Source organism: Gouania willdenowi, chromosome 1 (genome assembly GCF_900634775.1).
Source record: "Gouania willdenowi chromosome 1, fGouWil2.1, whole genome shotgun sequence".
NCBI classification, from domain to species: Eukaryota; Metazoa; Chordata; class Actinopteri; order Blenniiformes; family Gobiesocidae; genus Gouania; species Gouania willdenowi.
Window position 1 is genome coordinate 18,219,493 of NC_041044.1, and position 129,194 is coordinate 18,348,686.

The window sequence follows — 129,194 nt, forward strand, 5'->3', positions numbered from 1 at the left end:
TGCTCAATGTTGTATGAATCTTACATTTAAATGAACTTCCACTGAGATCTGCTACTTATCATTAAGCTTCTCGATCCGATATTGATATCTAATATTGGTCAGATATCAACAAAAAAAATCTAAAAACTCCAATATAATAAACTATATATATGTATATATATTTTTTTTAAAGTAATAATAAAAAGAAAAAAAAGCCTACAAAAGAATTAGAAACATGTACCTCTTGTTTTTTTCTCCGGATGGCCCTGCAATGTGCTCCTGGGAACCACTGAAGTAGAGCTTGGTAGTTTCCGAGGTACCATGAACGCATCACGGCTCCTGTAAACCAGCCTCATACTGTCCTTAGACAGAGGAGCTGCTGACCTGGTCAGGTTCATCGCTTATTCTCCTTTTACACAATGTACCACTCTTGTTTTACCAACAACGTTTTTATTTAATGGTATGGACTAATGCAGATACTTTTTACTGCACCTGGACATGTTGTGCCTTAAACTAATCCCTAATGGAAGACTTTGGACGGAGGTGTGAAGAAGCTGCTGTCACGGAGTGTTATTAATGTCAATATTATTCTTTATTTTATTTAATGTTGTTGGACGTGGTCTGAAGCTACAATGGAGAGCAGTCGCCCTCTGGCCCCGAACTCTCTGGCCCTGGTGCTGACGCATGTGTGTGAAGAGGATGAAGAAGAGAAGCCACGGCCATCATCATCATCGACGCTCACAGTAAAGTTACAGCATCGCACCGGATACGAGGTCTTCGCTAATTTCTTGTCCGTCAACATGCAGCACGTCTGGAACAAAGCTCTGACCCACGCCCTGACCCAGCTCTTCTTCCTGGGATGGATCGACGAGCGCGTGCTGCTGGTCCAGGGGACGGAGGCTCACCTCCAGGTCCTCAGGAACGGATGGACCAGGAGGACCCTGGAGCCCCCGCGGGGCTTCCACATCAAGTGTGTAGGTGGGTTCATGCGGTTCGACAGGCTCCAAAGCTTTGTTTGGGTTATAAGAGGTTTGATGTGGAAATGTGGAATAGACTCAACAAACTGACACAAGCAGTAAAACATCTGCATGAAAATTATTGTCATCAAAAAGGAAATTCATAAAAGACACTAAAAACTTAGTTAGAATGACCTCTTTGGGTGATAACACAACAGCAGACGTATGCAACTGGCGGCCAGGGACCCACATGTGGCCCTCTGTCTAGTTTTGTGCGGCCTCCAAAACAAAAAATGTAATTCATGAGGTTGGAAGTAATATGACGCCCAACATAACGCACAGAACTCCAGAAGCAGGAAAACGACAACAAAATGTCAAAAGAACACAACAAATGATAAAAAAAAAAAAAAAGACAAAATGAGTACAAAAACAACAACGTACACAAAAGGACTTCAAAAACACACAAAATGCCAATGAACTTGCACAAAGTGACAGAAAAATACACAAAATAACAACTAAAAACACACATGGTGACTTGAAAAACACACAAAAAGGCAACACAAATTCACCATATTGAAAAGAAAGCAGACGAAATGAATTAAAAAACATACAAAGTGTCTAAAAACTCAAAAAACACCAAGAAAACCCACACAAAATTACTTCAAAGACACACAAAATGCCAATGAAATAAAAACACATGGTGACTTGAGGACTACAAAGACAAAACCCTTTGTTTTTTTTCCTGTATTAATGCTCAGATTGGTTTTTATTATAAATCTAAATGTTGATAACGTGGCCCTCGGATCAGACTATAAAATTTTTTTGGCCCCCGCTCTGATAGAAGTTGTCTAAATAGTGCAAATTATTAGAGAATACTAGACTAGACAATGTTATATAATAATGTTGCTGATAAAGTATATGGATAGATAATGTCTACAAAACAATGAGGACCAATAGATCAAAACCACTGCGTAGCATTGTAACAGACTAAACAAAGGCCTATAAGCAAAATAAAAGATACAACTGAAATGTTTTTTTTTAAAGATTTAACTCATTCATGCTGCTCTCTCCAGAAATGTCCAAACTTTAAATCTAAATATTGTTCTTTGTTCATTCTTATCAAGTCGAGGGCTGCTTGGCTGATTTGCATTAGCCTTTTGGTCCCATTCTCTAACAGGTGGAGTTGGTTAACAGGTGTACTCTCTACTGGGAGGTTGGTTGTGGTTATATTTGGATTTGGTTTTTATTTTGGTTCTGGTCTGTGATCTATTTTTTTCATAGATTAGGTTCTCTGTGGGGCTCCTGTATGGCTTTATGGGCACTGTTTTGATTTTTGTCAAATCTTTGTTCAATGGCTTAATGGTTATAGACCACAGTCCCTGCCTTTACAGTAGTGCAGCAGTCTGTCCTCCATGTCCTGCCCGTCAGTTCTTTAGTTAAGGTGATATTGGTGTTATGCTTTATTAAGAAGTTGGTTTTAGTTCAGTTAGTGTTAGTTTTGTTTGGTCTGTAGTTTAATGAGCCTGTCTTTGTCTCAGTCTGTGGGTCTATTCTCCAGTGTGTTTTCATTATAGGCTTTATGCACTAATATCCACTCAGTTTTACATGATGGCATCATTATGAGATCATCTTAGATTAGGTTACATCTGCTCACAGGAAGTAAACCTGCTGCTGCTTTTATAAAAAAAAAAAACAGTGTCTGCCTCATTGATCAATAACTCAAAGGTATTTCTTGATAAAAACCGGGAGTATTTACTCTCAAACAAAATGTCGAAGGTTGAAATTGCCACTTGTGAGACTCCATCTTTTGTTGTTGAAAAATGAACTTGGGAGAAGTTTCATGCATTGCATTGTGGGATTGGGAATCCCGCAGAATGTTCGAAATTACATTTCTGATATTTAAGAAGTGTTTTTAACTTATTTCTTAACATGATTTTCTTGAGTTTTTTTTTGCCAGACAAGGAAGATACTAGATAGTGATTTGCTTGATGCCATTTTTGCTCTGGTATGTTCATGGTGTTCTCTATTGGGGTGTTCCGATCCCACTTTAATGTCCACATGAGCATTTATTGTTTCTCACCCACACTTTTTACGGAGGGATTCATTGTTGAAAATGTATTGGTCCAGTTAGATTGATTAAATGGTGATCAATCAACCAATCACAGCCATCCATTTGACAAAGCCGCCGTTAACAGCGAAGAGTAAAGTGACAAAAAATGAGTAACATGTGGCAAAAAAATGGTCCAAAAGTGGCAAAAACGTGTCTAGAAAAGAGTGAAAAGTGACTAAAATGGGTCAAAAGCAGTCAAAATTGGCAACAAAAAAGAAGAAACAGGTGGTATGTAATGGCAAAAGGTGGCTGAAATGAGCAAAATGTGGCAAACAATAGTGAAAAAGGGCAAAAATGTGGAACAAAAAGAGGCAAAATGTAGGGAAAAAGGAAACAAGTGTTATTTATTGGGCCAAAGTTAGCTTTGAGAGGCAAAAAATGGTTAAAAAAATTGCACAAAATTGTCAAAAAGAAAAATTGGGAAAAAGGGATATTTATTGGCAAAATGGCAAAAGCAAAAGATTAAAAAAAAAGAGGGTGGGTTAAAAGTTTCCCCCTTTTAAGGTTTTCTGGGGGAATAATAATTAAATTTAAGACATAAAGAGCCACATGTTGAGTGTCACTGACTTGAGAACAGCTTTATCGTGGTTTTAGTAAATTAATTTAATAAACTAAATTCTGGGAGTCGACAGTTGCCCTACCCTTAGAACACCCTCACTTTTTAAATCACCGCTCCAACCCTGGTCTCTCATAGCTGAATTTGTGTATACTTGAGGAACAGTACATATTCATTTCCACATTCTTACATTAGCTGCCAGATAGCATCAACCTTATACCTATCCCACTTCTTTGAAATGGCAAATTAAAATATTGCCTCTCAAGATTTTATGACATATTGTGTGTCAGTGGATTTTTTTTTTTTTTTTTAATCGCTGCAGGCATTGAGGCTCAAACAGTTGAAGCTCAGTGGTGAGAAAGGGCAAAAAATGGAGTTAGGTGTCAATGTCATCTCACTTTCTAACCTCAGCTGTGAGGCTTCACACAGGCTTTACTCATTCAGACTGAGGAGTTGTGACTGATGCCTATTGCCTAGTTCTACATTTAGTTTAACATTCCCACACTCACACTCCTCCTCCGCTGACAGGGCCATAACTTTTACATGTGCTGAGGCAGGTTGGATGTATTGTAAGAACTCATCAGACTGTGTGTGTGTGTGTGTGCCTGTGTGCGTGTTTACGTGCATGGGAAGCGTTCAGCATGTCAAACACCATCTTATTTATGTGCGTCTCACAATAGACACACATAAATGGAGACTGGGTTTCAGTGGCCTCCTCCATCAATTCATCCATTCAGCAGCCACAAACGGAGCAGCATGACGGGATTTAGAAGATTTAGAGCTTTATTTTTGCCCAACATTTCTTTTTGGTGAATGTATTGTACAACACTGCACCTTCGCGTTTCTTTTCCTGTGCATTTTTGCATGTAATTTGCAAAATAAAAAACAGGAAACTACAGTGTTTTACAAGGGGAGGAAGAGATCTATACTCCAACATCATAGGTTTTGATGGTTCCACTGTAAAATGTAGGGATGTAACGATTAATCGTAAGGCAGTTAAAAATCGATTCATAGGTATCACGGTTGATATCGTTTTTATGAAAATTGCATCGCAGTACTTTTTTTATACCAGAAGTGTAGGCGGCGGGAGGATTCTGCTAATACTTTTTTCTGGCCGCCTTCTACTCTTAAATATGTTAATAAATGATTCATTGCCCCTTTAGCACCGAAAGAATATCTGTAATATTACTTGAATATCTGTAAAAGTCACGTTTTTCTATTAGCTCTGTCTGCTAGCATAGCATCTCTTCTTCACTGCAAGATATCTGCATGCCAACCGACCACTGTGTTACCAGCGCCCTCTGCTGGTCCAAACAAATAAGACGTAAATCAGTGCAATGATGGTTTGTTTTTTTTTTTACGTCCAATTGTTAAGGCACAAAATACATTTTCAGTTGCACTTTTAAAAAGAAAAAGAACTATTATGTAGTTTTGCATTGTTTATTATAGAACCAGAATTTAAATGAATAGGCTTCTTCATTTGTATTATTCCTTTATTTATTTCATTCAAGATTTATTTTTAGTTAAATTGCATTGTTTTGAATAGTTTATCAAGGAATTCTTTTGACAATAAAAAAATAAAAGGAAAATAGTACAGTATTTTCTAGTTTTTTTCCCCCAAAAAAATAAAGGAATATTTTTCAATCATCATTTGTTTACAGTCCCATTTTGTGAAATAAATCGTGAGAGAATCGTATCGTGAACCCAGTATCGTGAATCGAATTGTATCGGGAGTTTAGTGAATCGTTACATCCCTAGTAAAATGAGTGATTCTAAAAAGTTTTATTTATTTATTTATTTTTATTGTTAACACATTAAAGCTGATATCCGGAGTTTCTGAGAAATCTATGTTTATGTATGATTCATTTGAAATGCGAAAAAATACTTAACTAGTCTTTTATTATGGTTTACTGCCGGTGGTCATTCATATACATTAATGTATATAAGTCTTGCCTTCGTCCTATAGACCCCTTTACAAAGATTGCCGACTGCGTACTGCCAATAGGCTTCAACTTCCTGTTTTTGAGACTGTCAATCAATGTGAATATGGAACTGTGCACGGAAACAAGGCCGTTCGTCACAACAGCAAACAGGTAAGTATGATTTTGGCTCTTACCTGACCTATAGACCTATAGCAATGCGACTTAGTTATGTTTCGCGATGCACGTACATTAAAGTAGAGGCGTGGCTTCTGGTAGATTGGGAGAGGCAAGAGGAGGAAGTGAGGCTGTTTAGGGCGGGACATCGAGACGTTTCTCAGAAACTCTGAATATCAGCTTTAACTTAATCTCATGTTATTCACGCATATTGGCACCATATAGTCTCTACTTACTACTTTGTTTCATTTTACTCTTCTACACAACTTGGGGGCAGATTTTACATTCCACAACATTGTGACTCTATAATGCATTTGCGTCATGATTTCCCCCTTTAATATCTTCCATTGCATTGTTATCGCCTGCAAGTTAACCATCATTTCATTTTTTAGGTGTTTACACTCTTACCAGTTGAAACACCAACAGATTTTTGTTCAATCACTGCGATCATTCTTAAAGAGTAACTAAACTCTGAGGTCTATTTACAACCTGACGCCAGTTCAGCCAACTGCAAATGGCTCATTAAATCACTGAAGACCAGTTTTTCTTTGCACTTGTTGAAGCGTGCTTGTTACTGGTCATGGTTGTTTAAGGACACACAGAATGATGTTCGCCCCAACCTCTCACACACAAGAAAGAAAGAAAATGGCGAATTGCATGCTTAAAAACAAGCCATTTTCAAAATTTTATCAATGAATCAAAAGATATCAATTGTTGTGTTAACATTCCCCTTTAAATTCAGTATGGTTCCTAATTCCAGTTTGAATCAGAAAGCTAAAGCTTCCTTAAAAAAAAATAAAAATGTGGATATCCTCTTACAAATCATAGTCTTCCAATTAGTTGCCTGTTTGTTGGTATTTTTTCTCTAAATTTTCCATCAGAAAAACATTTTCTCTAGTTGTAAATATGCACCCTGCGATCTTTTAATAGTTTTAGTAATGCTTTTATCGTCAATAATGGTTTCAATACAGTGTTTTTGCTTAACTAAAGCAGAATTACCTTATCGCGTGTAACAGTCTACATATAGACTGAGAATGTCTCTGTGGCTTGGGCCGCATGGGGATCAGAAGAGGTGACCGGGTTTAATTGATACATGTGAAGACAAACACTGATAAGTTGTGGTATGTTTGTCTTGGAGCAGATAACTCACCACACTATAGTTTTTGTATGCTTTTTTTTATTTTAGGCACAAACATGATATGGATAATGTTTTTTTATTTTTTTTTTTGAATAAAAGTTCTTGAAAATACAAGAAATAAATATGTTGTCATGAATATCATTTATTAATAGGCAGTCACTACAAAGAGTTTGACTTTTTTTCTAGTAGGGTATGATTCCAACAAAAAAATACATGTCTTTGTGCTTGTGATTGTAAGCAAACCTCTCCTTTTCAGAATCTTTAGCGGTGACACTGGTAAATCCTATATCCTATATAGCAGAAGCAGAACATTAAAAATATAAAACCGAATTTTTAAAGTGAGCAAGCTTCTGCTTCTCGTTGACTTTGTGTTTGTGCCAAATTGTTAGTTTAGAACCAAGTTCAAACGCAGGTCAACCAAACTTTTCACCAATAGCTACTCATTAACGGAGCTTTGGAGGCTAGAGTTAGACATCCTGACCTCTGTGACATCATTTATTATCCTCGCCATGGAGGTCATATGCTCACCTAAGTTTATATATTTGTTTCCCTGTTAGCAGGATTACGTCAAAAATACTCAACGGATTGAAAAACCCCTAACTCTCACCATTGGTGAAAATGTTAAAATTCACATCTCGTTTCATGATTGACCGATCCTTATGCAATTTGACTCAGTTATGTTGGGTTGGGTCCTCCATTACCCCACCAAGTTTCTTTCCGATCGAATCCAGAATGCGCATTTTATCGCGATTTTTGGGAAAAAAAACAGGAGTGCCCATTTGGATCTACTGTATCAATTGGTGTTTGACAGGCTAGCTGTTCTGAGCCTTTCTGTGTGGAGATTGCATGTTCTCCCTAAGCAGTCAGCTGCACACAGGATTCTACCATAAATCCAGGTTATGCTGCTCATCTGAGTTTATAAATTATCTGTCGGAGTATTTTTTTTTTTTTTATTGTCTTTATGTCTCGGCTTCAATAGACTGATGTCCTGCATCCAGTGAATTCTTGTAAGGATCTCCAGTTATGACTCATTTGAAGGGAATGAACCAAATCCTGTACTCAGTTTTAAGATTTAGCATGAATCTAAGCTAAAATAGTTAGTGTTATTTAAATTTTTATCATCTTGGGTGCACAATATGTGTTTTAAGTGATTTTTTTAAGTGTTTGATGATATTTTTGTTCATGATATTTGTGTCAAGACACAAGCAGACCCCGTGTTTCTTAAGAGGTTTGGAAAACGGACGGAAGGAAGATTAGACTTAGCTTCTTGTTGCGTTTTAAGGTTCAGTTAGTGGTGGCATAGTTTTAAGTCACAGCATCCAGATTGTTGACCAAAGTAATGTGGAGCTTTGAGTTAATGTAAACTTTTTAATGAAGAATCCCACCTTGGTTAATGATGAATTGCATTCTGTCTATTATCAGGCTGTAGACAATGGACTGGGGAGGGTACAAGTTCAGGAAAACGCTGCTGAAATGCGTGGCCAGCCACAGCACAGATCTATCCTGGAAGGAAAGGGAGGTTCACCTCAGAGAATAGGGGGAATTTTTTTTGACGTAACCGGATGATTTGTTGCCATATTTCCATGCTGGATCAGGATGTTTTGTTTTCTTATGTCTGACCCATAGAATGGGATTCTGACTGACGTGGCAATAAAGGGAAGCTTACTGGTTAAAAAACATGCTTTAGTTAGTGAGGTGGTTGGATTTTATTTGGTTTACCTTGAAATGTGGTCAGTAGTAGAAAAAAACAATATCTACAGGTGAAGGTTGGCAAGCTTGACTCAAAGTGGGAAGATCCAGTTTGGACTGGGTTTTGGCCTTTGCAGCTTCCGTTGTTAACTCTATTGTATGAAAAGACAGATGTGTTGATAAATCAGTTCTCTGTAGGATGAAGAGGTTGGTAGATTGATTTCCAACAATGTCACTGTGTTCAAGTGTCTGAACCCCAAGCTGCCCTCAAACAAGAAATGAACTCTAGTTAAAGGCCCGTGGTTTATGAATGTGTGTGATTGGCTTGATATGACTAATAATGTAAACTGCTTTGATACTAGTTAATTGTAAATACTGTATGGAACAACACAACAAATAAATAACAAGTTTAGTTTAAGAGCAAAAAACTACATCCACCGTTTCAGAAAGCTAATCTTTGAAGTACTGATATATTTTGTTGTTGACCTCTTTTACATGGTTAATGAAAGCTATTAGTTAGATATTCACATATATTCCTAACTTTTTTTTCTAACCTCAACGTTAACCTGTTAAAATAATATTAGGCTACTGTATAAGCTACATTAAATGCTATTATCCATATGAGGGCGCCAGAGTGCTAAAAAACACAAAGCGGCACACACATGAGCTCATGTTCAAGGTAAGGTTATTCAGAAGTTTAGTTTCAGCAGAACTTACCTATAAACAACAGGTTAGAAATACAAAAAGTAAACCAAAGGGTCCAGAGAAAAATCCAAAGAGGTGAATGGAGAATGACAGACAAGCTGTTTCAATTGTTCTATTTTTAATTTAATGTCCTATATATATATATATATATATATATATATATAAAATAATGTTTATAAAGTTTATATGGTGTGTGCTGCATCCCATCTGATGTAAATGTATTGATGATAGATGAATAAATGATTCAAAGTGTTCTCAGATGGTAAAAGGCATTGCAGAAACTCTAATGAAGTGTTTGTGCTCAGGAAGCGTTGAATCAGCCGTAAAGGAATCCACACATCCAGTCCTACACTAAAATAGATTATTTTATTTAAGAACTTCTTAAACCATCAGATTATAATATTTAAGCAGCAAGATGAATCTATATAGATTTATATAGCTGAGTTTGTCCCTTCCCTAAACCTTTGATCCAGTATAGATTCCTGCTCTTGGTAGGACCATTTTCAGCCTTTCTAACAGGAAGACTAAATCTCTTCTTTCAGTTGTAGAGCCTTAAACATACATCAGGATGATGTGTTCTCTTAAATCACATAAAACATTTGACCAATATTTACTTTAATTTGATTTCCCACATTTCACCCCAATGTGCAGTGATCCGTTTCTCACCTGAGGTGCCCTCAGTGCTAACCTGGACACCTGTCAAGCTCCACCCCTGGTCACTGATTGCTGTCTACTAGGGGTGAGACGATACACTCAGTGCACGATACGATACTATATGCCAGGGTTCCCCAATGACTTTTGCCCGGGGGCCATATTATGTCAGGATTGCGAAGTCAAGGTCCAAATTGTCTGTTTTTTCCCATTTGCTTGTAAGCATTGTTATATGTACGGATGTTGTTTCCACAATCATTAGTGCTATTATTGTTATTTAGGGATGCACCGGAATTAAAATACTTGGCCGAAAATGAGAAAACCAAGGCCGAAAACCGAAACACAGAAGAAAATTTTTTTGCCAATTATTAGTACCATTGCTTTTATGGCTATGAATGTGTACTAACCTCACTAAAATGAAAGCATTAATCCATCCATCCATTCATCTTCAAACCCACTAATTCCCATTTATCAGGGTTGCGAGGGAAAGCATTAATATTGTATAAAAATAATATTAATACTTCAAAGAATAAATCAATTAAAAATGTAATGAAAATATGTATTTAGTACTGACATTCCAACAATGCACAATATAAAATAAAATACAAAATAAAACACTTGTTTAACTTGACCCCATGTACTCATGAAATAATAATATACAGGCCTATGACCTATACGTGGTTTGCTGAAAGATAATCAAATAATATGTTCTCTCATTAAAACACAAATTGAATTGAAGTTGTTGATGAATAGCAGCTTCTCTGCTTTATTACAGTGTACTCTGTTCCTGGAGTCTGTCTCACTGGAAATGGCACAAAAAGTGCTTTTTCGGCCAAAAAGTTTTGGTGCCCACATTTTCAGTGCATGACTACTTTTTTCCATTTAATGATGGGTTTGTGAAGTAGTGTCAGTGTCGGTGCGGGCTAGACATGGTCCCAGCGGTCTGGATTTGGCCCGGGAGCCACTAATTGGGGTTGGCTGCCATAGATCATAATGAGCTTGCTTTAACTATCTGAGATGACATTTTTTTTTAACAGAAAAGGACAGGCCTCATAGATCAATAAATAGAAGATTATGTGCTCGAAAAAAAAAAAAAAGATGTAAAAGGTTGAAATTGGCACTCGAAAGTTTATTTTTGTCTTTCACCAATTTCACTATAAACACACTCTTATTGACATTGTAAAAAAAGTTTTGCACATTGCATTGTGGGATGTGGAGTCGTGTAGACGGATGCAATATAGTGCATTTCCTTCATTCTTACTGTGATTTCTTTGCAGACAAGGTCAGTGATTCTTTTGACACCATCTTTGTTGTAGTTTGTTCCCGGTACTCCCCGTGATATCACCTCACGCCACAAGACATTCAATTTCGGTCGTATTGGGATCTTTCTGTGTAAACTTGAATAAACATCAGCCATTGTTTGTGATGCAACTTTCAGTCTGTGCCAACACCAGGAAATAGTTGGGAAGTCACTTTGGAAGGAAGGATGCAGTAAAAACACTTTTATGCATCCATCTACAGGACTCCACATCCCACAATGCATTGCGTGGAACTTTTCCGACACTGTCAACAAGACAGTGTTTACAGTGGAGATTAGGGCTGGGTGTCGCCAGGTACCTCACGATTTGATACATCACGATATTTTTGCCCGCGATAATGATGATATCACGTTACGACGATACAGTGATAATCAATACATTGCGGGAAATTTCATCCGCGATACATCACGATATCTGTCACTTAAGAAATTCATTATTTATCTACTGCGCTGAATCCATTCCACATGAATGATAGCCACGTAAAACACAGTGTATACTGCACAGTGGCTCTTCTTAACACACACTGACCACAACTAGTCACATGTCCTTGTGTTATGTTTAAGTCTTTAAGGAAAGACTGATACAAAATAATTTTGCACCAAAAATATTGTTGATGATATTTGTGCAAATTAACTTTAAATCATTAAAAACAAAATGAATGCATTTCAGTGCTAGTATTATCAACTTCTCTGTAAACATGGACTCATATCAGTACCGAATGAACTTGTTTTATTAAAACTGGAAAATTTCACTGCATATGAAAAATAAACATTCCAGTCAGTGCATTACCCTGGCATCGATGGTCTCGTCCACAACAACACGCAACTTTTCCCACGGATCTTCTGTAGCTCTGATGAGATGTTAACACACTGAGCAGGTGAAGCTGCTCAGAGTGCTGCTGCTCTACACGAGAAACGGATGGAATTCAGAGACACATTAAAGTTAAGCAGGCACTGGTGGGCTCTGTATTTAGGAGTCAGTGATGAGTTGCGTAGTTTTTTTGGCAGTTTAAATGGGGTTTCAGGTGGTTTAGGCACTGTATAAGCCCTCCCCAGAAACACGTATTTCCAATAAAAAAAGGTTTCTTCCTTCTCTCAGTGACGTATATCATGCCGATTCTGTCCATTTCATTACGTCAGTGATTCCGTTAACGTGGATTTTGTAGGGCCATATACTTAAATTATGTAATAGGAAGGATTTAAAAAAAAAAAATAAATAAAATAAATAAATACCGTAAATATCGATGTTTGGCTCCAGTGAATCGATAACGTATTGCTAGATGAAACATCGCGACATATCGTCATATCGAGATATTGCCACACTCCTAGTGGAGATCTAAACAAACTTTCAAGCAACAATTTCAACCTTTAACTTTTTTTTTAGCAAATATTTTTTGATATAATGATCTATTAGGCCTCCAATTATCATCTCCACCGGCATTGATATCGCAATATCTTGTTGCACTCTCTCGCCCTTCAATTCTATATGACCATTTTCTGAAAAACACTAAAATATCAAAGCTCAAGTGCACATATATGTTTAATTTGTTACTCCACTAGCCTTTACCAAAGATGTGTTCCTCTGATTTACTCTGGTTGCATGTCTCAGTGTCCAGTCTATGTCTTCCTGATACAGGAGCATCAGTCAGTCCTCGTCTATCTATCTACTGTCTGTCTGCTTTCTATTTTGAGGATCTGGCTCTTTAAGGGAACAGCGCTCAAAGGTAACAGCTATGAGATCATCGGCTTGCGTAGTCATAGCAACAAAGGCTGTTGCAGCACTACTGAGAAATAAAATGGCTGGCATGGTAGTGTCGCTCCCTCCTCTCCCCCCTCCTCCTCTTCCTCCTCTCCTTCTTCCTTTTGGTATCAGTGAAGTGGAGCAGATTGGTAGTGACAGCATCGTCCCTGCAGCCGTGGCCCATCCTGGCCTCTCACTTTGCTTCTTATTCTGCCCCATACAACCATCTATTCACAGTCCACACATGGGAGTCAGCAGGGGTTGCCACATTGGACAGGAGGAAAGTGCAGCTTTGGGGGTTATTTTGGTGAAAAGCTAAACGTATACTCATTAGAATAGAACGACTCTATGTAGGTTATAGAGAAAACAGATACTTTAAATAAAGATAAGTCAACAAAAGACCTAGAGTCTGCTTCAAGTTGAAGTTGGAATATTTGTCTTGGGTGTTTGAAAGTGTTGACATATTTGCTCTCCTCAGGCCTCGTGCACGCGCACACTCTAACTCTCTCTACCTCAATCACTCAGACAGACTCATGCATGCTCACGCAGGATTGCGCGCAGCAGGCGGATGCGCGCATACACATTCTCTCTCTCTCTCTCTCTCTCTCTCTCTCACACACACACACACACACACACACACATACTCACACACCCATCCTGGAGGTGCTGGGAGCAGCTGCAGCATTAGCGTTGAAATAGATTTTGCCGTTGACTGGAGTTTGCACCCCCCCCACCCTCCTCATCCTCCTCCACCCCCCCTCCTCACTCGTTAATGAATGGATGCTACCGTGATCGGCTCTGGAGCTTCTTCCGTTGGATTGCGATGAACGGTGGATCTTTCCTTTCTTGAATTGATTTATTTATTTCTATGCTCTCCATTTTTCCCTGCCCACCCAGTGCTGCTGCTGCTGCTGCTGCTGCTGCTGCTGTTGTCGAAAGGACGATGGATGAGGTCTGATGGTGTTTGATCGGATGAAGATGGAGGTGAACGTGGCCATGTCTCCGGTGCTCGGTATACTATTGAGGTTTCACTGCCCGTCGGGCTGAATGGAGCTTTTATTTTGGTGTTTCGGTTTTTTTTTTTTTTTTTTAAATGGACTCTTTTGTTGCACTGAGATCAGCCGAGCAGTCTCCACTACTACTCCTGTTGTGATTTGAGCTATTGTCGAACACTGGGCCTCCTGAGGTTTTTTTTTTTTTTTTAGAGGGGGAGAGATTTCACCGTTTATCCACCCTTTCCTCTCATCCACTCCTTCTCTTCTACTCATAAGGAACGTGTAAAATTTTCCCCTCCAAACCTGTGCTGAAATATTCCCTCCTTGCTTCTTCCAATGCCCCATTTCCCTCATCTCTACCCCTGAGCGCCCCCTCCTCCCTCCTCCCACATCAGAGTGGCTACGTAATGTACCTCCCTACGCATGCAAATGGGGATGCTACAAATGGTGGCTGGGACTGATGTCGATCAAAGGGTGATGCCTCGCGCAGATCACCTGAGGAGAGCCCAGCAGCCAATGACATCAAACCACGCCGTTTGTAGCCCGCAGCTCGTGGATGCTCGTCGGATGCGTGTGTTGTGCGTGTGAAGGTGCACGCGCGGGTCCCTGCCATGTCTGCTGCTGTGTGATCTGCTGTTGCAGGACGTTCTCACTGATGCGGGGGAGGCACTGAGCCTGAGGTTGGCAGACCTCCCCCAGCACATCCTCCCCCTCCTCCTCCTCCTCCCCTGCTCCACCCCAGCTCACCTGACCCCACTAAGCCCAGGGGGGGAGGGGGGTGTTGAAGGCTATACCTGGTAAAGAGGTCACCATGAAGAAGCACCGCAGCGGTACTGTGCGGCAGGCCTGGCCCAGCCTGGAGCTCTCCGAGCGGCCGCTGGAGCACAACCTGTCCCGCAGCGAGAAAGACATCCGTGTGCAGAAGCAGCATCTTCCTCCTCCTTCTCATTTCTCGCCGTCCCCGCCAAGTTATCGTGGGCCAGGTGAGTTTTAATGCCCCGCCCACCACCACAAGCCCCACCCCTCTCTACACATGACAGCTCTGAGTGTGTGAAGAGAGCACAGTGACCCCTCCTCACTGTTCATACTGAACATGGAATAGCCTATTTTCAGTTTTCACCTTTGCACCACATTTTCATACAGATTCACATTAGCATTGTGCAACTTCTCTTCTCATTTATCATTATGTAGCTACTGTTTTTGGCCAAAAAGATGTGACACCATTGTAGTGTTCACAGCTAAATCTGTTTATCTGTGCTATTCTATCTTGTCTATTAGATGTAAGCATTCAGCAGAGATCTATTGTGGCCATCCAGCGGCAGGTAAAGCCACCTAAGGCTCAGGGGCTGATACCAAGCAGAGATAACGTCATCGTGTTGCTTAACTGACCATTCATCTGTGAGTGCTTAGGAGGCAGAGCCATGATGCACGATTCAGATCAGGCAGAAATAACTCGCATGGATCTCTGTTGATTACCATGAAGTAAAAATGAGGATGATTTAGAAATAAAAGTGTAAAGTTTGTGCATTGCATGGTGTTGGCTGAGCAGATTTAGGTCAGAGGACGGGGGCTCACTACAGCACACAGAGGCTGTAGCGGTGGGCTCACTGTGTTGCTTGATAACCTTTCAGCAGGACAGATGTTGGCTCTCACAGAGGCTCGAAGCTGGGCCGTCTGGTTGTAGGATGATCTCACTACGCACGACTCACTAGTGCTGACAGCAGAGCCATCTTAAAGCAGCACAGAGTGAACGTGTGTGCTAGCTCAGCTTTCCTTTTGTTAGGACACATCTACAAATTGTCATGATGAACCTATTGGGTCTCATTCTGTTGTATCATTGTTATGTGGAATTGAGCGTCACGATGCAGAGAATGAGGAGATCTCACGCACAGGGTTTTTACGACTGCTGCAGCAGCCTCACTCTGCGAATCTACGATAAACAGGAGGAGCGAGAGGCGAAGGAGGGGTGGAGTCACTCCAGGCAGCGTGCACACTGCTGCTGTTTGACCATTACATCATAGCTTCACACGCTGCACCTGCTGTTCATTCATGATCTAACAGTTGTGCTTTTGCCTCCTCCCACTCTACCCGGGCGCAGGTGACGTCTCTCCGATCACTATGTCACCCATCAGCCAGTCCCAGTTTATCCCGCTCGGGGAGATCCTGTGTTTGGCCATCTCTGCAATGAACTCTGCCCACAAGCCTGTCAACCAAGAGGCACTGGTGGAGCACCTAACTGCCAGCTTCCCAGGTACACCCGATCCATCATCATTCACCACACTAACACATTTTTAAAAGCTGCTACCCTGATCTATTTTATTGGATAAATTCGGAGTGTACGTCATAGATCAATGAATCAAAAAGATAGGAAAAGGGTTGAAATTGCCACTTGAAAGGTTGCTTACTTCTTCACCCTAAACACTTTGTTTGTTAAAAAATTCTTGCATTGCATTGTGTGACGTGGAGTCCCATAAACAGGTGGATAGAAGTGTTTTTACTTCATTATTTCTGCAGTTTCTTCTTGGGATTTTTTATCGCCTGACGGGGAAGACAGCGATTCACATCATTTTTGTTCAAGTTTGTTCCCAGTATTTCCTGTGATATCATAATGAAGTAAAACACATTTACGCACCCGTCTCCGTGACTCCACATCCCACAATGCAATGCGTGAAAATTAGGGTGTAGTAAAATGAGGTGTAGCAGCTTTGATATATCTGTTGAAAAAGGTTTACGCTCTTTCAAGTTGGATTTATGGCAACAAACACATACGTTTATCGCAATTATTCACAACTGATTATCTCTTTAGTTTCTGTAAGATAAGACTTATTTTGCTGTTTATAAACTATTTTATTCTACACCTGCTTATCCTAACCAAGGTCACTGGGGTTGGAGAATGTACCAGTTTTATTGTGTTATAGGTTTTAAGTTGAATACAAGTCAGTGGAAAATTGCATAACAGAACGTCCAATAACTGAGGTTAAATCCCATTTTGTCCTGGAGATTTTTCTTGTGTCTTTGTGTAAAATACAAATGTGAACATGTCAATTCATTTGTTGGTTATCAAAAGTGTCATTGGAAAAAAATGGCAGCCAAGCTTCTGTCAGGTAGTCCCAGGGCAGCTTTGGATACAGATGTAGCTTACCTTCAGCAGTGTGTCAGGGTGTGAATATTAAACCAGTTATAATTATTCATTTCATTGCAAATTTCATTTTTTATTTATTTTTGTTAATTCTGCTATTTGTGAGGACATACAACGAGTCAAATTTACATTTCCTCACATCCATAGTAGGAAAAAACACACTTTTATGTATAGTTGCTTACGGACCGACAGTGCTTGGAGCTTAAAGGTGCAGAGAAATAAGGCGGGGGGCAGGGAGAGGGTTCAACACCCTGACTGTCTCACAGCCTACTGGTTCTGGATTTAAGACAAAGACAGAAACAGTAATATTGCGAAATAATGCAAATTAATAACAATTAGCATTTCCATGAAAATGCAAGCGAGAGTGAAAAACTGTGTTAAATTTGCATCAAAGATTGTCTTCTCATGTGTTCAAAAGTAGACGACACGGTCTCGGTGATCCACCAGTCCTGGTGTGGGATGTACGGTAATACTGGAGGACTCCAGCAGTGGTATCTGCTGCCGTTAAAGTGTGGTGGATTAATGTCCAGACAAACTAACGACAAAGTTACAGAGACTATCGCTAAATGGGAGCTATACTCTGCTATCCTTTCAATGTGGCGGAGGATCCAGGACTGAGATAGGGGGGGAGTGGTCTCTGGGAACTCAGCTTATCATTAACCAACGAGGAAGACAAAAGCGCTCCGTATGTGGCAGTAAGCGACTTCGAGTGACGCTGTGTCGCGACATCCAAACGGCAATGAGTTTCTCCCCACGTTACTGCCCCGGTCGTCATCTCTACAGACAATTTACTGGGTCCAAAATGAAAGTGGCATAGTCCTTGAATAAGCCTTTTAAACTAGTATATTTTGGTGAGCTTATCCTTTAGTAACTCAATAAGTTGATCATTTAAACCGTAAGTACTGTCTATGATAAGTGCTGTAAACATATGGCCGGAGAACACGTGATCAGCCCTCTCAGTGTTGCTGCCGACTCTGCAGACACATATTCCCCAGACGTCACGTCACTGGAGCGATGATGAGATGGAGGGACCAAAAAGCGCAAAAAATGTTGAAGCAACTCATCATGTGATTTAAGCAACTAAAGTCACTGAAGTCACGTTCAGTGTGAACGCATCGTAATAAGTATTCAATCTAAGGAGGAGGAAAAGCAAATCGATCTATTTAGCACACGCTATGTGATTCACTAAATTGCAACTGATTTTGAGGATTATTTTGTGCACTTGATTAGCACGTTTGACAGGCCAGTGTTAACCGTCAATTTTACACAAGCATGACTCCAGGCATGAAAAAGGGGGAGGAGTGATTTTTTTCAGTTTAAATCAACAGTTTTAAATGTTTCTCGCATAAAATCCTCCAATATTGGTGTTTTTCCTGCTTATATTCAGATTTTTTTCACGTTGCCCTCTTGAAATGACCAGCAATCATGTTTTGTTTGGCAACTTCTTTTCTTCCCAGTTCGTGGAGGTACTTAATAGCAGTTTCTGATGCACACAACAGTACAAACCGTTCACTCCACCCGAGGCAACCTTCGGTCGTGCCCTGGGGGAATGCACTGAGCGATGACTGGATGACGTCCATCTCAGTTAGCATAAAAATGATCATTTCTATAAAATAAAAAATATAAAAAAAATAGGACATATTTCCCCCTGACCTTATTTATCTATTTCAGACAAGTAAGCTCTGAATTAATCAAATTATGTGAAATATCGCAAGGTTGCATCATTTGCTGTAATCTGTGAGAAACCTAAAATTTGTGTGTGTGGTAACTTTCCTTGGTCACTCTGCCTTCCTATTCGTGCTTGCGAGTGCAAATCCCCAATTTAAACAGTGCTGTCTTAAGCACTTTTGCACCTGTTATTTAACTGCATTGGCATTCCTTGTAAATCACGTGTTCTGAATGACCACTATGGACATCCCAAAATGCTTGATTTGTTTCCTGGTGAGACTTTGCTAAGTCTCTACTGCAGCTTTCTTTATTTCCCACTTGTTCTTTGGCCATTTTCCCTTCCTTTGTGTCTTGAGTGAGTGAAATATTTGCTCAGTTGTAAACTAGTTAGATTTTTGACCTGGCCAGGCATGGCTAACCAGCTTGCCACTAAAAGCCACAAAACAAAACATGTTTAACACAATATCCTACAAGAACATTATTTATTTTAACTTCCTTACTGATTGAAAAATGTAACTGTGATGTTTGATGTAATTTTAAAATGCATGGTGTTCTTACCTTACTTTCTTAGTGCTGACTATCTGAATGATTGTGGAGGCCTCTTTTGGTCCCTGAATAAAGGCCTGAGGGAGCTAAAAAACGACTCTTAACCAGCTGCTGTGCTTTTATATAAATCCAAGTGACCAGCTTACTTTCAGTAGTTTTTGTTCCTCCCTACTGTATTTTAGACACAAGTTCCAGATTCCACATTGCTTGAATTGTTTAATTGCTATGAACGCTGCCTTCTTTTCTGTTTAGCTTCAGTTTTTTGCCCCTTTTTGCAATGTTTTTGTCTGTGTTTTAGACAGACCGGAGTTTACACCCTCTACACTTGGCCATTGCAAATAATGTTCTTTGTTTGTATAAAAAAATTCTATTGTTGCTTTCAAACTATATATGCTTTGGGTAGGGTTGGGCACCGAGAACCAGTTCCAAATAGGAACCAGTTCCTAACTTTTGATTCCGGAACCGTTACAAAATGTTTGCATTTCAATTCTTTTTTTGAGTCCTAAATGCCCGCACTAGTTTGTTTCCGCAGCTTGCTCTGTTTGTTTATGCGGGATTTGTATAAGGTGCGTTCAGAACGCGACTGTAGCAACTGCTGTGTGTGTGTGTGTGTGTGTGTGTGTGTGTGTGTGTGTGTGTGTGTGTGTGTGTGTGTGTGTGTGTTGTCACCAGCGCGTCATCGCCGCAAGTCGCGCAAGCACAAAACAATTCAAACTAACTGTAAAGAGGTCTTATATTAGTCTTATTTTCTTTTCAAAGTGGTACAATTTTTGTAGCTGTAGAATCCAATTACATGTATGTACATAATATCTTCCCTAAATATAAACAAGTTCAAAATATAACTATTTTTTTATAGTTTCTGTTTCCACTGTATCCAGAATAATAATAATCTTTCTCAACAAGAACTGTTGGTTGATTTGTCACATGACTGCTCTAGGGTTTGAGTTTGTTTTATTTAGTTTCACATCTACCTGGGGTGCAGCTCTTTGTTTTTTAGACTGCTGACAACTCGTTTGTAGTTTTATTTCAGCAAGTTTCACTTTTACAGTTACAGTTGGAGACCTTTGTAATTGAATACCCAAGTTACATTACAGCAACCAAATTAAACTGTATCAACTAAGCGAATTAATAAAAATGGCCTGTGTAAAGGCTTTTTCAAATGAAAAAAATATCCTGTGAAACCTGTGACCTGTTGACCTGAACAACTCAAAGAATCAGAATCGAGAATCGTTTAGAGCAGGAATCAAAATTGAGAGTCGGAATCGGAATCAATAAAATCCAACCGATGCCCAACCCTAGCTTTAGGGCAGTGCTTCTCAAATGGGGGAGCGCGATGGCACTACACGGGGTACATGAAAAATATGTAGATTTTAAAATGTGTGTTTTTGTTTGAAATTGATAATCATGAACTGAAAATACAAGTAGCAGCCTTATTTCAGAAATGATAAAAACTGTAGAAATAAATCTATTCAGGAGGCACTAAATACTGTCTCATTCCACTTTTTTTACTGTTAGATTCTTTAAAATATGTGTTAACACTAATTAATTCCTTTATTATGCTTTTTTATTGTATTCTGAGCAAAATGTTGTTACTGGACAAAGGGGGTACTTGGATTCAGAAATAAGACAGCAGGGACACTAGGGGTGTCAAAGCAGTTTGAGAACCACTGCTTTAGGGTATCGTCCATTTGTCATAAAGCTCCTTCTTAACTGATTTCATCGGTAAATATTAGAGAAACCTTTTATTTGGCAGTCATGAATTCCCATGAGGTGCTAGGCTTTTCTTCTTGTGAAGTTCTTTCTCTCTTAATAATAGTAAAGAATTGGATTAATATAGCACTTCTCTAGAAAATCTAAGTGCTTTACAGAAACCAATAATTCACTCCTCAGTCGTAAATGTATAGCTAAGCTAATTCTGGCAGCAACAACTGTAACTCACCTGTTCCTCTGCTGTTCTGGGGCCAACGTGTGGTCTGAACTCCATTAAATTAATTCAACCACTTTCACTTTAAGCTTTCTGGTTGGAAATCTGACCTACTGTATGTATATACATTTCTCTTCTGTCTTTATGAATCAAGTTTATCTTTGTGCCATCTGTGTATACTAGGATGTGCTTGCCAAAGCACACAAGTTCTATTCAGTGTTTTTAGGGAATGTCCACAATGGTAGGGGAAACACTGCTCTAATGTAGTCTTTCTGGTTTTTTAGCCTCACCAATAGCTTACACCTAAAATTAAAACATTGGTTTTCTCAGTGGAGAGTGTTATTGTTCTAAACAACTGGCCAAGAAAGGGTCTTTCTTCACCACAAACTACTGTTATTTAATCTACTTCCTTTGAGCTTTCTGTTATGGCTATTTTGTTACTTTTTAAAGATGAACCAAACTGTTGATTTGGCCGCACCTATAATGTTGTATTGTTTGCAGATTGATTAATTTGGATTTTTTTTTTAGCTAATTATGATTATTGACTTGGCTTTCGAGGTATAATATGCAAGATTATCAGATTCTAAATGAAAAAGCCAAACTTTGAATAATCTGTACACATTTTATCTTATTGCTGTAAAGATGCCTTGTTGATAGCGTTTGCAGTGCTGTCCTTGTAATGTTCATGTTTGTTAACCCTCCTGGGTATGTTTTTTTACTAATAATTTCTAGGGCATATAGTCACAGGTTGTGTTACTAAAAGATAGAAAAGGAAACAGAATAAAACATTGAAAGTCATGTTTTGTTAGTGATGGCTCCCATTACTGGTAATGGTTTTGTAATATATTTTTCAATTCATTAAACTCAATTCAAAACTCGTCTTTTATAGTGTTTTGATTTTCACACAGAAAAAGAGGATTGTTTAATCTTGTATTTTAAGGAGAAACTAAGCAACATTTTTTATAGTTTACTTGTGCTCAGTTGTTTATTCAAGTGTACAGTGTATTTGTTTAGTATGAAGATAAATCCGCTGTTCATAATGATATCGTCTGCTTGGTGGATTGGTGGTTAACAGCAAAGTCTCACAGCAAGAATGACATCTAGTAAGGAGTTTGTTTCTAATTTTTGTCGAGTTTTGAAATATAGTTAACTGGAGTCCATAACTATGATTATGATAGATATGCATATGATGAGTCTCCAAATTGTGTAACAGGGATTGTTATAACTGTCTAAGAAACCTTTTCAGGGTGTGACCTGCCTTTCTTCCTTGATAATATTAATAATATTATCAAAAAAAAATCTAAGAAACCAACCTCTGACATTTTTTGTTTACTGCTCATGTGTTATTTTATATTTCATTTTTTTTTCATATTTGTTCCTCTTTTTTGGTACTTTTCTTTATGAACGTCTGTTTTTAATTGCATGGTTTTTCTTTTGTTTTTCTACATATTTTCAGGCCACAAATATCTCTATTTATCCATGTAGTTTTTTGTAAAATAACATTCATGAAATGTGTTTTCTAACTAGGTCAATATACTGTTTTCTGCAGGCGTGCCTACACCCAGCCCAGAGGTTCTGCGACATACCCTAAACATGCTGGTGCGAGAGAGAAAGATCTATCCAACTCCAGAGGGCTACTTTATCGTCACTCCGCAGACTTACTTTATTACCCCATCCCTCATCAGAACAAACAACAAGTGGTACCACCTGGATGACCGGCTAACAGAGCGCCAACCGCAACAGCAACAACAGCAGCAGCCACCCCAGCATTGTACGTCACCTCAGTCTGGTAATGTCACACCCTCCACACCTGGCTGTCTGAGAGAAAGGCCTCCTCGCAAGAATCACAGCGAATTGCACCCTTCCCATCGCGAAGATCCATCGAGACTTCACACACCTGCTCTCCAAAGTAAGTCACCAAAAGAGCCCAGGGCAGAATCCTATCAAAGTAAGCCACACAAGGATCACAACTTTGGTGATCCTCCTCCAAGTACCTCAGCTAAGGAGCACCGAGGTGAGCCGCCATCTTACCCCTTCCCTCCACCTCCCACTTCCCCCCCTGTCCAGCAATCGCAGCCTCAAGAAACAACAGAAAAGAGTAAAAGCATTCCTTCCTTCCCTTATAAAACGGACACTCTGACCAAAAAGAAAGAAGGAAGTGGTGGTGGAAATGGAGAAAAGCAATCCAAACGGTTTGGACTTAGGCTTTTTCGGCTGAGTTTTAAGAAGGACAAAATGAGGCAGCTGGCTACTTTCTCAGCCCAGTTTCCCCCAGAGGAATGGCCCCTTCGCGACGAGGAAGTGCCAACTACGCCTATTCCCAGAGAGGTGGAAATGGAGATAATTCGGAGAATCAATCCAGACTTAACTGTGGAGAATGTTGCCAGGCACACAGCTGTGATGAAAAGGCTAGAGGAAGAGCGTACACAGAAGAACAAGGCAGGTTCTTCGGCACAGCACAGTGCACGGAGTAGGCGGGGCAGAGGCCACCGGAGGGCTCCACATGGTAAATCCCGCTCTCACAGTAAGCCACGGACCTCCAGAGGAGACCCATCTGAGGGTTCGAACTGGGACCTTGTTTTCATGGCGAGGGATTACCGCTTCTTTAGCCACTCATTAGTTCGTTCCCCACGGGAGGCCATGTATACATTGGAGCGTAGGCGAAAGTGGCGGCGGAACCTATCTGGTTCACAGTAACCCCAACATCACTGAGTCGAACTGCCCTGTTACCCCAGAATGGGATGTTTCTGGTGAGCTGGCCAAGAGACGGACAGAGATGCCTTTTCCCGAACCCTCACGTGGAACATGCCAGTCAAGGGTGCAGAGAAGTCACAGTCACAATCAGGACAGGAAGTCACGTCACGACAGGTCAGATCAAGCAAAAGAACGATCTCGATCCATGGACAACTCTCTGAAGGGCCCATCATTAGGCGCGCCAGAGGACTTTGAACCTAGTCTGGAGGAGCGTAGTCATTACTACACTGATGATGGCACCTTGAGGGCCACCCAGAAATCCTCCCACTACTCTAGGATCATGTTCTCTGCTGCTAAGTTTCACTCGGATTTTAATGTGCCTGATTTGGGAAAAGGGAGTTTGGACGAGTCAAGAATCCGTAGTACGATAGAGAGGAACAAGAGTAAAGACAGCTTGCCAACGTACAATGAGCTAATGGGACTTTCTCCTAAGCCCTCAACAGATGAGTACTTCCAGTGCAATACATCAAATGAAACAATCTTAACTGCCCCTTCGCCTCAGGCAAAATCAGAATATGACACATTAACCTCAACAGGGGGCCTCCGAAAGGGCTCTCCGGCTGACCGCCAGACGCCTCACCTCACGTCTCCTCACACAATGGAGTACAAAGAGGATTTGTCGGCAGCAAAGGGACAGAATGGTTCTACGCGACTGACGCCAAGTCAAACGCCAGAGCCAGCGCAAAATGCCCGTTTGACACCACATCAACACAATGTAGATCCCGGAGGGGGAGGAGGCGGCATCGTGATTAAAAGAAAGGAGATCTTCAGCAAGGACACTTTGTTCAAACCTCCACACAATGCCTTGTCCACTAGCTACTCGGACAGCAGCTACACCAAGTCTGGCACATTGCGGAAAGCCTCACATGCCAAATCAACAGAGGCCCTAGACAATCCTGAGCCCCAACAGCCTTCTAATTCAGCCACTTCCTCAGCGTCGCCTGCAGTTTTACAAGGCTGCTTGGAGCCAACTGTCCCTTCTGCCGTCTTTGATTATTATAATGTATCAGACGACGAGGAAGAGGTAGAGGCAGAGGAAGACTCGCACAAAGAGTTGGCCACAGCAGAGGACAGCAAAGATCATGTTGAAGGGGGAGGTATTTGTGGAGGCGGTGGGGGAGGGGGTGGTGGTGTTGGTGGTGAGGGAACCATGCAGTGGCTCCTGGACAGGGAAAAGGACCACGATCTGCAGCGCAAACTGGAAACCAATCTGACCTTACTCAGCCCTAAGGAGACAGAAAACAGCGGCATCCAGAAGTCAGCCCACTCTGCCCGTTTGGACAGCATGGACAGCAGCAGTGTCACGGTGGACAGTGGCTTCAACTCCCCGAGGTAGGAACAAAACTGACCTGAACATACCTTGAAAATATGTGTGCGCTATATAACTATATAACTAGATGTTGAGATATGGGTAGCGTACAATGACATTTAAATCATGGTGTGTCTTTGAAGAAGAGTTATTTCATTTATTCTTTGGTTTTAAAATCAGTGGTTTCCAAACTTTTTTGCAGCACCTTAGTTTTTTATTGTCATGCCCACTCATCATATTTTAACTAACCGCCTCCCCCAATGTTTTGTAAAGAGCAATATAAATATATACATTAAGACCGCTCAATTAATCGATTCGATTACGAATTCGATTATTACACCCAACAATTACAAAAATAATATAGCAGGGCTTGAGACTGCGACCAAAATGGTCGCATATGCGAGTATATTTTCAGTGTGTGCGAGTGAAAATTTTGTCTTGTCGCATCCGTGCGAGGACGTATGGTTGACCTTATTTTGGACAGAGCAGCTGAAAGCTCCGTCACGCCCCACAGAGTGCACCTCTCTCTCTCTCTCTCTCTCTCGCTCCGCGCTGCAGGTGAGAAGATAGTGTCGCTCACGAAACTTGTACGGTGGCTGGGAAGTGTCAGGTGAATGCATTTACAGAAACGAACACAAATGCAAACAGGTCACAACACGAATGCAAACCGGCCACAACGGAAGTGTTTCCGACGGATCGGTATTACAGACGGACGGGTATTATGATGTGATAGCCTGATGTGAAAAATATAAGAGTATCCTAATCAACTTTCACTTACTTTCATACGCGTTTCGATGTCTTCTTCTTGTTCTTAACTGTTTTGGTGGGTTAAAAACATCTGCCAGAAACGTGTCCGTCTGTAATACCGGTCCGTCGGAAACACTTCCGTTGCGGAAACCCGGTGGCCGGGAAGTGTCAGGTGAATGCATTTAAAGAAATGAACACAAATGCAAAAAGGTCACAACACGAATGCAAAATGGCCACAACGGAAGTGTTTCCGACGGACCAGTATTACAGACGGACACGTTTCTGGCAGATGTTTTTAACCCACCAGAACAGAGAAGAACAAGAAGAAGACATCGAAACGCGTATGAAAGTAAGTGAAAGTTGATTAGGATACTCTTATATTTCTCATATCAGGCTATCACATCATAATACCCGTCCGTCTGTAATACCGGTCCGTCGGAAACACTTCTGTTGTGGCCGGTTTGCATTCGTGTTGTGACCTGTTTGCATTTGTGTTCGTTTCTGTAAATGCATTCACCTGACACTTCCAAGCCACCGTAAACTTGGCTGCGGGTAATGCCACGGTGAATGCGCAGAGTATAAACACCAATGTGGTCCTTTGGAGTGTGCACGGTCCGCTATGAATGGAGCCAGGTATAACAAACCCTCACATTGAGGGTAGCAGTAAAAAGGAAAAACGTGCCGAGCGCAGTGATAGAGCGTACACACTCATCAGAATCAGCATAGCGGGGCCAGAACTGATTTACAGATTTACAGCTCTGGTTCTCCCAGGGCAGTGGTCTGCAACCTGCGGCTCTGGGGCCTAATGTGGCCCTTTGACTCTTTTGCAATGGCTCCCAATAGCTTTAAAAAAAAAAACAACTATTGAAATAAAGTTATTTTTTATAGAGGCTATTAATGATTCATGACAAATAAAATCAACAATTTGTTAATCTAAAATAAATCACGTTGTGCAATGACTCAGCACCTTCCTACTTCGTCTCCTGCAACATCTACAGACCATCAACTTTCCTGCACCTGTGGCTAACCTTAAGTTTTAAATCCCTGGTAAAATAACTAAACCAACAAAAACACTATTCTGGAAGAAAATAGAGATTTTAATTGTGTGGGAACAGATTAATTTAACCACTAATGTGACGGTTAAATATGCATGCTTTATGTGTGGCAAGAAATTAGCAATTAGCATGTGTTGACCACATAATCATGTGTGTTATCATATTCAAGTAACTTTTTGTAGCCTTTCAAATACATCAACTAAAAAAAAATCTTTATATAACATTGTGTTCATGTAAACTGAGATGTGTAAGAATTTGAAGATGCAAGATACTGTTTTATATCAATTTATTTTATTTTATTTTAAACTGTTTTTAAGTTTCCCTTTATATGATCAATATAAATCAAATCAAACATTGTTCTATATAATTTTATACAATTTAATTCACTGTATTGTCTTCATTGAGAAGGTATTTTTTCGGCTCCAGGAGGACTTTAATCCAGGTGAGATGAGGCAAAATGGTTCCTTGACCAGCGGAAGTGGGTTAGGAGACCCCACTATAAGCCTCTGAATTTAATTCCATGGGGTGAAGCAATGCAGATGCTAAGTTGGTTATGCTACTGTTAAGTTAATTCAAGTACAGCATTTCTGCAAAATAGTAAAAACGGAATACATGTAACCTGTTGTTATGCTTTGCTGTTATTTAAAAAAAATTGTCATGTCTGCTTTTAAAATTGTATAAAATAAATTACCTGTTATTTCAGCCTCTGCTTGTTGCAGAAAAACTTAATATTGTCACTAAAACCTGAAAACATTTTGCAAAAATCTCGTCATTGTCAATCTTTACTTCATACACTACGCCAGTTAAGTCAACTATTCATCAGCATGCATGGCTATGCTGTAACCCCCCATTATGCAGATCCCTGCATAATCGAGAAAAAACGATTATTTAAAAAAATAAATAAATGAAATTAAAAAAAAATATATATAAATAAATCAAACACACTATTTTGGACACCTACAAATAATAAAGCTTGGCACACACGTTATTAATACTAGCTTTGAGTTGTTTAATCCATGCACATGCAAGCTCCTCCCCTCCTCCTCGCCCCTCTCAAAGCCAAACCAAGCCAGCAGACCAACATGAGGAAAGTTGTTGCTAGTTGTCTTGAAACATGGCAGGAGAAACGCAGCAAAAACACTTGGTAAACAAGCAAGGCAGGTCAAATTCTCTGATATGGGAACGCTTTGGGTTTGATGATGAAGACCTAGAACAAAGACACATCACATGCCAGAAGTGTTTTGTTTTGTGCAAAAGTGAACACTTGATTTTACTGTTTGAAGGATTTTATTTATGTTTAAATAATATATTTTACATTTATTTGGACAAAAAATAAATAACTTTTTGGTTGACAAATCGTTTGAATAGTCATGATTTCAATTATGACTAAAATAATCGTGATTATCATTTTTTTCTATAATCGAGCGGCCCTAATATAAATGGACATGAGTTCAACCTATCATTGCATCCAATACAACCTGTGGCACAATTTTGGGAAAATCACAGGAAAAACATTATTTGGTAGAAACTACAGTTCTGTTAATGATGTTGAATGCTTAATAATTTACATTTATCAATCTTGAATTCGTTAATTGTTATGATAAAAAATCTATCTTCTTTGACAAAACATGCCTGGATTTTTCCATTATGTCTTTAAATTAAAATGAATCTAAATGTGCTGCTTGAACACGAATGACTTAGACACCGCTGGTCTACAGCTACAATACCTAGGAGTTTAAATCATTAAATTTAGCATTTTGCCTTTGTCTTTTATTGTTTTCAGAGAGTCTTGCCAAAATTTGTGTTTGGTTTGATAAATAATTGTCACATGCGCACCTTGTTTAAAATGGGAATCACTGTTTTGAATCATTGATAATAATATGTATTGGTGGAGGAAGCAGGTTGTGAGTGGGGCGATATTATACCATGGAAAGTTGATATATATACCACCTTATCCATGTTGTATGCATTTTTTTCCCCCTAACTATATGGTATAAGTGATAATAGTTTTTAGTAAGCAAGAAGGTCCTAGGGGAGTTTGCGTTTCCCCCATGTACTCTGGTTTCCGCCCACAATCCAAAGCCATGACTGTTAAGTTGATTGGAGTCTCTAGATTCACACTCTAGATTGAAGTGAGTGGTTGTCTGTATGTGTGTGTTTTGCCCTGCGATGGACGGACGCCCTGTCCAGGGTGTACCCCCACCTAGCACCCAATGACAGCTGGGATAGGCACCCCAGCAGACCACTGCAACCCTAAAAAGGAGCAAGCGGGTCAATAAAATGGATCAAAATTAAAAATAATCGAATTTGATCAGGAATAAAACTAAAAACCCCAGACATGCCAACCGAAAATGATAAATCATGTCTTTCCAGGTTGATGCATTGACTACATTAACCGATTGATGTACAATACTAGCCTTTAGCAGAAGCCACCAATATTTCTATGCATTAACATACATAGAAAATAAATAATAATATCAATTTGTAGACTAACTTATACTTGGGCCAGCATTTAAAATATTGTAAGAGTGGATATACCATATCACGTTCATATCGTTTACATCCGTTTACACATTGTCAGCGTTCTAGTCGACTGTCACCAAAACACTAGTTGTTCAGTGACTTAAGAAACTAAAAACAGCATGTGTTTTAAATAAATGTAAATGTGACATATATGAAGCCACATGTGAAAAATACACCCACAATGAGAATATTTTTAAATGGTCAATGCTGATGCCAAACCCACATGCATGAGCCTTGAGTATGCAGCTGCTGAGTAAGACGATGATGGCTAAAGAGAAGACTTGCGCTATATGAAAATATTTAAACACAAAACTTTGATAGTATAATTCAATCGTGTCGTAGTGCCACCTCTTTGAAGAGCATCTGAACATCAGCCTGCATGCTTCAACTGACGTTATGCAATAGCGGCGGAGCTTGGAAGCTAACGTTGACGTATCATTATTGTTTGTGAAACATGTATTGATGTCACGGCTGAGAAGATTTATCTATAAAAAGATAACTGCACTAGTTGAGGGGATGGCAGTGTGAGGAGTGTGTGTTCATGAAAAGGTATGAGGGACATTAAAAGTTAGTGTTTTGGGGTATGATCGTATCTCTAATAATACAACTGCTTTGTTTGTATAATTAAGTAGTCAAAGCTTCACTACTTTGTATGTGGAAATAGGTGAATACCCCTACTTCACAGAGCACTTACACCCTATAAACACAGTGCTAAGCAGTATATAGCAGCACATAGTGCAAACTAAAACCCACAGGAGAGGAGTTAACCATAAAAATCTAATTAGAACTAAAACTACAAACAGAACACAAAACAATGAAAAAACTATTAAATGTGGACTATTAAATATCAGATTGCCTTCATCTAAATCTCTCTTGGTGAATGATCTCATAACTGACCATCAATTAGGTTTATTATGCCTCACAGAGACCTGGCTCAAAAATGAAGATTTTGTTGCTCTTATTGAAGCCAGTTAAGACAATCACCATATTCCGTGTGAGTGGTCGGGGAGGGTGAGTCGCAGTAGTTTTTCATACTTGCTTATCAGTTACTCCAAAAACCAAAATTCAACCACAATTCATTTGAAAGCCTCTCTTGGAATTTGTAATCCCAAAAAATAAAATGGAAAAATCCATTTTACTGGTTATAGTTTACCATCCTCCTCGTCCATATTCAAAGCACTGATAAAGCTATGATAGTGGGTGACTTTAACATTCACAAAAGCCTAAATAAGTTATTTTAACAGTTAATGCCTCTTTTAGTCCTTTTAATATATGTTGTGTTTTATTTATTTATTTGTTTATTTTTAATCCTGTTGCACTTTGAGATTTGGCATCACATGTAAAGTGCATTACAAATAAAATGTATTATTATTATTATTATTATTATTATTATTTACCTCACTAATAGATTAAATCGGCTTTAAACAATATGTAAACAAACCAACTAATTATCTTAATCATGCCCTGGACCCTGTTCTAACATAGTTTAGATATTAATCATCACCTGACAATATATCCTCAAAACCCTATTCTTTCAGATAATTTTTTGTTATCCTTGGAATTCGGAATATCAGCTTTCTCAAACTCTAAGAGAAGAGTACACTATAGTAGATCACTGTCTGAAAAAGCTGTAGCTAGATTTAAAGAATTAGCTCCATCACAACTTACCTCTGATTCATATGATATCTCAATAGAGAGTAGCTATCAATGTCTTACAGCAGAGAAAATAGATGATCTTTTCAATAGTACAACGTTGTCACTGCACACAGCTCTGGCTGCTGTTGCTTCGCTTAAAAAGAAGAGGATGTCATAAAAAGGTTGCTCCCTGGTATTATTCTGAAATGCATCTTTTAAAACAGGCATCGCAAAAAATGGAAAGGAAGTGGCTCTCTTCAAACATGGTAAGAATTCATATTGCCTGGAGAAAGAGCTTATAAAAAAAAAGCTCTTCGCAAAGCTAGAACTTCCTATTACTCAACTTTAATAGAGGAGAACAAAAATAATCCTTGGTTTCTATTCAACACTGTAGCCAGGTTCACCAAAAGCCACAGCTCTAATACAGTGAACTGAATTAATACATCTTTAAAAAACCTACTCTTGATCCAAGTGACTTGTCCATTTATAGGCCAATATCCAATCTCCCTTTTGTTTCCAAAATTCTTGAAAAAATTATTGCAGGTCAACTATGTGATCAACTTCATTGGAACAATTTATATGAGAGCTTTCAGTCTGGCTTTAGAGTCTATCACAGCACAGTGACTGCCTTAGTAAAAGTAACCAATGACCTCTTCTTAGCCTCACACAGAGGGTTGGTTTCAGTTCTGGTGCTCTTAGATCTCAGTGCAGCCTTTGATACAGTGGATCATCATCTACTGCTGCAGACTGGAAAGTGTTTTGGAGATTAAAGAAACTGCGCTAGGTTGGTTTAAATCCTACTTATCAGACAGAACCCACTTTGTGTCATGTTAATAATCTCTCCTCAGTGCACCCCAGAGTTAATCATGGAGTTCCACAAGGTTCAGTTTTAGGACCAGTGTGTGTTATAATGTGTTATAATGAGCAAGCGGTTCAGATTATTATGACTGCATTCGAATATGAAAAGGCACTGGTACAAAAAACAGGTTTAGATGATGGTGTATTAGCTGAACTGGTGGTCATTTTATCTGATGACACGTCACAGCAGACGCATCTCTAATCACACGGCTGTGCAGAGTTTTGTAAAAAAAAAACTTGGGGGTTATTCAGTGGTTGGCGGTTTTTAAAGGTTTCACAAGTATTGTTTTGGGACCATATCACACATTACCATGGGAGTTTATTTTTTTTGAATATTTGTTGTTCACTGCTTTAAAGTACATAGGTGCTTGGATATGCCACACATTGATCAGTGTAATTTGCTTCCTTTGATTCATCACTTGTCTACTAGTATTTACTAACAACATGGTAAAAGTTATTAACTTTATTTATTAGTTAGTAAATGGGTGCACTATTTCTAAAGACAACGTTTTAACCTTGTAGAATGTTTTCTTCTTCTATTGAACAGTCCTAGAAAACCTTGTGTAATAGACTAGTCGACTAGTTGGCAAGGAAAATAGTCGGTTAGCAACATCCATAGTCTCATCCCTTTTCTCTGCCACCTGTGAGATGATGATGATGATGATGATGATGATGATGATGATGATGATGATGATGATGATATCCCATCAGACACAGTAAAGGTGACTAGAGGCTGCTCTACACATCTCATGTTAGATCCAGGAGGTGCTGCTGTAGCTGTCTTACATTTTTTTAGACGTGTGTCACGCTTTCATCAGATTCAGGTGTGTTGAGACGTAAAACGTATCCGGCATGATTAACCAGGACCACCCATTGGTGTGTAAGTCTCTAGATTGGGTTCGGGATTTGTGCGTGAGAATATACACCATTGTTATTTAAGAACTTTTGTTTTCATGTCTTAAACCAGTGGTTCCCAACCTTTTTCGGGTCGTGACCCCATTTCAATTTCACAAATGTCCGGCAACCCTTTCTAGAATTAGTTATTGATCATGTTTATTAAAGTGTGTTACATTACAGAGTAGCCAGGATTAAAGCACAAAGTGACAAGTGCATTAAGTGACATTAAGTATTTATTTATTTTTTACCCGCTGTCTGCAACCCACCCAATACAGGTCCACGACCCACCAGTTGACAATCGCTGGTATATAGGATACAGTTATTCTATATTCATTGTGTGTGTTTTGAAAGAGCTATAATTGTAAAAATTGAAAAATATAATTTTAATCAGTTTTTTTTACTAATTACTCGACATTTCAGGCGACCCCAAGGTTGAAAAACAATCTTAACTTAAACCAGAAAAAATCCTCCATTTTTTAAAAACCTTATTCTCATGATGTCTTTTTGGACTGAGACCTTTTGGTAGAGAATAGATATATCTGGATGTTTCTTTTTATTTATTTTCTTCTTTTTTTTAAGTCACAGAGATTATATTTGGGGGCTTCAAGTTTTTTTTTTTTTTTTTTATTAGATTTTTATTTAATTGATTAAATTTAACTTCTATCCTGCAATGTCTGTACATTACTTTCTCAACCTCTAAATCAAAAACTAATTGACATTAGGTCTGGGCAATATATTGCTAATCAAGATACAATTTCTGTTTTGGTGATATAAAAAATTACAAAATTGCTTATATCAATATAATTTTATTTTATAGCTTATTTTGTATTAAAATACTCCTTTTAGGAGTTGCTGCTTTCTCTACATCTCAGAACAGCATGAAAATCACAGTTTGATGGATTTCTGATTGTGTCCTATCTCAGACCTTCCCCTAAACAAGCCACACTACAGAACTCACTCACACGTGCTGTCCCTTAGAGGAGAAAAAGCCAAAAGCTGTTTGTTAATAAATGTGTCTGTGTGGCATTTTTTCATCAGTAAATTTAACCCAGAATTGTCTTTCTGTAACACTTTATTGAGATTTATATTGCATATCGACATTTTGAGAAAAAAATATTGAGATTTAAGTATTGGTCTGTATCACCCAGCCCTAGTATTTATGCAAATGTAGATTAATTCAATAGTTTAAGCAGAATGATTTATCTTTGCTTTTGTTTGTAAAGAAAAATGAAATTAATAAAAAATGTCCCTGACAGGGTTGAGCTCAAATAGATTTTTCAGTTACAATGATGTCCTCAATTATCCATGTTCAATTACAACTCAATTATGATTTTGTTGACCAGCATTTTTCCAATTACATTTAAAATTACAATGATTATTTTCCCCCTAAAAGTCAATTTCAATTACATTCTCAATTACTGAAGTTCCAATTGAATGAATCACAATTCCTGAGCCTGAAATAAATAATTCCATAAAACGTAACCTTCCTCTTGTGCTAGCTTTCTGTTAGCATCACTTATGATAACGGGTCAATTTGATCCATGTCTTAAATCAGCTGTAAAAGACACTAAAAATATTATCCATCATGCAGTTTGTTTCTCATCAATTGGTTTCCTTGTTAGGCTTCCTAATCAATAAAAATAATTATTATGAGCCTTTTTTCTGTGACGATACCCCCTGATTTAGATATTTTTTAAATGATAAAATGATTCACGAGAGGACCGACAGGTAGTGGGAAAAGTCAATATGAAACATATTTTATTGATTGTTAACTACGTACTGTATGTGAAAGCCATAGAACTGTAACATGGTTCCCCAGGTTGAGGTTACGTTTGATTCAATTGTAATTGACAGTTGTTGTTTTTTTTTTTTTTTGGGAGCACGGTGGCTTAGTGGTTAGCACGTCCGCCTCACAGCAAGAAGGTCCTGGGTTCAAGCCCTGGGGTGGACACTTGGGTCCTTTCTGTGTGGAGTTTGCATGTTCTCCCCGTGCTGCGTGGGTTTCCTCCGGGTACTCCGGCTTCCTCCCACAATCCAAAAACATGACTGTATGGTTGATGGGAGTCTCTAAATTGCCCATAGGAGTGAATGAGAGAGTGAATGGTTGTCTGTCTGTGTTGCCCTGTGATGGACTGGCGCCCTGTCCAGGGTGTACCCCCGCCCAGCGCCCTATGAGAGCCGGAGATTGGCACCGGCAGACCCCCGCGACCCTGTTAAACGGGAATAAGCGGGTATGAAAATGGATGGATGGTTTATTTTTTTTTGAATTTCCATGCCAATTCCAATTACGAAGTCAATTATCTGGATTCAAATACAATTCAATTATGATTACAACAGCAACAGATGTTTTCAATTACAGTTACAATTCTAATTACGCCATAATTTTAATTAGGGCCGATGCCGATAACAATTTTTTCCCATCAGCCTTAACTGACGACCGTTACGGACTGCCGATTTTTTTGAGCCCATATTTGGAGCCGATACTACTTTAGCTCCCTCAATTTACATCATAAAAATTAAACAATGATGATAACAAATGGTACGAGTCTCAATTTTTTTTTTTTTAAAAAAAAAAGGAACCTTTATTGAAATTATCAAAGGTGAGGCAGAACAACAAGTGAAACAAATATTAAAAACATGTGCTGTAGAACAAGAACAATTAAAGAATATTTCTGCGCTCTGTAAATAATGCGGATCGGCGAACGCAGCAGCCAGCATCGGCAAAAACCGGCCGATGTATCGGTCTGTCATTAATTTGAATGTGTTTGTCCTTATTGAGCAAAATATGCCGTTGTGTTTTTGCAGTATTGTTTATTTGCTGCGATTATTGTCTCTTGCCTGCACTGGAATGTTTACTGTATGTTAAATGGAGACTAATAATAGTGTTTTCTTCACTGCGCAGAACACGTGAAAGCCTTGCATCCAACACATCCAGCATCGTGGAAAGCAATAGGCGGCAGAATCCAGCGCTGAGCCCCGGCCACATTGGTACCAGTGGTATCGGACTGCCATTCAGCTTTCGCGCCATCCCGGAGCCCCCCACCCCACAGCCGGAGAAGCTCCAGAAGTCATCCAACTGCCTGGCCTCCATCACCAGCGTCTGACAGGCAGTGTGGACTGAAGGGGTGGTGAAGGCACCCTCGCTCTCCTTAACTAATACACATGGAAACAAACATCTCTGGACTCTAAGAATCCATTTACTGGGACTGTTTTGAAAACAGGCATGGCTTCAAGAGACTGTTCCCACAGCATCAAGAACTTAACTGCAAAAAAGAGAAGACAAAGCTACTGAGTATCAAGACCACCTGTAGGTGAGATAAACCTACCTGAAGTACTTGGATTTCTGGTGACATGGACATAGTTTGGCTTATATCAAGGTCCTTGATTATTGGTATTGGAAAGTAGTAGACAATAGGATACAAGTTACATTTGGAAATATTTAAAAAAAAAATAATCTTTTTATATTGCTTAACAATACATGTCCAATAAATGTTCTCCCTGAGATAGCGTCAAGTTCTTCAGGATGATTTAATGTATCAGCACAATTGTCGAGATATTAAGAGTTGATCTTGAGAACATCGAATGAAAGATATAATAACATAAATCAGCTCAGATTTGTGTACCGCAATGCAAATGATGTATGTATACTCGATACTTTTGATATCCTAATTATTATAATGGTGGTAATAAAGATGCTATGTGACCAAAAGAGTGTTTGGACAGAATTCATCACTGGATTAACTCAAGATTAGACATTTTTAAAAGGTGTTTATTCATATCTTGGAGAAATTGGAGGATTTTTGGTAACATTTATGTAGTAAATGCTAGTATTAAAGCCATAATAAAGGAGAGTTTTGTAAAATGTGGCTTTAAAGGAAACCAAAGGGGAAAAAGAAAGAATAATAATTCTGGAGAAGTTACATTTTAAACCATTTTCACCACAACTCTAAAGAGAACTGCTCACAACAGAGAACATCATTATGTCTCACATGTGACTGTGGCCCAAACAAAGAAGCAGCTCTAAAAATGGATTCCAGGGACCCATGGTGGTCCACAAACCATAGGTTTAGCCAGGTATGCACATTTTTAAATAAAGTTTTAGTAGTACAAAATGAAGTATCCGCTAAGCCCGTTGAAACAAACTCTGATATCTCACACACAAACTAAATTAAATATCACTTATCAGATCAGTTAAAGCTCGTTTTAATGTAAAGAAAACATTCAAATGTCCTCGTTCCAATATCTAGAAGTACAAATGTCAGTAAAGCTATGTAAGCTTTGCCCTTTATAGCATAGCATACAACAGCTGAACACCACATTTTAACAGATAAAATGTAATTTGTCTGTTTAAATTAATTCAAGAATAGACGTCACCAAAATCATGTGACCACTCTTACTCACTGTTGTGTCTTCATCTTGAGATCCCGTCATTACAGTAGTTAAAATACAAATAAATAAATACAATATAATACATTACAGGTTGACTTAGAGGCATTAAATCCCTCCCCCCCAAAAACAAATAAATTAAATTAAGTGTTTTTGAGTCGAGGTTTAAGGTCACTGGTCAGATGTAGACACAGAGTTTTATTTGGTCTGGGATTCAGAGGTGTCAGTGTGTCTGTCCCAAATAATCTGTAGTTGTTCTGTAATTCATATATATATTTGTGTTCAAAATAATACTTTTGACCAAATAAACCCAGTGTCCACATCTGACCAGTAACCCTAAAACTCGTCTCCGTCTCATTTCACCCAAAACCGCCACAACATGCAGAACAAAAACAAAGGAATATTTAAACACAATTATTAGTATTAGCAGGTGTTTACTGGAAACATGGGAGCGACATACGTTTAATTAATTAAACAACAAAAAAACTCACAGATAGACAGTAGAAATACTACCAACTCATTATTTTACTGTAATCATTTTTTGTCACAATATAAAAATTGTATTTTGTGACATATCATGTATTAAAGCTTTTAGGTTTTTACTGTGTGACAAACCTGACTGAAACCATTACAATCACTAGCATACAGTGAGTTGACCATGTCACTGTAAAATTGGTCTTTGAGATTTTGTCTGAACAGTATATTTAATTAATAGTCTTAGTCTTTAAAAACCTCAAAAGTCATTGTTTTGTAGCAATGCTACATTGCACATCACATTATCTTAATGATCTATATAGTAAAGTACAGATCATTAAGATGATGTGATGTGCAATAATAAAAAAAACAATATAATAATAATAATAAAGACTATATACAATATTTAGTATTTTTTTATTTTCTGTAATAATGTCCCATGATACCAAACAATCTTAATCCCAGGATTCCATGGCTCAAATTCTACAGTAAAAGTATGAATAAAGTGAAGACGTCCTGCTTGCCTGCAGTTCCCATAGTGACCTATAGGTGGAGACATTGGCTGATGATGCAATCCAACACACTAATGCAGTAACATTGCAACAGTGGCTGAGATCTATCACGTCACTTTGCAGTGTTTGCTACTGTCCCTCACAATGTGATTTAATGTCTCTGCAACCTGCGTGACGTCATAGGCTTACCATAAATAAAACACCTTTCTTAACCTCACTGTTATAATACATAGTAAATCATTAATATTTCTCCCACTGTCAGTCAGTGAGTTGTGGCACCTTTAGAAAGAACCTGTTTGTTTAAGAAATAGAAACATTTGAACATTTTCAGGGACAAAATGTATTTTACTTTTCAGAGCTTTACTTTTGTACAGCTTTGTAGACGAGGACCTCTAGCGGTGTGTTAGTGGTATGACAACTCCCCCCTGTTTTGACTCATTCTAGGATTGTTTTTTGACTGTTAATGGATTTAGTGATGCTGACATAAAAAACATAACATTGTGATGCAGTATGATAGGAAAAAAAAGAATAAAACCATGACAATTCAAAAACTATATATGAATAAATAACCATGTGTTTCATGTATCATGTAACACATTAGCTTCTTAAATGTAAATGTCAAAACCCTTTCTTCCCGAATAATATTCATTTTTTTGAAGAGATAAAAATTATGTTAAACCAAAGAGCACAAGTTAAATAAAGACATCATTTAGTTTTTCATTTAGAATGAAATGTGATTTTTTTTATTTTTTTACATGTATACTAGATTTAAAAAAAATCTAAAAACTGCTTATTAAAAATTACAAATAAAATATAACACATACAACCATGTTTTTCAACCTTGGGAACCGTTGTGATCCCAAGTGGGGTTGGTTGGAAATTTGTTTAAAATAATTACTGATTATTAATATATTGTACATTTTTCTTTTTCAAATTCAAATGCGACACAGTCTTAAACAACTGTATTCTATACTTTCAAATTCTCAAATCTAAATCTACCAGTAAGTAAAGAAAAGAAGAAGGAGAAAAAGCAAGATAAAGAAAAAAAAATTAATATATAAAATAATAAAAAAAAAAAAATAAAAAAAAATTTAAAAAAATGAGACTGTAGATAAATGATGATTAAAAAAAATAATTTCTTCAAAAATAAAAAATACAAATACTGTACTATTTTCTTTTATCTTTCATTGTCAAAAGAATCCCTTGATAAACAATGCAAAACAATGCAATTTAATTAAAAACTAATCCTAAATGAAATAAATAAAGAAATAGTACAAATGAAGAAGAAGCCTATTTATTTAAATTCTGGCTCTACAGTAAACAATGCAAAACTGAATAATAATTCCTTTTCTTTTGAAAAGTGCAACTGAAAATGTATTTTGTGCCTTAACAATTGGACTTTAAAACAAATCCCATATCAAAGAAATAATATAAATAAACAATGGCTTTCATTTTCTCTCTCTTGTTTCTCCCTTTCCTCTCTGTGCTCCTCTTACCTTGGATTTCACACGTTCTTTCTTTTTCACCTCTTTCATTTTGTCTTGGGGAAGCCAAAGTGCTTCCACACTTCTGTTTTAAAACACGGTGGTGGGTCCTGAATTTCAAATTCTAAATAGATTTCCCCCTCTGCTGTTAAAAAAGTCCTGCGATTCAATTTCAGAGTATTGATGTGAACCGTGACACCTTTGAATCGATTTTGAACTGTCTCACGATTAACCTTTACATCCCTATTATATGGAGACATGAAACACAAGCATGCGATTGAAACCTGTGTGTATTTTAATGAGTGACCCAGAGGTCAGACACAGAGGGCCAATGATCAAACAAAAACTACAGTGGATCACGTTTGACCGAGCTTGGCACGTACAGCAATCAAAGACTCAATTTATAACCCCGCCCCCTTTCTCACACACACGTATACAGCTTCTTCTCTAAAGTCAGCTTCAACACAACAGATTCACAATAGCATTTTTGACACAGTCAACACAACACAGGTTTGTAATCGGCCCGTTTTTCTCTTTCTCGCTTTACTTGACGTGTTTGGAAAAAACGCAGGACTGGAACCGTTTTGTGTGTTTGTGAGCGTCTCTGTGGAAGCAACTGTAAAAATAACAAGCACACATGCACTGTTGACACTCACATACAGACTTCATGCCCCAGTGCCTAATAAGACCATCCCATATCTCCAAACCAGAGGAAGAGGTGCTGAAATGAAACTCCAACAGCATGCGTTTGGCTCAAAGGCAATTCTGAAGTTCTCTAAGACTAGTGCTGCTGATGCAGAGTGCTCATGCTTGCTGGAGCATTTTCAGTCATTGAGTGTGTTTTTTGTTTTAGCACCATGGGAATCTCTCCATCACCCCCCTTCTCAATCCGACAGCAGTGAAGGATATTCCCTTTTCTTATGACCCTTGGTAAAAGATCTGCATGTTTGCTGTGGAGAAAACTAAAGCATCCAATGAAACGGTTCAGTTGTCACACGATGGTGACAATGAATAAAGAGTCTCAGCAAAATGCAAAAGGCTTCACAACACATCACAGGTCATCAGAAAAGCTCTGTTTGCATTCATTAAAAGCTTCTTTCCTTCCTGTTTCATAACAGTCATCGACTTAAGTTGAGGCAAGAAGAATATTTGACATACTCTGTGACACACACACACATGCGCGCGCGCAGTAAACACCATCAAACAAAGAAGTGAAATAAAATTATCTGCAGGGCTGAACAGACCCTTTCCCAACATTAAAGGCAATGCAAAATGTCTGTCAGCAGTTCAGTGATTCACGTCGACCAATCACGAAAAGACATTTTAGTGCCCGCCCCGTATGTCTTTTTGCACCTCTGGAGCTTCTCAGGCATCCACAGTTTATCACTCGTTTGATGTGTTCTTCTAGAAATCCCTTCAAATGTCCTTCAACCTCCAGAAAGTAAATCCAAAGACACCATGTTGCTTTGATCCACATGTGCCTCCATGAGGTCCTGAAAGCTTATCCTCCATCATAACTGTCTGCATTGTCTTCAGCGTAAAATCTTCCAAATAAAATCCCACGGCCGTTGAATCTCTCAGCTGGTCCCACCTTGGGGTGCATTACCTGCTGTGACCCACAGAGGGAGTCAATGATCCAGGTTTGAGAGCTGGCATTGTTCCCAGTCTGCCTGTGGGTCTGAGGAGAACCTGGGCTTCTTTACCCAAAGCTGTGATGGAGGTCGTGGTGATGATGGGGGGATGGGAGGTGGGTGGGGGGGGTCACAGACATGGGCTCTATCACTTTCTGCTGTGGAGGTTCTCTTGGAACTTGGTGCTTGTGTAGAGGATGTGAAAGCCCTTCTTACTGATGGTGTCATCGCTATGGAAACGGATCAGCATTGTGTCTCCAGGCGAGTATATGTCCTCCCTCGGCTGAGGAGGGACGGATACAGTTAGACTTTTGTGGTTAGTTTACAATTGATATAATCCATAAACACACGTTAAACAGCAACTATAGACACCTCTATATTAAAGTCGCTAATGATACCTGAACTTATCCATGAATGATTGATCAGAAAAAAGAAATCTAGTATTTTCTGTTGTTTAATTGACTGCTGCCAATGCGATTTTGTTGTATTGTTTAATCAGTGCAATGACAATAAAGCTTCTATATTCTATATAGGAACAGTAGCCTATGCAGCCATTGCATGTTAGCAGAGCAAATATGTCTATTATCTGTAGGGATGTCCCGATAAAACTTTTTCATTTCCGATATGATAACGCTATTGCAGCCTTGCGTATCGGCCGATACCGATATTGATCCGATATCAGGATGAATCATACATGCCTTTTTTTTTTCTCTCTCTTTTATCTTTAACATAAAAAAAATACTTATTTTGTAGTGTGGAATGTTAGAAAAGGCTTGAGCTAGTGATGTTACTCAAACAGAGAACAATAGTCAGCAACAGTAGGTTTGAGAAAAACTGACCCATTTACTATTAACCAATTGGTTACATACTTTATTTTACCTTCAACATAATATCTACAGTATTCTACAATTGAATAAAATAAATAAAAAAAGAAAAAAAGGCTAATATTTGACCAATATCGGATCGGGACACCTCTAATTATCTGTGCCATATTTATTTATCTGACCAACAGGTCAGTTTATATTTTTTTATTGCGGGTTATGGTAATGTATATAGTGTGCTGAGTAGCAGTATTATAGTACTATATATTCATATTTATTTTTCCAATATTTTATTTAAATGTGTCATATGTCCTTCCTCATTGCTCATTCTTGAAGAGCACCTCATTTTGTTATGTATGTTGACAATAAAAGCTCGATCTACCTACCTATCTATCTATCTATCTATCTATCTACGTATCTATCTATCTACCTATCTATCTATTACCTATGAGCCGAGGTAGTTCCACCTGTTTTTGGTCCCCTCGTGGACCCATTATCAGTCATTGGTTGTCTCCTCGTAATGATGTTATAAATGATTTGGCCTTGAATGCCCCATTTTGGACGTGACAACTCGTAATGAACCAATCCCTGCTGGAGAGTCTTTCAGTTTCAACCTAATCTAAAAAAAATAACCTCAAATTTCTGTTTAAATGAATGCCTTTGTGTCTCCTTTTCAATACAATCTTTAAAAATGACAATTTGATTTCTAATTTCACGGTAGCTTGCTTAAGCACCAACCAACAACCTGAATCTTGTATTTATATTCAACAAAGAGAGCTTATATTTTTACCCCTGAGCCACAGAAGCGACCGAGTCTGTGTGAGTTGATGTCATAGCCGTTGTACAGCTCGATGTAGTCGTAGCCGCAGTCGGCCTCCTCCTCTACCTCAAAGGTGATGAAGCTCAGCTCGATGCCGTAGCCCTGCTCCGCCGTCAGCAGCCACTCACAGTCTGTGTGACCAGGATAGTAGTTGTCACCAAACTGGGAGTGTGAGAACAGGTTCTTCTGGCGTGCTTCAGCTTTCAGACGACCTCCACACTCTGATAGGACACAATGAAGCAAAAAGGGTTTGTAAAACAATAGTTTTTAGTGAAATCAATGAGGCATTTAGGACATTTCCAAATCGATCAAAATATTTATTCTGCCTGCGTGTGTAAGAGAACACCACTAGAGGGCGATGTTGCTACAAAAACAGCTAAGACTTATAGCAGGATAGAGTTATTGAAACCAATAGAAGCAAGGGCTGTGTGTGAAATGGTACACTAACATACTATACATCACAAACTCAGTGAGTATATACTGTCTGCTATATACTATAAGTATGATTACAATGCTGACCATTCACAATACAGTATACTTACAGATTTCATTTCAACCCTACTGTACAACAACAAACCTAAAGCACACTGAGGCTAAATATCTCTGTTGATTCTCCACCTTTGAAAGTTCTGAAAATACTTTAAGCGAGAAAGTGACCAAGTAGCATATCAGCATGTGGTCATTTGATATTTACAAAAGCTAACAGAAGACATTAGGGCAGTGGTAGATTAGTGGTGAAGAAAGCAAGTTTATAATTGGTGGGTCACCGGTTTAAATCTCACCTTGGCCAACACTGTAAGATGTTCAGCAAGTCCCTTCACACTAACTGCTCCCCGCAGAGATTTGAATTGCCCCCCGGGGACAAATAAAGTTTCAAAAAACAAAAATTGAAGATATACTTTTGTTTTGGAAAGGGGATGTTTGACCTTTAGCTTGAAGCTAGTACTGTGACAATTTTACATTCCGCTTGCAATGCATCATGGGGCAGTTAAGTATGACTAGAGGTGCATACTTAAAAAATGTCCCGTTATAGTATACATGCAGGTATTTCTCACGTACTCATATTTTTCATACTATCTAATAGGGGGTGTGTATTAGCTGGCATCTGGCGATATGATTCGTATCCCGATACATATGTCACAATACAATACGATGCAATGTATCCCGATATTAAAGTATAAGGTGATTTTTGGCATTAACATGCCATGTGCCAACAACTTAAAATAATAAACCAATTTTGACTTTAGTGCAACATGACTTTAGTGTAACTTAACTTAGGTATATGCATCAAACAACAAAACAAATGCAGAAAGTTGTTTTTAGTATTTATTGAAAAAACACCAGCAGGTCAACATGCCCAGGTTTCAGAGCACTTCTTTGTGCAGTTGCAATGTCTCCTGCAGTGGAAAAAACTTTCCTGGGTAAATTAAGGTAAAAAAATAAATAAAAAAATTGATATGGATGCATTTAAAATCGATCCGAGAATTGCGCAACGTAATATCGTGATATATCGCCAAATCAATTTTTTTCAACACCCCTACTATCTAATGTGAGCGCACTACATACTAATTTTGACGTCAGACTTAGTATGAGTAGTATGTTAGTACGCTGTTTGAAACATGGCCATAGATTGGCTGCTCCCGCACGTACGTACCTGTAGAGTGAGTGGCATGGAAACCCTTCCGTTGGACCGAGGCATCAGAGATGAAGCGCAGGTACATCTTGTTCCCGGTAGAAACCATAGGCTCTGGAATCTTGTTACCACACAGTCGACCCAAGATGGCCGCCACGTCGCTGTCCCCATCAAAGGCCTCCAGATGGTCGTACGCACATTCCTGATGCTGCTCGATCTCAAACTCGTTGAAAGTCTAAGAAGTGGAGACAAAGAGAAATGTACGTGTTGATAAATATGACAAACATGCTATAATAACAATGTGACTGGGCAGCAGTGGCTTAGAGGGCTGTTTAACAACAATTGGAGGGAGGGTGCTTTGAATTCCTCTCCATCCTAATCAATGCTGCTGCATCCGAGGAGACGAGGCCTCACTCACAGTGCCTCTTATCGAACGTGAAGAGCTGTGGCGTACATTCAGCACTATGATGCTGTCAATGACTAAATGTTTCTGTAAGACTTTGCATCTTAAAAAAGCTAAACAAATTTGAATCCAAAAACACAATTTAACTGGGAAAATCTTCTTTGTTTATAGCTCTAAGGGAGAAAATGTTTTTCATTGGAGACTGAAATGACGCTATAATAGTATATGCATAGGGCTAACATGTTTGAAATGTTGCTGCTGAAACAAAATAATTTTATTTATCTTAATCAGCCCAATATCCTGATTCGATTCTATTCTGATTATTGAGATCATCGTTTTTTGATTTGTAAAGGTTAGCGATTCGATGATCAATTATTCAGTCAGCTTCTCTTTAGAGGGACGCCACACTGCACTTTCAATATTGTATAGTGGGATTGAAATATACAAACTAGGAAGACTCACCTGGTTGAAAAATATAAATAATCGTTCCTTTTTACAATGATTCATAATTCTGAATAAATAAGCTTGATCCTGGTTGATCCTTTAAAACATGATTAAACACAAAGCCTGTTTAAAAAGTATGAACTATTCATATAATTTGAAAGTCACATCAATGTTAGTGTGTTTTAGTATTTGTATTTACGCTATTTGTCCTGCTTTTTTCTTTGACCCTGTTTGCATTTGATAAGGAGCGGGTTTGTGATCCCTGGAAGTTCTGTTCAACATCTGAACAACTCAATGACATTATTTCATCAGATTGGCATGAAATACATAAAGACACTGAAGTGCTGAAATGAGGCCATCAGTGGGTTCTGGTTTGTGATGGTTTTGAATTCTTGTCACACTGACCTTCTCTGGGTTGTAATGTAAACACTAATTTACTATACTATTATAGCTGCTGATGACATGAGTCTTTGGTTACATAAGAGGTATGAAGAGATTTCTGTGCGTGAATACAGTACAGACTGTTTGTGTGTGACACTGCTCACAAGTGGACTTTAGGAGGATTATTATTATGATCGTGAGCTTGTGGTTTTGAACATTCCCCCAGTGAAACACAACCATTATTTTGACAAAGTCGTTTTCTCTTAGATTAATTTTCATATTTTCCATGATCATATTGGTTCAGGCAGGTAGTCAGAGTGTGATGAACAGTTTGAAAAAGTCCAATGACTTTGTAAATACAAAACATTACATGCAAGGTCATCTCGAGGAACGTGTGCTCCAAATGTTCCCCAAGAACACATGACGTGAAAGAGCACCTGAGTTCAGTTGCAGCTGATGATAAACCTCAGTGTTCTTATGACCTCGCATCGACCTTTTATTAAAGCTAACAGGCTTTGGTCATGTGTGATGCTGTCGTGGACAAACCTCTGTATGTGAATATATGGTACACACATACTGTATACACTTTCTTTGGAGAAACACTGTTCTTCTTGGGTGTGTGTATTTTGTGATGCTGCTTTTTCATCTACCAACCAGCTTTCCATTTTCTGTAATGAGCGTAAATAGGAGTCCATTGTTTTACTTACGATACAATATTGATATTGCTGCCTTGATAATTGGTCGACACATACTTTTATTACTTACTTTATGGTGTGGATTGTTAGAAAAGACTTGATGAAGTGATATTACACAAACAGAGAACAACAGTAAGCAACGGCAGGAATGAGAAAAACTGACCCATTTAGTATTAACCAATGGGTTACAGACATTTTAACCTGAAACACAAGAATATTCTACAATAGATTAAAATAAAAAATAAAAAATAACTTCAATACATCCAATAAAAATACTCAATATACGTAAATAAAAAGTGCAACATAACCACTAGTTTAACTTAAACATAAACATATTCTACAATTGAATAGAATAAATAAAAAATAAACTAGAAGACCCTAAAAATTCACCAATAAAAACTATTTAGATTCCAATTTAGAATCTGATTTGTTGATATCTGACCAGATATTGGATTGGGACACACTTACTAAACATCTTACTTCTTCTAACAAGCGACACTGCACATTTGACCTTTTTAACCATGACTGACAGCTACCATACTTGAAACAATCTTGATGCTGGGAAAACTGGTGCACTGCTGGATCTTCTTTAGAAAACCAGAAAAAAAGTCCAAACTTCTGTTAACCTTAATTTTTTTTAGATTTGTCCAGTAAAGCAATATGAAAAAACAAATATGTGATTGTGCAGTGACTCAGAAAAGGTCTGTGCATTCATGCTCAACACGACCATACACACATGTGGACCCAGAAAAGACACAAAGACACAGATGGTCTCTGCTCAAGGCCTTTTTCTAACGCATGAGCAAACGCTTACTGTTAGCCTGAATATACAAATGTGCACATTCTGCCACAATTTCATTTGGGTTTCATAAGTGGAGCACAAAGGGAGCCAATGAGGGAGGAGGGAAGGGCATCTGAGACAACATATTTTGGGGGGGGAAGGATCGCAGTCAGATTTAAATATAGTCAAAAAAGAGAAAAGTCATATTGGTTGATGCACACTTACAATCTTAACTCTGTGTCCCGGCATGGCTGCAATGTCCCAGGTGCACTCCTTCCGGCTTGGATACTTGTCTGGCCAGTTTGGGCTGCTCAGGCTCCCACTGGGGCTGAGGATCTTGTGCTCACACTCAGCTGGACACACACACACACACACACACAAGGAGGAAGTTAGAATCCCGGCTGCAGAGGAAAAGGTTGGAGGAAGTGTAGAGGAAACAGGAAGCAGAGAAAGCAGAGAAAGCAGAGAGCCAAACGAGAGGGAACATTTTTTGGAAAACAACGTCCTGATGACAAGTTCAGCCTGAACTCCACATTAAGACATGGTTCGCATGGTTTTTATTATATGGGCTTACATCAGGACATGTACAAGATATAAAACATTTGACAAATATGTTAAAACAAGGCTGGTGGTGAACTAATAAATTCATGATTACACTATAGACATGACGGGCATTGAAATGTCAACCTGAACTACATTATGTTAGAAAGCAAAAATATTCTATGTTGCAATGAGTTGCATCTAATTGTGAATAATGTATCTTTGAGCCTGTGAAAATCACCAGTTGGATTTGAACCGACATTCTCCGCACAAGGAAATACTGATGCTAAACATTTGGTCACCAAGCAACCAATGTGTTAACACTGAGATATTTCCGTCTTCCGCACTATCTCATGTTGCTGTAATGGCAAGATATTTACAAATACTTCTGAACAGGGTCATGTGTGATAACCTTTGTGTAATTTGTCTTCAGTGGGAATTGAGGAGATTTGCTGGTTATATTAAAAAAAAGTTTTTCCAGGTGTGGAATGTTTATAATAGCCTCAAAGCAAGAATATTGTGCGTTCAAACTCTTCCTACCCTAAGAATCCTATTTTTCCCTCCAACGTTACCCTTTATACACAAAGGGCCTGATTTACTGAAGGTTTGTGTGCGTAAAAACAAACTTGCAATTGCAAGTCATTCATATTCATTAATGTATATAAGTCCCGCCTTCGTCCATAAACCCCTATACAAATGCAAGAAAGAGCTGACTTCGCCCAGCCTATAGGCTTCAACTTCTTGGAGTGGGCCACTGTCAATCCAAGTGAATGTGCGTACACCGTCACAACAGTAAACAGGTATCACTCTGAGCAGCAGAGCGTCATGGAGAAGTGCACCGAAACACCAGTTACCCATTCCACAATTGCCAACGTGTAAAGCTTCTACTAAAAAAGAAATGAAAAGAACGGGTACAAAGCTTGTGGATAAACGTCTTCGTGACCGCAACAGAATTTATCTCGGAGCTGCTTTTTAAAGGAGGAGGGACTTGTGGCGTTTAAAAGGATTCAGAACAGACCAGGATTTGGCGACATTTCTCATGGACAGGTAATAAACATGTTTTAATCAAAAGGTATGACACTAGTTTTTGTAGTTATGCGACTTTGTTATGTTTTGCAATGAGCGTTCACAAACGTAGGCGTAGCTTCTGGTAGATCGGCAGAGGCAGGGGCAGGAAGTAGAGCTGTTGAGGGCGGAACATCGAGATCTTCTCTAAGGAACTGTTTTTTTTTCATCTCTTCCACTAACATCTCAAAATTTTCCAAAATTTTTGAAAGATAACACTAAATTCAACATTTTTTCGCCCACTATAATCTGTGTTGCAACCTAAGTAAATCATATGCAATGGGTGAACATAGCACATTCAATCTATTAGCATGTGCACTAAATTGACAACTCTTTTTTTTTCCCCTAAACCTTCCACCTGCAGCCTATTCCAGATGATGGGATGGTTTTTATTTTGAGGCTGGAACATGTGCATGTGTTAACTTTGGAACACTCCAAACAATCAATCAATTTAACTGAGCAAAGTCACCACCACAAAGGCAGCCGTGTCTGAGTCTTTCCCTTTATCCCCAGTTTTGGTACTGACCTGTTTTGAATCCAAATAATTAGTTGTGAAATGCCTCTCCAGTTGTCTTTGATTTGTGTCAATTACATTCCAACCCTTGTGCTTTCTTAGTTGGAAATTTGAAAATATTTTCCATGCAGTGCAGTTTATGTTCCATGGGAATTTGAATAGTTACAATCTGCTTTCCACAATATCCAAACATTTTTTGGGAAATTAAAGTAAAGATAATAATCATACTGTGTCATGATCACTTTGTGTCTTCCTGTCATTATAAACAATTGTTATTACTGAGACCAATAAAGAGCTACCTTTAAGGCATGTGAACAGCACATAATACCATCTACAAGTTAAATCCTTTCCATATAAACATGCTAGAGGTCCGTCCCTCATGTGGACACAAGCTGTGTGATGGGAATTTGAAATTGCATGACTGCATGGTTACTGGGTCAAGCTGGTCTAAGGCACGAATAAACACATCCATACACATTACACACACATGCACAGGAAAACAGTGTTCCACGCAAATCTTACAGCCAACCAGATGTTTGAAACATGAGTCTTTTTATGAGAAGCAATGGGAGCTTTCACAGAAGTGTGTGATGTAGTGTGTGGACAATGTTCAAAAGTTCAACTTCAAAGAGCGTATAGAGCACAATGTGTGTATTCATCAACAGTTGTGTGCAGTTGGCAATGTGCAAATTATATTTTAATAAGTGATGTTTTCCGCCGGTGAATGCAGATGTAGGAATTTATAATATTTTCATATCTTGACGTATCTACCGATTTCAAAACTGATTATTTTCACATTATTCTATACAGTAACACAGTCATTATCGTAAAACTTGATGTACAAGAGAAGCAAAATATTTGATAAAACTCCTATTTCAGTATCAAATTCTTTATCAATATCATTAAAGCTGCTGGAAATGAAGACATAGTGTAGGCCTCAAAGATCATTTACTTGAAAAAGATGTAAAAGGTTGAAATTGCCACTCAAATAGAGTTGGGTGGTATCCAAATTTTGAAAATTATGACGTAAGGCTCAGGGTACGTTCACACCGAACGCGACTGTAGCGACTGCAGTCTCTTCAATCGCCCGTGATGAGTCGCTTGAACATAGTGGTGCTTTTCACTCCATCACTTCATTGCTCCAGTGACGTCATGACCAAGGAACAGTGTGTGTGTGTGTGTGTGTGTGTGTGTGTGTGTGTGTGTGTGTGTGTAGCTGTCTACAGAGCCGGATGACAGGGGAGAGAGAGGTCTGATCACTTCTTCTCCGTCCATACGATTACAGCACTTGTCATTTACAGCGCCGCTTTTACGGTTTAAATGATCAACTTACGGAGTTACAAAAGGATGAGTTCACTCAGAATCTAGGCTTATTCAAGGAGTTAACGGCCCCGGTATGTTGAGGAAGCCTCCGCTGCAGCCGTCTCACTGTAGTTAGAGGGAGGAGCTTCTGCCTCGGCTCTACAGACAGTGAAGGACGGGGGAGTTGTTGCTTGAAAAGTTAAAATTTTTCTACTTTGAGCGACAAAGTTGCGCTTGAGCTAGTACCTCAAATCACGCAAGTTATGTCGCTTGAGGGGAGATAACTTGAGGTTGCGTCATTTGCATTGATTTGAATGTAATCTAGTCGCTTCAGTCTCTCGCCTACGCGCTGTCACATAACGACAACCCATTCAACACATAAGTGCTCCTGGACATAGAATCATGTTTAGGCATTAAATACATTTTATTTAATATCTAATCGTCATCACTTATATACTGTAAGCACATAGCATTGTTTTTAATGGCAGTGTTAAAACTGCTATTTTTATGACCCCACGGTATAAGGTGTTACCGTATTACTGCCCAAGCCTACACCTCAAAAGTTTGATCTCCACTGTAAACACTCTTACTGTCGTTGTCGGAAAAGTTTTGCACATTGCATTGTGGGATTTACTTCATTCATACTGTGATTGTGTTAGCTCCTAAAAACTCTACCAAGTGACTTCCCAACACATTTCTTGTGTTATCATGGACTGAAAGTTGCCACAAAACAATGGCAAATGTTTATTTTGGGACTTACACTGAAAGATCCCAATCCGGCCAAAATTAAATGTCTTGCTGGGTGAGGTCATCTTAGGGAGAATACTGGTAAAAAACTAGAACAAAAATGGTGTCAAGCGAATCACTGTCCTTGTCTGGCTAGGAAACACAATAAATCACAGGCAATTAGTGCATAGTGATGTTTGCACGCGTCTTTATAAGTGCAAACATTTAGTAAATCTGCCCCTGTCTTCATGTGAAAAATATATATCTACAGCAGCTTTAACTTCCTTGAGAAAATTTCATCACTGATACAGTGACCAACTTGAAATAAAGATCAATGAGCTAACTTGCATTAGCCACATTAATGCAATTGCTAATGTTAGTTATAAAGTTCGAGTCTTATAAGACGAATTATTAGTAAGTCATTGTTAGCCCATGTCGATTTAGCTAACATCCATAGTGAGCTCCAACCTAAAAAAGTGAGGCCAAACACAATATTTAGAAAATCAGTGATGTTTGATGTGACTGTAGATGAAACTCACCTTCTTTACAGTCATGTTTGTTCTCATGGAGGACAAAACCATGTCGGCATTGGCACACATATGATCCCACTGTGTTGATACAGTCATGTTGGCAGCCGCCGTTGTCCTTGCTACACTCATCTTTGTCTGTAAGAGGAACAAATGCAAATATTACCTGTCTGAAAAACCCAAATAGGTGAAATAGAGGACAGGAAGGAAAGGAAAATAACTAAAAGGCAATAGAGGTTGATAATAGTAAGTAAAAGACAGTGAATTGACAGTAAAAGAGGCCTGGGTTTAAAATCCAGCAGTGGCAGTTTGTGATAAAACAACATGCTTATCCAAAACCTGCTTTTAACACAGATCTGTGAGTTAAAGCACAGCCAAAGCGTCATCAAGCTTGAAACTTCTCATAATGCCGTACCGCTACTATCAAGTGCAGAAATCCCTTTTTTTTTGTGGCTCAGGCAAAACTGCTGAACCAAGTGTTCTTTTGTAACTTGTCTGAAATACACAGCTTCACCTTTTCGGAAAACTAAAAACGGAAATCACAGAAGATTACAAAGGTTCAGTATGAGGCCATCACTTCAACACCTGGCTGATGACCACACAGGAAGACACAGAAGTGAGAGTGTGGGAGATAGTTTTATGTGATACATTAGGGTTTTTGGGAAAGATTGGGAAATAAATTCTGAACATCACTGCAGATGTGTCCAGAGGCATCAGCAGATGTATGTTCACATGGTTGATCCTGAGTCATCAGTGAAAGACTGGATGACAACCATGAATACTGCGATGAGTCACTGTAGAGTCAGTGACAGCTTAGGGAGATGGCATCCGGGGCAGAAAGATCTGGCAACCTGATCTGTGTCCTGTGAGATTAGGACGCCCAACCAAACTACGACAAATCAAGAGGAAAGATACCCCTGGGGTGCCCGAAAATGGGGGAGGATGAGTACCCCAGTCGGACGAACCTAACAGCAACAGCCCCAGGCAACGCACAAACGACTACGAGCATGCAATGCACATGTAGTAAAGTCTGCAAGAATATATGTGGCTTGAAGATCCACCAAGCGAAGATGAAGTGTCCAGTGGGGGGGAGCCAGGCCGGGACCACCTCACAGTGCCCAGAACCTCCAAGTGTTGACGACTGGTCCCCCGAGTATTAAGTCAAACTGGAGGTGAAATAAATGGCCCATCGCTACCTTGACTATCACCTTGCACTGAGTTGGATGGTTGGTTGAAATCCGTTGACAAGTCCCCACCACCTGGAATGTTCTAAACCTGAATATATCAACATGGCATACTTCCCAGGATCCTATGGCCCCATCCTTGTATATGCCACCCCAATCTCTACATTTGAGACCTTAAAGAGAAACAGGGTTCTCGCCTGCGCTGTTGAACGTAGGGGCCCCAGACAGTGTAATTTTTCTCCCCTACAGAGCAATGGTTGCCCCTACGTTCAGTTTTCAGCAATGTTGAGGGGATTTTCTGTTGTTTTTTTTCCTTTTTTTATTCGGTACCATCGTAATATTTGTTGCACACTTGGACACAAAAGGGACTTCCAGGCATGCACGGGTTGTTTTAATTCTCTTTTTAACCTGAATAACCGAGAAACACATACATCAACTGCACCATCTATTTAATACAGGCTATCTGCTCGGATGCTTCCTGTGCCTGAGGACCCCTACAGCCCTTTAGCTGCCCCGAGGCTGCCTGTGTGCACTGTATATACACCAATATAAACAGTGCTTCAATCAGACGTAGCGCACACGAAGCTGCTCGTCAGTCATGTGTATAACTTGTAACAGATCACTCTACATGCACCCGCACGGATGTGAACACCGTTACGTTGAAACGTGTTCGGGCTTAAAGAGACATCGGCTTCATTCTTGTCGGACAGGTTCGGGCTGTGTTCTCTCTGACCGGATGTTCTTTTTTTGGCCTGATTAAAGCTCTACTGTGTGCGTGTGTGTGCATCCTTCATGTGTATGTGCATCCTCCGCACGCATGTGTGTGTGTTCCAATATTACTGCAGGTCCCACATAACACCTCATTTAAATTGGAAAAGGGCGTCTTGGAATCAGTCTTTTGAATAAAATGTAATTTCTTATCTCTACAGTGTCTGTTCTTATTAGTGGAGGAACTATACCAACGATGAGTAACTATAACTACATGCATCATCACTAATTCAACAAATAACTTTTAGCTTTAAAGTAAGGCTGGAACAAAGCAAACAAACTTCAAACTTTTCTTGCAGGGCATGCGATCCCCCTACCTGAAAAAAATTCCTGGTGAGAACCCTGAGGAAAGTCACCAACTACTTCCGGAGGTGGCTTGGACAAGCTGCAGCTGCTCTTCAAATCCTCGGAGGAGGTATTTAAGGTGGCAAGAGGGGGACTTGAGCGTTCCAATGGTGGTCAAAGCTGGAATCCAAGTGTGGACTGGCAGGAAGTGGAAGGCAGAGGAGGCTGTCCAAGAGGCAAAGGTGGTTACATAAAGCCGGGCAGGGCTAGGATCCTTTCTAGCTTCCAAGTTTAACACCAGGGTGAAAGAGGATGTGAGACCAGCAGTGGAGGGGTAAAGATACAGCAAGGTTGTGGGGATGAAGCAACAGGGAGCATGAAAAAGATGGAGGGACGCACTTGAGAGGAAGGTGACCTGGACCTCGCATTCAATTACTTATCCAGGCAATTTGTGATGTGCTACCAAACCCAACTAACCTCCACACATGGGGCATTGCTAAGTCACCAGCATGCCTTTTATGTTCCAACCAAAGAACCCTTGAGCACATTCAGCAGCTGCACTACAGTACTTGGAGAAGGCAGAAACCACAGGAGGCATAACCAATACAATTGCTGAAGCAATCAGCAACAGACGTGAGTGGGAAAAGTGGTACTGTTTCTCCAAGAAAATCATTGCCTTTGTCAGAATTGGAAAGCAGACAACCCCCACAGCCAGACAAACACCTGCAGGTATCCTAGCCTCCGTAAGTGACTGGCAGTTGATTTATCTAGAGCGGCAGCGGAAGTACCTTAGCCACATTGCTGTTACCACCCTGTGCCCAGACATCGTCCTTGTGTCTGAGAACACCAAGCAGGCCATCCTGATGGAGCTGACAGTCCCACAGGAAGACTGACAGGAAGAAGCCTATGTGAGGAAGCTCTCAAAGTATATGGGATTGGTCAGCAACTGTCAACAGGCTGGATGGAGAGCGAGGTGATATGCAGAGGTTTTGTGGCTCGTTCTTTGGCCAGAGCTTTCAACATCTTTGGCATCAAAGGAGAGAGGAAAAGAAGAACCATTCACAGTACCACCAAAGTGGTAAAGAGGGCCTCAAAATGGCTGTGGCTCAAGAAAGGAGATCCTTGGAGTCGTGGTAGTTATCTAGCCATCAGGACACAAGCTGAGATCTCATCAACTTTGGTTGGGTCACCTGGATGAGGGTGTGTGATGTTGAAAGACCCGAAACACCCAATGATTCCAGGAACATCACTGAAGATGTGTCCAGAGGCATCAGCAGATGTATTTTCACACTGATAAGAAAAACAAAAGCATGTGATTAGACACATCCACTTGGTCTCACCTACAGCCACATTCTTGCAAACCATACTAGATCTGCTTTTAATGAAACTGCTAAATCCTCTTCTGCCAGCCAGTGTGTGTTTGTCTGTGTCTGCTGTGGTATTACAGTGCTATTGTAGGCTCAGTCTCACCCTATCGCAGGCTAAGAGGCTTTACAGTTGATGCTGCACACTGTTCATTGAAGCCGTCTTCAGGTCAAGCACAAAATGTCCACACCCTGTCACCTGTTACTGGCTGACACACACACACACACACACACACACACACACACACACACACACACACACACACACACACACGCACGCACACACACACACACACGCATACATACACACACACACACACACACACACACACACACACACACACACACACACACACACACACACACACACACACACACACCTACGCACACACACACACACCTACGCACACACAGATTAGGAGTATGTGGGAAGCTGTAGGGACCTCCCCAAAGCTGTTGGCAATAGGCAAAGCCAACCCCAGGCTATCTTGAGAGTTTCTGACAATTGAACCACACAACAATGTTGAAGACATTTGGTGAGTGTGTGGTTCTAAGCTTTGCTGAGCTGACGCTGCATTCCAGGTGGGATTCCAAGGACCAGCTCTACATGCTCACACTACAAACCACCTCAACTTCATTTCCATTCCTGTCATCCATGTCATGCTCCAACAGTAGATCTGAGAAGTAAATGTTGTATTGTGATCTAATTTTTGTTGGTTGGAATGTTATTTCTATTCTGAATGTGCATAATTTACTTTAGTATTAAGCTTGATGAGTTTTTGTAAACAAGGGATTCCCAATGACTTTGTACAAATGCAACACAAAACTAGTGAAAAGATCTTTGAAACTAAATCCAATAACAACTACATTTAGGTTTTTTTTTGTGGGTAAGGGTGGTACAAAATATCAAACCAGCCAGATAGGAGTATTCTCAGTGTAGGAACTGAGACACAGGTCTGGTAGGTACAAAATACGTACTTTAAAGGAGACATATCATGCCTTTAAATCCTTCCTTTTTACATATTAATCATACAGTTGTGGTCTATATAAAGTGGAACTGCAATGCTTGGGTCTGAATTCCTCATTATTATAGCTTCACAGGCCCCTTTTCTACCTCTTTTCTGATGTGCTTCTGAGAGCAACTTGTTTTGGTGCGGTCTCTTTAAATGCAAATGAGACACTTCATACCCCGCCCCCTCTCCAGGGTGCAGAGGTGACACTCGGTTCAACTCCACCCTGCTCGGCCATTTTTGTAGTTTGATAGAAGAGATACGATTATGTAGCGGCGCAGAAACTTTTTATTCACACGTTATTTACAAAATGTCAACAACGGAAGACTTGTCCATCCAGCCTTATATGTTTGAGCCAGAGTCGACCAGGCGGAGAGAGATGAAAATGATGATGAACCTGCAGAACAACGTCTTCATATGGATGTTAACAAGTAAGCTAACACAAGCGCCGAGCTAACGCTAGCGCCAGGCTAACGCCACGAAATGCATTTTATTAGTCTTTTCGCAGACAAAAACGGCAAAATGAAATGACTAATGAAAGCTTTAGACTTAAATTAAATCACGTAGGCCATATCATCAAGGATCTAAAACGAGCACACAGCGCTAACATATGAAGACGGTGCAACTGCTAATGCTAACAAAACAATGACAGGGACGTCTTATCATCACACTTTTTAGCGTTATTTACAGCTTACCGAAGTGCTCTGTTTGTCGTCTCCAAAGATAGAAGGAATTGAACCCTCAATCAGACAAAGTCTTTCGGCAAATCCTTCTTTATACTGGCGGAGGTTGCAGAAGCAGTCATCCTTGAAGTGCTTCGTGCACACAAAAATGACCTTACCCACAGATGTGGGTACATTTCCGTGAAAAATAAAACTCAACCAGGCACTTCGAAAAGGTTCTGATGCTGGGAGACGGTGTAATAAAGCGTGTGGGTTACTACATCCAACAACCGAACATTTTGACTTATCCTCTCGTAACTTCGGCATCCTTGAGCTTGGACTACAAAATAAAAGCGAGAAATAAAAATGGCGGATTCCTCGAAGTGTTGGGCCTGTAGTTGATGTCCTAATTTGGCAGTTCCGCTGCAAATACTGGGACGTTATTGTTCAAAAAACGTAATAGAGAATCGAAAAATCAAAACAGATTGAAAAATATGACCAAAACAGAATATAAAGATATCAACGGAGCACCTGAAGAGACTAATTTGAGCTTTTCTGTACTTCTAAACACTCTAAATATACAACAAAATGCATTTCAGGATTTAGCATGATATGTCCCCTTTAAAACCTATAGTCATGGTATGATAGGATGTGTCTGTTTATGGCCTCATGCCCTGTGTAAAGTCCTCTTTTGATTAATAGTTCAGTCAATAATATCTATGTACCTTTTAGGTTTCATGTTTTGATCTTTAACTCTTGTGTCTCGTCTCTCACTGCTTTCAAGTACTCCTGCTCGTGTCTTCGCTCCCAGTCTCGTCAGCGTGCTTGAGCATTAGGTTCCCTTTCTGTGTTTGTGTGAGTGCTTGGACACAGAGTGTTTGTTGGGTCATTATTTTTGTTCATTGTCCTCATTGCTTTCCCTCTCCGGTTCATCCTCTTGTATTTGTTTGTATGTGAACTTTCTAACTCAAAAACCAATGGATGGATTTTCATGAATTTTTCAGGAACTATCTGAAATGGGACACGGAACAATGGATTCAATTTTTAAGGATGATCAGAAACAATATTACAAATCTGGATCAGTATTGCAAAATCCCTATGCTCATCTGTTTGAGCTGATTCTTAAATACCTCCTACTGGTGACTTACGTACATGCTTGAGTCATAAGTTGTGTTTCACACACTTTAGAGTGTGAATGATCATGATTGATCAGGATCAATGATCCAAATAACTGCCAATATCTAGCAAAGAGGACATTTGGTGCTTGGCGGAGGTTTGCGCTCTGTGCTCTTGTTGCATATTGTATTGATTATTACACAGTAGCCCCTATTGCATAAAATGACCTTAAATAGAAAGATATTGCACAAATCTAACCAACTTTTATCTCTGTTGAAACAAAGCAAAAAAAAGAAATTCTGTTGATAACATTAATAATACATTTCAAACTTAAATGTATTATTAATTAAATGTATTTAGAGAATTATTTTTTTCTGCAAATAATAAAAGATAAATACTAATTTGCTGTCAAAACATGTTGTACAAAAGGTGCTAAAATGTTGTGGTGTTTCCAGAGTCAGACGGGTGTTCTTTGGTGTAGGTTGTGTCAGGTATATTGTTAACATTAACAATAATCTTACCAGATACAGTAAGTATTAGTATTCAGTAGGAAATTGGGTCACAGAATGTTTCTCCACTTGGAGAAGAAAGGATCAAGCACTGATCCACTCTACTTTGAAACAAAAGTGGACTTGTCCATTCTCATTCAATTGAATGGAAGGTCCAGTTTCAATCAGAGGTCCTGATTGTGAAGTCTGTTACCTCTGACCTCCGACGAGGTCATCACCTTGGTGACACGGCCACGAGTCTGTAAGCGGCCGTGCTTTATGTCCTGGCATGACTTAAACACAAAAATATGCTCCTGACAGAGAGCCAGTCTGTCTGAGGAAGAGAGGGAGGTAGGAACTGTGAATGGGCCCAGCATAAGGAAGAGGCTCAGGAGAGACAACAAACATGTACAAATACAAGCAAACCTCACGTTTTGAATTCAATTATTTCCTACAGGTTGTTCTTGCATATCCGCAGCCACAGACCTGAAGCTTTTCAGCCAATTCACTTCAAGCTATAGATAAACTAACATGCATCTTGAATAAATTCAAGAAATGTTAAGACAACCAAAAAATCACCTTCATCTGTTTGCTTATTCTAGTGCAAGGGTGGCCAATCCTGGTCCTCAAGAGGCACTATCCAGCATGTTTTAGATGTTTCACTCTTCCAACACACCTGATTGAAATGACCAGGATTGTTATCAGGCTTCTACAGAGCTTGATGATGAATTAATCATTTGAATCAGGTGTGTTGGAAGAGGGAAAAATCTAAAACATACTGAATAGTGGCTCTTGAGGACCAGGATTGGCCATCCCTGTAATCTAGTGTTTGATAATTAAAGACAGTAAAACTCAATACTCTCACATGTGTCTCACCTGAGAAGAAGAGGGCCTTAAACCCTTTTTTTGACACCGTGTTGTCAGACTTGAACTCGATCCTCATGTTGTTGTACTGAGAGGTGACAACGTCAGGCACTTCTGTGCCGCAGTATTTACCATGTAGCTTGGAGTCCGAGGAGAGCCCACTTCGCACCTCAACGTAGTCGTACTTACACACCTGAAACACAAAAAACAGCATTCACATACAACCATCCACCAAATCATTTTTACATAAGTTACACAAACTCACCTCATTGCCCTCCAGCTCAAAGGCCTCAAACTGTATGGAGATACGATACTGATTGGGGGCGATCAGCTGCCAAACACAGTTCTTATTAGGTGGATATTCTTTAGGCCAGCCAGGAGTGCTAATGGTTCCATTTAGCTTGGACAGAAGGCCGCCACACGCCGCTGCAAACACACACAGACAACTCAGGGCCAAACTTACCCTCTGATAACTGAAATAACTCACTTTTCATTGAATCATTGGTTGGTTAAAGCTCAGCAGGGGAATACAATACAACATTCAAAGAATGATTCATTATTACCAAAGCTAATCTGCAGCCTTTGCCTATAGCTGGCTTTATATATATACACATATACTGTATATATATATATATATATATATACACATATATATATATTATTAGTTAATAAGTTGGTGTCTTTAGTGTTATGATGCAGATTTATCTACTGTTTGTTATATGTCCTGATCATCATTTTTGGCTCTCGATCCCATTTTTAGAGTTTAAGATTCTGCCGATCCAAATTTTTTCTGATCTGATTTTTCCCCCTAGTATGTAAATAAAATTTATACAATCGAATGTCCACAAGTTGGACATATTTGTGTGTGTAAATTACTGCTCTATTACTATTCCATTACAAATCAGTACACTAATGGTTGTGTGTCAAACGAGTCATGTGAGACCACATGAGAGTGAGGATGTGTAGGACAGAGCGCTCCAGTCGATAAGTTAATTTGTAGTTCATGTGTTGATTTGCCTTGTGCAAAGGCATCACAGGATCACATTGTGCTGTTAGATAATTTTATTCACTTGTATTGATGCTTTTTCATTCTGTACACATCACTGGTGATACATTTTCTCTCTGAGTGGAAATTTGGGAACCTGTGAGGAGAACTGAACTATATAAACATTGTGTTCTAACCACAAAGAAAAGTATGCGTATATCAGTGTGGGGTAGATCTGTAGAATCGGATGAATGAGGAGTTAAAGTTCAAATATAAATCAATATGAGAAAAAAGGTTAAAAGTGCACATTATTTTGAGGTACTTGTTGAGGGATACAATTATTTCTAACTTTTTGCACTGTCAGAGATGAATGAAGTTGGACTGTTTGTAAAGTGAAAGTGACTCAAGAAGTTAGTTATTGAAATGTATTTTAAATTAATTTGAGAATGTAGTAGGAATCTATTAGTTTTACTTCTACTAACCTATTTTCAGACTCCTCATTTTGTATGATTATGTATTTATGGGTGTTATTTTATCTGTATTTATTTTTTAAATAAATACACTCATATTTCTTTCATTCATTCATTGTTTCAGACATGCAGAGGGCTACAAAAAAGAAGTTTGGCTGAATCCCTTTGAACCCGTTCTCGAGCTGATGTCTATTCCACTCTGATTTGAGTGTGATGTTTTCCTTAAAGTATTTCTTACACATTCATTAGTTCATATGTGGTACCGAATCTATTTTAAAAGAGTGTTCAAACTTCCCAGCATGTTTCTGTTTTGCAAAAAAACCAAACAACCATGTAAAGCATTGCAGCAATGGTGAATTCAACAAAGGTGACACAAGCCCACATGCATGTTTATCCATGTTTACCTTCACAGCTCTTCTTGTCAGTAGAAAGTTCATAACCTGGGTCACAGGCGCACTTAAAGCTGCCTAGTGTGTTTACACACTTCTGCTCACATCCACCATTGTCAGGCTTGGCGCACTCATCTTCCTCTGAAAAACGCACACACATCACAGAGTGTCAGTGAGGGAGACTTGTGGGAGAACACAGTGTGTCTGTGTCACACACCTTTAAAAAAGTTTGCAGCAAAGCCGGCCTTGTTCACCGTGCCGTCGGAGACAAACTTCATCCACAGTGTGTGCGATGTGGAGCGTACATCCTCAGGTTTGTCATGACCACAGAAACGGCCAATCAGGGGGCTTGTTTCCAGGGGGCCGTCCCGCACCTCCAGGTAGTCGTAGGCACAGCTGTCATGCTTCTCAATCTAGTCAAGACCACAAAAGAAAGAGATACATAAATGTATCTGAGTCACATCAACAAATGTCTTTCTGACACAGGGCAAAGTTCATTTTCAGCCTTAGACTTTCTTGAGCACATATTTATGAAGCATTGATCATTTCCATTTCTACCCCAGTATAAATACCTGTAAAAATATTCACATTCTGAATGGATAAGGTGAATGCAGTGGGTTATATTCTCTGAACAGAGTTTGCAAAAAATATGTTTTGTTCATTAAAGTTTCTAAATTGACCGTAGGAGTGAACACATCCACATTAATCCTGGGTGTGCAACCATTGATATGTATAGGGGAATTTCCTGCAAATTGTATTGCTATATTTGAGCTTTTGTTGTGAAGGGCAGAAAGGGGAAGTTGTGTGTGCAGCACAGAGAGAAAAGACCACTCTATTTCTTCTGGTCGGGAGCAGCATCCTAAACAGGGAAGCCCAGACCTCCCTCTCCCCAGCCACTTTGTCCAGCTCTTCCCGGGGAATCCTGAGGTGTTCTTAGTCTCTAGAGTGTGTCGTGGGTATTCCTCAAAGTATCCTTCCAGTGGGATGTGCCTGACTAGGTAGGCGTCCAGGGGAGATCCTTATTAGGTGCCCCAGCCACCTCATCTGGCTATTCTCAATGTGCAGGAGCAACGGCTCTACTCTGAGCTTCTAACCAAATCTCTAAGGAAGAGCCCAGCCACCCTATGGAGGAAACTCATTTCTGACGCTTGTACCTGCGATCTCGTTCTTTCGGTCATGAACCAGAGCTCATGACCATAGGTAAAGATAGGAAGATAGATTGACCAACTAATTGAGAGCTTTGCCTTTTGACCCAACTCCCCCTTCACCATGATGGATCAGTGCAGACTCCGCATCACTGCAGATGCCGCACTAATCCGACTGTCGACCTCTCGCTCCATCCTTCACTCATGAACAAGACCTGAGGTATTTGAACTCCTCCATTTGGGGCAGGATCTCATTCCCAACATGGAGAAGGCATTCCACCTTTTTCTGTTCGATAACAATGGACTTGAATTTGGAACCAACAGGACCACATCATCTGCAAAAAGCAATAACCTTGAGGCCACCAAATCGGACCCTCTCAACGCCCTGGCTGAGCCTAGAAATTCTGTGACAAAGGGCAGCCCTGGCGGAGTCCAACCCTCACTGGAAACGAGTCTGACTTACTGCCAGCAATGCAGACCAAGCTCTGACTCCGGTCGTACAGGGAACGGACGGGCCATATCAGAGGGTCCATTACCCCATACTCCCAAAGGACTCCCCACAGGATTCCTCGAGGGACACGGCTGAATGCCATAAGTCGACAAAGCACATATGGATTGGGCAAATTCCCATGCACCATCAAGGACCGCATTATTCCTTGATGGTGCATGGAAAGCTCTGCAACAAAGGGGAAAATTATCATTCTGAAATTTTATTACGATATATTACTTAAATGAAGAAAAAAAAACTTCACTTCAGTTGTAATGTTGTAAAAAAAAAAAAAGATTAGATATGCATCTTATAAATGACCTTTGCTTATTTCCGAAAAATCAAACATTGCTCAGTTATCTTTCACCCAAATCCTTCTACAAAAGCCCTCTGTCTATTTTCTCTTTCTCGAGGGTAAGTTCTTGCAAATGTGTGTTTCATTTAGCCCTCGTATTGTCCTTGACTGGTTAAATTTGGCAACATTCCCTCAAGGCTTTCATGGGATCTTGTGTTCTTTAGAAGGGAAGAGATAGTGTCACAGTAACCTTAACCTTTGACCACAAAAATCTAATCAGATTGTCCTCTGTTCAAAGTGAAAACATGTGCCAAATTTCTGGAAAACCTTAGAAGCATTTGAGCCGGAACAGAAGAATAAATGGAGACAATGAGACAAATGTTTTTGCCTTTTAAATATTTTACAATACTGTTTTCTGCTAATCTTATTTTGCCTTTCTTCAAATTCTGCGGCTTCTGCTTTTCAGGAATTGTCTCTTACGTAACTGAAAGCATCATCACAAGTTCTGGGAAGTTTTTTGACTGAGTTTCTCTTCTTTAGTTTCTTTTACACCCACACATACACAAATGTGCCCTTACCCCCATTATATTTCTAGCTACTACCAGTGGGCATGCACTGTAGCTGTTCCCATTCAACGTTCTTGAAGCCAAAATACGGCGTTGAGGGGCGCTTCCATCTTGCAAATTTGATGTCATTTGGAGCCAAAGTCTGCTCTGTAGGGTGTGGTGGGAGGAGCCCTGGTAACACGCCCCGGATATTTAGCGTACTTAGGCAGCCCAGCTACGCCACAAACTTAAGTATCTTTCCCACTGGAAATTCTACCAATATCTTGTTCAGATGATCAGATCATAGAGGTTAGTACTAATACTAGTAGCTCAAAACTGAACGGAAAAGTTTAATGGTGTCTCAGCTTTCCTTCACGATGTAACTGCTATTCACAAAGAGAACTACGCAAGAGCCGCGGCTATCAATCATTGTAATATATTACATCAAATCCAGTATTTCAACCTCAAATAACTTATTTAAAACAAACTTCACAGAAAAAATTGCACTTGAACACAATGTAGGGTGATAATAACTAATGATCACAGCAGAGTTTAGGTTTGGAAAAAAATTACGTGACGAGTATTTTAATTTTACAGTTTGACCCACATCCCATCCGTTATCATTGAGGAGGCGGGGTTTATGACCTATACTGCAGCCAGTCAGCAGGGGGAGCTATAAAAAAAGCTCCCCGTGAGTGTGCGTCGTCCATTCTTTTTACAGTCTATGACTGCTACCAGTCATTCCAGTAAAGAATGGTTGCCCATGTGCGCTCCTTGACAGCCCCATATTCTGCATGATTCAGATCAGGTCCACAACACTTAAATGCAAAGGGTAGCTCCTTATCAGGTTTTCTGTAAAGCTGCATGATGACACAACCATTAGATCCTGCTGTGTTGGAGCAAGAAGACTGTTAATGCATAAAGCATGCCTGTGAATGAATGAGTGTCAGATCAAAAACAGAGAGCAGGGTCACCTCGAAGGCCTGGAAGCTGAGGCCCACGCTGAAGCCCTCGGACACTGTGATCCTCCACACACACTCTTTGGAGGGTCTGTAGTCATCCGGGTAGTTGGGAGACTGAATTTGTCCTGAGTCTTTGGTGATGTCACCACCGCAGATGGCTGCACAGGTTAGAAAAAACAGAAGGAGAATTGGTGACCACACACTACAGAATGAGTATATCTGTTGGTTCATGGTAGTAATCAGTTTAGTAATCGGTTAGAAAGAACAGACGGTTTTAATCCATGAGTCAGGACACAAATGACACAATAAAAAAATATTATTGTTATTTTATTTTGAAGGGCAGTGTGTGGACTATGCATATTTAAAGGTATGATGTAAAGGTTTCACCAAAACATAACTTTCTTAATTGTATGTCTATCGATAATCAAGTCAATTTTCTATACTTCCTTTTCTTTCTAAACTGCACTTTTTAGTCAATCTAAGCTTTTGGCTACATACCTTTTTTTATAAGATGGAAGGGGAACAACTCCCCTCCATCATCTAAACCTGCTTGATCTTTTCTTTTTAACATAAACTTTTTTTTTTAAATGTTGTCAAATTGCAGGTTCAAACATTCCAGGTTGAAACAGCTCATCATTAGAGTTTGGACACCTGGGGTCCCAAAGCTTTAACAGTTTATAACCTCTGAATTACGAGAGGACCTAATGCTTGTCTTGTTTTACCTTCATACACAGCAGCAAAACCTTTTCCCACCCAGTTGCTGCTGCTGCGGAACTCAATCCACATTCTGCTGTCTGTTGAAATCAAGACGTCAGGAAGTTTATCGCCACAAAACCTTCCTGCAAAATATACAGCCAAAAAAACATGAAAAATAGAGACGTAATTAAATTCTTAAAACAAATAATGGTTTTGCATTCTCCAATCCACATCTAGACTGGGCACATTATCGACACAATTAATCTAACGTATGTGGCGGATAACAAAATGAAACGTCAGTTTGTCGATACTATGCACAGACGCCTTAAACGACCACAATGTATAATCTCACAACTTTCAGAGCACTATAGAGACAGCTACTCCAGTAATGCCTAGGATCGTAAAATCCTGACTCAGTTGTAGAAACAGCTGTTTAGAATTTGGCATCTTGTCAAACTTCACCTGCATTTCCTGTCTTTGACCTCCTCTACTTCCTGGTGTTTACAGCTGGAGTGCTACAAGAAGATGTAAAACATCAGTGCTATTACAGCCTTGCAGTAACATTGGTTAAATGCTGCTTAATTCAAAAAGCTTAATGTATTTTTTCTAAGAATCTTTTATATCATGTATTTAAAACATATAAAACACGGTTAATCTCTTATCTTTGACAGTGAAATGTCCTGAAGCCTAACCCAACTGAATTAGAGCTCAATCCATGGTAAAATGAAGACAGGACGCCTGGTTATCACAGTGTGATGCATATTCACTGCAGACAGACACCAGAGGACAATAAACCAACTCCTCACAGAGACTTTGAGATTTAACAAACACTCAGACTCACCGAGCAGCAGAGCTTTCCTCCAGTATCCATCACGGACCTCAATGTAGTCGTACCAACAGAGGCTGCTTTTATAGAGATCCATGGTGGTGAAGTTCAGAACAATCTAGTGGAGTGAATGTAAATATTTATAATATTAAAGTGCAAAGGCAGAAGATGGCCCAGCATTTAAATATCATCAATGACAGGAATGTGTTTGCAGCGCACCTTTTCTCCAGGTGTAACAGATATCCTCCAGACACAGTGGGTGTAGGAAGGATATCCGTTGGGGTACCCCGGAGATGAGAAGTTGCCTGTTGAATCTTGAAGTGTCTCTCCACATGCTGCCACACACAGACACAGATGCATGTGTTTTTGTGGTAGGTCCTTTGTGCATTCATATAACACTGTCTCTCTTTCATTCTTACTGATTTTATAGCAGGTTATGTACTCTTACATTACTCAACATAAGAGAGATGTTGTACATTTAGGCTTGTGTGTGTCAGCATTAATATCAATGGTGTGAAGTTTGAAAGAGTAAAAAGGTTCAAATATCTGTGATAATAGGACTAGGCTTCAAAGCTAGGATCTCACAGACAATAGCAGCACAACCAAAACTAAGGACTATTTGAGAGAGACACCCGTGGTCAGACGCTTGAGAAAGCCCCCATAGACACACCTAAACTACTGAGGAGAAACACCTGGATACAGGCTGTCACTAGCTGTGCTTCCACTACAGATTTTTGCAAAATAAAGGCGATGTTTCTAAATGTCAACAAAGTATAATAAGCCTTTTCACACTCTGGAACTGTGCATGCACGACCTGCGGGGGTCATAGGTCGAGAGGGATATAAACGTCAACAAGCTCGTTCACTCTGTTGATATTTCCAACCCAACAGCGTTTGTAATTTTATTACAGAGATCTTTAGTGTTTTAATAGTGTTCATATTATTATTATTACATATATTCGGACTCGACGGGCGGACCAGGGCTTTCCGCTGATACCACTTTTGGCCGATCCGAGCACTTTTAAAAACCAATGGGTGCAGCAGTATGGAAACAAGGGCAGTCCCCTCACTTCCACACATGTTATCCCTGGTGAATGAAAACACCAACTACTTGGGTCTCCAGCGGGCAGGATTCTGACTCTACCCGGGAACTACAAAAATACTGTATTCGGACTCAGGAACCATGGCTTTCCGCTGATCTGAGCACTTTTGTAAATCAGATGGGAGAAGCAGTATCAAAGCGAGAGACCTCCCTTGCTTCGACACTCCTCTCCCAAGCTGTCAACTTATGATTGTTATGTATTTTTTGTATTTACCTTTATTATTGTTAGTTTCTTTTTTTGAGTTGTGCAGTTGTATTAACAACCGTAAAGTGTCTTTGAGTTTTTGAAAAGCTCTTGTAAATAAAATGTATCATTATCGTATTATTGATGGGACAAGCGAGATTTGAAAAAAAGTGTGAAAAGGACAGTATGAGCTCTCACTTAGAAAAGGTAAATTTATGAGATACACCATTCACTAACCAGGTCCAAGTTATTATTTTAATTCAATTTACAAATTTGAAGGAAGTGCACAAGATGGACACTAAACAGGTCGATAAGTGAAACAGTTACAAAAGTCAGAAAAAAACCTGAATTTTCAGCCTTGGAGCCTTGGAGTCCGATACGACGTTTACGCAAAAAATCTTTTAAAGAATAATCGCTACAATGGGAAAAATAATCCAGATCTCTGTCGACGAAAACTGAACAAGAGCGAGATTTCCGAGAGTGTGAAAAGGCTTATTGCGCTTGTAATCGGACGGTTGCCGATGCGAATCTCACCCAGGCCATCGCTGTGGGATGTTGACAAGTCCCTTAACCCCTAACTGCTTCCCCCAGACGCCACAATATGGCTGCCCACTGCTCCTCAGGGATGGGTAAAATGCAGAGAACAAATTTCATATATGTAATAACATACAGTACATGATGAATAAAGGCTGCAGGAAGACGGACGCTCACAACCTCCTCATAACACTTCGTATTCCTTTGTTGTTTCACATCTAATGTGGCACTAATCATTTTTAAGTCTAATGATAAAAAAATGTCCTGGTCTCCTCTTCTGTTTACACGTACCGCGCCATGTTTTCTCGAAGAGACGTGGTCATGTGACCAGGTACCTCACATGATGTACCCATGTACGTCACATTCTGTGATGTCTATTTGGGGAAAAAGAGTTTCTATAGCGCTTTTGCGACACATTTCAATATCAAAACATCTGAAAATTCCTCCTCATGAAAGTGTTAAAAACTTTTTTGCGATATTTGAGTTTCCATTACCAGTTTTATTGCACTATTTAGATTTTGTACATTAACAAGAGTAATGGAAATGCTGCCATAGACACTTTCCCTTTTTCTTCTTCTCCTTTGTGTGATAATGTTTACCGCAATATCTTCTGGTTTAGTTTTTCCCGCAAGTCATGCTGCCCTTGAAAAACTCTTTGAAAATCCCTGTTCTAAAACTTTGAAATCAGTTCACACAAAAGGCAGTTTCAGTGTAAATAAGTTATAAGTAAATAAATTACCTGGACATCTATAAAGCTTCCTCGCTTGTGCAATGTCTCCTTTACTGAGCCTCGTCCGCTGACCAATAGCGGGCCGGACCCCGTTTTCATCTCTGGAGGGCAGGATGGTGTCGAGGAACATCCCACTATAGATAAGACACACAGTAGGAATAAAACACAGTACAAAGGCCGTCGGAGCACAGGTCACAATTCACAGGTGAATATATGGAAAGAAGGCTTCTGGAATTATTATTTACTTCATAAGTCACTTTATGAATTCTGAAGCAAACAGCATGGTAAACTGTTTCCATTATTAAGATAATAATGGAAACAGTTAATGATATTGGTAAATGGACTTGATTTATACAGTGCTTTATCCATACACTGAAGTAGTCTCAAAGCGCTTTACAATATCAGCTCATTCACCCATTCACACACCAATGGTACTGAGCTGCCATGCAAGGCGCGAGTCAACCACTGGGAGCAACTTAGGGTACAGTGTTTTGCCCAAGGACACTTCAGCGCATACACAGGTATAGACGGGGAGCAAACCGCCAACCTCTCGATCAGAAGACAACCCCTCTACCACCTGAGCCACATCAGTTAAAAACTTTAACTGATGCAGAGAACAAAGAGTGATCCCTTAGTTAGATTTAGAGCATATTCAAAGTACAAGTTGGGGATTTCTGAGAAAAGGAAATCCCTGTACAGCAAAGGTGAAAGAGCTTTAGCACATCCTGCCAACTCAGATTCATGATAACTAGCAATGTACAAAAAGTCAGCGGAAAGCACAAGTTACAGCACTTACTCTCCTTGCAACACTGTAGACTTTTGGCATTTCAGCCAAACCAACAGCTCACAAACGATCAATCAATGAAAGCTAATATTTTACCACCTGGAAACCCCTCCGCTCTTTTTAATAACGTTCCAACATTAGCCATGGAGGATATACATGTAGCCTTTGTCCTAACAAAGAACAGTGTGCACCCTAAAATGCAATGCACTTTTACTGGTTGGCATCTATAGCTTGGCCAGATAATAATGGAGGGGATGCGAAGGAAGTCCTGAGCTGGGACAATGAGTGATACCACAGCCAAATACAGGCAAGAAAAACCCTAGCAGTTTGCTCCAAAGAAGAAGAAGAACAAGAAGAAAAAGAAAGAAAGACATGGAGGAAAGTCATGGGTCCTGACCTAACCAATTTCAATTTCATCAACTAATATTACGTATGTTGGGAAGGAGAAAAAGAGCTTGGCAGGTTTTACCGAGAGAAGGTGTTCCTGGCGTAGTGCATGATGCTATCAAAGTCGTAAGGCTCGCCAAGTGAATTGACCTCTCCTGGCTCCATTTTGAGGAAGTTATACTCCTGGCCTGGGAAGCACACAGATGTAGAAACAATAGGACATCATCAATATGTGATCAAGAGAACTTCAATCAAGTCGAAAGCAATGTGGCATTTCAAGGCCCTGCATTGGAGTTTTTGGAGCTTCAAGAGAGCTATTGTTGAGAGCACTGGTAATCTTCTAAACATAGCCATCTTTGTGATTGAAAGCAACAACTGTCAGGTACAGAGGAGTGTGTTTAAAATGTGACAGACAGTGGTTCAGGTGACTTCACAGTCATTAAAAGGCTCAATCACACTCTGTGCCCATCTGTGAATGCTGTGAAACAGCCTAAAGGATCCTGACAGAAATCAGTCTCACCTGGTTGGATGTTGTCCCGAATGATGGTCACGTGATCATCGCGGTCGGGCCGTGTGTGCTCGTGCCAGAAGCCGATGACGTGGCCCAGTTCGTGTACCACGATACCAAACTTATCACAGTTCTTTCCAATTGAGATGGCCTGGGGCCCGTTGCCACGACGACCCACATAGGAACAGCACCTGTCAAGGTGAAGGGTGACAACAAGGAAATAGGTCCATAATGTTTACTACACGTTCGGCATTAGAAAAAATACATCACAGGGGGTGTGCTGTGTTAACAATGAACACGCTCACACACACGCACACACACACACACGCACACGCACACGCACATACACAAACATACACACCACACACAGAGTCTCTTCAGGATTTCCTGCACTGTACTACATCTGAAGGAACAGCGCCTGGATTTATTTACATAAATTGCTCCTGTAGTGCTGCAGCATCATAACAGTATGCAGTGAGATTTCACATACTGCATTGCTAAAAGGACACACACACACTCGTGCAAACACACATTCTCTTCTCGGGTTAGCAGAGACATCTGTGCCAGGGTAACAAATCTGATTAAAGTTATCCTGCAAGCTGATTGTACAGTGGGGATCAGGAGTCAGTGGAGTAGATGGTCTTTTTTTCTTGCAGCAACAGTGTCAGTGATTTTGCACAACCCCGAACATACAAGCACTACATTCAACTGTTAGAGATTGTTTGCTCTCACACTCTGGGAATTTAATGCAGCATATCACATTGTTTAAGCTCAAATGTGCCAAAGTCAATCACAGAAGAAAAAAAAAAATCATCATTTAATTCAGGACAACCTATTACTTTCAAAAGGTAATCTATGTTGTATTATTTATTATGATGTTAAAAAAAGAAAGAAAGAAACAGCATTTTATTTAAAAACAATACTATTATTTAATTATAAAACTTAATTATAAATGGGTGACAGGTTGGGGTTTTGAATCCCGCTTCCTCCAAAGTATTGCTGTGTTTTGGGACACTACACCTTATTTGCCCCGTACTAATGTCAAAATGTATAAATGAATGTGCTATTTATGTGACAATATTTTTCTTCTTCTTCATATTTCTTCCTTCAGGCTGTGGCTACTGATATTGCTTAACATCAACAGTATGTCTTTGGGTCTTATGTCCATCATCTACAGCTGCCTTTACCTAGAAAAGGTAAACACTCATGCACAATAATGCACAATAATGTTTTCGTAATTCATTGTTTGCTGGTTATTTTTTGCTCAGATTTCTAATGTGCCCTGTTTGTAGGCTGGCTTTTGTTATTTTGTCTCAAGACAGCTGTGGCTACAGATATAGCTTACCTTCACCAGCATGACTATGGCGTTAATAAATAAAGCCCTGTTTGAATTTCTCACAACAAAGCTAACTTCATTACAACATAATGCATAAGCATTGACAACAAGTCCGAATAATACTGATCATTATCTTGATATTTTGTTGTATATAAATACGAAGTTTGTTATATTGTTTGACTATCAAGCAGAAAAAATAAGTTAATGCATAGAACATAATGAAAAGTGCATAACAAGTTGTGCATATCTACACAGCATTAGTAAAGTCATATTTCATCCACAATTTTCCTATGACAGGATTCGTTTCACAAATGCATTTGAAGGAATTCTCTTTGACAAGTGTCAAAGGGTAAATAAAAATATAGAAGCACAACACCTTCACACAACAGCTGAGAGAAAATATGCATATGCATTAACATATTTGCTCACTTAATTTATTTTGAAATGCAACAGTTGACGAGTGAACCACTATGCTGTCACACTGAAATCTATTGTCCTCATAAAGTCTTGAGCGAAATAAAATGTGCTAATATTCTTAATAAAACTATTAGTGAAAGCAGGACCTGTCTATTTATTAAAAATTACTGCTGTGTAGTTTTCTTATAGAATTATGTTTGAACAAAAGCAACTTTTTACAAACAAAACTGTCATCTCAGCTCCTCTAAAAATTCCCTCCAATGCAGCCTGTGAAGTGTCATCACTGTACAAACACACTTTGACCCCCACTGTGCTGCCACTAGACAGAACAATGCACTTCAGCAGAGTATGGACAAAAAAGTTGCACGAACATACAAACACTTAGACTGAGCGGTGTGATTGGTGGGACGGGGAAACAGGAGCAGGACAGGAAGGAAAGTGGAGCCATTGTTGAGTGACCGCATCGTCTCTCAGTGTGACAAGGTCACAAGTGAACTCGAGGTACAAACACAGGGACTGACACACACACACACACACACACACACACACACACACACACACACAAAGGGAGAGAAACTCACCCACAGGGTCTGTATGTGAAGACGATGTAGCTTTCCTCGTCTGTCTTCTCAATGAAGCTCACACATGTCTGTTTCTCCCAGTGACGCATGGCCTGCTTGAACATGGCCCTTTGAGTTCCTGAAAGGCACGTATTATATAGCGCATGTGTGCGTGCATGTGTTTTTTTAATGCTTGGTTGTGTGTGCAGTAGTCTCCAGAGGATCTGCTTACCGGTGAAGTTTCCTCCGATGACGTAGGGGATGACTCCTCCAGGCCATATCCTTTCAGCCCGAGATGTGGCAGCTCGGCGACTGCGAGACTTGACGACCTTTCCAGTCCTCCCACCTTTTCCAGTTCTGCTCTGCAGAATAGCAGCTAACTGGCTGTTATTCTGAAGAAGATGGCCTATTGCAGGGGTAAAAGAAAAAAGTTCATCTTTGAAGAAGTCCTATTCTGGTAAATATCACCTAATCATTGTACATCTACACTGTTGAATGAGAAAACTTTAAAACAAGTGTGAGCTAAGGAGTAATTTTTGACTGCTTAGCTCCAAATGTACTTCAGATATTCAATGATTCTATTCAATTAGGGCAGTTTCCTCAGACGTTGAAGACTGCATATGGAGTTAGAATCCTGCCAAAACCTCACAAACACAACATTTTTCACTCATGGCCAATGACTAACAGTGTGGTTTGCAAATACAAAACATCATTCACAATTACATCATTCTTCAATTACAAAAAATATCTTCAAGTACAAAAAACATTCTTCAAGTGCAAACAAGACGTTTCTGAGAAAGTTTTTCATTGTTGTTATCCATGATTAATATATTTTTGTACTTGAAATGCCTTTCTTTGCATGTGTAAAACAAGCTGTATCTGTTTATTGAAAAATTATGTATTTGTTTGATACGTACGTTTCTTATTTTCAAAACAAAATACATTGTTTGTGAATTTTTTTTTTTGTATTTGCAAACCACACTCTGTTTGTTTGTGAATTGTTTATGAGGTTTTGGCATGATTTGAACTCTATAACTGCAGTTATCAATCAGCTACTGAGAAAAGTTCAACTTGGATGCATCTGTAATAAGTAACTACAGGCCAATATCAAACCTCTCATCTCTAGAAAAAATAAAATCATTGAAAGTGTTTTTTTTAAACAAATTCACAGTTCTATGATGCAAAACAATGTTTTCAATGAATTCCGACATAGATTTTAAGCACTCCACAGCACTGAAACTGCACTCAATGACGTTTTAAACAAGACTCCTCTGAATAATGATACATCCAAACCCTCCGTCTGGACCTCATTGCTGTATTTGACCTGGTTCAGATCTTACTACAGGACTGCTTTGTCTCTATTGGTAACATCGTCTGAGCAAACTGAAATTTCCTGCGGGGTACCTCAGGGGTCCCTCTTTGGAAAACTTCTATCAAACAACTACATGGTGCCCCAGTTCAGATAGATAGAATATCTTAACATCTCTAACCATACACATGCACTTCATATATTTTACTTAGTGTCTCTGACCTGAATTTGAATTTTTCTATCCCAAAAAGATGTAAAAAAAAAAAAAAAAAACTTGTTCATGTATTCATTTTTTTGTAGATTATATTACTGTAAAGGTGTTGGCAGTCAGAAAGCTGCAGCTTGTCAAGAATGCAGCCGCCGCCGGAGTCCTTATAGTAACACTAAGTAGATGGAACACATTACCCCTGGTCCTCAAACTATTACTGTGGCTTCCTCAAACTTCAAAATCCTAGTTTACAAAAGCCAAATACATCCTTGACATGTTATGAGGCATCCAGAACCCTTAGTTCAGGGATGGGCAACTTCCATTCCTGCATGGGCCGCAAAAATTTATGTTTTTCTGATCTGATCAACATTCATGCCAGCATTTACAATAATGACCAATCTGAACATTAAAACAGGAAAAGACAGTTTTTTGTTGTCATATTGTATATTTTTCTCTAATTTTGTGTGTTTTTTGAGTCATTTTGTGTATTTTGTTGTCGTTTTGTTTGATTTTGGAGTCATTCTGTATGTTGTGGTGAAGAAGTCGATTTACTGGTCGGTCTTCGTTCCTACCCTCCCCAATGGTCATGAGCTTTGGGTCATGACCGAAAGAACCAGATCTTGGGTACAAGCGGCCACAATGAGTTTCTTCCGTAGGGTAGCTGGGCTCTCCCTCAGAGATATGGTGAGAAGCTCGGAGTAAAGCCACTGCTTCTTCACATTGAGAAAAGCCAGATGAGGTGGCTCGGGCACCTAATTAGGATGCCCCACGGATACCTTCCTGGTGAGGGGCACATTCCTCCAGAAGGAGACCCCAAGGAAGACCCAGGAAAGACTATGTCTCCCTGCTGGCCTGGGAACACCTCGGGATCCCCAGGGAAGAGCTGGAAAAAGTGGCCGGGAAGAGGGAAGTCTGGGCTTCTCTACTAAGGATGCTGCCCCTGCGACACGACTACGGATAAGTGGCAGAAGATGGATGGATGAATGAATAGTCCCAAAGCACTTTACAGTATCAGCTCTTTCACACTTACACACCAATGGGATTGAGCTACCATGCAAGTTGGGATTCAGTGTCTTGCCCAAGGACACTTCGACAGGTATAAGCTTGGGATCAAATCCTTAACTCTTCAATCAGAACATGACCCCCCTACCTGAGCTACGGTCGCCTCATTCTTAATGTTTTTAATGTCATTTTGTACATCTTTTCTCAAATTCTGTATTTTTTGTGTTTTTGGAGTCATTTATGTGTATTGTTTGTGTGTATTTTTTGGATGTTTCTTGTCGTCCTGTATATTTTTGGATTCATTTTGTGCGTTTACTGTTGCCCTGTTGCCCATGTCTGCTTCATTTTATCAGGGACGGATTCACTGCATGTTCCCAGAGTCAGAAATAAACACAGCAAAGCGCTGTTCAATTATTGTTCCTGCTCACATGACGTCTGCATTAGCGACCAGCATTTCTAAATTAGGCTTTAAAACACTGTTGTTTATTACAGCATTTTCCCTCATTGATCAATCAGTGTTGTTTAATCTTTTGTTTCATTTTGAACTGCCTGCTAAATATCTTAAAATCATTGTGTTTTTTTAAGCATGGTAAAAAAAAATTTTTACTGATGAATTTTACAATTTGTCATGTTTTTTGTGTTTTGTACTTTTTGAGTTTGTGATTTCATTATTTCTGCCTGATTGTTGTCACTTTTAATCACGTGAAGCACATTCTGTATGATATGTGCCTTGCCTTAAAATAATTTTTTTTTTTTTTTTTAACCTACATCCTAATGAGGTGTATGTGGATTGAATTAGGATGATTTTGTTTTTCTATTTTCATTTTTTATTCTGTAATCTGTTTCGTGGTAAAAAAAATGTATTAATCAAATTCTGCTGTATTGTTTGTGTAATAGCGATGTCATAACACAATATATGAGATGTGTCGCTCTATTTAACTGACATTCTGTGTGCATGCTTTTGAGCGTAATAACAAAAAACTTAACAGATTGAATTATGACAACAATATCAAGCAAACACAAAACAGACAACAAAACAATTACCTAAAATCTACATGAGACAAAATGTTTTATGTTTATGTTTGTGCCGGCCTGTAAATAATGAGATGTGAGTTGGTTTTTCTCAAAAAGCATCTTAACCTCAGCCACACTCCTTATGCCATGATATGAAGAGCCAAGCAATAACTACACACAGACTAAATTATGTCACTTAACTCAAGTTTTAAAAAGTAACTCAAACTTTAACAAGTGAAGACTAACTGTACCTGAGCCAGATTTGTGTATACTTTCCAGCAGTTTGTGTAACGATCCTCTCTTCTTCACCGTTTCATGTTCGTCTTGGCCACCTGACACACACACGCACGCACGCACACACACACGCACAAGCCAAAACGCAGAGAAACAAAGCACAAACAATGCGTGATTAATGCCAATATCCTCAGCTAGCCTCATTGAGGGCTTTTTCCTGTTCAAACTGCTGTGCTTGCAGAAATGAATCCATTTGAAGGGAAACGTGAGAAATAAATTATACAGTGCAACTATAGAGAGAGAGGTTGGTGTAAATGTCACAACATTTTCAAGGGGATCCAGCTTTGCTATGGAGGAGGGGGGCTTTCTATTGGTGTAACTGCTGTTGCATAGACTGATCTAAACCCCTGATTGATTAATAGGCATGTTTGATGTGACTTTAGTTTGGAACATGCACTAAAACCAATCACATATTCATTTAGCCTATCTCTTACATTGTGCCATATTTCAGAATGTGAACGTAAGGAGACGACTTACCAGATGTGTGTCCCACTCTGTAATTTGAGTGCATGTGAGTGTGTTGTGTGACGTCTATCGTCCTGTCCACCTGGAACATTTGCATGTCCTCCTCGTCCAATGCGATGTCACCCCAAAACGCAGCTAGATAAGAAAGCATATCAAAAAAAATATTAATATACAATGTTGTTCAGTGCAGTGAGTGGAAATACTACATCACAGAGCGATTGTGAGTCAAAATGTGAATGGTAGGTTCTATACTGTCTACGGATGTGTGTAAATGGATGTGATGTGATGAACCGGCAGCTTGTACGAAGTGTAAGCACGTCTTCCGCCTGGAATAAGCTGGATAAGATGGATGAAATGTTTATTGCTCAGGTGATTTTGTTGCGTGTGAAACATTAAAACATCAGTGCCTTTGGACCAGGCATTGATCTTTGGTAAAAAATTTGAAATACATCAAATGTACAGTTTAGTTTGGATTAAATGATATGTTTAGGTTTATCTGAAAGAGGAAAAGTTCAAATATAGTTAAGTTTGCTCTTATAAAATGACTAAGAATCTATGCATAAATACAAATGCCGGTGTGATGATAACATCCTCCTTTTACAAATCTCATATCTGTGATGTGTTTGTTTCACACATTTAGGCGTCGGACAAAGCATGCCTTGACTTCTTGTGTCACAGTTTTCCTTTCATTACATTTCCATGTCGACAGCTAAGTCTAACCCTCCTGGCCAACAATGGACGCCTGACCGGCCGATAACCATCACTAAATGATAAGCTGAGCTGAGTTATTACTGTCTGTTGAGGTTCAAGGCACTAATAGATAAACAATAGCATAGTAGAAGCTTGTCACTTAGCTAATCAGGATTGTAACTAAAGGAAACGAGGGGGTCAATGTGCCATTGTGCTTAACTCCGTTATATTGTCAGAGAGAACAGCAAACTGCAGAGTTCTGATTTTTAGAATATCAGCAGATACAGAAAGCTGCAATGATAGGGCTCTAGCTGATCTTTAAGATTAATATAGATACAAAAATGACAATGAGAAAGGTTGATTAAGATTCAACCTGAAAAAAAAATAAAGTCCATTTTATGAGCTTTTCCAGATTTTAATGACATACATTTTTTAGCGCGGTCGTAAAAACTGAGCTTTCCATTTAAGTGGCCTGGCGGACTCTTCGCGGGCTACGCACAAACTCGGGTGTCCGCCGAGTACGTTTGAGCTTTTAAGCATGTCTATGGTGTCTCTGGGGGCTCTAATTTTTTTCACAAACCATTTATATTCAAGAAAAAATCATCTTCTGGCAATAGGAACTAGTGCGTGCATGCACGTGATTGCTTGTCACTTATTAGCCCTTCAATGGAGAGGTTATTTGTTCAGGGTGAATCCTGCCTTGGTTCAGCTGGGAAAGGCCAGAGAAAACCTTCACATGAGGAGCAGGTGTGGTAAACAGGAAAAGATTTATTGATATAAAAGTGAACATTTCCTGTAAAAACAACATCATTAAGGATGTTGGTCCATGTACGGTATTTACCCATGTACACATCAATAGCATTCCATTCGACTGTCACTACCTGCTTTGATTGTTAGTGATGCAATAACTGACAGCAGCAAGCGTTTTAAATAAATATAAGTGTGATATTTATCATGTAAAGCAACAAATGAAAAAGGAAATTTTTTTAATTATCAATATCCCAAGAGAATCCGTAATCTGCGGATCATCTGAACGTTACCAATCCTACCACACAGATGTACGCCCACATGCAAAAGTAATACTTTTGGATCACAGATGACGAAGTTTAATGTCGGATTTTCAATTAGCAAAAAACTCTTCTGGACAATCAGCCTTTCTGTTGCAGGATTAAAAATCTGTTGCACTTATTGCAGTGCATCTGGGACCTGTGCATTAATAAATGTCACAGCATCAACGTTACCGTGTGACCGTGTTAAATAGATAACAAATAAATAATGCAAAGACAAATTTATCCATGTCAAAGTGGAACCTCAATAAACAGCACCTGGATGTCGGCCTGTGAGCTTCACCTAACGTTAGCAAAGGCAGCGCAGCTCAGCAAGCTAAATTTGAGCCGTCTAACCAAGGAAGCGGGGCATCACCAAACCGCAGCGAGGCACCTGTAGGCTGAGCTGCTTATGAGAAAATTTGGAGAAGCAGGAGTTGATCTCCAGCTCAACAAAGTGTGCAGAGAAACAGAGGGCCACGATGAAAAGGTGAAGAAAAACTGAAATATTGAGTGTTTTGTGACACATTGAGCGAGAAAGGGTCTGGTTAGAGGCTACTTACAGTATGTTTCCTCCGTGAACTTCTCGTGGCACCTTCTTGGCAGAGGTAAATATCAAGTTGACCAAAAAGCGCTTTTGATGGACTGTAATATATATTTTTAATTTAAATTAATTTATAAAATGACTGCGATGGACTAGCGCCCTGTCCAGGGTGTACCCCCGCCCAGCGCCCAATGAGAGCCGGAGATTGGCACCGGCAGACCCCCACGACCCTGTAAAACAGGAGCAAGTGGGTTTGAAAATGGATGGATGGATGGAATTCATAAAATGATTATCAATTGCCTTGTACTGGGTAAAATACAGAGCAGCACCAGGAATTTGATATGGGGTGGGCCCCCAGAAAACTGGATGGCCCAGTTATTAATAGTTAATCTTTTTCTTTTTTTTTTTTAAACCAAAAGAAATCAGGTGTCTCTTCATATCCATTTCAGCACATTTATTTGACACTGACGCTAAGGTCAACGTATGTATGAAGCGTATGGGAACATTTTTTGATCCTGCAGACCCTGCGGTACGTTTTGTACGGCAGATGCGCAAGGTGCCGCAGAAGACGCATTCGGTGTGAACGAAGCATTAAAATGCTTTTAATCACGTTTTACCACTAACGTGGTACAGCACGGTGCCATTGTGTTTGTAAGACAACTTATTTTAGAGAAAGTCTGACTTTGCCGTGTAGGAGCTCTGACTGTAAGTAGTGACCCCCGGTCAATTAACAAAAGTTCTGAGTTACACTGAACGCAGCATGAGGACAGAGACTTCCTGGTGACGATGCAGTCTGTAGGCGGGCTTAAGAGACTACATGTGGGGTGCAAGATGCTGATTGGCTGAAAAGCTTTCACTTAAAGCTTTCCTTGGGCTTGTTTTTGCATGAACATCAACTGGGTGGGCCTCGGTTCACCCGTGGCGCTGCAGGTGGTAGATCTAAAACTTGTAAAAGAAGTTTACAATACTTGATTCATTTGTTGTTGGGTCCTTAAAATAGAGATGATTTTTATCTGCCATTTTATGGATCTTTTGTGGTTACATACAGTATTTAAACAATGCACCATGCACACAAACACAGACACACACACACATACACAAAGCACACATGCTGAAAACTCATCAGGAAGCTCTATTCTCTAATCGTGCATCTTTGCCTCGTTTAACCTAAAGTGCAGAGACTTTGAGTCATCAGGTTCAAGTTCAACCAAGTTCCCTCACACTTCATCCGTGACAATGTGCACTCATAAATAAATTAAAAAGACTATTCTATAAGCAAATGTCACTATCAGATCTCATCCAATTCAAAACTGTCCAAATGGTTTATAAAGCAAGTAAAGGTACACTTCCAAAAGGGTTGCAGAAAGATTTTTAGAGAGAGAAGGGGAATATAATTTAAGAGGAAAACTACATTTCAAGATATAACAATAGCAGGGGATAATTCATGAAACTGCCTAAAGGATGATATAAAACAAAGTACCAACATTTTTTGTGTGTGATATTATGTAGAGAACCTTGTTTTGTTTTGTTGTGATGGGATAAGTATATAAAAGCTTTGCATCAACCTACACCCTTTCGGCTGAAGAATTGGACAATTGAGTGTTGTTTTGTTCTGTACTTTTTTCGTTTTAGTTTGTGAAGACTGCGGAGATAAAAATTCAAATTCAAATGTTAATCCAGAATATTTCACCTGCTTTCTAGATTACATGCAATATTCCCTTGGTCTCAGTTTCTATTTATGGGGCTGCGTTTGTAACAGTGTCCTCATATCTCAGGACAACAATAGAAGGTAAAAAGTAGAAAGAGAAAAGTAGCTGTAATACAAAAGAAGAAGTAAGAAGAAAAGACAGAGTGCATCAATGTAAGTCTGGCTCATTGATTGTTGGGGTCTTGTTAATCCATAGAGATGCCATAAATAGCCCAAAGTCAAGCCAATGGGAGGAGGAGGGAGGGAGGGAGGACAGTGAAGCAGTGAGATGCAGGAGGAAAGGTATTGATCCAAAAACCCCAGGGTGTCCCAAAAGACGCACATCATGCTGACCAGGGCCTTATTGTTTGCCCTTCAGCAGAGGCACTGCAGCAAACGCAGACACACACAAAGAACTAATGCACCAAGCGCTCCCTCACATCACGCAGAGACCGCTGCCGCTGCGAGCCATTAGAAGACTTGCTTGTTTATTATTGATCAGGCATGATTAACACTGGCTTTCTGCATGTTCGACAGCCAAACAACACACGTTCACAACTTTTATATCTACTCCACCAATCTCAGATTAATGTGACACACTTATGAACAATACATAAAAATACAAAATCAGCAAGAGGATTGTCACGAATAAACAGACATTTACTTTCTTACTTCACATGCTATTTGAAGTCACACAGTTTTACGTTTTGCTTGGTCATTTTGGAAAATCACAAGTGGCAATAGTTGAGCTTAGTTGTGTTGGAGACAGAAGTTATGTTGAAAACAAGTGTATTGCTGATCCAGGGCTTTTATTATGAAAGGTTCAAATGGTAAGTTTGGAAAGACGTGTTTGGAAACAAAAGACCCAGAGGTTGCGCTACACTATTTCATTGTCTGTCATTTTGACTGACTCATAAAAATGCCGTCATAATCTGTAATCAGAATGACAATACACAACAAGCAAAATTTAAATGTCAAGATGGACGCAATAATGTAAAATAGTTTGTGAATGCACGCACTATGTAAAAAAATGGGACTTTATTATGTTCACTCGCCACCAAGAGGTCAGGGCTGTGAATTGCAATCTGTCAAAAATATCGGCTTTAAAGGGGACATATCATGCTAAATCCACTTTTTTAGCCCTTAAATGCATTTTGCTGTATATTTAGAGTGCTTAGAAGTACAGAAAAAATCAAATTAGTCTCTTCAGGTGCTCCGTAGATATCTTTATATTCTGTTTTGGTCATATTTTTCAATCTGTTTCGATTTTTCTATTCTCTATTACGTTTTTTGAACTATTACATCACAGGATTTGCAGCGGAACTGCCAAATTAGGACATCGACTCACTTCGAGCAATCCGCCATTTTTATTTCTCGCTGTGATTTTGTAGTCCACGCTCAAGGATGCCGAAGTTGCGAGAGGAGAAATCAAAATGTTCGGTTGTTGGATGTAGTAACCCACACGCTTCATTACACCGTCTCCCAGCATCAGAACCTTTTCAAAGTGCCTGGTTGAGTTTTATTTTTTATGGAAATGTACCCACATCTGTGGATAAGGTCATTTTTGTGTGCGCGAAGCACTTCAAGGATGACTGCTTCAGCAACCTCCGCCAGTATAAAGAAGGATTTGCCTAATGACTTTGTCTGATTGAGGGGTCAATTCCTTCTATCTTTGGAGACGACGAACAGAGCACTTCGGTAAGCTGTAAATAACGCTAAAAAGTGTGATGATAAGACGTCCCTGTCATTGTTTTGTTAGCATTAGCAGTTGCTTAGCAGTTGCACCATCTTCAGACTTCATATGTTAGCGCTGTGTGCTCGTTTTAGATCCTTGATGATATGGCCTACGTGATTTAATTTAAGTCTAAAGTTTTCATTAGTCATTTCATTTTGTCGTTTTTGTCTTTGAAAAGACTGTATTAAAATGCATTTCGTGACGTTAGCTTGGCGCTAGCGTTAGCTCGGTGCTTGTGTTAGCTCACTTGTTAGGGATCTGCAGGTTCATCATCTTCATTTTCATCTCGCTCCGCTGGGTCCGACTCTGGCTCGAACATGTAAGGCTGGATGGACAAGTCTTCTGTTGTTGACATTTTGTAAATAACGTGTGAATAAAGAGTTTATGCGCCGCTACATAGCCGTATCTCGTCTGTCAAACTACAAAAACGGCTGAGCAGGGTGGAGTTGAACCGAGTGTCACTTGAAGAGGGGGCGGGGTATGGAGTGTCTCATTTGCATTTAAAGAGACAGCACCAAAACAGTTGCTCTCAGAAGCACATCAGAAAAGGGGTAGAAAAGGGGCCTGTGGAGCTATAATAATGAGGAATTCAGACTCAAGCATTGCAGTTCCGCTTTATATAGAGCACAACTGTATGATTTGAAGGATTTGAGGATGATCAGAATTGGTGCAAAAAAGAGACTTATTAAAAAACAGACTTAAAATTGTCATTCATCTGCATGTTTGTGATCAGAAAATGAATCATACTGATGCTCTGGGACTCTTAGAACACATTATGTGATGTGGTTGGTAAGAGACTCACTGGGGAGCTCAAACTGTTCCCTGTATGGTTCCCAATACACAAGGTTTAAGAGCTGGAAACATTTACATTTCAACACTCCAAGAGACATAGGACACTGTACAAAGCAAAACATAATCAGATCAAAATAATATTTGATGCGCCTGCTTGAAAAGTGGCTGTCACTGTCTTTTTGACATTTGACAGACAGAACACCACAATAAACTGCTGAGAGCAAACTCACATGCATGCCACCTCCCTACGCTCCTCATTAGGCGAATAAAGGTCACGCTGCAGGTGGGCTAAGATGAGTTTGTGCACGTGCATGAACACGTGCAGGTATGTGAGTGCTTCTGCATGTGAGACTTGATTGTGATGACTTGAACTGTTGCTGTGATCCCACAATAATATTACGAAGGGATTATCTCTGCCCTGTTTGAGGATTTTCAACAAAAGCAATGATTATGCCAGTGGATTCATCCACGTTAACACTTTGAGAGCAACAGGAGGTGCATTGTTTTGAGGTAGGTGTGGCGAGATCATAGAGGAAACAATTGGAGTCAATACCAAGACATAAAACTCTATAAAATCATTGAAACTGTTATAAATGTTCAACCCTCTCTTGCATGTGTGCCGTTACAGTATTAATTATAGCGTAATATTTACAAATGAATGATGAAGTGTACTGATGTAAATGATGCAAAGTTTTCAAAAAATAACAAAATATAATTTTTTTGGAAAATGCTCTCATTTGCACATACTGTACAAACTCCAATTTGCGTCAAATGTGAATCAGTTGTTAAACTCCCGGCCCTAAACCAGCTCAATGTGAAAAAAACGGACTTTAGCGCGTTAGCACCCCCTACAGAGTGAAGATAATTTAACATAAGGCAAATGCCTATTCTAACGCACTTGTCCTAGGGCGTTTCGCCGACAGGGCTCAAAATCGCTCGAGACATAAAAAGTTAGCCATGTATTTTTGATAACTTTTATGGTGTTTGCAGGGCGGAGCCGTGAATCTTGGCCTAATTTTTCATTTATTTTTTAAATTTTAAATGCTCCCATTTGCACTTACAAAGTCAGATTTGTGTCAAATGTGACTCAGTTGTTAAACTCCCGGCCCCAAACCAGCTCAATGTGAAAAAACGGACATTGGCCCGTTAGCGCCCCCTACAGAGTGAAAACAATTTAATATGGGAAAAAAAATAAAAAATGTTTGGAATTTTTCACGAACTTCTGTTTTGGCCTCTCGATCAAAAAAGTCCATGAGAAGCACGCTTTATTTTTTATCGTGTTATTTTGTATTGAGATACTCTCCATTTTGTGTTAATAGGAAATTGACCAAATCTTGAAAATCATCAGCTCAAACTTTAACACACCATTACTACTACTACTACTACTACTACTACAACTACAACTCCAGCATTATTCTTGGATGTGTCAGTACAACAAAAATAATAAATATGTCTAAGTTTATATCTCAATAGTACATTTCTGTCTAAACAAATCAACAATAATGCATTGATAGTAAACAATTCACTGTTACATTATGTCTTTGTACAAACTTGAGGCAGCGCATCGAAGGCGGCATAGCAAAGGTGGTGCTATATTTATGTTTATAGTTGTATGCAGAAAGAGTGGCTGGTAAATAAAGTTGAGTTATTAAAGAAACTCGCCTCGGATCATTCTATGCACACAGATTTGTACAGTGTCAGGCAGCAATGGGTTCAGGCTTAAAGGGTGATCAGCTTTATTCGGGTTTGGGCCGTATTCTGCTGGCCTTGGGCAGGGTCTAGCTTTGTAGGTCCGATTACTCTCTGCGCATGTGCTTATTTTGATTCACTGTAAAACTACACTGCCATCTATTGGCCTGGCATGTACTGTATACTACATCATTCATTATGTTTCCCGTGGACCCATGTAAAACAGAGATCATTTGAAAACGTTGTCGTGTGAATGCAGAACCTTTTGAAAACAAAAACGGTTGCTTCTGGTGAGCAAAAAAATCATGAGCTAAACAACAAAATATGTGTTTAGAGTGCAGGAGCTATTTTGTAGGGAACCGACCCAAATCTCTGAGCCAACTTTCCATCTACCGGTGACACTTGGCTCCGTAATATAACATTCCACAAAAACACACACTAATTACATACATTTGGAGGCTTAAACACAGTCCCAGATCAGACAAAAACCCATTCCCACACCTCTACTCTCAGACCTAATAGCTTTTACTTCCTCTGGAAGTGACACAGATACATGCATGGACACAGCTGCAACAGATGCTAGGTCAGTGAGACGCACAACAAAACATCTGTAACGACCCACAACTAGGAGAACAGACTGATTGTACACCTGTTCATCTCACAGGAGAATGAAGTCAGATTGCAAGTGGAAACAATAATATTGTACTTCAGTGGTATATTACTCAACCTTAAAAAGATAAGAACTTTTTGTTTTTGATTAAAAAATGTAAGAGAAACAAGTGGAAAGATATCAGTCAAATGGACATGGGAACTACAATTTTCTAAATTACTGAAATATGAAAATAACTTTACCCAAATTAGTTTGTCTCGGAATCTGTTTTTGCGAAATTCAATTACTTTTTTCTGTAATCATAATTTTATACAGCAAAAACAGAAATGTAGGAGGTTGTACAACAAAAATGAAGGAAATGTCACTTTAAAACACTGTGACAGTGACTCTTTGATTGGAACCAAATATGGCTGAATTTGGTGTGACTCATCACTAATCAATCTCTTGATTTGATTCACCGATTATAATTTGAAGCAGAGCTTCTATTAAATCTGCTCTTTGCTAAATTAATATTATATTAACCTAATTAAACTTTCTCCTTTTGTATTGAAGCAGTTAGGAATCTAACGGCTGCAGTCCTCTGAAAAGTCTAAAATTGTTAAGGTATAGCTAACTTAGTTGTGTAAATGATGTCTTTTTTAAATAAATACAGGAGATCGCTCAGTGCTTTTCCTCAGATATTCTCATTCCTAATACTGTCCGTTGTGTTTATTCCCAGTAAAAACCTCAACATCCTCAGTTCTGCCACCCCTAGACGAGCTTCCTGTTTAATGCTGAGTGCCACTGTCTCTAAACCATACAGCCTGGCTGCTCTCGCTGCTGTCCTGTAGATGTTGACTTTAACCTAGCGGTACCGTCAGTATTGATCACTGCTGACACTCCTCTTCATCCAGTCCACCCTGTTGTACTCACTTCTTCATCTCTCTATCCCTCCATCCAACACTTAAACTCCTTGTTTGAAGAAGGGGATCAGTGACTTGCCTTTTTAGTGTGTTAAAAAAACAATCATGTGACCAAAAGCCATCACATGATTGTCACATGGTGTCTTGCACAGCACTGAAGCACCTGTTTTTACTTTTTTAATCATGATCTGCTGAAAACTCTGAGTCGAAATGCAATGACATGACATCCATGTGATGAATGTAGGATTTTTTACCTCAAGAGTGCTTCGGATCTTCAGTTTTGTCTGCCACTGTGACTATGCATTGTTTTTAACACACTAAAAAGGCAAGTCACTGATCCCCTTCTTTAAACAACAACTTTTTTTCCACTCCCCAAAGACCACCTGAGGAGCATCTTACATGAAAGTGTTGAACACAAGACCCCACGCAGAACTCACTTACCCCTTCTCTACTTAAACTTCCTTGTTTCTTTGCTAGTTCCATTGCCTTCACTGTCTCACATCGTCCTTAACATTAGCACACATGTACCTGTATGCTGTTTTACTCCTGCTCAGCTTCAGTCTCCTCCACTCTAACCTTTAATTCTCCAGGTTCTCCTCAAACATCACAGTCTATGAAGCCTCCTGTATGCTGACTTTATCTGATAGCCTGTCCATTACCCCTGTAAACAAGAAAGGGAAAAGAGTGGATTATTTGTGTAATCCCACCTCTACTCTAAAAAGTTCAATTACACCAACAGCACACCACACTGCTGTCTGACCTACCTCATACATGTCCTTTAACACGTATACATCTTGGGAACCCACTCTGTACTTCTCCATCAGCTTTCTTATTGCAAACATTGCCTCTCGAGTGCTCTATCCCTTCACCTCTTCTCTTAACATAAGCCACTTTCCACAGCTTCATGCTATGGCTTTCCTTCCTTGTGATCGACTGACTTGCCAGCTCTTGTAAGTGAGCTGAACTGCCATGTGTTGTGACTCGTGAGGTTACATAGATCTCCAACTAGTTGCCTTAGTAAAGGGAGGCTTGTGTATTCTAGCTTTAGTCCATTATACCCATGGCTGAAGTTTACAGCATCTGGTATTCCCTGAAGGTCTCCCATCCAAGTGCTAAACAGACCAGACGAGATCAGCTTTATTAAGACATGGTGCACCTTGCATCCTCAGTCATCCATCCATCCTCTTCCACTTCCACATCCGTTGCAGCATCCCTAGCAGGGAGGGCTAGACTTCCCTTACCCCAGCCACTTCTTCCAGCTCCTCCGGGGCGTTCCCAGGCCAGCCATGAGACATAGTCCCTCCACCGTGTCCTGAGTCTAGGGAGTTGTCCAGGGGGCATCCTAATTAGGTACCCAAGCCACCTCATCTGGCTCTTCTCAATGTGGAGAAGCCGCAGCTCTACTCTGAGCCCCTCCAGGATGACTGAGCTTCTCACCCTAACTCTAAGGGACAGCCCAGCAACTTGGGGTAGGATCTCATCCCCAACCCGGTGAAGGCACTCCACCTTTGGTTGAGAACCATGGACTTGGATTTGGAGGTGATGAGGTGAAAGATAAACATGAAAGTTAATACCATTTAGGTCTAACTCATTGTTTAGGAAATTCTTACTGTTTTCTATTCGTAAAATCCAAATGTACAACATGAATGCCTTTTTTTGGAATGTGAGAAAACACTGCAGGACTTAAGTGCATCAAACGTGGATAATGAAGCTTGAATTAGCATTTTCTGTCTCTTTCAGGCATTGTTTGAGCGATCTACATGTTTGATAATCCAACAACATGCAATGGGACTGCTTTGCACTTTTATGCAGCTGAAATCTGGATTGAAAAACTCAGAAAGTGGAATGAGAGAAGGCTTGCTAAAAGCAAGCAACTCAACCGTCTTTAAAAAAAAAAAAAATTGATAATTTTTGCCAATGACAAGAGATTTTTTATTTTTACTCCCTAAAATGTAATGAAATCTTCCATGGTGTAAGGTCTATCTTTGGATAAAATCTTGTCGAAAACCATAAAGCACTTTTTAGGCATAATCCTGCTAACAGTCAAACAAACAAATGTATAAATACCAGTGAAAATATGACCTCCTTGGTCATAACCCAAAAACTAGGGTGTGCCCACCTATATTTAACATTTAAAACCTAACTTTACTCCAAACAGTAAACAGTACCAATGTTGTGAGTGTACAGACAGTGTAAACGAGGCTAGGTTTAGCCACTATAGCTATAAGCAGGGAAGCCATAAGAGCATGTGCCTACATCTTCTAAGGACTGAAGGGAGTCTCACCAACTGTAAATCCTGGCTGCTTGTATATGATGAGGCTACAAAAGAGGTGTTCATCTGACATTCCCAGACAGTCAGATGAACAGCTGTTGGGCCTCTTTGCAGCTCTGGCTCAGCCAAGATCTAAGGCTGATGTATTTAGGTTAATTGGAAAGGCGCAGCCGACTGCTGTTCAAAGCACGATTACTGTTCCCAGTGTAAAGGAATTAAATGCTCACAAGTCAGCTCACCTGACTACATTTACAATGAAGTAGCACCTGAAGTTTATTGATTGCCAGTTCAAGAAAAAAAGCTTTCCTCTTTCGTTGTCAGAACAAAGCCATCAGTGACTCTGCATTAATTTAGTGACAGCCAATATCTGATCACCTGCCATTACTGTAGAAGCAGCCTGCTTTAAAGTCTGCATCACTAAATGTATTGATTGCCTGCTGACTAATGTCATAGACTGCAATTGCAAAGAAAAATGTCAAACACGTGAAGAGGTCATCATGAAACAGAGCCTCGGCTGCAGCAATTATTATTCTGTGTTTGCCTCACCAACAAACGACAAGTGAGCCCATCAACTACAAAATAATTCTAACAAATGTGAACCATGACTAGGCTTGGGCAGTATCCAAATTTTGATACCGTGATTCCCTATTTTACTGCGGTATACAGTATTACCATGACTAATTGAAAAATATGACGTAAGGCTCAGGGTGTGTTCACACCATGTGTGTGTGTGTGTGTGTGTGTGTCTCTATCTATCTATCTATCTATCTATCTATCTATCTATCTATCTGTCTATCTACGGAGCCAGGTGACAGCAGAGAGGACTGATCGCTTCTTTTCCTTCTCACTCCAGCCGTACCTTTACAGCACTTATCATTAACAGCGCCGCTTTTACGGTTGAAATGATCAACTTACGGAGTTACTAAAGGATGAGTTCACTCAGAATGTAAGCTTGTTCAAGGAGTTAAAACTGCAATTCATTCCGTTTTTAAACCAAAACTGAAACTTAACCTTCCTTACCGGTATATTTTTTTACCAATCTTGCAACTTTTTTCTCAAATGTATGGACTTTATCTTGTGTTATTGTAGATTTTTCTGGTGTTTTAGAGACTCTGACATGAATGTATGTATCACTGTATGTATACTCCCGAACAGCTGCTGCTGCCGTCAGCTCCTCTCCGCCACACGCACACAACGAGGGGGCTGTGATCCCTGCTGACTGCCAATCTGAGCTGACTGACAACCATCACTCCACTTCCAAACTATAGAATTAATTCACCTTGAATAAGCTTATCTTGGTTTACACGCGTCTGTTCTCACTCTCTCTCTGACACCTGTGTGTGTGTGCGTGTGTGTGTGTGTGGGGTGGACCCTGCATAATCACGGTGAAGTGCATTGCATTTTTTATGACGGTATTGAAACTGATACTGTTGCAATTTTTATGACCCCCGCGATATACGGTATTACCGCCCAAGCCTAACCATCGCATTAACTTAGAACTGTCTTAGCAATGGAGATTTATTTTTTCTCACTTTGTCTCTACATGCTGTCATAGGTCAACACTACAAGAAGTGCAATCCTTTAAGGACAACAATGCATGTTTTGTTATTGCAAGTAAATAAATGAATTCATTTTATTGCATAACTGTGACCATCACCAACCCTCCCTAAGGTAAGAAACACTTTATTATAGGGAGGATATAAAAAGAGAGGGCAGTGTTACACCTCGGTGAGGGGGAAGGGAAGAGGGAGTCAAGGGAGAGAATGAAAAGGCTGGGGAGAGTTGAATGCTTTAAAGGGCCCCTGCCAGACCGGCATACCGGTATGCGCCGTGCATAGCCTTGAGACAGCAGAGCCGAAGGCCACCATGCTCCACAACCGCAGGCATGTAAGGGTGCGGCCCACGCCACCCGCCCCGGAAGACCTCCACCAAGATCGTCCCAGCCAGCAAGCTAAGCCCGTCGAACCCCAAGGCCATCCCCCCGGGACCAGGAACCCCCAAGGGCAAGCCTCCAGGCAAAGCCCCCCGGGGAGAGCCCCCCACCCCAGTTCACGAACCAGCCACCATCCAGCAGGCCCCAGGGTGTTGCAAGGACAGCAGCCCAGGCCCAGCTGCCCACCAGACGCCGCAAACCAATGGTGTGCGACTGACCGACAGCCGCCACCACGAGAAGAAGGCACACCAATGGCACACACCTGGTGTGGTATAGCAGCCCCAGCCAAAGGCGCCCGGACCCACCCATCGGCCTGCAGATGAGGCCCATGAGGTCCCCCCAAGTGAGCCCAGGAGAGAGCCTGACCCGGCTCACTGTGCCAGCGACATCCTCGGTGAAGGTGCACAGCAGGGGAGAAAGCTAAAGCGGCCAGACAAGCTGGCGGAGCAACCCACAGCAACCCTCTGCTACTCAGCAACCCAGGACGCAAGCGCCGCCCCCGAGCATTAGCTACCTCCAGAGCCACTCCTATCCTGGACCCCCTGGCTCCGAGCCACGAACCCCACCACATTAGGCCTCCCGACAGGCCACAGCCAAGCTAACCGACCCCCAGGCTAACCCACCCGGCGCCGCACTGCAATGAAGGATTTAATGATGCCCTTGTCCCTGTACTCTCCAATCATCTTACATTAACTGTACTGAACATCTGATTCCTTACATTTCATGCAGCTCTGGATGGGATTGGAAGTCTGGATACACATAACAGGGTACCAATTTTTTTCTGTGCACTCTATTTCATCACTAAAAGTAAAAACAAGCATAAATATTTAAATCATACATTACTGGACTGTAGTAATTAAACTGTTTCTGATGCTTCATCTAATTTGCACTATTTGCTTAATTCAGTAAATCTGTGAATAGTGGAAAAACCTGCATGAAACTAAACAGGAAGCAGCACGTGAAGCTGGGAAAAACCATCTCTGCTCCCCGGACCATCAGCACTGGATCTCCTCAAGGCTGTGTTCTTTCTCCTCTGCTCTTCTCCCTGTACACCAACAACTGCACCTCCTCTCACCAGTCAGTCAAACTCCTGAAGTTTGCAGACGACACGACCATCATCGGTCTCATCTCTGATGGAGACGAGTCTGACTACAGGTGGGAGACAGACTGGCTGGTGTCCTGGTGCAGCCAGAACAACCTGGAGCTCAACGCTTTAAAGACAGTGGAGATGATAGCAGACTTCAGAAAGAACCCAGCCCCCCTCACCCCCCTCACCCTGGGAGACTCTACAGTGAGCTCTGTGGAGTACTTCTGCTTCCTGGGGACCATCATCACTCAGGACCTCAAGTGGGAGCTGAACATCAGCTCCCTTATCAAAAAAAGCTCAGCAGAGGATGTACTTCCTGCGGCAGCTGAAGAAGTTCAGTCTGCCAACAAAGATGATGGTGAACTTCTACAGTTCTATCATCCAGTCCATCCTCTGCTCCTCCATCACCATCTGGTACGCTGCAGCTACGGCCAAGGACAAGGCCAGACTGCAGCGTATCATCCACTCTGCAGAGAAGGTCATCGGCTGCAATCTGCCCTCCCTCCAGGACCTGTACGCCTCCAGGATTTTGAGGCGTGCAGGAAAGATTGTGGCCGACCTCTCCCACCCCGGTCATAAACTGTTTCAATCTCTCCCTTCTGGAAGGAGGTTTCGGTCCATCAGGACCAGAACCTCCAGACACAAAAACAGCTTCTTTCCCTCTGCCACCATCCACATGAACACACCCCAAGTCACCCACTGAACCCCCTCCACCACCCCCACCCGATCACCACCTCCATGATGACATTATCTGCTGCACTGTATATATATATATATATATATATATATATTTATATTTATCCTATCTATCCTTTATTTATCCCTCATCCTTTATATTTATCATTATTATTATTAATATTGTTGCTGGGTTGTTCTTTGTTTTTTTATTTTTTGTTGTTGTTTGTTTTGTGCACCAACTACCAAGACAAATTCCTTGTACTGTCCTTAAAACTGTACATGGCCATTAAAAACATTTCTGATTCTGATTCTGATTCTGAAAAGCATACTGTAATTGGTATCTTGAGGTTGGAGTTCAGCTTTATTGCAGATTTTTTTTTTTTTTACCTTTGTAGTCCTGATGTCCACACAAAACAGTTTAAAACATTTTAAAGCAGTACACTGCTACACAGAAGCACCATCAGAAGTGATGACTGCTCATGTGAGCACACTACAGAAGCCTGTGAGCAGCAAAACCTTTAAACAAGATTTATGTGCTAACGTTATAAAGAGTGAATTAAACTATGTGTTATGCAGCTAAAAACACCTACTGACTCCAATTTTGAAATGACATTTCTTTAGTCAAAGTCCAACTTCAAAGTAAGATATTTATTTTATTACTTTGTATCTAACTGTTGACAGCCTTGTTTTACACATTTCACTTCCTCAGTGTCACATTAAATGGAAGTAATTTGCCCTTGGCAAGGCTGTGGTGTTAAAAATACACTGCCAAACTGCGTGATGTGTTGTGGTGTTTCATCTTTTTTTAGATAACTTCACATGATCATTGTTGTTAATGCCAAGAGACAAGACTTAGTTTTTGTGTTCAGTTTGATTCAACTTGAGTTCTCAATTTATTTTACAAATATGAATAAATTCATGTGCAAGAGGTTGTTTTCTGAAATCATTATGAGGCTCTCTGATAGTGTTCTGGTTCAAGAGTGGTTTGACATAAAGAATAGAACATTCAACCATAAACACAAACCAAGGAGCTTTCCTGCCTTCATTGTATCAAAAGATTGAGCTTCGTTTGCCTTTTCTTATAATTGTAATTATAGAACAACAAGGGATTTACAGTCAAAGAACAGCCGCCCATTGGGTATTAACCTTAAATAGTACAAAAATCAAAGTCCCAGTACCAGAATATACAGGAATATTATAAGCTTTTCCAGTCTTTATAGTTTGAAAATATGTTGAATGATAATGAACATGTTACAAATTTGTGATGTATACTGTGGAATGAATGCAGTGTTTAGATTGACAAAGTCGTTATAACATTTGTTCCTACTTTTCACAAGGATTTAGCAAATGGCATTTGCATTGCATTCAAATGTAAATGAACCAATGGGAGAGCCTGGGAACGGAGTTCATCCCCAGCATAACTATTTAAGCTACCGGAGTACTTGGAAACTCAAGCTTGATATCACAATCATGCTTGAGCCGACTCTCTGATCCTAAAGGCGAGCTGATTGGGCTTTGCCTCCTACCCTGCTAAGCTGTCCAACAGAATGAACCGCTTTCTCCTCTCACTTCTCCAAAGGTGTGCATTAAATATCTGAATCCTCTGCAACGACACCTGAGCAAGGCTGTGCCTGTGAGAGTAGAGAGAAGTATGTGTTTAGTGCACTGTGTTGGTACAACACTTCTGTGTTTGAAGAAGTAGAACGACGTTCCTAGATCTCTTGTTGAGACGACCCACAGTGCTTGTTGTGATTGGCTTTCACTGCAAGTGAGGATTTTATCCGAACAGTGAATTGGAAGGAAGCATGAATGACTCTTGAGAGAGCTTTTAAGTAGGTAGAAGCATGTGTGTGTGTGTGTGTGCGTGCACCTCTGTGTGTCATCTCCAGCTGAGTAGCAGGATGCAGACAACCAGGAAGAGATAAGCGCGGGTGAATGGAGAGAGCTTCACATGTGTGTGTATATCAAGTGTGTTGCACATGTGTGCATGTTCGCGTGGGGAAATCACTTCACAAAGGCCTGGAAGTGTGTGTTCCCCTGTCTACCAGCGCGGGACTCAAAGGAGATAAGCAGACAGCCAAATATTCCCCCTGTGTTTTCCCAGCAAAAACAGGAGGTGGAATACCAGCCACTCGGGCCGATGCCACAAGGTCAGGCTGGGAATGAGTCGCGGTTCCACTTCTAACAAGCGGCATGCAGTAACACACGCAGACACTTTCTCTTTTCACACTGACAACAGAACAATGTGTTAAGTTCAGGAATTCATGGTAAAAATCTCAGAAATGTGTATTCAAGGAGGTTTCTTTGTAAGTTCCATTTGAAATAACAACTGAGTATGGCTGAACATCAACATTGGGACTCCATTCAGAGCATGCAAGATTCTATCTATTGAATTTCTATTAACTTAGCTTTCTTTGTTTTTCATCAGTCATTCTTTACTCTCTACTACTACTTTGAACCTACCATCAACCCCTGATACAAAGGCGCCACTGACATTGGCCATGTTTACATGGGAGCTTTAATTCCTCTTTAAAGCAGAATAAAAAATAATTCCCCTTTAAACTGAGCTTGTAAACACTTAAATCCTAATGCTAATTTAATTCCGAATTAAACCTAAATCCAAATTAGGTGTCTGGTTTTAATTATTATTATTATTATTATTAATAAATCCTCTATCTTGTAAACACTTAATTCCACTTTAAGTTAATTCTGGTCGTTCTGCGCATGCGCGACTTGCCGCGATGACGTGCTGGTGACGACATAATCCAGGATGGCAGCCTGAACTATTTATTTAATAAGACCCTTAGAAGACATGGATATACTGAAAAGAATGGATGGATGGAAGCAGAAACATGCGGACATTCACACGGACACATGGACGTATTACACACACGGACATCAGCAAACGAAACAGGCTTCATCGGACGGATGATACGGAGAAGGAGTAATGTTTTATGTTGGAGGCGGAGCCAACAATAAAAGGTTTGTTGTGTGTTCTTCCCGATTGACGTGATACGTCACGTTTGCCCCCTGTCCAATCAGAACCTTACTCAACCTCCAGACCTAAAGCGGAATTTAATAAAGCTGAATAAACCGGTTTTCCATGTAAACCTCAATTCTGAGTTACTATTTCCATTAAACACAAAGCAGAACACTTTAATTACAAATGATTTAATTCAAAATAACTAATTCCGAATGAAAAAACATCATGTAACCATGGCCAGTGACACAGCTATTGATCTATTCATGCAGTATTCATGCAGGAAATAAAACCAACTTTCTGACAAACTTTTTACTCCCCCTCGATAGGTGGCGCTGTATCTTGCAAAACAGTGTGTAGTGACGTGGTTCTACATGAACTGAAGAAGATTACAATGGTCAATGTTAAGGTGTTCACCTCCTTTAGCTGTAGCAGCAGGAAATGTGTTTCCTCGTCCGTCCAAAAGTTTATCTTCTAGCATTAATTCTTTCTGTTTCCGAAAGACTAAAAAGTGATGCATGCAAAGAATTTCATGTCCGAGCCTAAACGAGGTAATGCTACACATGCACTAATAGCTTGGTTGTCCATTGCATTATCTGGGTGTGTTAATGCAACTACAGATATTCAAATTAAAGTCAAACTAACCTGTTAAAATTGGACTAACCCATTTATTCAGTTTTCTCAAGCTGCGTTCAAACATACTGAGTGGACAACTTCTAGGTAAAAACAAAGTAACACCAAAATAAAAGTTGAAACACCTAAAATGCACAAGGTTGGTGAAGGACAATCTTTACACCAAATTCTTAATCTTAATACAGTCGATGCTCAATCCATGGTTACAAATGTATACCTGAGAAAAAGAAGCTTTAACTGTTAGACAATGTTCAGGTGTTGTGGTTCACTTTCTAAAGGTGCAAAGTGAACCAAATAAAGCAAAGTTGATTTATTCATTTTCAGGCTCGAAGGGCTCTAGGTGGGGGGGTTCACCCTGGACAGGGGGCTAGCCCATCCATCCATCCATTTTCAAACCCACTTGCTCCTGTTTTACAGGGTCGCGGGAGTCTGCCGGTGCCAATCTCCGGCTCTTCATTGGGCGCTGGGCGGGGGTACACCCTGGACAGGGCGCCAGTCCATCAACAGCAAACATAGCACACATGTTTTTAGATGGTGGAGTAGACCAGATTATCAGGAAAAAAGGCCACAAAGAACACAGAAAGATTACATAACCATTATAGGGTTTGAACCCAAGACATTCTTGCTGTGAGGCAGCTGTGCTAACCACTACTCCCCTAGGGTGTTCTCCAAGCATAGTTGTGACTTTTTACCATGGTATGAAATAGGGCGATTAAGGGATTATTAGCTGATACACAGCGTTTACTTCACACATAACTCAGTTTTATCTATCGACATAGACTACATATCTTCATTTTTTTAATCTAACAGTAAGCTTTTCAATTGTGTTATTTGTGAAAAAGTGCAAATGAAGTGTTTTAATTTGATCACTGCACACATTTTGTTTATTGTTATAATCCTGATTTCTTTTGAGATTGCTCCTGCTGACTTTGGCGAACCATTTCTTTCTGCTCTTTGGTTCGGTTGGGAAGCCATACATTTTCACTCCTGTTTCGGAGCGATTGGAGCATCCCCAGGCAGCACAGCAAACAATGGTGGCGACTACATGCAAGGACACCACCAAGTTATTCATGTTTCTGACTTTGTTAGACATTAATTTAATGAATTCATCTTGGTACGTAAGTGCATAGTAAAAATGTAATGTTTTTATATATGTATAAACATAATAAATATGTTTTCAATGTGTCCTGTCTGGATATTGTGTATTTTTTAATGAGCCCTTTTTTCAGATTTCTGCACAAGCAAGCAAAATATATATTTCTGCCTTTTGCAAAACAAAAAGTAGACAGTGAAGTTATTCTGAATTTGTAAATGTTATGTATATATAGTGTTATATAGGGCAACGCAACAGCATCATGCTGTTGATGCTAATCATCCGCTGACCTGTTGTGCTGTCAGTTGACAATCATTGATAGTCGACTGTCAGACTCCTTTTGTCCTCATCTGTCCCAGAGCTCTTTCAATGTCCTGTCTGAAAGTCAAATATTACATAAAATCATTATGATTACATAGGCCCTTAATTACCATGGGAATACTGAAATGGAAGAAAATAAACTAGTATGAAGTTTTAAACACCCTCCTTCTAAATAGAAGTTGGTTGTATGCATAGAAGTTGTATGGCTTAGTATGTCAATAAGCTTTGGAATGTGATTGCAAAGCAATACAACCTGTATATATATATATATATATATATATATATATATATATATATATATATATATATATATATATATATATAAATATATATATATATATATATATATATATATATATATATATATATATATATATAAATATATATATATATACATATCAATGCCTGAACCACTTTAAAAAAGCAGGTAAGCTAGCTGTTTACACTAACCTTTAAAACAAATTTACATCAGAAAAAAAAACTATTTATGGAACTACATAAACATTTATTGTTATATATACATACATATGACGGTATGACTGTATAAATATTGTAAATCAATGCAGTTATTGACGACAAATTACCGAAAATCCCAGTTATGTCACTCGGAATTAATGGATTTGAATTGTCCGCCAATAAATTCCGGGAACTATTTGAGTCGACATGAATCACGTGACGGTCAAGCATTTCAAACTTCTGTTGTTGCAACTCCCTCTAAACGGCTCTGATCTATGTGAACTATGTCATACTTACTAATGTCCCTCACAAACCTTAACAATACGATATAATATATAGAACATTAAGAATATTCAATCTAGCAAATCAGTTTTCAAACTCTGAACATTGCTTGGTATTCAATCCTTTTGCATTACAAACTACTCTACAAAACCCTTCAGATCACTGTGTACTTTTCAGTTTCAGTTTATTTGTTTCAGTCTAACAAACAATAACCTTCCACCTGCACTACCAAGGCACAAGTGAGATTGTTTTAACTTGATACTTAATGACATAAGTATAATCAACTAAAGACCACCATCCTGCTATATGTTGTCTACGAAATGCATCACTATTTGTAATGTAGTTTTAAAAACCAATTACACATTATCTACAGCTGTTGCTGAACCTTGCCTACCATCCAGCAGTATACAGATGTAAGTAATGCTTCTATAACTATGGTGCATTTCAGGGACCTAAATAATAATTTCACTATAAATTATCACCATGGCTCGACATGACTCCTCAGCTGTAGTATCAGGGAGTCCTGTCACCAATCAAAGCACAATAAAAATCTCTGCAGAACGTTTGTTAGCAACAGGAAGCTGTCACACAACCAGAGAGGAATTTCACATCATTTAATGTCAATTGAACAAGTCTGATGTGTAAAAGTAGTGTTCCCAACAGATGTCAGAAAGGCAGGGATCACTGTCCATATCTGTTATCACTCACAGTCCTTGGCTAATTATCTTCAGCTCTAAAAAATACAAGCCAGTTGAAGTGACTCAACTTATTAAAATCCCTGGTAAAAATGTGCACATGAGCTTTTGCAAATAAAAAATACTAAAATTGTGTGTTTACACACGCGAGCACGTGAGTATAATATGTCCTTTATGTGCACATTTCCACTAAATAAAGGCATCGCCTGTATCTTCTCACTTGGTTACTTCAACCTACAAGAGCCACTCAGTTACCTAAACATTCGTAGACTGAGTGTCTACCTGTAACCTGCCATCCAAACACATAGCACATTCTCAACTCACCTTAAAACTACAGACTCATGGGATTGCAGCACCAATATATTATCAGCCACACAGGGATCACACACACACACACACACACATAGGGGCCAGTGACATACAGGGATTTCAGGGTTGTGTTTCTACATATCGTTCTTGTTTCAGGGTGGAGCTCTGATCAAATGGATGAAGACCTATTATCATCACTGACATATGGGATTTAGGTTATGGATGGAAATGAACTTTTATTGTAAACAACTCTTGATCTATTCAGCCAAGGTGCAGGGTGTACTTAAATAGGGATGATAATACATCAACAAGAGCATGTGTATATATTAAGGTGATTGTAGCAAATGACATAACATGTTTAAAACTTTAATAGAGTTTGATATAATAGTAACATTCTCACACAAACACCATCATCCATCTCCTACTGCTTATCCATAGACGGGTTCCTTAGCAGGGAGGCCCAGAGTTCCCTCTCAGCTGCCACTTCGTCCAGCTCTTCAGGGGGATCCCGAGGCGTTTCCAGGTCAGCCGAGAGACATAGTCCCTCTAACATGTTCTGGGTCCTCGGGGTCTCCTTTCGGAGGGACATGACCTGATCGCCTTACTAGGCGATCCGGGGGGCATCCTAATTAGGTGCCCAAGCCACCTCATCTGGCTCTTCTTAATGCGGAGGAGCAGTGGCTCACCATAGGTGACGGAATGAAGATCGACCAGTAAATCAAGAGCTTCTTGGCTCAGCTCCCTCTTCACCACAACTGATCGGTGCAGACTCTGCATCACTGGAGATGCCGCACCAATCCGCCTGTCGATGTGTCGCTCCATCTTTCCCTCACTCATGAACAAGACCCTGAGGTACTTGAACTCCTCCACTTGGGGCAGAACCTCATCCCCAACCCGGAGAAGGCGCTCCACCTTTTTCTGGTCGATCACACAAACACTTGTAAGGTAATTTGTTGACTAAAATTTTTCACCATAGTTTTCGTCAACTATATATTTTTAATTGACAATAACTAGATGAAGAAAATCAAAATCTAAATATATTGTTGTTTCCATCGACTAATAAAAACTAAACTATAATGTTCACATGGGACAAAATCCAATCACAACTAAGTTTCTTTTTTGGAAGGAATCCAATCAAAACGACATTTGTTATGTGGCAGGAGGGGCAAGCCTTAATAGGTTCATAAATTGTAATTGAAGCTAAAAAAATTAATCAACTCTTGCTATATATTTTAGTCGACTAAAATCTTAATGTCATTTGCTGACTAAAACTGGACTATAACTGAAGAAATCCTGATAACTACATTTTGACTAAAAGAAAGTTGTATTTTAGTCAAAAGACTAAATCAAAATTTGCTGTCAAAATGAACACTGAATGAATCTTCACAGGTTAGGAAGTCGTTAATGCAGTGGTGTTACTGGTGTCCTCTAAGGCTGACTTTTTTTGTAGAATCCTTCTCACGAGTCATTAGGTCATTATGTTGTTATGGGTCTCACTTTGAGGTTTTTATTTCCAATAATTAAACTGTTAGTTTAACTACTGCTGCCTTATAACGCGTTGCAGGTGTTTTAGTTTTCTTCTTAAGTGAACTAAAATAGATTACATGTTATTTTATTCAACAATTACCCACAGCAATAGGCAGTAATGTGATGGAACCTTTTTTTGTGTAACTAGATTTCATCAAGTTTTCATCAATGCTACATATTTGTATTATTTCATCTACTCTCTATATAGTACACAATCACATATGCAAAGCCATGCGTGTGTGGCTAAAAAAAAACTGTACCCTTATGAAACATAGTTTACTGATAATCTGTAAACTACTGTATATCAAGTTGTTGGAACAAACTCTTCTGTCTCTATATAATACCTTCTATGGATTGACAGGAAATGTTATTGTTATTGCACAAAAAGGAGGATCCGACCCTTTGCTTCCCTTTTCAGCTTTTATTTTGTGTACCTTGCTTAGATTATGAGCTTTAGTGGACATTAAGTTTGTGAAGAAGGAAACTAGCTTCCTGTAGTCCCAGCGTGGAACAAACTGTTCTGTCTCTGCATTTTGGGAGTTTTTTCCAACATTTGCTGCAGTAAGGTTGAGAAAGAAATGTTTTACATCTGAGTGTTATCAATAAAATGTTCTGAAAGGGATCTGCCAAAACTGGACTCAGATACAGGGTGGTCATTTCCATAACACAAAAAAGAAGGATACTTTTCAGGGCTCGACAAAGCCAAGAAGGATAAAGACCGAAAATAATATCAAATCCATACCGTAAAACATGTCTGATAGAGAGGAGAGTTGAGAGTCATATTGTAGGCACTGCCCACACGGGGCCCGGCGCACCCAGCCAGCAGACCAACCACTCCCGACGCAGATCCGCCAGGGCAAGAACCACCACACACCCACCCAGCACAACTCCAGGGGAGGCCCCCGCATGGGCAGGGCTCCATTGCACTCCCCCTGTAATTTCCACCAGAGGTGCACTTCAACTGTGAGAAACAGAATCTTTAAAGATCACGTTGTATTGTTTTTGAATAAGTAATTTGCATTTTATTGCATCAAATAAGTATTTCAGGGAGTAGAAAAATAGAGCTTAATATTTGGTACAAAACCTTCAGTTTCTAATTACAGAGGTCAAATGTTTCCTGTAGTTTTTGATCATGTTTTCACACACTCCAGCAGGGATTTTGACCACTCCTCCATACAGATCTTCTCCAGATCTTTTTGGTTTCAAGGCTGTCTCTGAGCAACAAAGAGTTTCAGCTCCCGCCAAAGATTTTCTATGGCGTTCAGATCTAGAGACTGGCTCAGCCACTCCAGGACTTTGAAATGCTTGTTCAATGCTCTTACTAAGGGAAGGAGTTTGTGACCCAAAATCTCACGATACATGGCCCCATCTATCCTCTACTCATCCTGTCCAATTTGCTGAAAAGCACCCTCAAAGCATGACGTTTCCACCCCCATGCTTTACAGTTGGGATGGTGTTTCAAGTAATGTACTCATCCATCTTCTTCCTCCAAACACAGCAAGTGGAGTTTATACCAAAAAGTTCTATTTTCGTCTCATCTGATCACATGACCTTCTCCCTTGCCTCCTCTGGAACTTCAGATGAGTCTGGACATTTGCTGGCTTGAGCAGGGGTACCTTGCGTGCTGCAGATTTTTTGTTACTAATAGTAACCTTTGATGCTGTGGTCACAAAGCACTTCACAATATCAGCTCATTCACCCATTCACACTCACATTCATGTGTGGAGCTGCCATGCAAGGTGCTAGTCAACCACTGGGAGCAACTTAGGGTTCAGTGTCTTGCCCAAAGACACATCGACACATAGACAGCTCTTTGGTCTGGGAACAAACCCCCAACCTTTCGATCAGAAGACGACCCCTCTCTCAGGCAGAGAAAGGTCAAGGTAACACTCAAACACATTGCTTTGTAAGTTAGCTCAGCCTATGCTCCTAAAACTATCAAAACACAGCTCTCGTATTTGCATTTCAAACACTTTAAACTGGCCAGCAAAGCACTAAATAAACTATTTAATAAGTCCATGAATGAGCAGCTTCTTTCGTCTGTTTTTTTACCTCTTCCATTCAACAGTGTGTCGGTGTTTGTTTGAAGGACTTCAAACATTTGTGTTGCCAGATAGAACTGGCAATTCTACCCATAAAGTGTTAAAAACCCACCAAATTGTAGCCTGCACATGCTCTATTGGAAACTCTAAACCCAACCTGACAACGCAGCTTCTGTTAATTCTCCATTTATCTCAGTGCTGCCATAACTGTTAGATTCACCTTTTATTTCCAACATATGAGGGAAATGAAGATGTTTTAAACTGTTAACTTATTTATTGCATTTAGAGTACCAATACTTTTTTTTGTTGTATACAATGAAATGAAACTGTAAATAGGGATTATCTCAGAAGGTTAACAACAATGCGCCATTATCTCCATCTGCTTGATCAACCCTTTCTAAAAAAAAAAAAAGTGTATACACTTTTAATAAGCATGTGCTCGTAAATTTGTGTGCTTCGCAAAACAGCAGCAGAAGAGGAAACAGGAAATACAGATGTGGTTCTAGACCCGGGAAAAGTAGAACACTTTGACATTAAAACTTTAAACAGGAGCTGATGGTACGATCAGCAAAAGGCATTGAGCATTAAATACTATTGGGTCCTGTTGAGTTGGATCCGAGAGTTTGTTCCTTCACCTACTGTAACATGTTATGGTTCAGCTGAGTTTCTTCCTTAATTATTGATGTTAGTGTAATGTTGAGATTGTTGGTGAGGGTTTACTGTGTAGCTACATGAAGCAATGCAATCATCTGCTCAAGCAAATCCTTTGTAAAAGCAACAGCTCTACACCAAATGCTCCCTTTAGCCACAAACCTGTCAATAGAACATCAATAAACCAGTTTCACTGTGAGTTGCAAGGCAGCCGATTTAAAGGAAGCATCAACAAATTTCTCCTCAATTTGGAAACTTTTCACTGAGATCTTGCAGTGTATTTATGTGGCATTAGACATGAAAATAATCCATTAAAAGTGATGTGACAAACATATGCTCCTCTACTAAATCAGCCCTTTACCCTCAATTGGGGGGTTCACGTTGGCCTAGGTTGGAGGTATGTGACAACATTTATTGATTTATTTTGGTCAGATAAATCATTAAAAATGGTACACTTGTGCGTGCCCAACAACAATCCTCTGTTATTTGTGAACGGATTGGGCATAAATTTGGTAGGTATAATCTATGGATGTGTATGCATCGACGCTCTGAGCCCTATTTTCGATTTGGGGCCCCAAAAGAAGAAAAAAAATGAAAGTTGATTTTTAATTTATTTGCGAGTCAAATATTATGACGGTTGGTGGTACCAAATCATTGACACATACCAATGTATAAATAGGGCCCATTACCCCGTACGTGTCACAAGGGCGCCAGGGGGCCCCATTTTTCAAATGACGACTCCTCCGTTAATGCTCACTGAATCTGGCTTTTTTTATTTGGTGGAACCGCGGGCCCGGCCGCAGTTCATCCGAACTTGTTAACCCAGCTTTTGTTGTTGTAGTGCATGTCAGTAAAATCCTACAACTGGTCACATGACTGTCAGACACAGAAGGCGTATGTAGGATCATGTCAGGGTCAATGTCAGTGGACAAACTGTGAAAAGATTGTTTATCTGACAATTTGATCTGATTACAGTATATCAGTGATGTGTATAAATAAACCCCCTCATTACTTTTTCTCTTCATGCAAATTAGTCTGATTTCTTTGAACTGACAGAATTAAGTCTAACTACCAAGGACAAGTGACAATGTAAGAGTTAGTGTGTTAGATGTTTAAACAGATGCTAACCTGTTCAAGCGGCACTACAGATGTGCACACATGTTTACTGTAAAATATCTAATTTTAGACTAAAAAAACGTGCTTGGCATTAACTGAGCAGTTCTGAAAGCGATGTGTGTGAGTTGGCTGAGGAGAAGGTGTAAAGCCTAACAGTTAAAATCTTCAGTGAATCATGTGGTTAAAGTAGAGATGCATGTGCTCATCAGGGTGGAACATGCAAAGACCTCAAAGATAAAAGTTGACTTATGCGATCTATAAATGTGTCACAATAAATGCCCAATTATACGTGCAAAACTCACATGAATAGACTAAAAACAGAGCTGCGTTGCTTAGTCTCCACTGGAGTGGCTCCCATGATAATAAACACAGTTACAGAGTAGCTCTGCAGCAGCGCCAGCCTCAATAAATGTACCACATATTCTTTCATCCTCTGTGTGTGCGTGTGTGTGTGTGTGTAACAGCAGGACTCATCATTGCCAACATTTTCTCCGTCCAGCTGTTTCTCATCTCTACTTATGGTTGATTTAACATCTGCACACACGTGCTCAAACATTTAGCCCTCTTGTTTTTATCATCATCACCAACATTTTCCAAAACAAGTGATGTGCTCAATGGCCTTTTTCTGTATCGTAAAACAAAACGGTGTAGTGTGTGTAATTTCCAGGGCCACTATCGGCCCAGTGCGATCTATAAATTGTTATTACTCATAAATAACAGTTTCTTGTGGGGGGAGTCAAATATTTACAAAGGCGCACTTCAAATAAACACTTCTTTATACCACACTGTACAAATAGCCTGAGAATATTCACCTTTTACTCTTAAATCTTGGAATTAAATTGTATAAATGTAAAATACACAACTGGAATAAAAGTCAAATAAGTCATAAAAATGGACAAATGAAAGCATAACAAATATATGTTATAATGTGTATTTTGGTTAAATAAAATAAAATAAAATGCAGATATAGTTGAATAAGGAGAAAAGGAATATGAATTAGGCTTATTGGTAACACCGAAACAATAACAATAACAATTTAATTGAAGATCATTTCCTCTTCCACATTCTAAAGTCAACCACACGCTGAAATGTGACTTTTTATGACTGATACTGTACTCTGTGATATCAAAGGTTTGATATCACAGAGAGGAAAGGAAACCATTAGTGAATCAGCATCCTGCACATCTGGATCAGAACAAACACACATGCACACGCACTCACTAACTCACTCACTCACTCCCTCAAAGACTAATTAATTATCACATTAAAAACAACGAAGAAAACGGGGTGCTCACCAGCTTTACACGGGTCCTTGTAATCGATGGTCTCCACGCTGTCTTCTTCATAGTAATCATAGTCTGGATCCTCGTAATCAAAGCAGCTGCTGATTGTCACTTTACCCCAGAAAGTCAAGCCGGCGAGCACCAGCGTGATCCAATGCATTTTAGCTGCCAGAGCTGGCACTCGGTCCATCTGAAGACACGCACAGGAAAGAGCCTCCTTCAGAGCTGCTGCAGCGGTGATCTATCGGCTCATGGTGGGGACGGATGGATGGATGGATGGATGGACGGATGGGTGGATGGGTGACACAGGAACTGGTGACAGCAGGTTAGTGTGTCCAGTTCGACCTCATGGTGAAATCTGACTCAAACATCTGGCGGTAATGGACCACGGTTGTTTTCTGCTGTTTCCTCGCAGGTGAGTCTGATACGGGACACATGAGAGAGAGAGAGAGAGAGAGAGAGAGAGAGAGAGAGAGAGAGAGAGAGAGAGAGAGAGAGAGAGAGACGGTAAAGAGCGGAGCAGTGATTTCTGCGCGTAAAGACGCACGGCAACGGGGCTGTTGCGCAGAGCTCTCTCTCTCTCTCTCTCTCTCTCTCTCTCACACACACACACACACACACACACACACACACACACACACACACATTCCCTACCCCCTGCGGTGGCCGAACCCCAACTTAAGTCTCTTTAGCCCACTCTCTTTTGTTTTTATTCCTTTCGCATTAATGTGTAAAGGCACCCCCACGGACACCAACGTAAACCCTGCACCGTGAACACATGAATTACACTGAAGAGCTCTTTTATATTATCACAGCACCGATGTGGTGGGGCCACACTACACGGAACCCTCTGAGCTTTTGTGGCAACTATCAGGTAAGCGAGAAGCAGGCGCCAAGTGAGTGACGATCCACCCCATTAGGAAGTCATTATAGAGACTTTATGGCTGTGTTAATGGTCGGTTCATCTTTAACAGTGACAAGTTTGAATTCTGAGGTCAAGATATCCTCTGGTTAGGCTAACTGTATTTGGCTGTGCAGATCAAAGTGGCTCACAGACGGGTATAAAGACGCTGTCTTGCACCTTTTTTAATCAAGTTTGTTGTACTGTATTATAAATACAGAGCTGGCAGTAATAGTAACAAGTTTATGTTAAAAAATGGGGAAACCAGGCACTCTAAAAATTAAAAGAAATTATAATAGCCAAATCTTTTTGTGTTTTTGACACTTTTCTTCCCCCTGTTTATCCAAGAGCACCAAAAACTACAAAACTTTAAACACTTTGAGCAGCCAGTCATCCCCTTGCCTTTGCTCTTCAGATCTGTATCTACTGCACTTTATTATTGGTATTTATTTTTTTTAATTTTTTTTGGGTATTTATTTTTAACTAGTTTTGTATTTGACAAAGTGAAAGTATAGAATGCAAGATGGTGTGTTGTTTACAATTGTAAAAGAATATATATATATATATTAAATCAAAAGAATAAAATAATAATCAGTAATTTATTTATTAATATTTTTTACTTTTTTTTTTTTTTTTTTTTTAATCAATTCCTTGAGATTTCAGGCGACCCCACATGGGGTCGCGACCCCTAGGTTGAAACCCCCTGTTCTAATCGCTCATTAAAAGCCTTGCCAGCAGTAGGTCGATCAACGGCAGGTGAGTTAACGGAGTTCACGTGGGCTCGTGATCCTTCACTAAACCTTATGCTCATTGATTATGATATTATGATACTGATACTGATAGCAAAGGCATGCGCTCGTGCACGCTGGCTAATTAGCATATACTAAGCACCCGTGCACAACTGTAAATGTGGCGTTTACTTTTAGACCGTCAGCAACAGACACCCTCAGGCTGCAAACACACGGGCAGTTAAAAATAAAGCAGTTTTTGACAGCCTGTGAACACCTTGCCAAGGTAAATCCTTCCTGCGGGCTCCGTGGTTTACCTGCTGCGGGGCGCGTCCGGTGGCTGGCCCGTCAAAAAAAGGGGCCCGAGTCCGGCTCGGGGGTCAAAGAAGAGGCTGTCGGTGCAAAGGGCTCCAGGGTTACTCTTCAACCGGTGGTGCTGAATGTGCCCATTCCCCCCATTCACCGCCGCCGGGAGCGCTGTCTCTCCTGCGCCCGACCTCACCGACCTAATCCTGCCCACGGGGAGAGGTAGTGGTAGTGACGTCACACAATCAATCCAAAGGCAAGCTGTCCACTACACAAGGCTGAGAGCACACACAAATCCTCTGCACACACACACACACACACGAAATAACACTAATGCAACTCTATAAAGAGAAAACCACATACAATGTGGAGTTTGCATGTTCTCCCCCATGAGTATTCAGCATTATTTTCTATATTCTGTGTGTTTGCCCTGTGATGTCACATCTCAAGTAGTACACCTGACGCTATTAAAGAGCTACTGAAAACAAATATATCGGTACATGAAGTAGTGCTGGTGACTGATCCTGGTCCAACACTTGACATTTGAGTCAAAGTATTTCTATTGAACAATTTGGTGTCATTTGTTGTAAAATGTAAGAGTGACTGCCCTCTATGGGGTGAAATCCGGTGTCACGGACTGAGTTTACCTCCGTACTGAGATTGTAACCTGTCCCCAATCCAATAAACAAATAAAACACATGTCCGTTCACTTTGAAAACAAAAATTAACAAAACAGATTGTTTTTTTTGTTTTGTTTTGTTTTAGAAAAAATTCATTTTCCGATAGTGCGTATGCGCATATATGCTCATAATCAATCTCAGTACGAGGTAAACTCAGTCTGTGACACCGGCTATTATAATTGATTTTTGCTATTGGCTGAGAATGGTGGTTTGTGATGTTTTGGTGGCTCCTTACATCATAAACCAGCACTGTTGGCCCCGCCCCTCCTATAAAAACTAGCACCCGCTGACTTTGTAAACTGTGGCAGGTAGGTTGGATGGAGAGAATTACGAATAAAGAGGTATAGAGAAGCTAGTTTGCATAGCATATATTGTTCGATAACACTTTACTTGAAGTGTTATATATAAGGTTGATGGTACGCTGCCATTATTATGACATGACACCTGTCATTAGCATGAATAATGTGTCACGCAGGCTGTCATTAAGTGCCGTTTGTTACCCTAACCCTAACCCTACTAGATCCCGCCACCTAACTCAAAAAATGCCAACATAGCTCCAAAGGTATCATAATTTAGCGAACAACACTTAATGACATTTTAATGACAGCCTTCGTGACACCTTATTCATGCTAATGACAGACATTGACAGCGTAATGTCAGCCTTATGTATAAAACTTCAAGTAAAGTGTTTCTCTTTGGAGATTTAATAACTATAGAATAAACAATGTAATTATTTTATTATTATTATTATTATGACGGTTGCTGAGGCACAAAGTGACGACCCAGTACAAATAATGGATGGACATGCATTGTTATTGCATAGAGTTATTGTATTATAAGTGTAAAATATTAAGTCAGACAAAAATATGACAACATGATTTGTTGTCATATTTTTGACAGAGACGTTTTTTAACTGGATTAGTCTCAACTACTCTACACAGGAGTCAGATTAAACCTGGTAACCATACAGGGTCACACTTTATTTGAAGTTTTATACATAAGGCTGAAATAACCTTGTCATTATTATGACATGACACCTGTCATTAACATGAATAAGGTGTCATGGAGGCTGTCAGTAAGTGTTGTTTGCTACCCTATAACCCTATATAACCCAAAAAGGGCCAATATAGCTCCAAAAGTGTCATAATTTAGCGAACGAAACTTAATGACAGCCTTCATGACACCTAGCTTATTCATGGCCCCATATGGATATAACAGTGCATTTATAATGTAGTATATAAGACAATCTAAGAAAGTACAGGCAAAAAAACAGAGTAAACACATGCTCAATCTCTGCTTTTTATAACCCATAATCTCCTATAGAAGCTTTCCATGACATGAGTTCTAATATTTTGGGCTCAGATCAAACTGAGAGCGGAATATTTCAATTAATTGGAGCGTCAAAAAATAAAAGCACATTTTCCTATAATTCTGTTCAAACTTGAGGGACAGGCTGGTAATAAATGTTGCAAAGTAGTTCTTAGAATAAAAAAAAAACAATGGGGCCAGACCAAGTAGAAGGGGTTTATAAATCACCATTAGGCAGTGAGTTCACCTTCTTACACTTTAGGACTTTAGGACGGCCATTTAGCTTTGTTATATACAGATCACAGTGATTTGTGAGGTAGTTACAGATGGTAACAAACCTTAAAATACAATATTAGACAGAACTAATAGAGACAGACAGATGCTACAATCTGTGAGCGCTTCCATAATATATTTTGTATACAGGGGTGCATCACTTTACTCAACGTCTCTTTTGATATTTGGAAAATACGTAAGAGCTGTTTAAAGAACACCCTTAGGCCAAAATAATTTAATTTGGTTTTTTTCTTAACTATGTCTAATTAAAGCCAAAGAATGCATTGATTTGTGTTTGAGCCGTTCCAGCATAATCAAACTTTGTGGAGCTTACAAACCAGCCGATCTATTCAGCAAAATGCTGCTTTCTTAAATAGAATCGAGCAAATTGGAATTTCTGCTGTGTGCAGCTATTTGTGTCCCTATTTAAAGCATCTATTGATCAACTCTGTGACTTTGGGAAAGTAACTTTCAAGCAGCACAAATAAGGTTCAGGAGGAAACATTGAGCCGTGGTGATGATTGAAGTACTGTGGTCAAGGGTGTGTTGCAAAGATCGGCCTTTTCAAAAAGACCTTTTATTTTGTGTTTCCTAGCATAATTCTGCTAACACAAGGAAGATGTGAGACATCACTGGATCAAAGGATTTGTTAGGGTTGTAAAGGAAATGACACTGAAAAGCTTGAAATTTTTCTATTTTACCGAATATGTTTGTTTCCGAGAACCTTTGGGAAGATAATTTTCCAAAGAAAATATCAAACTTCACTTTTGAAATAATAAAAAAAAAGAAAAAATCTGCTTGGATTTCAAGAAATACTTCATTACCTTTTAATGTTTTTAGACATTTACCACCCGTCTTAATTTTAAGACTTTCCTAAACCATGAAATAATGTCATTTTTGAATTTTTGTATTTTGTGTTGGTTTGTGGTTTGATTTTTTTATTTTGTTTTTTATGAATTCGGAGGAAAGGGACACCTGGGACATGGTAAATAAATAAATAAATAAATAAAAGTAAATTGTACCCCATCTTAGAGCTAAAAAAAAGTGTGTCTCTAAGCATTTTATCAGTATTATAAAGGTATAATGTGGTTGTTTGTAGCCTTTGACGCTTCACTTACTTGTTCTTGTATGTGATGAGGGTGCAGTTGTCATTGGAAAATTTTAAGGAAGTTACTTGAAATAAAGCAAGTTCTGCTGCAAATAAATGTAAAGGTGGAACAATATCATACAACAAGATATAATAATAAAAGGTCAAAAACTGTATCACCAAAGTTACGACTGGTATCACAATGGTCAGATACAAAAGATCCGCACAATATACAACCAGATTGTTTTCATTATTATTATTATTATTATTATTATTATTATTATTATTATTATTATTATTTCCCTGAATAAGTGTGTCCAGAGCAGTCAAATTCTGGGGATTTTTTTCAATTTAAAGAATATTGTATCTTGTCATAGAGTGAGTGGTTGTCTGTCTATGTCACCCTGCGATGGACTGGCGCCCTGTCCAGGGTGTACCCCCAATGAGAGCCAGAAATTGGCACCGGCAGACCCCCGCGACCCTGATAAACGGGAATTAGCGGGTTTGAAGATGGATGGATGGATGGAGGGATGTATCTTATCATTATCGTGAGCCCATTATTGTCTATCAAACGATGCTTTTTTATGGTTTGTTTTATTTTTTACAACCTGGTTCTTCACTTGTTCAACTGAGTAATGGATCCAACATATTTGTTGCACAGCCAATATTCAGTCACATCTTTTCTCTTTTGTTGTTTTTTATTGGAAACACATCTGGGTTTCCTTCATGTTTTATTAACAAAGATCACTTGGTGGAAAGGAGATTAGCATCACTGTCTCTCACTAAGGAGCTTTGGGTTAGATTCTATCCACACTTTCATTTCTGAGCAGATTGTGTATGTTCTCCTTGAGTGTCCCGCATTGTTAATTATTTATTTCTATCATTCTGCTAAAAACATATGATTCTTTTTTACTGTTGAACACCAAAACCACAAATTTGAAGTAGTTAATGATTGAAAGGGTTGGGTTTGTGAAGTTAATATTTATCAGTCTTAATGATAGATAATGATCTTTTTTTTTTGCTGGTTTTCATATCAGACAATTGTGGAAATGTAATCAAAGAGTGAGAAGTCTGCACAAGAAAGGAAGATAAAGAAAAATAAATGCAAGAATGGCCAAAAAATAAAATAAAATAAGGGAAACCTAATGTTTTATCAGCATCTTAAGTATTTTATGAAAAAAAGCCCAGAGGGAGCAAAGAGGTGGCCAAGGGCATCCATCAGCTTTTGGCTTAAAGTATCACAGGAAGACAATGTGCTGACACCACAGTGACAGATACTGGTGGATACCTCTCAGTGGATTCAAATTAAAGCAAATCCATGAGATAAAACTGTATCATCGCTTATTCTAACAAGGTGTGTTCTTACCTTTTTAAAATGTAATTATTGTTTCTTTTAAGGGACATTTTATAACAAGTTTCCATTATCTTGAGACGGTCATTGGAAGTCTTCATCCGTCAATCTGGGATTTAACTGTAACGATGACCATTATTTTCTTGTGTTCTGCTCAAACGCTCTCATAGACATGAGCGTTTCACACACGCTACATGAAGCACTCTGTCCTTATGTAAACACGGAGAGAGCGGAGGGAAGACGAGGCACAGAGAGGATATCCTCTGTTTAAATGCCAAGCTGTGCGTGCCATTCTTACTCTCCTGCCCTAATTTCCTCTTTTCCGAACCTCTCATGGCTCCAATTCTGCGACTTCATGCAACCTTCTCACCTCTTCCTGCCTCTTGTGTGTTTGTGTGTGTGTGTGTGTGTGTGTGTGTGTGTGCGTGTGTGTGAGCATGACTAGTATCATGCCAATTTTTCTAATCAGCCTTGATTTGAATTTGGATGCAGTATTATGGTCCAAAGCTACGGTGGCTGGGAAGTGTCAGGTGAATGCATTTACAGAAATGAACACAAATGCAAAAAGGTCACAACACGAATGCAAAATGGCCACAACGGAAGTGTTTCCGACGGACCGGTATTACAGACGGACACGTTTCTGGCGGATGTTTTTAACCCGCCAGAACAGAGGAGAACAGAGAAGAAGACATCAAAACACGTATGAAAGTAATTGAAAATTGATTAGGATACTCTTCTATTTTTCATATCAGGCTATCATATCATAATACTGGTTCGTCGGAAACACTTCCGTTGCGGAAACACTTCCGTTGTGGCCATTTTGCATTTGTGTTCGTTTCTGTGAATGCATTCACCTGACACTTCCCAGCCACCGTACAAAACAGAAAGATTAAAAGCAACAACACAAGTTAATGCAGTTGCCTGTTATACCTCAACGTGTAGTCACCTGTGAATTAACCTGGTTTGAAATTGATTTGCAATTTTGTCAGCCTGATCAACTAAAACCATGTCTATGATTGTGCATTCACCTCCCTAGAATCACTTCAATGAAGGGCCAATATGTCAGAACCTAATTGGGATGCCTGTTCGCAGACTAGTTTTAGAGGCCTTCAAGGACCAGGATTGACAGCCCTTTATGTAAACAGTCACTGATGGCTGAATCAAAGACCAGTAGACCAGTAACTGTCACCTTTTGAGGGTTAGTGGGCACTCTTTGAGTTGGGTCATTTAACACATAGTACCACCATTTGTTTTGGCTTTTTTTGGCTATGTTTCTTCTTAAGATTTACAAGGGCTTGGGTGATTATTCCTTTGTCATTTCATGTTGACAGCAGAAGTTCTGGGTTCTGTATCTGCTGTCAAAACTTTAGCAGTTTTTGTGATCTTGAGTGTCCTTTAATCTTTTAGGTCTGCTTTAGCAACACAATCTAATCGGAAAAATGTGATACAGTCACAAAAAGATGGAACGTGCCCGTGCCATGAATTCTGCATTATTCTATGCTGCGAGACACAACTTTTGAACTCAAACTTTAATAAGCCTTTTTACACTATCCAAAATCTCACTCTCATTCAGTTCTAGCGCATGAGGTCAAAGGTCAAGAGGGATAAACTCGTCATAGCTGATGGTGTAGGCAGCGAGTCTGACAGAGATCTAGATTCTTTTTCCCGTTGATTCCTTGAAAGACTTTTTACGGAAACGTGGTATTGGTCTCCCAGGCAGAAAGACCGAGTTTGCTGCTAAAGCTAATGCTGCACACGTGCTGAAATTTCAGGTTTTTGCCTGACTTTTCAAACAGTGATCCAGGTTACAAGAATCAACTGATCAGTGCTGTCTCACTTATCTGTTCAGTGTCTATCTTGTGCACTTCCTTCAAATTTGTAAATTGTATTGTAAAATAATAGCTTAATAAGAATAACCCTGGACCTGGTTAGTGAGTGATGTACCTCGTTCATGTACCTTTTCAAAGTGAGAGCTCATACTCACTTTGAAAAGTGAATCTTTTTACACTTGGAAATCTCACTTGTCCCATCAATAATAATAATAATAATACAAATTATGCATAAGCGCTTTTCAAAAACACCCTACAGTTGTTAAAATAATTACACACAAGTCCGAATAAGAAACTAACATCAATAAAGGCAAATACAGAAAATACACAACAATCATAAGTTAGAAGCTTGGGAGAAGAAAGGGAGGTGTCTCGCTTTGATACTTCTACTGTTTTCAAAAGTGCTCAGATCAGCAAAAAGCCAGTCCAAATATGTGCATCGTTCCTGGGTATAGTCCAAATTCTGCCCGCTGGGGACTCAGGTAGTCAGTGTTTTCATCAACCACGGGTAACCTGTGTGGAAACAAGAGGAGTGCCTTGCTTCCATACTGCTGCAGAGCTGCTTCCATTGGATTTAAAAAGTACTCGGATCGGGCCGAAAGTGGTACCAGGGGAAAACCCTGGTCCCCTTCCTGAGTCTGAATATGTTTAATATAAATAATATAAACACTATTAAAACACTAAAGATCCCTGGACTAAAATGACAAACGCTTTTAGGTTGGAAATATCAACAGATCGACCATGCTTGTTGACCTTTTACCCCTCTCTATATGACCCCCCAGGTAGCGCATGTGCAGTTCCAGAGTCTAAAAAGGCTTGAATCATAACCTAACCACTAGAGCGGACACAGACTCGTCTGTGAACGGTCGCATTTACAGACCTTGGAAAGAGATTTGTCACTTTTATAATAAGTGCTGACTAGGCCACTGGGAGTGAGGCCCAAGGCCAAGGCAGACTGACTTTATAATAATGTATCATATTTTTCTGCAGTCAGTGCCTTCTCCTCACCCTTCTCTGTTTCAGGTGTGGTGAAGCTGATGATGGCAGTTCCTGATCTGTGGTTCATGGCTCAACCAGTCTGGGACACTCTGATGTTCTATCTCTCTATCCTGTTCTGTCTGTCCTTCTGTCCACTAACCCCAACCAGTCTAAGCAGATGGCTGTGTCATGGCAAATTTTATATTCATCATCATATCCTCAAATGTATGTTCATGTGTACAATTTGTCATGTTTTAATACATGACGACTCCATTAATCTTTACACTTTTGAACAGCTGAATCATGATTAAACAGTACAGATCGTATTATTCTCAGTGCAGCACAGTCTCTGCCAAGGACATACACTGACGTACACACTTATCAAGACAGATAAAGACTGGAGCCAAACCTTCTCATAACATCTTCATCATCCTCCAACAGTTCCACTATGGGCATCTGACTCCCTCCCTTTTGTCTCTCACTGTTGGGACCTTTTCTTATCTGTATAAAAAGCTTAAGCTTTGAAACTGTTGAAGCGGGGCGCGGCACTTCCTTCGGACGTCCGCCTGGACGGACGCTAATTTTGTTTCACTTTGTTCCATTTTGTACCTTTTTTCTTAGTTTAGAATAAACTATTTTTTATACAAAATCATCAATGCTTCTCCTGGATTCCATTATTCAACCAGAGCAATGAATCATGTCTCAAATGAGGTCAACCGTAAATTCTGCCGTAACAATTGGCGATCACGAACAGGACCATCTTCTGTCCACCCCTCGGACAGAGACTGGATCACGAACCATCGGTTGAACCTCAACACCAATTCGGACTAAGGTAAAGCTGCCTTTATAAACATATATGTATAAATTTTCATTTACATATATATATATTCGCTCTGTGTTGATTTTTTTTTTGGAACCAGTCAAGCATTGTATTGATTTTCAGCTTTGAGCTTTGATTTTGATCCTCAGCTGTTCTGTGTTTTGACGCAGTGAATAGCTATGAGAAGGGCTCAAATGGTTGAGGTTCTATGCTTTTTAATGCTGTAGGTTCTCTCTGGTTTTCTTCGGGCTCGGATATTTTGTTTAGGCATAAAATACGGCTGGTCATTATTTACTTTGGTTTTGTTCGGACTCCCACAGCCTGTGAGGTCCTGACCATAGATAGACGGGCAACCAAAGTTTCCAAAACATCCCAGCGGTGTCATGATCTGAGTTCACCTCTGTACCGAAAGCAAAATAGATTAAAACCCCGAATCTAACCTAAATTGTGTTTCTGTGAATCAAACAGATGAACAACCCAATAAACAAATAATATATGCATACGCATATACAATCTTGGTATGATGTGAACTCAGATCATGCTTTCAGGCGAGTTTTACTTTTTTTTTATCTTTGTTTTTATTTTGTTTAAACGTGGAATCAGATTTCTCCCTTTGGCTTGGCTTTAATGCTTTCATTTGACGAGTGTCAGCTTTTGAGAAAGGGAGAGAAATACAGAGAGCCAAACACACACACACGTCGCTGCTGTGTTTTTCTTTTTTTTTGGACGTGTGAACACACACACACACACACACACACACACACACACACACACACACACACACACACACACACACACACACACACACACACACACGTACAGAGAGAGAGAAAGGGACAGAGAGAGAGCACACACACAGGCACGCGCACGGGCGCACGCACACGCCACACCCATCCCAAGAGAGAGAGGTGGCGCCCCTCACTGGCCAGTTTAGTGCACTACACACTTGTGACACAACATTGTGATTTCTCACCTCTCCTGTGCCTACAGAATAGTGCCATTACACACAGACACTATTTTTATTTTATTTTGATTTCATGTTTGATGGGCAGCACACACTCAAACACACACACACAGATGAATACAGTATTTCATTTTATTTTATTTTAATATTACTGTTACCATCATTATCATTTTTTTTATTATTTAAATTGTTAGTTTCTGTTGGCTTTGTGGTTGTCCCCTGAAGAAACGACATCTTCAATGAAAGAATGAAATCACCTTCAACTCTTACGCTAATGGAATGTCAACATCATTCAAAGGACCAAGCATCAGAAGGAAATGGACAATCAAAGGTGTGTGACCTTTCAGGACTCAAGGACTCAACTCCCATTCAGCAAAGCAATGCTGAAATAACTCGCTCAGTCCCAAGTCAACTCTTCATCGTCTATGAATGGGCCGCATGCCAATGCCCCATCATCAAAGACTGAGAACCTGTGGGCGTCGGAGTGGACACTCCCCCCACCAATGAGTTGCGAGTTAAACGCCACGACTACTGCCTGAATGATGGGCAGCAACTGCAGACTGGTCACACGTCTGCTGGAAATCTTCACCAAAAAGACACTGTTTCAAAAGCCACAAGGATACCAAGCCACAAGAAGTCCACCACAGCCTTTGGTGGTAGAGCTAAATCACTTTAGCCTTGAACTTTGGCATGGAGGGGGACAACTAGCAAATAGCCAACAAGCTTCTCCTTCGCACAATACTAACCCCTCTATCTTCTGACTGTGCACTAGATTATTTTGTTTTCATTTATTCTCTCACACGCAGACAGACCAGACATACAGTCACACACCCACATTCACAACTATGAGAAACACAGGACCACCAGAACTTCACACAGAACCCTTCTGAGATCAAGTGTGCCCATCATTTATCTTTGCTTTTATTCATTATGTTGCTCATTTATTTACACTGCTTTGGCCTTTATGAGAAAACAACAAACAAAGGGGAAGAAAATAGTGTTACTGATAAGGTTGTTTTTGTTTGCTTTTCTTTCATTTATTTTCTTGATTGAGGGGAGGGCCCCCACAATGCAAGATATGGTTACATCCGCTGAAGACAGAGCCCTCTGTTGCCTCAGCTTTTGGAGCTGAAGTTTTAATTTTTATTGGCCATGATTTTTTTTGAGCTCACACGTTTTTCTCCTTTGTTATTTCTGAATGATTCTTCTTTTTCTCTTTTGTTTTTACTCAATTTCAGGAAAATTGAGACAGAGATTGAGGACTGCAGCCTCAACAAGTTTAAATTTTGACATTTTTTTGACCGATACCTTCGTAAACAATCTGTACCTTACCCTTTTTGAAGCTGCTTGCGACAGACAGCCTAGTTCAACATTCATTGTTTTCATTTTGCGCGCTCCCCCCTTAACCGCGTCGGACTGTCTGGCCGGCCCAAAGCCACTCGACAGCAGGGGGGGGGTACCAAATTTTTCCTGAGAAAAAATGTCCCATTAGTTGCTATGAGTACATAGGCAATTACTTTTCAAACAAGAAGTCCTGGTTTAATGTGCAGAAAAAGGATAGACCTTGCTAGGGAAAGCACTCTTAGGGGGATAGTGGTCCACCTGATTTGATACATGCTTGGTAACCGAAGACCGTTCTGAACAAATTTCTACGTTCCCTTAGAGTGAGGGTTATTAGAGGTTGCGTGCTCCGTCCAATCTTAGAGGTGCCCAATAAAAGTCCTGACAGTCTGCGTTCTCCCCAGTTAGCCGGAGGTTAGAGAGTTGTTCTCCCCAGTTAGCCGGAGGTCGAGAGTTGGTGTTTATTGTTGTTCTCCCCAGTTAGCCGGAGGTTAGAGAGTTGTTCTCCCCAGTTAGCCGGAGGTCGAGAGTTCTCCCCAGTTAGCCGGAGGTTAGTTCTCCCCAGTTAGCCGGAGGTCGAGAGTTGTTGTTGTGTCCATAGTTCTCCCCAGCTTTAGCCGGAGGTCGTTGTTGAGCTTTAGCCGGAGGTTGAGAGACCCCCCCCCCATAGTTCTCCCCAGCTTTAGTTGTTGAGCTTTAGCCGGAGGTTGAGAGTTCTCCCCAGCTTTATCTTTTACAAAGCCGGAGGTCGAGAGTTGTTGAGTTTGTTGAGTTAGACACGGCCGTGCGATTCCTGCCTGATCAGCAGATGAGCAGACTGTCGGTACCACACGGGCAATAATCTAAGTGTAGACTCCGCAAAGGCGGAAGTAAAAAGCAGCGTACCTCTTAGTAATCAGATGATACCAGTGAAAAGCAATTAATTAACACTAAAAGGTTGCCAAGCATGGGGGGGGCAATAAGAGCTCATTGACCCCGAGAGACGAGGTGGACTGGCTATCGCCATTGGTGGGTTAGATGAGACCTATATTCCACTTAGACACTGCAGCAAAACCTTGTGAATGCATGGACGTGAAAATTGAGGCATGAACGTGTGCGGTGCATGAGTGACTGAATGATGACACGTTACGTATGCCTGAGAGAACCGCGTTGTGAGTGCGAATGTGCCGTGGACGTGTCATTGAGTGATTGACCGATGAATGGCTGTTTGACTACACATGTTCCTCTGTTTCACCTTCCTTTCCTCCTGGGTTTTGATGCACTAGATCTTCTCCCTGTTTTTGCCAATTATGTAGTGGGGTGTTCAGAAAACACTGCTGCTTGTTAAAAGAACTATGGTTTTAGGCCTTGGGCCTTCTAAAAAGTTTACCAGGTTTTAAAGGGTTTTTTCTGGGTGTTTAAAAACACCAAACGACATTTTTTATATATGATACCACTTTCAGTGGAATGACTGGCTTTGACCTTGACTGACCTTACATGTTCAGTGTCCATGTTTTTTGTTGTTATATGTGTATACTCGTTGTGGTGTGCACTTGTCTATGTCTTCGTCTTAGTTGTTGTTATTATGTAGCTTTTTCCAAAATACAGGTCGCTGTAAGGAGACGAATCAGATCCAACTAAAGAAAAGAGATATTTTAAATTATCCAGTTAAGTCTTAATGGTTTCCTCTCTTTCTGTTTCTGAGTGTTTCCTAACAGAATGCCACCGCCTTCTCGACTCCGATCCTTCCTCCAGCCGCCATGCCTGGTCACTGCTTGTTATGATGAAGGATGAGAATTAAAGGGAAGTATTGTCCATAACTGTAACTGGGAAGCAAAGGGGAAATAGATTGAAATAGACACGTGACAATATGACATATTGTGGATGTTCTAACATAATATCTATTCCAGAGACTACAGCGACTTCCAATCCAACTGCAAAAGTGGGGACAGATCTTCAAATTTCCAAAAGGAGCGTACAGTTGACCCTGGCTTTGACCTTTATGGCTGAGGAGAAGGAGGTCGAGGAGGTTGGAGGGCACAAAGGCAGGCGGACACAAGAGAGAGGAAAACGGAGACACATCCAAAATGATCAGATAAGTGATTTTCCAATGATATTTATCATATGGTTTTAAGAATCCAAATGTATTCTTATGTAAAAAAAGGGAAGGGAAGGGCCAACGTCCCTCTGATTTTTGATTTATATTTTATCATAGGAAAATAATATACCCCAAAACCCTCCAACCATTTTCTTCTTGTTCCAACAGCACTTAGCGTGCAAGACCATAAAACACCTTCACTGGGTTTAGACACTTTTAAGGGAAAAATTAAGTGTTCTCAACATTGGGTTGGTGGCCCAATCTGGGTCGCCTGAGATTTAAAAAGGGTCCTCCTGAAATTCTTGATAATTGATTGAAATAAGAGATAGTTTAAAGTTGAGTAACTTCCAAGCATTTAAGGAAGCTCTCCAAACCGTGCTGGGGCTCGTCACCCCTACGAATGGGATAAATACAGAGAGCAAAAGACAATATGATTGTTCGACTCAACTTAACTTTAATTCTGTCTAACCTTAAAGGGCCAATAATCTTGCTAAACTCTGGTTCAGACACAGAATAGGAGACACTTTTGCCACCAATTGACCTTCAAAATTAAGTAAATTACATCTCAAATAATAATTATGAGGGAAATGAATGAAATAAATGAACTGACAAATTCAGCTCTATAAAAGAATTAGGCTATGTAAATAGGTGTGGAGTGTTAACATTATTCAGAATAAATAAAGGATAGAATAAGATTTCTCCTTCACAAATAAGAGATAGCAAAGAAAATAAACAAACAATTTAAATAAATAAATAACATCATTTATTTATTTGGTTAAACTCATTTAGCTTTCTCACATCTCCATGTCTCCCAATTGTATGTATTCATCTTGAGAAGACATGTAATCACACTCCACACTTCTCCGTCTGACTTGCATGTCCTTCTCCGTCCGACTTGCATGTCCTTGTAAACAGTGGTTCTCAAATTGCTTCTCACCAGGTAAGTAGATGTACCACAGATAATCACTGCAACTCCAGCTATGCTTCTCCTTACTCCAGGAAAAGAAAATCGAATTAATACTTCCTGAAAATCGAATTAATACTTCCTGAAAATCGAATTAATACTTCCTGCTTTTCTTTCAGCCTCATATTTTCCCACTCGCGTGCGAATGGGCTACAGAGCTAGCATGGCTAAAAGCCTCATATTTTCCCACTCGCGTGCGAATGGGCTACAGAGCTAGCATGGCTAAAAGCTCACTAACCCACACCTAACCATTGTGTGATTGTGCACCTTTTAGGATCTGAAAAGCTCTCAGATCCTGACCTCTGACCTGTCTCTGCCTTCCTGGCCATACTAACTATTCATTTAGTTAGTTAACTAAACCTAACACCCCTAAACTTTTATTTTATTTTATTTATTTATTTTATTTTATTTTATTTTTTATTTTATTTTTTATTTTATTTATTTTATTTTATTTTATTTTATTTTTATTTTTATTTTATTTTATTTTTTATTTTATTTTATTTTATTTTTTATTTTATTTATTTTATTTTATTTTATTTTATTTTATTTATTTATTTTTTATTTTTTATTTTATTTTATTTTATTTTATTTTATTTTATTTTGGGTGAGTGTTTTTCCCCCCCACCCCCTTTTTCTTCTGTCCAGGTACCAGCTAAAGCCTACCAGGTACCAGGTACCAGCTAAAGCCTCAGTAGTGGGATCGCGCCTGTGTTCAGGTACCAGCCAATCCCAAGAGTTTTGTTTTGGTGTTTTTCCCCCTCTTCTGTTCAGGTACCTTCCGATCCCAAGAGAGGTTGCCAGGTGTGTGGAGACTACCCTTCCTCAGACAACAACCAATCATCTACAACGCCGACCGGAAACGAACGACCCACACGGCAGTGAAGGTCGCGGAGCAGGCAACATGGATCCAAGATGATTGCCGACACCAGCTGATGCTGAGACGAAGGCTGACCGAACAATGAAGGGGGAACCGACAAGGCCACTGAGACACACACACAAGAAAACTCTCTAGAACAAGGGCCTAGCTTTGTTTATAAGCCACACCAAATGCTCATAGCTAGGTTGAGGGACAACAACCTCACACCTAGCTGCAGGAATACAGTCATAAACCCTTCTGCTACGATTGAGGAAAATACTCAAGGTTCTTCACTCATGATGCTATTGGTGACCCCAGTTACCACTGAACTCAGCCGATGAAGACGAGTGACGTCCTTGATGCAAATGATGATTTTTGCTTATCTAGATGCAATAAAGGATGATTTTTGATGATTCATGCCATTAATAATAATGATGAAGAAGTTTATTTCCACATTTTTCTTGATATATCTGTGCCTCACAAAAGAAGAATATATCCAATGTATGACAATAACGATGCTAATGGTTAACCCTGACAGACAGCAAAGGTGGAATATAATAATTTTGTTTCTTGATTTGGTCGTTGAGGCGACCAAAAGTGGGGAATGTCATGGCAAATTTTATATTCATCATCATATCCTCAAATGTATGTTCATGTGTACAATTTGTCATGTTTTAATACATGACGACTCCATTAATCTTTACACTTTTGAACAGCTGAATCATGATTAAACAGTACAGATCGTATTATTCTCAGTGCAGCACAGTCTCTGCCAAGGACATACACTGACGTACACACTTATCAAGACAGATAAAGACTGGAGCCAAACCTTCTCATAACATCTTCATCATCCTCCAACAGTTCCACTATGGGCATCTGACTCCCTCCCTTTTGTCTCTCACTGTTGGGACCTTTTCTTATCTGTATAAAAAGCTTAAGCTTTGAAACTGTTGAAGCGGGGCGCGGCACTTCCTTCGGACGTCCGCCTGGACGGACGCTAATTTTGTTTCACTTTGTTCCATTTTGTACCTTTTTTGTTAGTTTAGAATAAACATTTTTTTATATAAAATCATCAATGCTTCTCCTGGATTCCATTATTCAACCAGAGCAATGAATCATGTCTCAAATGAGGTCAACCGTAAATTCTGCCGTAACAGCTGCCACCTCTGAACCTGGCTCTAACGGAGATTTCTTCCTGTTAAAAGGGAGTCGTTTCTTCCCACTGTCACTAAATGCTTGTTCATGTGGATCTTGTTGTGTTCGCTCTTTCTTATTATTAATTTTACATTTTGATAAGCGCATTGAGATGACTTTGTTGAAGTTGAATTGAATTGAATTGAAATTATTTAAATAAGTTTTTTTATGCAATTATTGTATTAGAAACTTTCATTCATGATTTAGATTAGGGTTATGTTTCAGGTGCTAAATCCCATTTTACAACAGGTGTTTTGTTTGGACGACAGACATTTCAAGAGTGCTTATGTAGAGCAACAACAGCAACGGGACTTCTTACGGATCATATCACTCCGCTGTAAAGCTGATTTAAATACCGTTAATCACCGTTACATCTTGGGCTAACTACACCTCAGTACACTGTGTGCTCTCCACTTGGAACTCTTTTTTTTGGGCGGAGCCAAATGATTAAATAAACAAACAAATCATAATCTCTCACTTAATACTGTTAACTAAAAAAATGCGCGGGTAGGACTGTTGTATAAAAGCAATATCACAATCGAGGTACACAATATTTGCTGTTGCGCTCAAATATTATAAAAAATTATATTGCTTTATTGACTTTTACAAATTGTACATTACATCAAGTAATTTCCATCACACTTCATTGACACTTTGCGCCAATTTAACTTCTTGTCTTATGGGTTTAGAGATCTCTGTGTTCATTCTGTCTGTCTATTTTCTTCCTCCAAATAGTCTCTCACAGGTAAAACCTATTGTCCTAATTACACTCCCTCACTATTTAATTTGTGAATATTGTGTGTGTTAATGTACCTGCCTTCTTACCTTGTTCAACCTGCCTGTTCCTGGTCTAAATCTGTTTAATTTGTGTCCTCGTTAAAGAGCCCATGTTACGCTAAGCCAGCTTTTCTGTGCTTTAAACATCATAAAGTGCTTTTTGGGTTTCATACACATACACCCAAAGTGTTTTTTTATTGATTCCCTCAATCGTTAGTTTGAGGGTGATTTGCTCCTTTCTTACTACAGGGTGAGCCCAAACACCTCGCTTCAATTTGATTCCCACTTTGACGCGGCACTGAGCTGGAGAAGCCGCGCCTCCAGGAAACTCTCTGCCTTGATTGACATGTAAACAGACACGCCCACAAAGGTGAGCATTTCAGCATCCTTTCTGCAGTGCTATATGTCTTTTCTACAGTCCACACGCTCTGTCTCGTGTTTATAAAGCAGCATGAGCTCGGCTACGGAGTGGGTGGGAGGAGGGCGGGCTGTCCTCTGGCCCTACGTCCCCGTGCGGGGAGGAGGAAGTGAGTGTCCCGTCTATAGACACGCCCACTCATGAATATGCATAAGTAGGCCCCAAATCAGCCTGTTTGTATAGAGTTGCTCAGAAAGTGACTTTTCAGAGGTTAAAACTCTGGAAAACAGGCGAGTTTGTGAAAATAAACCTCAAATATTATGTTTTTGGGGTTCTTCAAACAAATGGAGATGGGTGAAAAATAGCATAACATGGGACCTTTAAGTTCCATCACTGCTGTTTGATTAAATAGAGTCAGATGTGGGTTTTCTTCTTTAATTTGCACATTTAAAATCAAAGTCTTTGGACTCTCCCTGTCTCTGTCTAATCTCTGTGTCTGGGACCCGCTCAGGGACATAGGAAGACTTCTTAGCTTTAAAACTTGTGTTTGCACCATTTTTTATCATCCTAGAATGTAAACGGTAGCCCTGCTGACAAAGCACTACTTCAGGAACTTGGGGTTGAGTGCATAGACGTGGTCCTCCTATTGTGAGGACTGTAATTGGGTGAAAGAAGGACGAGCAGAGTCAGCTTCCTTTTAAAGTCAAAGAAAAGCCTCGTTTCCGTACAGTAAACGACACAAACTAAATTCCAAACAAATTTACAGTTCACACAACTTGTAACCATGTTCAAGGCTAATTAAAGTAATGATATTAATTAATAAAATAAATTAATAGGAAATTCTACATAATGAGAAGCAGTATCAGGGTTTTGGTTTAGATTTAAATGTTTAGGTACATATTGATATATTTTGTCAATTTTTAACCATCATTAACACAGAGGCCAGAGTGATAACAGGTGTGTAAAGCACCTTTGGCATTTTTAAGTGTGACATCAAAAGAGAAGAAAGCAGTGGATCGATTTTACTTTCCCAATTTTTTTGTCCAGTTTGGTTAAATATAGCTGCTGAAAACACATACTTTTTAAAAACATAAATCTACATATGTTCCTGTGCAACATGTATTCCACAGTATGCCTGTCAAAATACAACTTTCTTTTAAAAAAAAAAAAAGACAAGTCCAACATGAGAGACGTTAAGTATGTATTTATATTTGACCAGCTGTCTGCGACCCACCCAGTACAGGTCCCCGACCCACTTTTGGGTCCCGACCCACCAGTTGAGAATCGCTGCAGTAAATGATTTGGGAAGACTGGTGAACTCACAACGAAGTTTCCTTCAGTGAGAAGTTTTTCTCACTAACAGCAAGTCAGTGCACTGCTGTCATCTGCAGGATTAAAGAAGCATTCACAGACATGAGCCCCACAAAAGGCCACACAAACACTGTATATATGCAGTCTGTTATAACAACACAAAGAGAGAAGGTTCTGTTATTTGAAGTTATGATGTTTGACGTATGAACGCATATTGCTCAAAGGAGAGGTCAAATGAACAGTTATTCCTGATGTAAGTCCAGATCACACATTTTTCCAACTAATTTTAAAAAATCTAAAAATTCCATTGATTTATTTTCTACATACATACTGACTCATGGCTTTGATGACTAAAATAAATTAATCTCCTCTCTCTCTCTCTACAGATTCTTCTAGATGTCCTGCACTCTCTGCCCTGAAACCAAAGCAGCTTGATCAATGCTATTGATGAGAAGATGCTAATAGCACATGCTAATAAGGCTGGTATGACTAATACGCCAAGGTTGTCAAGACTGGCAAAACAGCTGATTCAACTACTGCATAGTTGGACTAAAAAGTGCGTGTGTTTGCGTGGGTGTGTGCGCGTGTTAACCTTTTATACTGTTTATGCACGCCAAACATGACGGAAAAAGAAAAGGCAGTAGCTATCAATACGTAGCCGTATCAATATACCAACATTCTATCTGTACGTACACCCCTCATTAGCGAGTGTAGGTGACATCATAGGTCACGTGATTAAAACGCTATGTACTTGAACTTCTGTTTGCTAATAATACGTAGATTCCTAAACTACGTTACGGACATGCTACGTATTTATGAACTGTTGTGATATTTATACATAGCGCCCCTGATTGGCCAGTACTTCTGTTTGCAATTAATACGTAGATTCCTAAACTACGTTACAGACTAACTAACCCAAACCGTAACCCTATCCCTAAACTATGTTACGGACTAACTAACCCTAACCCTAACCCTAAACTATGTTACGGACTAACTAACCCTAACCCTAACCCTAAACCTAAACTATGCTACGGACAAACTAACCCTAAACCTAAACTATGTTACGGACTAACTAACCCTAGACCTAAACTATGTTACGGACTAACTAACCCTAACCGTAACCCTAAACCTAAACTATGTTACGGACTAACTAATCCTAACCCTAACCCTAAACCTAAACTATGTTACGGACAAACTAACCCTTAACCTAAACTATGTTACGGACTAACTAACCCTAACCGTAACCTTAACCCTATACTATGTTACGGACTAACTAACCCAAACCGTAACCCTAACCCTAACCCCAAACTACGTTACGGTCTAACTAACCCTAACCGTAAACCTAACCCTAAACTATGTTATGGACTAACTAACCCAAACCCTAACCCCAAATCTAAACTATGTTACGGACTAACTAACCCTAGACCTAAACTATGTTACGGACTAACTAACCCTAACCGTAACCTTAACCCTAAACTACGTTACGGACTAACTAACCCTAATCGTAACCTTAACCCTAAACTACGTTACGGACTAACTAACCCTAATCGTAACCTTAACCCTAAACTACGTTACGGACTAACTAACCCTAACCGTAAACCTAACCCTAAACTATGTTACGGACTAACTAACCCTAACCCTAACCCCAAATCTAAACTATGTTACGGACTAACTAACCCTAGACCTAAACTATGTTACGGACTAACAAACCCTAACCGTAACCTTAACCCTAAACTACGTTACGGACTAACTAACCCTAATCGTAACCTTAACCCTAAACTACGTTACGGACTAACTAACCCTAATCGTAACCTTAACCCTAAACTACGTTACGGACCAACTAACCCTAAACTACGTTACGGACTAACTAATCCTAACCCTAAACTACGTTACGGACTAACTAACCCTAACCGTAAACCTAGTCGGTTTTCTTAACATCATCACCTTTAAAAATAAAAATAACCTTTATTTCATAAAACTTAATGTTATAATGTTTACCAGATTAATAAAGTTAGAAATGTGACATAACTGAGGAATAAGACACATGAATAGCCAACAATTGTTCTCTTCTTTTTGCTGGAAATTTAGCTTATTTGACTTTTTGACTGTGTGTTTGAATAAGAGCCGCAATTTTTCACACGTGTTTGTACAACTGAATATAATAATTAGACAATTTTGCAAAAAAGTGAAAAAGCACCATGGATAGCTCACCATGTAAAAGAATAGCTTCTATGGTAGCCTCGTAAAACCTGTCTGAGAGTTTGCACAGCTTATGTTTGCTGGGTTCACTGCTCTGTGTTTCATCATGTCTTGTAGTTTTTCTGCTTTTGGCTATTTTCTACACTTTTTTACTTCTTTCTGTGAAATATAAACCTCTTGAAGAGGCTCCAGTTCCTAACTAGCTTTGTAGAGGCCTGTTTCAGACCCAGGTGTGTAAATAGACACAGAAACTCCAGTACTGAGGTTATTGCACAAATTACATTTACATGGGTCGTCCAATAACCGGAGGGTTGGGGCTCGAATCCCACTCTAGCCA

General features: G+C 39.7%; 2 protein-coding genes across 3 annotated transcripts; one reads left to right on the forward strand and one right to left on the reverse strand.

Moving 5' to 3' along the window:
* Positions 1–13,396: 13,396 nt before the first annotated feature.
* LOC114463792 (storkhead-box protein 2-like) lies at positions 13,397–36,200 on the forward strand. Its single transcript, XM_028447587.1, is given in 5 exon segments — positions 13,397–14,917; positions 16,033–16,185; positions 22,761–23,872; positions 23,874–25,297; positions 35,892–36,200. Coding segments are annotated over 5 exon segments (3,063 nt in total). The 5' UTR covers positions 13,397–14,745; the 3' UTR covers positions 36,094–36,200.
* Positions 36,201–40,257: 4,057 nt separating this feature from the next.
* Positions 40,258–108,631, reverse strand: tll1 (tolloid-like 1). 2 transcript variants are annotated; one of them, XM_028447573.1, is made up of 22 exons: positions 108,502–108,631; positions 106,568–106,976; positions 77,515–77,637; positions 76,995–77,075; positions 73,443–73,616; positions 73,232–73,349; positions 70,910–71,088; positions 70,472–70,577; positions 69,228–69,352; positions 66,889–67,004; positions 66,685–66,787; positions 65,870–65,941; positions 65,160–65,305; positions 61,931–62,126; positions 61,729–61,854; positions 60,135–60,295; positions 59,882–60,062; positions 52,141–52,266; positions 47,680–47,807; positions 44,772–44,985; positions 43,088–43,338; positions 40,258–41,759 (listed from the first exon to the last, which is right to left on the reverse strand). In XM_028447573.1, exons 2-22 carry the CDS (start codon positions 106,743–106,745, stop codon positions 41,625–41,627), a joined length of 3,039 nt encoding a protein of 1,012 aa, XP_028303374.1. In that variant the 5' UTR covers positions 106,746–106,976; positions 108,502–108,631; the 3' UTR covers positions 40,258–41,624. The 2 variants fall into 2 exon arrangements, with proteins under 2 accessions (XP_028303374.1, XP_028303367.1); XM_028447566.1 differs by lacking the exon at positions 108,502–108,631 and having other exon boundaries at positions 41,625–41,759; positions 65,870–65,986; positions 106,568–106,745.
* Between the last annotated feature and the right edge of the window lie 20,563 nt (positions 108,632–129,194).

Excerpts from the sequence above, each read along its gene's own strand:
- tll1 (XM_028447566.1), bottom strand. The coding sequence starts at position 106,745 with ATGGACCGAGTGCCAGCTCTGGCAGCTAAAATGCATTGGATCACGCTG. Across the intron at positions 52,267-59,881 it reads TAAGGCCCTCTTCTTCTCAG|ACAAAGATGAGTGTAGCAAG; the intron begins GTGAGACACATG and ends TTCCTCTTACAG. Across the intron at positions 43,339-44,771 it reads CCATGCCACTCACTCTACAG|AGTGTGGAGGTCGTCTGAAA; the intron begins GTACGTACGTGC and ends GTGTCCTATCAG.